We start from the raw sequence: 142,438 nt of genomic DNA, 5'->3' as shown, positions 1-142,438 counted from the left end.
TTAAGTAAATATTTTGATTTCTATAGTCGCCCTACTAGGATAATATCAGATCGTGGGACCTGTTTCACCTCGTTAGAGTTCTCTAGTTTTTTGCAGGAGAGAGGGATAGAGCACATTAAGGTAGCTACAGGTGCACCGCAGGCGAATGGCCAAGTGGAGCGGGTGAATCGTGTTCTTACTCCTATGTTAGGAAAACTGTCAGAGCCCCTTGAGCAAGCCGATTGGTATAGGTTGATGAGCAAGGTAGAGCACGCCATTAATAACTCCGTTAACAGCAGTACGAAAAAGACATCTAGCACATTGTTATTTGGAATACCCCAGAAAGGACCCGTTGTAGATGAATTAACCGAATACCTAGAGGAGAAGTTAGCGTCAGAACTTAGAGAGTTGGAAACTATAAGAGAAATAGCAAGTGAGAACATACGGTTGTCGCAGAAAAGAAATGAGAAGATGTATGCCCATAAACATAGAGCCCCATTAAAGTATGAACCTGGTGACTATCTAGCAGTCCGGCATGTGGACACAACACCGGGGATCAATAAGAAGTTCGCACCAAAGTATCGAGGACCGTACAGGATCAATAGAGTATTGGATAATGATCGTTATGAGGTTGTCGACATTGAGGACTGTCAGTTGACGCAAATGCCATTCCGAAGTATATTAGAACCAGCAAGGCTTAAACCCTGGGTAGAGTGTAAGGATAAAACCATGGTCTCATGTTGTTAATCGATGAAATAGTATGTTAAGTAAGACAATATCGAATAAGAAATGTTTAACCAACTGTATGCCTTAGTGTGTAGATCGTGGGCGATCTGTAGTCAGGTTGCCCGAATGTAAGATATGAATATTAGTTTATAAGATTTGAATATTAGTTTAAGATTTACTCATCGATAGTATTATAAGAAATACCAATGTACTCGATATATCGATACTTGTCCTCGACAAGTATCGATATGCCAACACACATTCATTCGAATACGCCGATCAAGAAAGAAGAACATATAATAAAACCGTGCTATTAAAAGTTTACAATAGCGAAGCTCTGTTCTTATTGCCATCTCATCCATCATCAGCACTACTTGGACTTCATTTCTTATCTTTAGTTCGCAGCAAATTTTTTGAACTAAATCGATAGCAGTATTTTTGAAACCAGGCTGGAGGGACTTGATCGGATCCCATCTGTACAAAGTGCTTACATGTGGCAACGAAAGATTGAGTCTATTTCGCATAAAAGCATAAGTAGACGGCGAAACATAATAAATATTTTGAGCTAAAAATTGAACATCTCCGTATTTTTGAGGACGGGATCCGACTAACAATTTGCAGAAAATGTTGGATTCCTTGCTAATCTGTAAGTTGTCAATTAAATCTTTTATTTTCTGACTGACAACATACTTTTTATTTTTAGGAATATATTTTTTAGATTTAAGTTCTTTTTTTAACTTTTTTATGTCTGCCAGAAGCGTGTTGCATTTCTTTTTATAAAAGTTATTTGACTTAGAATTTTTTTTACATTTTTCGCAAATAGATACTTCTTTTTCTGCATCAATTTCGGGCTCAATAAATTCAACAGAATTATTTTCCAGTTCAATTTCTAAGTTCAAAGTTGGAATAGAGTCGCTTTTCAACTTTTTCTTCCCTATATATGCGCTAGAAAAATGATCATCGCATATAATCACTTTTTGTTCATAATTCTCCAGTGCAACACAACATTTTTCGCGCCAAATTTGACCAAAAATGCTGTCTGCAGGCGGAAAATTAAACATTTTTATACCAGGGCTGGTACGCCTTGATTTTTGGCATGTCTTCACAATGCATTGCCGGCCGGACTTTGCATCACCTTTTCTTATTCCGCTCATATTTGTTTACAACTGATTGCAATGATTGCTAAACAAGAAATGAAGAAGCGAGCCTGGAACGAGCTCGAGCCAACCCAGAAATATGCTTTTAGTTGTGTATATGTGTGTATGTCCTAGGTCGGCACGGCCCATGATGCAATTATACAAGGTGGTCTCGTCGAGAGCCGAAGTTCGTTCGTGTTGTCCCTTATCGTCAGTGCATGCTTGCTTGTTGATAATGAAGGTTGTTCACGGACGAATTTTTTGATATATTCTTAACCCTTATGTCCCGACAACAACAAAATTATAAAAAGCATATAAAAAAAATACCACAGAATTAGAAGTAATCTTTATATATTATGTAAAAGAACATTTTAATATAACTAAAAATGTTGAAGAAAAATTATTAATGGCTTCATAAAATTTAAATATTAATATATCAGTAAAATCATTTTATTTTAAAATTTTAAAACCCACGGGCCTGTGGGTCAACATCAACATCAACATATACCGTCTCACTCACACTTCACTCATACCTTCACTCGCACTTATTGCTAGCATACGTTAAGGGACTAACTTTTGCCGACGAGACCACCTTGTATAATTGCATCATGGCTGATGTCTTTGGCGCGGCACAGTGGGGACTCAGCCGAAAAAGTAAAAAAATTTTATGAGTGCTTTAGATAAATTTTCCAATGGAATTTTCAAGATAGTTTTAGTTTAGGAGATATAAGCACTCAAAGTTTAACATTTTTTTCAGTGTGCAAATATTTATTGACTAACTAACTAATTTAGCAAGCTGAGACGGCCAAAGGTCCCACTGTGCCGCTCCAAAGACATCGGCGATCCGCGACCACCGCTTCGACGGTGAAGCCATTGCCGAACATACAAAACCGATGGGCAGCGGGGTCGTGGTAGAGACGAAGTACAGGCGAAAAGGGAATTGAAACCACGCGCGCTCCCTCGTGCCTTTTGGGTCCTAATGTTAGGACCCGCCATAGAACAGCTTTTTGGTCGCTCATGCGACATCTTGGTATTGTATAGTCTTTGCTCGTACCCAGGTGCAGGTCTGACAGTATACAAAGTCCAGCCATGGAGCACTCGGGCCAATTGGTTGGACACTCTCCACTCCCCGCCAGCAACCTCTGCACCAGCCACGTACAGTTAAACGCTTCACCTGTTCGCGCAAGTCGTGTGCTTGTCTTGCCATTGCCATAACTCTGCTCTCTCTCTCTCTCTCTCTCTCTCGCTCTCCCTTTTTCTTCAGCTTAACCCATGCTTGGCTTTTGCCAGAGAGCGATAGAGAGAGAGTCTGGGTCTGGTCTGGCCTCCGTCTCTGCATGGACAAGACGCGCGTGCTTCCTTTCCTGACTACCTCTGCCGGTTGGAAACGGAAACCCGTTTCGATTATGAAAATTCCAAGCATTAATAACTCTGTTGCTCTCTGCGGCCTGCCTGGCACTCTTCTCCCTTGCCCCAGAATGGTGCGCTATAAATAACAAGCGGAAAATAAAATAAAATAAAAGCAATTCGCACCTGATGGCCAAATGCAAGCGAGTACACTGGCTGGCCAACAGCTCTCACTCCACTACCCATTTAATTTGCACTTGTGGGCCGGCAAGTCAGCTGCGCGGGTTAAAAAGTCTGCCACCACTTGCTAAAGCAACAACAGTCATGCTAATAATATGTGTACGAGTACGAGTACAGCAACGCTAAGTGTAGCCATTACACTGTGCAACAGCAAAATGGAGCAGCAATGGAACGGTGAGTTTTAAGCTAAACTATTGAAACAGCTATCAAAATATTGTAAATATTATTAGAAATAATCCTTGGATTCACAATACTTCAATGTTCATTACAATCGATCCTTTCTGCCCTGTATATGAGGACGAGAATATTTCAGATACATATGGATATTATCCATGTCATATGATGGTTATTCCAAGCCAAAATATAATCCCATCGCTGTATTATGAATATTAAATCGTAATGTGTGTGTGTGTAGAAGGCCTTCCTTTCTGGTTTTCCCCTTCTGCCTTCTACCAGCTCGCTTGTTGGCCAGTGCTGCCATTAACCTGTTGCTTTGCTGTTCTTCCACTTGCGAGCTAAGGTTCATTGCAATTTCTATGCAAATTTATATTATTTTTTACGTGTTAAGTTTATATGTACATATATGTAGTTATAGTTGATGGCTGTTAGGCGTCTGTAGTCCCAGCTATGACGGGGCGTAGAGTTCACTTATAAATCAGCTGTTCGTGCATATTCATGACGGCTTAAACAGCCTCCATATGTTGATTCTTGTCTTGGCTAATTGTTCACTGAGTAACCACTCCTCCAACAGTGTGCCGAGGGAGGCATGGACAGGAGCATCCAGCCAATACAGTATATATCCTAATTTCCTTGGACTCGGCGTCCATGTGGCGGCGACCAATAGTCGTGCCACAGCTGAAATTTGTTCAGCAACATTTACGCTAATTATTCCATTAGTTCAACTTAACGAAATAACTAAAAAAAGAGAGCTAAAATAGAATAACCAGGCTTAAAACGTTAACGTTTTTTAATTACCAAGCCCGAACGGACGGGGCCGATTAGCCACACACGCGTGGCCTCGCCAGGTGGCGCTTTTGTGGCCCCAATTCATAAATATGTACATACATATGTATGTACGGGCGCCATGTGTTTCGGATAACGAATGCAAATTGCAGGCCAAGTTATTAATGCTTGCCTGCTCGTACTCGTAGCTCCACGAAATATGCTTTTATGATATGATATGATATTTCAAAAGTCTATAGTCTATACTTAGTCCACACAATACGAGTGCGAGTATGTTATGTCAATATGTATAATTGGGTAATTTATTTAATTGAATGTTGGTTTTTTTCCCCCACATGGGATTATCTATGCTGGCGCGTAGCGAGAATACAAGATAAACAAAATGCTACGAGTATTTCATGAATGACAAACATTTGTTAGATTGTTTAGTATTATAACTCTACAATTGTATTTACTATTAACGTTGTACGAAATATCGTAAGTATCGATATGAATTATCATCCGATAGTTCTAGTTCTGCGAACTAGAACTATGAGAGAACGAGTGATCGGAACTGGGGTTCAATGGGCACTTTTGGCGGTATCGACAAGACGAGGAGGTTGAAAAGAATTAAGTAAAAATAAAATCATAAAAAGCACGAAACATCCATGGACCTTTTGCGCCAATAACTTCAGAAGTGGGATTCAGAAGCCCTTTAAAGTATCTGCCTACATAAGTATTTGTCTTCTGGCATCCCCGACAACGAGTATTTTCCACATTTTATAAATGGCAGAGGAAACCATGGCAAACATTGACAAAGAACAAATTGTAGAGTGGTTGCTGGAGAAGGAGATCATTTTTCCAGCCAGCGCAACACTAAGGCAACTTCGTAAACTTGCCATAAGTGGTGGAATGGACGAAGTTTCTGAAAGTCCGGTGAATAAATCGGATATTGAATCGGATGGAAAAGTGTCTGAAAATGAGCAGATCGACGATATGAAAGAAGAAGAATTACTTGACGCCGCAATAAGGGTGGCTGAGAAAAAGAAGAAACTGGCTGCCTTAATGGTAATGGACAACTATATGACCGATGACATCCGAATGGTCAAGCAACTTATTGCCCCTTTTTCTGCCAGTGAAAATGATGAAGCCTCTGAATGGGTCTTGAATTTTGAACGGATTTGCGGAGGCGTGAACGAAAGCAGCAATTTTAAGCTTCGTTGTGTGCGCATGTTGATGAAGGCGGGAACAGAGGCGGACTTGTTCATGCGTGTCGACAAATCAAAGACTTACGACAAGTTTAAGGGAAACTTCCTAAAAACTTTTGGCCGCAGCAATTCAACTGCCGACGTGGTACTTCTGTTGAAGGAAACCTTTTTCAACCCGGAGAAAAACTCCGTAATGGGATATATTCTTCGCATGGAAGAAATTGCTATGCGTGCCGACATCGAAGAGAAATTGACAGTGCAGTTCATCATTGATGGTTTTCGTGATCGATCTTCCAGTATCGCCTTATTGTATTCAGCGTCGACCATCGGAAAACTTAAGGAGCTAGCTCGACAATACGAGGCTTTGAGGAAGAGTACCCAGACAAATTTTAAGCGCACTGAGATGACCGCTTCCGGAAATGTCCGGAGCCAGGTGCGCTGCTATAATTGTTCAGCACATGGCCATTATGCTTCATCGTGTCCCGCACCTAAGCGGGAGAAGGGATCGTGTTTCCAGTGTGGATCCATGCAGCACCAGGTGAAGGATTGCCAACAGAAGCCTATGCCAACCCAGCGATCCGTGGGTACAGCCAGCAACCCGCCAATAGACGACAGAGAGGAGAACAATATTTTTGTTCCTATTGTTAATCAGGTAGGGGTATATTTTTACACTGATATAAAACGCAGGTATCAAATTAAATTTCTTTCTGGCATGTTGGACACCGGTAGCGCTATTAATTTGATGCAGCGCTCGGCGATACCTTATGAAAATTTTGATGGTGTACTAAGACCGACAGAGTATTTTGGAGTTAACGGTTCGTGGACGGTTTTTCTAAGGGTTAAACTACAAAGAGAGTGAGAGCGCTCTAACTGCGATTGCCCACTCGGAGAACGGCGTCGTTTCATGCTAGGGCGGCGTAACCTCGTTTCCGATCACCATGAAGAGTCTTCGTTTGCGTTTCGACGAAATCACAACGACAATTAGCAGTTGCAGCCGGCCGCGCTTAAACCCGTATTACCCATTACATACATACATACTCTATACGCGATTAAGATTAAAGTTTAAGTTGATTGAAGTCCAAATGAATAAATCTCGAATTGTCTATATCGTGTAGTACATTATTAAACGCAAAGATTCCCCAGAGCATTTCTGCTCAACATTGAAATCTCGTATCGAGGATTTCACAACAGTTCGAGAATAAGCATTTTTGGAAAAATAATTGTCAATTTAGTTTTTCATAACATTGAAAAAGAACTTATATTTGTCGTTGTACCAAACAACTATATTTCGTGTAATGTCCTTCTGGGGCGCAGTTTCCTTGAAAATTATGGAACAAAATTAATTTTTGAAAATTACATTGAAAATGTAAAGCGAGTTACGCAAAGCAATATGGTCTCAATTGAAAATAGAGTATTAGTGAACAGTGACTTAGATGAAAATAGAGTATTAGTGAACAGTGACTTAGATAAAAATAGAGTATTAGTGAACATTGAGAGTGACCAAATTGAAAATGTAGTATTGACAAATAGAGATAGTGAGATGATGTTATCAGATATCAATAATAATGGATTATTAAAGGATGAAAATTATGAGAATAAGATTAGTGACCAATTGAATTGTAATAACATTGACCTTTTATTGAAAGATAACGAGCAAAACCATATGGCAAGTGAATCATTAGAAAGAACCGACATAGATATACCGTATATATAGTATTGAAATAACAAAAGAAGAGGACAGCTATAATATCGACCCAAAGCGAACTGATAAAGAACGTAGTAAATTCATGGAATTGATAAAACTTAACTATTCAGACTTAACTAACAATCCAGCAATTCAACATAACTACGAAATGAATCTCAAACTTAAATCAGAAGAACCTGTACGCACTGTTCCGAGAAGACTTTCATATCAGGAGAAAAAAGAAGTAGATACTCAAATAGATGAACTATTGAAAAAAGGCTTCATAAGAGAAAGTAAATCGCCTTACAGCTCTGCAATAGTATTAGTTAAGAAAAAATCAGGGGAAAAAAGAATGTGTGTAGATTACAAACAGCTTAATAAGATTTGCATTCGTGATGGATATCCATTGCCACTAATAGACGACTGCTTAGAGAGATTAGAAGGGAACACAATTTTTACACTTTTAGATTTGAAACACAGTTATCACCAAGTAAAAGTAGCAGAGAGTTCGGTGCAGTATACAGCATTTATCATACCTAGCGGACAATATGAATACACAAGAATGCCTTTTGGACTTATGAATGCACCAGCAGTATTTATGAGATTTATTAATTTCATTTTACAACTATTAATTCGCGAGGGTAATGTAGTAGTTTATATGGACGATATCGCTATAGGTTCCAAGTCGTTGAAAGAACATCTTATAACAGTAGGTAGAGTTTTAAGAATTCTCGCAGAATATCGACTAGAAATTAAGGTTAGTAAATGTCAATTTGGTTATGAAAGTATTGAGTTCTTGGGATATACCCTTTCTGGTAGGGGAATAAGCTCAAACTGTAAACACACAGCAACCATTAAGCATCTGCCATTGCCAAAAGATCGCCATGAAATGCAAAAGGTTTTGGGATTATTCTCTTGTTTTAGGCGTTTCATCCCTGCTTACTCAAAAATAGCAAAACCATTACAATAACTTACAAAACCTGGAACTAAGTTTGAGCTTCAAGACAAATGCATACAAATTTTTGAATATCTTCGAGAAAAACTGATTTCGTCACCAGTATTAGCTCTGTATAATCCAAATCGAGAAACAGAATTGCATTGTGATGCAAGTAGTGAAGGCTTTGGTGGAATTTTGTTGCAGAAACAAGATGACAATAAGTTTCACCCAACAGCATATTTTTCACAGAAAAACGTTAGCTGTGATCTATTCATTGAGGAAATTTCGAATTTATTTAGAAGGGATTCCGTTTAGAATTATAACAGATTGTAACTCAGTAGTTTTATGTTTAGGAAAGGGGCGTCTTCATTCAAATATCGCCAGATGGGCCATAGAGCTAGCAAATTATAATTACACTTTAAAACATCGTAGTGGAAAATATATGTCCCATGTGGACACTGTTCGGGCCAGCCGCTGAAGAATAACCGTAACTTTAACATTATTATTGTATGAGCAGAGAGAGCCGCCTATGTTGTAAAACGTTGACGTTCTGCAGAGCTGCTGCGCTCTCCCGCTAAAGGGGCTCTCTGCCGCCGCCACTTCGGCAACTACTTTGATCTGCTGCCGCCACTTCGGCAATCACTTTGAGCTAACGCCGTCGTCTATAGTTTAGTTCTATGCTAACCCCTCTGCGCATTGGTTGCATATCGATCTCGCATAAGGTTTATCTGGCAATAGCAAGCAATCGGCTTCCGCTAAGCCACCAAGATTAAATACGAATTATAAAGTTTAACCCGAAATCTCTTTTCATTTTTGAAACACATAAGTGCCAAAAAAGCTTGGCATCTCAAACATTGGTGACCCCCCGACGTGATATAAAACCATTGCTTAATCGCGTTCCGTTAAAACACTTATTATTTTTACAATATTTTGTTGTTGGGTAGTTTAACTACCAACAAATACATTTGGGTGCACGTTGAAAAACAGTTTAAAGTGCAAATTCAGTGAGAGTGCGGCTGGAATATTTATAGACAAATTCCGGTACTTTAAGCGTCGAATCTCTCATTCTCTGCGCAGCTGCAGCCGCGGTTCTTGACTTTTCGTGTCTTGCATTCTCGCTCTCGCGTCTATACATCGTCGCTTAAGCGGTATTTCATTTTCCGTTATTGTGTCGAATTGCACAACGGTTAACATGGACAACGATCCGAATACAGGCGCGGGCGGAAATATTTTGGTGGCTGATTCCAGACTGAGTCTGTATAAGCGTAAAAGTCAGTCATTATATGATCGATTGCACAGGCTTGGCGAATCCTTCGCGGGGAATAAAATCGATAAGCTGACCGCCGCGGAAGTCGAGGTGCGCCTTGATATGTTGGCAGAAATTCGAGAGGAATTTAATAAGGCCCATAATGAGTTGGAGTCTCTCGATCAAAACGAGATTGGGAGTGAGCTGCGCGAAATCTTCGATACTCTTTTCATATCGTTGAAAGCTGAGTTGCTGGCTGCTGTTGAAGTAAGCCAGTCACACGCCGCTGCCCATTCTACGACTCTGCCAAGCCATTCCGGACATAGTACCATCATCATGGCTCACCAGCAGCGACTTCCTGAGCTGAAGGTGCCTAAATTTTCTGGTGGATACGTCGAGTTCTCGGATTTTATGGCAATGTTCAAATCGGTGATTGAAGCGGATGCGGATCTCAGTGACATCGAGAAATTCCAGCACCTTCGCTCTTGCCTCGCTGATGCGGCTTTGGATTCGGTTCGATCGTTAGAGCTCTCCAGTGCCAATTATCGTGCGGCTCTGGATATACTTAATAAACGCTTTAATAACAAAAGACTTGTTTTCCAGGCACACATCAAGAAGATTCTTGGGCTAAAGAGGGTAGACTCGCCTTCTGCTAAAAGGCTTCGGGAGTTTTCGGATGCAGTCAATTTACACATGCGAGCGTTGCAGACATTGGGAACTGCTGAGGAGATTTCAGGATTCATGGTCATCAACATGCTGCTGCAGAAGTTGGATTCGAAGACGCAAACCAAATGGGAGGAGCCCCCATCGTCGGACGCTATACCTACCGCAGAGGAATTCTTCGAATTCTTGCAGCAACGCTGCCAGAAAATGGAGCGGTTGGAATATGCTACAGCGACACACGCTAGTAGCGATCAGGTGGGAAAAAACCATTCCTATACGCAGGTTAAGAAAACGTTTGTAGCTTCCAACTCTTCCGCCGACCCGTCTGTATGCGTCTTTTGCCACTCAGCGGGCCATGGAATATACTCGTGCAAGATATTCGGAAATCTCTCACCGTTGCTGCGCCACAAAGAAGTGAAGAAGCTTTCCCTATGCTTCAATTGCCTAAAGCCGGGGCACCGGACCCGCGCATGCAATAGTGGAAAATGTCGAGTATGCGGCGGTAGGCATCATAGTTTGTTGCACTTCGATAGTATACAGCCCACAACACAAGGCTGCCCAGGTATTACTCCTCCCGATCTGGCCGTTCAACCGGACACTCTTTCCGTTGCTCAAAATTCTGCTAGCAGCTCGTCTCTACCTTCGTCTACCTCTCTTGTTGCCCAAGGTCTTCACTCTGATGTCGTGCTTCTGGCTACAGCCGTGGTTCTCGTAAAGAATCGGTCTGGCGTTTTAGTTCCTTGTCGATCTCGTCACATCCAGGTTCGCCCAGCAGCTTCAGCTTAGGAGAACTCAATCGTCTGCACTTGTGTCTGGGCTGGGCGATACCAGCGTTTCTACTGAGGGATCCACCATAAGCATTTGTATGCATTCTCGCACCTCTGCTTACACAACTACACTTACTGCTCTCATCGCCCCCACGATTACCGATTCTCAACCAAGTATGACAGTAAATGTATCCGATTGGCGTATTCCATCTAACATTCAGCTCGCTGATCCTGCATTTTTCAATCCTCAACGGGTTGATCTTCTCATTGGTGCGAGCGTTTTTTATGATCTCCTCTGCGTAGGGCAAATCAAACTCACCGATGGACTGCCTCTTCTGCAGAAGACCCGGCTTGGGGGGATCGTATCTGGCGGTGGACAGAAGGTATCAAGCTCGGCGCTTTTGGCTACGCACAATTGTCCAGATTCGATAGCTGAGATGGAAGCAAGGTTGGATAAAACTCTTCGTATGTTTTGGGAAGTCGAGAATTGTGTGGAGGCTGGGTTGAATACCAAAGAAGAAGACGATTGTGAAGCACATTTCGTAAGCCACCTTTCACGGTTGCCATCCGAGGAGTATGCAGTTCGTCTGCCGCTAAATAACAATACTGATCGCTTAGGAGAATCTTATGCTCAGGCTTATCGACGGTTCATCAGTCTGGAGCGAAAACTGGAGCGTAATCCTACACTCAAGGAGCGGTATTCCGCCTTTATGAGGGAGTACAATGGTCGGACAATGCGACAAACTTCGTTGGGGCCAAGAACGAGCTTCTGGAGCTAAAGAAGCTTTGTCTGAGCGAACCGCATATGAAGGAGGTCCACGAATCCTGCTTGGCTGACTCGATCGACTGGCGTTTCATCCCACCTCGCTCTCCGCATTTTGGCGGGTTGTGGGAAGCGGCCGTGAAGACCGCAAAATATCACCTGTACCGCTCAGTTGGACCATCTGTGCTTAGCTTCGACGAGCTGCGCACTCTGATCTGTCAGATCACTGCAATTGTTAACTCTCGCCCTTTGCTCTCGCTTTCAGAAAATCCTGATGATTTAGACGTTTTGACTCCTGCTCATCTGCTTTTAGGGGGCCCCCATGAGCAAACCCTCGAGCCTGACCTAACGAAGCTGAACTACAATCGTCTGGATGGCTGGCAGCGGGTCACCCAACTACAGCAAATATTTTGGAGCCGTTGGCGCGAAGAGTATCTCACTCTTTTGCAAGAGCGCGCGAAGTGCCGTACCCCCGCGCAAAACATCTGCAAGAACGACCTCGTTCTGGTGAAGGACGAAAATCTTCCTCCAATGCGTTGGCCACTGGCTAGAGTGGTCGATGTCGTTTTGGGCAAGGACGGAGTGTGTCGCGTCGCTGACCTGAAGACATCCTCAGGAAACATCAGGAGGGCCGTCACTCGGCTATGTTTGCTGCCCCTTAAGGAATCTGTTGAGAGACTAGCTCCCAACGGGGGGAGTATGTTCGGGCCAGCCGCTGAAGAATAACCGTAACTTTAACATTATTATTGTATGAGCAGAGAGAGCCGCCTATGTTGTAAAACGTTGACGTTCTGCAGAGCTGCTGCGCTCTCCTGCTAAAGGGGCTCTCTGCCGCCGCCACTTCGGCAACTACTTTGATCTGCTGCCGCCACTTCGGCAATCACTTTGATCTAACGCCGTCGTCTATAGTTTAGTTCTATGCTAACCCCTCTGCGCATTGGTTGCATATCGATCTCGCATAAGGTTTATCTGGCAATAGCAAGCAATCGGCTTCCGCTAAGCCACCAAGATTAAATACGATTTATAAAGTTTAACCCGAAATCTCTTTTCATTTTTGAAACACATAGGTGCCAAAAAAGCTTGGCATCTCAAACAGACACCTTAAGTAGATATCCTTCAGCGCTTAATCAAGATTTTGAATATGAACCAATAGTGACAATTCATGAAAGTGATAACAAAGACCGAATAGTTTCCGTGATTGAGTGCGACGACATTAATCTTCAGCTTCAGATAACACAAAACAGGGACAACCATATAGGAAAATTAAAAGAACAATTGGAGCATGGACCTGTTAAGAAATTTTCATTGAGCGACGGAATTGTTTATAAAATAGGTGAGAACGACGTTGAGCTGTTTTATGTCCCAGCTGAAATGGAAACGCACATAATCAGAAGAGTTCACGAAAACTTATGTCACTTAGGAACCGAGAAATGTATGAAAGAAATCTTAAGACATTATTGGTTCCCGAATATGAGATCTAAAATCGATTTGTTTATAGGAAATTGTTTAAATTGTATCATGTTTTCAGTCCCCACACATGCGAATAATCGAACACTTCACAATATTCCTAAGCGACCAATCCCATTCGACACCTTACACGTACCCCATTTTGGACCACTTCCTGCTGTTATATCAAAGAAGAAGCATGTATTAGTTATCATTGACGCCTTCACGAAATTTGTAAAATTGTTTTCTGTAAATACGACAAGCACTAAAGAAGTAAACACATGTTTTTCGAAGTATTTTCAATTTTATAGTCGTCCACGTAGAATTATCAGCGATAGAGGAACGTGTTTTACATCAATCGAATTTAGTCAATTTTTGCTAGAAAATAATATAGAACACGTGAAAGTGGCAACTGCTTCACCCCAAGCGAATGGTCAGGTATAACGGGTTAACAGAACTATGAAAGCTATGCTCGCCAAAATAACTGAGCCAATAAATCACGAAGATTGGAGCAAACTTTTAATAAAGGCTGAATATGCAATTAATAACTCAGTCCATTCGACCACGAAAGAATTGCCTTCAGTGTTGTTATTCGGAGTCCAACAGAGGGGTTGTAATATTGACGCGTTAACAGATTACTTAGATGATAAACAAGACCGAACTCAAAGCAATTTAGAATCAGTACGTAAGAAATCTTTGGATAAAATCGAGCATTGTCAGCAGAAGAGTGAAGAGTATTTTGAAAGGAATCACAAAAAGGATATTGAGTTCTTGGAAGGCGATTTCGTTGTAATGAGAAACATTGACACCACAATAGGTACAAATAAAAAATTTGTTTCGAAGTACAAAGGTCCGTACATCATCAAAAAGGTATTGCCGAACGACAGATATGTGTTAAATGACATTGAAAACTGCCAAATAAGTCAAATCCCGTATGAGGGCATTATAGAGGCATGCCGATTAAGGAAATGGGCAGATTGGCGTAATCAGTGTGAAAGTGACTCCTACTTAAATAGTTAACAATTTATATATATACACATTAAATTAAAATTACTCTTAATTACATATTTACGATCGAAGGCGATCTAATTGTCAGGATGGCCGAGCTGTTAGATTGTTTAGTATTATAACCCTACAATTGTATTTACTATTAACGTTGTACGAAATATCGTAAGTATCGATATGAATTATCATCCGATAGTTCTAGTTCTGCGAACTAGAACTATGAGAGAACGAGTGATCGGAACTGGGGTTCAATGGGCACTTTTGGCGGTATCGACAAGACGAGGAGGTTGAAAAGAATTAAGTAAAAATAAAATCATAAAAAGCACGAAACATCCATGGACCTTTTGCGCCAATACATTTTATATTTATTTCATATCTTTTATGCATATCTTTTAAGAGTCTTCGACTTGGCTAGTTAAGGTTTGTGAACCTGTTATTTTGTTTACAGTTTGTCGGCGTTCGCTCAACCTTCTGCTCCTGCTTGCCCTATCGTTTTTTTACCTTCAGAGAGATCGCTCGGTATTATTAACGATCATTATGAAGTTTTAACTTAAGTGGTCAATTAACATTTGCATGCCTGAAATCGGAATTGAAATTTGGGGTATAACTAATTAATGCACAACGAGAGAAAAAGAGTCAAACCAAGACAAGAGTGGAGTCTTCTCGGATCGTCTTACAAGTTTGGTTCATTAGGGGGACACAACCAATGCGCTGCTGGTGATGAAGTGTTGAAGTCCGGCTGGGCCTATCGAATGCATTTTGGGGCAATTTAACTCTTGCTGTGACACACAATCCGTTCAAGGAGTGACGGAGCATGACTCGCTACAAGCCCCCGCACCCGCTCCCGCCACCTCAGCCGTTCCATAGCCTTTAATTGATTTACGCCCATTCACATTCACTGCCCCTTTCCGCCTTTGCCACTTTCCCCTGCTGCAGTTCATCGTGTTTTCTTTTCTTTTCCTTCGTTTTCCTTTTGGGTCCGCTCTATTAACACGTCAAGGCATATTATATTACACCCCGTCCGTCATTTATAAATCATGCTCAATATTTTGATTGGGGCTCATTTCAGTGGCAGCGCCCCTCTACTTGTAGTATCTTTTTCTGTTGCCTGGCGAGATACGGTAGTGGAGATTTTTTGTTTGGGTGACTGTCAGATACGATACAGACGAGAGTTATTGTGCCATAAGACAGTTATAAGTGTGTCAGTTATCGAATTTAGTTACTTTATTTCCGTATTCCAGCCATTAGATCTGCTCTTATTTCGCACAATCTTTTTTCTCGGGAATCGCTGGATCTAATCGCCGAGAAATATAGTACAGGTTCCGCATACGCCTGATTAGATACTCTCTACACGCACTTGCGGTCCGTCGTCCATGATTAGATACTCTAGCCCCAACCCCCGATTAGATACTGCTCCTCGGCATATATTCGTACAATATGTACTCGTACTCGGACTAGACTTCTCAACTCTGACGACGCTTCACCTGCTCGAAGATAGTGGAATTGCCTGGAACGGATCGATGGATTTCCAAGATGATTACCATTGGTCATAGACATAGGGTTCGTTCTCAATTTACAAAAGCCTGTTCTATACAGACTGTTCAAGTGCCTGTGTCTATGGAGCCACATGCTTCTGTTGCAGAATCAGATGTCAGATTTGAGATATGCAGTAGTGTTGTGTTGCTCATGAGTGAGTGAACAAAAAAGAGTTGTTCACTTAAGTGAGCAACTGAACATGTTCCTTCCAAGTTGTTCTTTTTTGTTCACTTGTTCTTTGTTGTTCACTTGTTCTTTTTTGTTCACTTGTTCTTTGTTGTTCACTTGTTCTTTGTTGTTCACTTGTTCATTTTTACTCACTTGTTCATTTTTACTCACTTGTTCTCTACTCACTTTTTGCGCAATTTTGCTCCTCAAAGGGCATTTTGCGATCTGGCAGCTTTGCTCATATTTGCGTTTACTTCACACTTTTTATATTACGGGCAAATCTGTTTACAATTTTGAAAAATTCACTATGTCGCTTATTCGGAAGTATAGTGAGATTTGGAACCATTTCGAGGAAGTTGGACGCCAGGAAGCCAAGTGCAAGTATTGCAAATCTATTTTGAGTTGCAAATCTCAAAGCAACTTAAGCCGCCATTTAAAGAGCAAGCACCCGGCGTCTATGGAGCCCGTTATCCGGCAAAACACCGATGGCTCGATTTTTGTGCAAAGTGCGCAACCAAAAATAACAAGCTTTGCTGAAAGGCCTGTACCAGCGAGCAAAGCGCAGCAGATTGATCTGCAACTTGTACGGATGATCGCCAAGGGTCATCACGCCTTGCGCTTGGTCGAAGAACCAGAATTTAAAAAATTTATTCACGATGTGTCGCAAGCCTCAAACTATAAGCTTCCGACGAGGAAAACATTAACCAGCTCCTTGATTCCCAAAATTCGTGACGAGTACACTGGGACGATAATAGAAGAACTACGTGCGGCCACAGCGGTGTGCTTAACTACAGACGGTTGGACATCTATAACCAACGAAAGTTATCTGGCTGTCACAGTACATTTTATCGATGAGGAATCAACGATGCTGACCTCCTATACACTTGCTTGTCAGGCCTTTGAAGCGTCGCACACTGCTGCGAATCTGTGCAGCTTTTTGGAAAAAATTGTGACTGAATGGGATCTCAAAAACAAAGTCGCAGCATTAGCATCCCATAATGCACACAACATTGCTCTTGCTATTAGAACCGGCAATTGGAGTCAAATACGGTGTTTTGCTCATACCCTAAATCTAATTGTCCAAAAAGCTCTAGATAAAATGAGCAGTGTGCGCAGAAAAGCTAAAGCTATAAGCGAATATTTTCATCGCAGCTCATCAGGCTTAAAAAAGCTTAAAGATATGCAAGCGCTGCTTAAGTTGGCTGACCTCAAACTAACACAGGAAGTGCCAACACGTTGGAACTCAACGTTCAAAATGTTTGAACGGCTGTCTATCCTGAAGGAGGCAGTCGTGGCAGCTCTGTCAACAAGGACAGATTTAATTTTGTCACCAGAAGACTGGGATGTCATTGATGGAGTGCTTCCCGTATTAAAGCCATTTTATGAAGTTACAGAAGAGATCTCAGCTGAAAAAAACGTAACATTGTCAAAAATAATTGCTTTGACTGGATTACTTCAAAGAAAAATGGCTCAAATATATCCAACAGTTAAAAATAACCTAGTTGCCGAAGTAATCAATGAAATCATAAACGAGATGGACGGCAGGTTTAACGATTTCGAGGCTAATATTTTGTATGCGGAGAGCACTGTTCTGGATCCCAGGTTCAAAGGACGCGCATTTAAATCTGCGGAGGCCTTTAAAAAGTCAGTAGCGGATATCAACAAAAAATTGGCTCAAACGATACGGTCACTCCCTGAACCTCCAGAAGAAGCTATAAGCAACAAAAAACAAGAAGAGGACACAATATGGGCTGAATTTGATACCACTTTTCAGCAAGTAAGCCAACCCACCAACAATACGGCAGCATCCATAAGAGAAATGGATAAGTACCTGGCTGAGGAGTACATCAGCCGAAAAGATGATCCATTGGTATGGTGGAATCAGCGGAAAAAACAAAACATACGTAAAAGGCGCTCCCTTTTAAAGTCAACAACCGTTGAAAATTTAATTTTTTGCATAACAACATGTAAATCGGAAGTAAGTTCAACCTAATTTGTACTTGATTGCTTGTTTGCTTGATTAACATTTTTTTCTCTTATAGCGCTAAAATGAAGAAAACGAAAAGTATAAGAATTCCTATGAAAGGATCTCCTTTTTTTTAAGTTAGTATAAGAATTCCTATGAAAGGATCTCCTTATTTTTATGTTAGTATAAGAATTTCTATGAAAGGATCTCCTTATTTTTAAGTTAGTATAAGAATTCCTATGAAAGGATCTCCTTATTTTTATTTTAGTATAAGAATTCCTATGAAAGGATCTCCTTATTTTTATGTTAGCATAAGAATTCCTATGAAAGGAAATAAAAAGTTTGTTTTTTTGTTATATACATTTTTTTTTTTTTTTAGTTATAAATGTTTGATTAATATTGAAATGTAACGTATTTTATTTGTGTAAAAGTCTGTGGTGCTCAGGGTTCTGTGCATGAATAGTGAACAACTGAGCAAGTCAGCAACAGAGCAAGTGAGCAACTGAGCAAGTGAGCAACTGAGCAAGTGAACAAGTGAGTAACTGAGCAATCTAAGAGAGCAAGTGAGCAAGTGAGCAATATGAGTGAGTTGACTCACTTACTAAAAAAGAACAAGTGAACATGTTCACCAAAATGAGCAATGTTTACCCAACACTAATATGCAGCGATATGAAATTCATTTCAACGTTTTCCCCTCGAGCCATCGATGGAATTGACTGTCAATGGGTTTGCCGGTTGGTATTGTTTGGCTTTGTTTGCATTTGAATCGATCGTTATTGGTTTTTCAGCTGGAGAGTGGTTTGGAATGTGGTGTGTGAATACCACAAGTGTTCTGGTCACAATTTCGATTAGCACTCGGCCTTAGTGCTCGGGCTTGAAGTGCTGCCCTATCGAGTATTGCCTGATTTAATATTTTAGATTGGCCGATGATTGTTGCTTGTGAAATTGTCGCACGATTGCGCTGACTTGGCACCTTTTTCTGCCGCTGGTTTGATCGTTAGACCGCTTGAAATATTCTCAACCGAATTATGAAATACCAAGAGTCTTTTAGGGCCTGGCCAGCGGCTCTGTCTGGTGACAACAACGGTAGATTGATTATTTGCACATAGATGTTGTCTGCATTGCCGGTCACCTTGCGCAGGGTTAAAGAAAATTTATTGTAAATGCTTCAATCTTAGAAATCTTAGGGGAAGTCAGTGATCAGCAACGAATCGAATGCATTATCAGGGGGAGAATCAATCTACGGCGGTAGGTAAGAAGCCTTCCACTGATTCAATAGATTTATAGAATCTTTAATTAGAAGACGCCAAAAGGGTTTTTTTCGGTCCTGCAATTATTTCTACGGGGTGCAATACAGAGGGGCAGACCTTGGTATACATGTGTATGTGTATTTCATAAGAGTCGCTCCTAAGTTCATTAACAGGTGTTATATTCGTTCTGGTTACGTTGGTCGTTTCGTTTCGTTCGGTTCCGCCATTGGGGATCTTTTCTACCAGACGACCGCAGCTAACGCATTTTTTGTTTTACTGATTAGATTAACCCCTTTTACCACAGGGGCCCCACCGTCACCAACCAGCCAAGCGCCCAAGCAACACTAACTACATTAAACATGAGCACCACTGTGCCAAGAAACTGTAAAATTTAAAAGCCTCTAAACGCTTTTACTAGCCCTGTTCCTTGGTGTGCATTACGAGTCTGTTTGTGGGTCATATATCTCCCCTACGAAATTTCTCCCCCCTCCTTGAGAGACCCCATAGCCACATTACTCTGGTCACTCTTGACAATAGCCCCGGTTGTGTTTTCCGGCACTGGTATTTTTTTTTGCCTTTACAGCGCACACTCAAACACACAGTAAAATGTGTAGGATAGGCAGCCGACTAGAAGAGAAGCGAGGATAGTGCAGGTCTCGGGGCGAGATCAGCCTCCAATGCCTTATACCTTATCAGCAAAGGCGTGAATCGAATGCAGAGAATTGCAACGAACGGAAGAATACCAGCACAAAAGGGAAATCGATCAGTACTTGCTAAACGAGGTAGCTGCTTTGCAGTGATTGCTCTGCGCTACTTTGCAGCTGCTATATTTATTGTACACATAATGCCATCTGCACGGTGCTCTGAACAGGTACATCATATCATAAAGTTCCGGCGACCATAACCCAATGAAATATCCCTACAAGCCGTGCTTTTCTCTTTCGATTTGATCACGCTTCTGCAATTTGTAAGCATTTAATTTGTTTCTTTTTTGATTATGGACGAGTAGGTCCGTTCAGTTTCTGGTTTCACATTTCTATAATTTCGGATTATGAAAATTTAACATAGACAGGGAAAAAAAGAAACCAAACCTGATGCTTCGGATAGTTAGCTATAATCGTAAATCGCGGAGTAGGTGAGGAGGGGTAAAAGAGGGAAATGGCATCATTTTTGTCACTAAAATGCTGAAAAGAAGAAATTAAGAAACGAAACGCAAATCGAAAAAAAGAAGCGGAACCATAAAATATATTTTTTATTGGTTCCTCTTCTGCCCGCTTCTCCGACCACGTTGTCTTCTTTCTATATGCACACACACTCTCCTCTCCCCACCACTCTCCCATGGGCGGCGCCGGTCGACCGTCGAACAGAAGAGGGGCCGAGTACAGATATGTATTTCTCCCTCTCTTTTTTTCTGTCTCTTACTGATGTCATCCCAAAACGCGTCGCGACTTGTCGTTGCTTATGCTGCAAAAAAAAAATTATGACCATTTCTCTGCTGCCTGTTCATTTATCCACATCGACATCCAGCAGCTCTCTCTCTTTCTGGTCCGTCGTGTTCTCCTTCGTTCCTTCCGCTGTGATATCTTTTTCGGGCTTCTACACGCACAATTGGAAAACTAGTTTTTTACGCATTGTTTGCTCTTCTTGGGATTTATGATGGATAAGGACACGGACGACATCTTTACCTGACAGTATTAGAGGTATCTAAAGGATCTAATGCTGCCCGGTAAGATGTGAACAGATGTCCTTGCAAATAGCAAAACGTGTTTTCGTCACCGCACTATGTTTTTCTCTTTTTTGTTATTTTTAGTATTTTCTTCTTTTATGTACATATTTATTGCCGAAAATTCTTGCTAATTATTATCGAGTGTGCGCCGGCTCAAAGTTCCCAGTTTTCGAAAACCTTGGAACAGTGTCCCCAGTTACCCGATAAGAAGTAATGTATTTTCATTCTCTTCGAACGTTTTTTTTTAGAATCGGTTTAGGTTTTTGGCTGGGTTGCGATTATCTTTGGTCGCGTCTGGTCTGCGCCAAAGCAAGGGGGCCTTGAAATGTATTGATTTTTCCCTTGGCTCAAAAGTGGGTTGACAAACGGGATCCGTTAAGTACTACGAAGGTTGTTCTCGCGTGTGTGTAAGTAAACTTTAACTTTGTACCGGCGCGCGTGATGCTCCCTGAGAGACGAGACGATAGCAGGCTGAGCGCGAAGAGGGACGAGGTTTGCCTCAACGCCTACTTGGACTCTTTCAAGCAAAAACGTTGGAAAGTATACAGAACTATATATACACACACATGTTCACACGTGCATGTGTGTGTTTTTACATCTGGTATTGCCGACTGGAACTGATCTCGAAAGATTGTGGAAGGGATGGCGCTATTTAGTTTAGTTGATGTTATTGACAAACGGGATCCGTTAAGTACTACGAAGGTTGTTCTCGCGTGTGTGTAAGTAAACTTTAACTTTGTACCGGCGCGCGTGATGCTCCCTGAGAGACGAGACGATAGCAGGCTGAGCGCGAAGAGGGACGAGGTTTGCCTCAACGCCTACTTGGACTCTTTCAAGCAAAAACGTTGGAAAGTATACAGAACTATATATACACACACATGTTCACACGTGCATGTGTGTGTTTTTACATCTGGTATTGCCGACTGGAACTGATCTCGAAAGATTGTGGAAGGGATGGCGCTATTTAGTTTAGTTGATGTTATTTAAAATTAAATTGAAGCTGGCGCCGGTCGGACACCCGATAAATGCAATTATTATTATTTTTACGAGTGGATCACCTATACACACACACACACACACGCACGCAACGAACACACAGAACATGGGAGATGCGAGTGTTTGTGAGCGATTTGTTGGAAATGTATAGCTTTATCGTATAGCTGTTATTCCTCTTATTTTTCGGCCACCGGAAATATGCACAATAACGCCCGCGCGGCAAAAACACAAATATCTACACATGTAGGTACAGGCCGTCCGCGATGTGCAAGAGCACTTATGAAGAACTCCAAGCCCCAAGAACCGTTGGGATCGGGCGTCAAAAACGAAGTGAAAAGCGCCAAAAACGAATTGAAAAATTGTAAAAACGAAGTGAAAGCTGGCAGCGCCGGCATGGTTCGGCATAGCTGCGATCTTCGAGCCGATCGCGCAGATTGGTTACATGCAACATGTTTGAAGCAGCGCTGCCTGCTGCCCGCTGCTCGCCGTTACGTTTACGTGTGTCTTTGATTGCAATTGTGACCACATTTTTGTCGCCATCGTAACGGTTCTCTCTGCTTCTTCGGTTCGGGCTTGGAAATAATGAAGAAAAGAAATACTCAGTTATTATGCCTCTCGCTCACTCCTCTTTGGCGGGTATTTCAGCTGGAAACGTTCTGGAAACCCGCTTTCCTATGGCTGTTCCTGTTGAGATGTTTCGGTGATTATAAAATCGTGACACGAAGCTTTATTTCCGTCGACTATTGTATTCGTTAACACATTGGGGGTAATGGCGTGTGGATTTTTGTTTTTTTTTGTCTTTATCAATTTTGGAAAATTTGACAATTAGCTGGCCTTCTACGTCCACGTGTTGCCACTGTCTAATTCCGGACTCGCGCGAATTCACGGGAAAAGGTCGGCTGAAATGTGTGAAACACGCGTGGGCACGGCCTGGCCAAGGTGTTAAATGTTAAATTCCTCGATAGCTTTAGCTTCTTCACTCGCACACGCACACGGACGCATATATTAGAATTCGTTAGGTGTTGTGTTGGTGTGAGCGTACCGAGTCTTCTTGGTTTCTGGAGCTTCATCGGGATTAATTTGGGCACTTCGAGGCGGCACGCGGGAGCTTGCAACGGACCGAGAATCTGGACGCGCACTTGTCCGTTTCGCCCTGCTGTGATTTCTTTTTTTAAGGCGAGTGACGGCGGACGAGGAGGTGACGTCCGTCAGAGCGCGCGATCAAAACATTTTTACTTTTATGTTTTTGCGTCTAGTCATTCAACAGGTAGTCAGCGATTTGGATTGCGTTTGGTATGAGTATGAGTGTGATACCATTAGTGTTGGGTAAACATTGCTCATTTTGGTGAACATGTTCACTTGTTCTTTTTTAGTAAGTTTTGCTCACTTGCTCTCTTAGATTGCTCAGTTACTCACTTGCTCAGTTGCTCACTTGCTCAGTTGCTCTGTTGCTCACTTGCTCAGTTGCTGACTTGCTCACTCAGTTGTTCACTATTCATGCACAGATGGTTCCAAATTTCACTATACTTTCGAATTAGCGACATACAGAATATTTGAAAGAGTAAACAGCTTTGCCGGTAATACAAAAAGTGTGAAGTAAACGCAAATATGAGCAACAGCTGACAGATCGCAAAATGCCCTTTGAGGAGCAAAATTGCGCAAAAAGTGAGTAAAGAACAAGTGAACAAAAATGAACAAGTGAACAACAAAGAACAAGTGAGCAAAAAAGAACAAGTGAACAACAAAGAACAAGTGAACAACAAAGAACAAGTGAACAAAAAAGAACAGCTTGGAAGGAACATGTTCAGTTGCTCACTTAAGTGAACAACTCTTTTTTGTTCACTCACTCATGAGCAACACAACACTAGATACCATACCCAACGCAACTCGAATCCAACTCCGACTTGAGCGATCAAAACTGTAACGGAAAACGGCTGAACGGAAAAAATCATGACTGAATTAAAGCGCAAACGACCTCAAACATGTTGACTCTCAGACAGCTGTTCTATTCGTTCTCGCTCTCTCTCTCTCTCTGGCGCCGCTTCTGGGTATATATTTTGTCGCATTTCTATTAGCTTACCGTTTGGTGTGTTTTTGTTGCTGTTGCTGGGTGTGCGCATTCTAGCCATCTCGCTTTGGCACGCTGTTTTTCTTTCGCGCCTGTTGTTGCGTTTCGTTTGCTTGCCATCTCCCTCTGAGCGAACATGTTGCACCGCATGGTTTTCTGCGGTTGAGAAGACACGGTACGTTAAGGTTGCTCGTTTAAAAACTTAATTGGTCATAATTAAAGTAGTGAATCTCTGCCATTTCTAGTTACATATTTCTTATTGTTTCTTTCGCAATGGACTATGCGATAACTTCTTAGAGGACCAAAAGTGTTTATGCTATGCTCACCGAATTAATTGTATTTTTTTCAGGGTTCTAAAACGGCTCCTTAACAAATAAAGAGTAAGAGAAAAATAGCTGATTTTTTCTACCTTGGTCGGATACACCTTGATTCTGAACCCTTTGAACCACTACACACAATCGTGTTTATGTCTTACTCTTCGCGTGCCTGGAATGTCTAGATTCTCCTGGAAATCATTCGCCCATGCGAGAGTGCATAACATATGTGAATATGAATGTGTATCGCTTTTCAGTTAGGGTATCATTGTCAGCAGCAGCCGCAGCTTACAAATTGTGTACCCAAACAGCTTTCTGGAGTTCGTTTTTGTTGCTCTTTGTTGTTATACTTGTCTTTCCCGTTCAATGTGCATACGTCATCCGAATTTCTTTTGCACGAACTGAAACCCAGTCCAAACCGCTCATCATATTCCTAAGTGGCCCTACTCCTTACCCGACACCCAGATCTGGTTTATAATTGTTCTTTTATTGGGTGCATCTCCTTTTTCATTTGTATTTTTTGTTCCCGATGGGCACATTTTTCGGCTAGAGAGTTGGAACCCTTTTGGAAAGATAGCAGAATAAAAGGATTGGCGAAGAACCCGCTGCTCATGTGGTCCGTTAATCAGCAGTTCTTGTAGGTGGTGCATATCCAACAACAGTCGGGAAACTCGATTTCTGTGGTCACGCCTCTTCCAGGGCACAGTGCGAACGGAACTGGTATTTGACAACTATAAAATGAGTCAGTTATTCACAACAGAGTTGAGATAGGCAGATGATTTGGCTGATACTTGCTAGTGGACGAAGGCGTCGCCTGCATCGTTCGTACAGTGGATGGAGCCGCACACAAGGGGGTCCTTCTCCGAATCGCCCACTTTCAAGTCCCTGCTTGTGCCCTTGCAGCCACCGTCTGGAATAATCACAAAGATGACCTCTCGAATATAGAGAATATGAAAGAAGGGGAGTGGGCTACCTGCGCCTGGTTCCAGTTTCATATAGTGCACTAGAGAATTTCCCAATGGTATGAGCATGAGCCCCATTACAATTACTGTAAACTTCATTTTCGCCACTGGAACTGTTGCTGTAACGAGTGAAAAGCCCTCGATGGCTGGCCGCCTGGTTGGTTGGTCCCTTTATAGTACTCTATACTACGTTATCACGGCCCCCGATATTCGATGTACTGCCACATGCAAGCCATCGCATTTCGCAGAAATGTTCAATAATCCTACATGAGAATACGATCCAAGCGGTAATTGGACACTCGTTGCAAATGCAACTGGGAACACCCGTTCTGAGCCACCTGCTGCCTATCGTTTTCCTTTTACACTGAAAGGTATCTCACTGTTTTAGATGAAGAAAAGTCTAGTCGACGAGGTCTAATGTAAAAAACTGATCTTTTACGAGCATTTGGAGATCTGGCACATTTTGAATCTGAAAGATATACATACATAGGTTTATTTCATAAAGTTTTCCTACGACTGGGTGTAGAGCCCTTGCAGAGACGTTATTTTCATGGAGAGTCCAGGTGCGCTGCCAGATTCTGGTGATAAAATAAATATTTGCTATAATAGGTATAAAAGGAAGTCTCAGCCACAGTCCCGTTCAGCGAGCTAGAGACTTGAGGCAACTGTCTGGCTTGTTTACAATGATGGCTATCTTGAAGTACATTATCATTCTGATGGTGGCCGTGTCCTGTAGTCATTCGTTGGTATTGTGGGAAAATTATCCAGCCAAAGGCACCGCGGATGAAGCATGCTCTTTGCCAGATGGCCGCATACTTCAAAGTTCTGAGCATACTAATAACTTGGAAATGTGTGCTGAATATTTTTGCTGGAACACGTCCGGAACCACCATTGTATTGTAGTAAGTGACACAATTTGGTATCAGATTTATCGAAAAATCAAAATTGATCCTGACCATGCAGTTGCCAGATCACACTCCCGTTCCATGAGTGCAACGAAACTGGCGTTGACACGTTGAAACTATTTCCCGAATGCTGTTTCCAATGCGTCTACTACACTGATTGTTAAGTTAAACATATGAGCAAAACAACAACGAATTGAGAACTGTACTCGTATAGGATTGTTTATTTAAAAAAACCATCACAAGTGTTATGTTTTAAGAGATTTCGATCTGGACTTTTGTTGAACTGATTGAAGAGTGTTCGTTAAGGTGGGGGCTTCTCTGTGGCCACTCCTGCTTCTCCTGCTCCTTCTGCTCCTCCTGCTTCTCCTGCTTCTGCTCCGCCTTCCTCATCGCACTTCTTATCCTTGACGCACAACCAACAGCAATCGGGAAAGTCCACCGAAGTCGACACGGTAGTTCCACTGCACTCTGCGAATGTTGCTGTTAGTTGGCAGCTACATTATAAGTAAACGGATCGGGGATTGAAAGGGCCGCCGATCAGCGAGGAGTGCCATATGCAATATGCAAAACGGGTGGATACTTGCTAGTGAATGAAGCCGTCCCCCTTGTCGGTCGCGCAATAAAAGACGCCGCAAACGTTTTCGTCTTGCACCATTTCTCCCGGCAAAATGTCACCCTTTGGTCCTTTGCAGCCCTTGCCATCTGAAATAAGTGGAATACTAGTATCATCCCGTTGAAAGAGCATGCATGTGGAAGCAGAGGCGTTAGTTACCTGCACTCTGGCCCAAATTAGCAGGGTGCACCAGAGATTTAACCAAGGGCATGAGCCCAACCAGAACTAAGAGGAAAATGTGTTTCATTTTCGGAAACTGATCGTAAACTGAACGGAACAACAACTGTGGAACACCCGACAAAACCAGTGGAAAGCGTTTGATTGGTGGTCCCTTCGCTGGTGGGCCCATTTATAGACCCTGCCGATTACTACGATTCAATACGATACGTAGGCATGTCGCACCTGGGCATTTCGTTAATCAGTTCTACCCCCGAGACGTTCCCTCTGGCTGAAATCGACGCCCATGGAATGTTTACTGGGTGAAGGTTTGGGGGGTAAGATGAGACTGAGACCCGTTGCAAGGGCAGGTGCCCCAAAGTCTCCAGCTTGATTTATTCCGCCATGATCCATGATTTTGCATGGGTAAATATATGAACTATTAGAGGGGCTCCTCCGTGGTTGTTACTTCGTGTTTGGCACAGTTCACCTCCGTAACGCAAAGCCAGCAACAATCGGGCCAATCCGCGTCCGTCTTCACGGAATCTGCATCACAGCCTGCAAAGACGGCTGGAATTTGGCAGCTACACAAGTATATTCGAGGAGAATCATTGATTGCCGTCACTGGAAAACATGTGAAAGATGGCGGATACTTGCTATTGAATGAGGGCGTCGCCTTGATTGTTCTGGCATGCTAGGACCCCGCACACATCTGGGTTTTTCGCCGTTTCATCTATTTTAAGGTCGCGGTCTTCGAATTTGCACCCTTCTTCTGAAATAGTTCAAATATAACCCAAAAAACATTGAATAAAGAGCACTCCTACGGTAGAAATGGAGCAAGTCACCTGCGCCTGCTTCCAGTTTCCAATAGTGCACCAGAGAATCTGCCAGGGACAGGAGCATGAGCCCAATTAGGACCCGAATTAAGCTCCGACTATAATTCATATTCATTTTCGCAACGAGTAACAAGCATTTAATGGTTAGTCCCCTGATTGATTGTGCCCTTTATAGTACTTCATTCTACGATATACATATGTACACATGTTTGTACTACTATCCCGCACCACGATTAGAGGCACATTTCTCCTGGTCCGCCACATGCTAACCGGCATTCGCAAATTTCGCGGAAGTTCTGCACACTCCATTTTCTTCAACGGAAATTGCAATGCATATGGCATGCTCGTTAGTAACGTGACACCCGGTTGCAAGTACACAGGCCTGCTGCAAGTGCTTCTAAAGTTTCCACTGCATACACGGCCAATCCGGGGCCCAAAACTCCCCCGAGAACTCAGTACACAGTTTTGAAAGGATCATTTTGATATTGAAGTGTGAAATCAGAATAGCATCTACAAAATATATGTACGATTGGGATTGTGTGTGTTGTTATCAAGCGTTCGCTTTCTCCTCGACTCCATTGTCATCGATCGTTAAGGGGCGGTGGGGCGGCTGACGGCGTTTGCGGACAGCCGAAAAGCCGTCATTATTCGAGGCGGCCTTCTGCTTGGCCTCGATGGCGGCACAGGCAGCCTTATAAGCTGCCTGTTTGGTCTTCTCGTAGTCCTCTTTGGCGCTCTGGAGCTGCTTCTGGAGCATTGCAATCCGGCTTTGAGCGGCCTCGAGCAGCTGCGTCTTGGAGGCCATCTCCTGCTGGACGCTCATGGCCACAGTCTGGATGTTGGCCAGGTTCTCCTTGAAGGTCTTCTGCAACTCGGTGAAAGAGTGGAACTGTTCGCTGGCCAGACGGGACGCATCCATGGCCGCCTTCATGTTGATCTCCGTGCTATGCAGCGCGTTGGTCTCCTCCTCGATGACGGCGTTGGCCTGGCTCACCTCCTGCTCCAGCTGTTCGACCATCATCTGTTTGCCCATTAGAGCCGCCTCCGCCGCCTTGGCCGACTGGAACGCCTTCTCGGCCAGCTCCAGTTTGATGTGCTGAGCCGCTGCCAGGCCTGCTGCCGCCTGCGCCTCGTTGGCCGCCTTCGCATCCTGCGCCGCCTGAACGGCAATGGAAAAGGACTTTTCCTTGGGATTGCCGGGCTTGAAGATCTCCTTTACATTGCACTGCGCCGAGGGTTCTTGGCAGTTCTTGGCAGCTCCTCCAGCAGCTTCGCTCCCAGCGGTCTCCCCACCAGCCAGACCCGCATCTCCCCGATGGTTGTATCCGTAACCGCCTCCTGCATCGAGGCTGAGGGGGGCAAAGTCCTCGAAGAGATTCTGCGGCCTGGCCATTCGCTTGCGTGGGGCCCGATGTCTCTGCGGGTGGGGTCGATAGTGGGGTCGGGTCAATAGGTGGGTGAGGCCCATAGGTTGGACGCCCTTACCTTGGCCCGTCGATAGCCGGCAGTACTCGAGAGCAGCAGCGGCAGATAAAAGAAAATAAGCAAGCCTCGCATTCGCATTTATTGATCAGGAATTCTCAGAATTCGATTCCTGAGGTATATTTTGAGCAGTTGATTAGTTGCTCAAAGTCGCCTAGTTCTAGATCTAGTGATCGAATGAACGAGGGGGGATTACCCAACCCAATTATTACAAGTGAACGTGTGATGTATTTCTTTACGTAGAAGCCATCATTGGCTAAGCCACAGTTTTGCTGTGAATCGCAGGTTCTCTGCCACCTGCTGGAGCCAATTTGAATATGGACTATAAAAGTGTCAGTGGCAGTGGCAGTGCATTCAGTTAGCGAGTGGAGTTAGCTGTCTGACTAGTCTGGTCTGTCATCATGGCTGTCGTGCAGAATATCCTCATCCTGCTGCTGGCCATATCCGGGGCGCATTCGTTGGTTCACTACCAGAAATATCCTGGCGATGAGAAAACACAGAGCTGCAAAACCCCAGGTACTAGTACTAAAGTGGGAGAATACTCGCAGCACAAAGACTATTGTGGTGTCATATACTGCCATACCGCTGATGGTGATGCCCTGATTCACTAGTGAGTAAGAGGGATCTGATCCCTCAGTTCTGTCCCGTTTTGTGTGTCTCGTCTGAGGTACCTCAGACATTGAATAAAATTAATATGCAATTTTCCAATTCAGTTGCCAGATTCCAGCCACGTTCGAAAAGTGTGAAGATAGTGGCGTAAACACGGCCGATGATTTTCCCCGCTGTTGTTGGAAATGTGTCAAGTATACAACATGCTAGAGCTTCGGCTAACGTTACTTGGCGATCTATCCATCAAGTTATCTATCTATCTGTACAGTACATTATGAAAAAAGGGCAAAACTGTTTAGAAGACAATAAAGTAAAGTGGAGTAAAAAAGATTAAAACCAATTGGCTATAATTTGATTCGATCTGATCCGGTTCGATCTGAGCCGTTTGAGCATTCGATTGTATCTTTCTGTCTGTCTACTCTCAGAGCTTTGTGTATCTCGCAGATGGAAGCTGCATTGCATTCTAAAGTGTCTGCAAGTGATGAGCACACGCGGCATTTACAGTCCTCGTACACCCATCCCATAACAAAAACGAGCACAGCACAGAGTACAATAAGAACATACATATGCTTGTTAAAAACGACTAAAAAAATAGACGAAAAACGAAATAAAACATGCCATATACATAGATAGATGGGTAGATAGATAGATAGAACGATAGATACGAGTGGCTAGAAAAATGCAAACTATGCCAGAAGTAAATGCTAAAACTAAAAGCGAACCGCCGGCTAGAGCTGACGGCTAGACAGAGAGGTGGACAGCTACACGGACGGACGAACGGACGGACGGACCGACCAGTGAGAAAATAGCGCCATTTAAGAGACGAGCGGAATGGGTGTGGAGCGGGAACGAAGCCAATTCTGAGTCAAAGTCTCAGTCGGCCATCGCGAAAGCGAAATGTCAAAATGTTAAAAACTTAAATGCAAAGGAATATAACTTAAGCAAATGTCCGGAAAAAGGCCCTCTAACATTGGAGCCATGGTTCGAAATGTACAAAATCTATATAGAACGATGGAAAGTCGACCAAACGAATCCCATCGGAAAGGCCAGAGTACTACCTAATAGATGTAAAGTAACAGAGAGATCTTTCTATTCAGAATCCCTCTGGACTCTTCTTCATAGATTCCATTCACTAGAGCAATGCATTTTGTAGCTCAAAGTTCAGTGGGGGTTACATACATAGATTTCCCTCGATTCCTCTATCCTAGGGGATTCATGCGCTCGGAACCTGACCATCATACTCGTCGTACTGTCTGTGCTGGGAGGGCGAGGGCAAAGGCGAGGAGTACCAGATTAGAAGGTTCCACTGTATAGAACTGACCGACTGATAGCACTCCCGGGTGTGTAAATATGTGTGTACATATGTATGTATATAAAAGCCTCTGCAACTGTGTCAAATGGAACATAAAAGTTTGGAAAAATAATATGAAATAACACTCAGTTGCATTGCGAGTATTTAGGAGGCCGATAACCCCACGTGGCCCTCCAAAGAAAATGATCTCGCTGCACTGATTATCGACTGACTGCCTCTCTCTCTCAGTCTTCGAGCAGCACCACCCAAACTAAAAATGTATTTTTAATGCCCTATTTAAATAGAACATCGATTTGTGATTACTGGTTTTGAAAATTAAATTTTCTTATCACTCCGGCACCAGAACCAAAACCAAAAAAAGAACCAGAACCAGCCCCAGGCCAAGACCAAGCTCCAGCTTAGGTTAGACAGCAGCATCGGTGAGATAAGGGAACTGTTGCTGCGAGGATGGTACATATGTATGTACATGTGAATGTCAAAGTTCAGATACATACATATTCGAGCCCGTATCGGCTGTCAAAATAATAGATGATGACACGGACCTGATTAGCTTAAATCGGGAGCAAAGTTCAAATCTACATCTATACGGCTCCGCTCATATTGTAAATACATTCTCGTACGATTTGTGTCGACTGGGATTCACTTAAACAAAACAAATGGGATTAGATGTAGTCGAACATGTCTATTTAGTCGAAACATCTGGAAGGGTAAATTCGAAGGAACATTTTAGATGTAGATTTCAAGAGCTATAGGTATGTATATAGTTCAGCGTAATTACCGGTTGAAAACCAACAATCAACGTTCTTTGTTCAGTTTTCATCACTTGAACACTTGTCGAAGGAGACCCATAAGGTACTACATGTGGCTAAATGTGGCTAATAGGTGGCAAAAGCTTGTTATGGGTAGGACAGTCGATTGATGCGATTTTTTAATTACCCTTAATCGCTATATGCATAAAGCAGAAGCCAATACCCGAAGGGAAGGGTGGGGTGGCCCGAACCTGAAGTACCTCCAGACCAAACCATCGAATAGGCCAATAGGCTGGAAAGGATTGTTTGGGGGGTCGACGCTTTTAATACACTTGCATATCGATCGTTCCTTTGCCAGCCATCCGAACATACGAATATACAACATGTTTCCTTCTGTGATCAAAATGGTTATACTCTTTGAAATGCTTTAATAAGTGGCCGCAAAAGGACACACGCACAGCGGCCGAGAGCGAGAAATGCCGCTGGTTGGCCATAAATGAGTAATTGCTGGCAGTATGTATGGCCAGTAGCCTTGGCTTGGCGTTGCGCCCGCTGTGTTCTGGGCTCTGATGGGGTACCATCCAAGTACCATTTTTAGACAGAACCAGAACCCAAACAAGAACAGTATTCAGAAGAAATGATAGCGTTTGGGGGCCGATGTTTTGGATACCCATTAATGTTCTGATAATCAAATAATAGTAGTAGTAGACATACATATGTATAAGTGATATAGGTCCTCATCGAATGAGGAAATATACAAAAAATGAATTACAAATGAGCGAACAAAATATTCGTCAAGTGGAAATGAAGACGCTCTGGCGAGTGTTAGGGTATGTGCCGGGAAAAATGACTATGTCAGGTATTCAATTACATACATTGCAAAGGCATCCCCTTCCTCTCTCGCAGCCAAAGCCAAACCAAAGAAAACTTCTGCGGAAAAATACTCGGAGTTATGGAGTTTTTGAAGCCGGCTTCCGGGTAAAGATGCCACCAACTCCAGCTCCGACTCTCAGCCCAAACTCGAATGTCTCTCTAACGGTTTGGGCATTGCGTTAATGATACTTGTTTGTATCTCTATCTCTATCCCTATCTCTATCCCTATCTCTATCTGTCTCTGTCTCTGTCTTTGCCTCTCGGGCCTCTGCGATGCGCACGCCTCATGTTGACAAACTCACTTAACAAACAGTAATTTTTCTCGCTTCATTGGGCGTCTTGGCTCGGGTAAAAAGAAGCCCGTAAAGCGAGTATGCTTGTGGTTTGTTGGCCGTCTCAAGTCTGGGCTGCCTGCTGACGGTTAAAAGCCGCAGCAGGGGCTCTACGACCACTCGTACATGGCGTTTCTATTGTCGCTGGTCGATGGAATCGATGCTTGACTTGCTGTACAGAACGATGATGATCGTTGGACACGGATAAAGCATTGAATTTGTTGTCCAAAATGTCGCATGGCAGCTTTGCTAACTTCCTGACTCACCTGAAAAGGTGCGGAATTCCCAGAGAGCGCTTCGGGAGAGCGTACACCTCGTTCCAGTTCCAATATTCCTCTCTTTGCAGAGCAAAAGCGCTTGTGCTGCAGCTGCTGGTATGGGTGGGTTCTGATCCCCTAGACATTTTTTGCGTAGTGTACGGGAGGGCGAGTGTCGGTGGTGTGGGTGACAAAAGAGAAAATTACGACAAGACGAGATGAGCAAGGCGGCGGGTAAACAAAAAAGAATGGAGGAATACAAGTAAAAACCAAAGCCCACGCCAAAATGTACTAAACAGAGAAAACCTCTAAAGTTGTTGCACATTTTTCCAATGCACGCTGCACCATGCACCATGCCCCATTTCCCCCACCCCCCCACCAGTGACCAGGGAAGAGACCGACCGCCCCAGACCAGCAGACGGAGATGCCGCCGACTAGTCAACGCTTTAAGGAATATGGCAGCAAATAATTAAAACATTTTTGAAAATAGTTTTGCCATATGGATGACGACGACGCCGACGCCGACGCCGACGCCGACGATGAGGACCGGCTGTGTGACGTGACGTGGTCAGGCCTCCACCTCCGCCTCCACACCCACTTCCACCCATTTGCAGAGGCAACAAAAGCAAACAAATATTTGTCTGGTCGTCTCCGTCTGTGCATTGACCGTACCACACTTACTACAGAAATGCACTCGGACTCGTATGTGTCATACGAGTACGAGTGCGAGTGCCAGTGTGTGCAGATGCAGATGCAGAACGCACTTGTAGACGCAGTTTCTGTGCTCTATGCTGGACAACAGCCATCCATCCCAGCCATCTACGTACTCGTACATATCTCTAACCAGAGAACAATCCATTTAGACTTTGTCCCGTTCCTTTGCGCCTGCCATCCCATCCCTTGTGCCAAGTTCAAAACTGTATGCTTTGCAATTTTAGTGCCCTGTCTGTCTGTCCGTCTGTCCGTCCGTCCGTCCGTCCGTCTGTCCGTCTGTCCGTCCCTATGAGCGCCTAGTGCTCAAAGACTATAAGAGCTAGAGCAACGATGTTTTGGATCCAGACTTCTGTGATATGTCACTGCTACAAAAATATTTAAAAACTTCGCCCCGCGGGGCACGCGGGCTATGCCCCGGGCGACTAACCCCTTCCTGCCTACTCGTGGGATCAATATGCCAAATTTAAATCTAAAACTAAAAAACACCGCAAAGGAGCACGGCACTCCACCTAAAGTGCCGGAGGGAAAAGACCATCCCACTACAAACGCATCTGGGAAACCAGTGCCCAAAAAGACGGGGAAGGAGACTAAGTCGGTCCACCGTCTCGAGGCAGCAGGCGCTGTGAGGAGAGGACCGAAAAGCCAATCGGGCCAATCCACGTCGGGGGGTCCCAAGGGCGACCCGGCTACCGGGGGGGCGACCATGCAGAGCGATATCGCGGCTGGCGGACCCCTTGGGACCGGGAACCCCTTGACAACCCCGGCAGGCGGCGCCTCTGCCTCGACAGATAGGCCCAAGTTCCAGGACAAAAGACGTGCGGCCTTCATCCTGGGCAACGACGACCCGGTGTTCCTGGCGTCTGCCCAGGGAATCGAATCGCGGCGATGGGCCAAGACAGTCCTGCCCGACTACCAGCCAGCCAAAGCTGGCAAGGCCACAGCCAAGGCCCCAAGCAAGCGGCAACGCTCGGCGGAGGACACCGCCACACAAGTCCAGCAGTCCTAGACAGGGGCTCTAAAGACGGGCAGATCCCTAGGGACAAGTGGCACCTCGTGGAAAACGAGCTCCAAGGCCGTTTCCTCCAGGAGTTGGAGGAGAATGGAGGACCTCCGCCCAAGTGTGAGGACGCCGGGTGGCACCAAGGCAGGGTGAAAGCCATCGCCTGCCAAGATGCTCGCTCGGCGGCCCTCTACGCGAAGGCGGTAGCGTCGCTCAAGGAGGTCTACCCAGGAGCCCAGCTGGAGGTCGTGAAGTGGGAGGACATCCCCAGCAAGCCGAGGGCCAGAGCGTGGGTCTCGGCGAAGCCTGCAGAGCCGGATAAGATTCTCCGGATTCTGCAGGTCTGCAACCCCCACCTTCCCACAGCCGATTGGAAGGTGGCCAAGGTAGGGGAGAGCAACGGGCAGAGGCGCCAAATCATCCTCGTCCTGAACGAGGAGTCGGTCAGACTTCTCCACGACACGGAGGGCGCTGTAGACTACGGCTACAAGAAGATAGTCGTAGTACCGTACAAGTCCGACTCCAAAGGCATGCAACCGACGGTCGAGCCAGACCTGGAGCCCCCGGAGATCCCTAGTATGGAGATCAAGCCTGCGGTGTCAGACGTGGCATCAGTGGTGTCGGATGACATCCTAGATGGTTACGTGTCAGACGTGAGCGATCTCTCTAGGGATCTCAAGCACATCGGGGTCGCGGAGGAGCTGGACTCTTCGGAGAGCGACCACGACAGGACAATGGTGGAGGTGAACCTCAGGAATGTCACTGATACTCCTGCAGATAAACCTCCACCATTGTAAGGCAGCATGCGCTGCTCTCCTGCTCCACCTAGCCAAGGGTGGAGCCGACATAGTCCTCATTCAGGAGCCCTGGATCCTCGGAAACAGGGTCTCTGGTCTGAGGACTCCTGACTATAAGCTATACGTAGCTGACTCCGCAGGTAAAACTCGCACCTGCATCCTTGCAAAAAGAGATTTCACTTATTTTTGCTCCCAAATTTCAGCAATGAAGACCAAACAGCAGTGAGCCTCGAAGGCCAGGGGTGCTCACTGAGAATCTGCTCCACGTACTTGGGTCACGACCAACCAGACCCACCTCCACAGGCGCTCAGGGCGCTAATCACAGACTGCGAGGCCAAGGACACCGGCCTAATCGCAGGGTGCGACGCCAATGCACACCACTGCCAGTGGGGAAGCACTGACACCAACGAAAGGGGTGAGTACCTTTTCAACTATTTACTGACCACTCAGATGGTCCTTTTAAATACGGGGAGTGATCCCACCTTCAATATTAAAAACCGCAAGAAGGTCCTGGACCTCACACTTGCCTCTCATGAGTTACAAGGGAACATCGTATCCTGGAGGGTCCTGGAAGAGCACTCCTTCTCGGACCACAGGTACGTGGATACCGTATTCTCTTTTTCACTACCGAGACCAGCTCAATTTCGGAACCTTAGGCGGAGAAACTGGGCTCGGTACTCAGACCACCTCTGTCGTGTTCTCCCTGAGACTCCACCTGAGGAGGAGATCTCCAGGGAAGCCACGACTCATCTTGTTAAACTATTTACCGACGCCTGCATTGAGGCGCTCGATAAATCCTGCCCCTCTAGCAAGAGCAGAGGCCGGAAGAAACCTGAATGGTGGAATCCGAAACTGAGGGAACTCCGGAAAGCCTCCCGAAGACTCTTCAATAAAGCTAAGGCTGAAAACGCTGAGCAGAACTGGGCCGATTACAAGGCCAGTCTGTCAGTTTACAATAAAGAACTGAGGAAAGCCAAACGCGCCTCATGGCGTAAGTTCTGTAGCGACATTGAGAATAACTCGGAAGCCTCGCGCTTGCGCAAAGTTCTCTCGAAGACTACACCCACTCTGGGCTACCTGAAGAACGCCGACCAATCATGGACAACGTCCAGCAATGAGTCGCTAAATCTTCTCCTTAACACCCACTTTCCCGGCTGCGATGAAAACAGACCACACTACATCGCGGCTCCCTCCGTTGCCTCAAGTGTTATCATGAACCTGCTAAGCCAGGAGAACATTTCCTGGGCAATAAAAAGCTTCAAACCATACAAATCCGCGGGACCAGATGGCATCATCCCTGCCCAACTGATTCACGCTGGACAAAAAGCCACTAATTGGCTCAAAAGGATATACGAGGGAATCTTCTCCCATGGATATATCCCGGAAACCTGGCTTCACACCAAAGTCGTCTTCATCCCCAAGGCAGGCAAGCCCTCGCAAAAATTTCAGACCCATAAGTCTATCGTCCTTCCTTCTGAAGACGATGGAACGGCTTTTGGGGATGCATCTCACGGTAAATATTCCGCCTAGTCTATTCTCAGACTCCCAGCATGCCTATCGGAAAGGAAGATCCACCGAAACGGCCCTACACACGATCACATCGATCATAGAAGCGTCCCTCAACTGTAAGGAGTACACCCTGGTAGCCTTCCTCGACATAGAAGGCGCCTTTAATAACATCCTCCCGACCGCCATCACGGGTGCACTGACGGACCTGGGGGTTGACTCCCGGACGGTGAGCCTGATCGATCAGATGCTACAATGCAGGACGGTTGAGGCATCACTGGGGACGTCAACTCCACCAGATTTGTCAGTCGAGGCACCCCGCAGGGCGGAGTCCTCTCGCCCCTCCTATGGAACGTGGCAGTGAACGAACTGCTGCGGGAGATAGAGGGAGTGGCTGCCGCGTGGTGGCGTATGCGGACGATGTTGCTATAGCATTCTCGGGTAAATTCCCGCAGACGCTGTGTGAGTGCCTGACAAGCACTCTCATGAAGATGTCAAAATGGGCAGACAAATGCGGTCTAGGCGTCAACCCGTCTAAAACGGAACTGGTGCTCTTCACTAGGAAGTACAAAGTTCCGGCACTGATTCCCCCAAGACTATGTGGGGAAGCGCTAATCTTCAGCAACAACGCCAAGTATCTTGGTCTAATACTCGATAGAAAGCTCGATTGGAATTTGAGCATAGAGGATAGAGTAAAGAAGGCCACAGTAGCCCTCTATACTTGCAGGAAAGCCATCGGACTAAGATGGGGAATGACCCCCTATATAGTTCGGTGGCTTTACACCACCATCACACGACCGATCATGCTCTATGGAGCGGTAGTATGGTGGCCAGCCTTAGACAAAAGGACATGCCTCAATAAACTCAGCAGAGTTCAACGCATGGCAGAGCTATGCCTAACTGGCGGGCTACGCACTACTCCAGGGGAAGCCCTGGATACTGTGCTGGACCTCCTCCCCATAGATCTCATGGGAAAGAAAGTGGCAACACTTTCCGCACTCAGAATGAGAGAAGCCAGACTGTGGAAAGCGTCCGCGGTTGGGCACTCGGGAATCCTGACGAGACACCCGCAATTACCAGAGAGGACAGATTTTTGTGTCCCTAGTGATCACCTCTCGACGCCTTTCCAGGTATCAATCCCACTTAGGGAGGACTGGGAGATGGGCGAACCAGGACCCTCAAATGCGGTTCACTTCTACACTGATGGCTCAAAGTTAGACGGCCGCGTGGGAGGCGGAGTCTACTGCAGCGAGCTGAACATCAGTCATTGCTTCAGGCTCCCGGACCACTGAAGCGTGTTCCAAGCGGAGGTTGTAGCCATCAAGGAGGCCATTTCCATCGTCTCCAAACTACTTCTAGACACGCACTTAGTGTGCGTTTTCTCGGACAGCCAAGCAGCTATTAAAGCTCTAGGCTCAATATCGTCGAACTCAGCGACTGTAAATGACTGCCGCAGGTCTCTGCACGAGATCGCAGATCAGTTAGACCTTTTCCTTATATGGGTCCCAGGCCACAGGGACATCGAGGGGAACGACGCCGCCGACGAGCTAGCAAGGCAGGGTACTACAATTCCTCTCCTTATGGAGAGGGAGCAGGTAGCGATGCCTCTGGCTACGTGCAGGCTCCTCACGCACGAATTGTTCGAGCAAAATGCCAATAGGAGATGGCAGCAAACCGTTTCCTGTAAAATCTCAAGATTGATATGGCCATATCGATCGAAGAAGCGCTCAGCCGAGCTGTATAGGCTCAGCAGAGCACAGTGCTCTGCAGTTACTCGAGCCATTACGGGACACTGGCAGATTGGCACTCATGCCTCTAGACTGTCAATCCCTCATAACGTCTTCTGCAGGAGTTGTCGCGACGAGGAAGAGGAGGAATCGGTCCCCCACTTCTTCTGCCACTGCCCGGCCCTTGGAAATCGTCGTCTTCGTATTCTCGGGGCCGCTTTCCTCACAGACATTTCGGACCTGTCCGAAATCAAACCGGGGACCTTGTCCAGATTCATCCAAGCCTCCGGATGGGACTGCCCTTAATTTGCAACAGCCTGTTTCTCCACGGTTTTTTTTAGGCACTGGGAAGGGGCACGCGCCCATGCCGCACCCCCTCGGACCTTCTACAGGTCCAAGTGAGCTTGGGAGGGTTTCATCACTCTCCCAGGCTACCGCCTGAACCTAACCTAACCTAACCAAATTTGGTATCCGCACTCCTGTTAGCTCTCACTATAAAATGAATATCTCAAAATTTCGCCACACCCCATTCCGACCCCACAAAGGACGAAAATCTGTTTCATCCACAATATTACAGATTCGAGAAAACTAAAAACGCATAATCATAGATAATGACCATATCTATCAGATTGCTGAATCTGGATCAGATCAGATCATTTTTATAGCCAAAAGGAACAAATCAATTTGCACTGGCTACGCAGCGCCCGACGTCACGCTCAGACTGATTTTCTGTCTCTCTCGCACGCACTCTTTGTCGTGTCGTTTAATATTAGCGGCGTCTGCCGGTGGGGAGCCATACTGACTTAGTATCGGGTATAACTGTAGAGTTGCGGTGTCCGCAGCAACTCAGAACGTTCCCCCTCGTTTACTTTTAAAAATGTTCAATTTTCCCCTAAATGAATGACCCTTGTGTAAATATGTAGGGGATTCCGCACACTGCTTATTCTAGCGCTTCTTTGTACTCGTAGAAAAACACTGTGAAATGCAAATTTAATTTGCTAAATGATTCGCCCAGGCAGATAGATCTGGGAAACTTGTTTTGCGTGAGTATGCAATTAATGCCCGTCATTTGTATATTCCATCTGTCATAAGTTTATTTAGTTAATGAGAATTTTGTCTACCACTTGCCCACTTGTTTGCCCGTGTTGGACAGTGACGGTCCCCCGATGTGCAATGGCCACGACTGTCCCACAAGGTGTCGGGTGCAACTGGCCTGGAGCTTATTCGCATATGCGAGTACATCCGTTTTGAAAATGCCAGCTAATATTTCAGCAATGATATAATAAAGAACTGCAAAGAATTCAAGTAATATTTCGAGGAAACTCATATTTAAAAGGTTCTCCAGTAACGGAATCGATACTTCCGCAGCCTGGCAACCCAGAAACAACAAAGTTTCCCACAAAACATTCTCAGACAAAAATATAATACCTAAGATAAATTCCATATACATATGGATGAATAGTCGTATGTACAAGTGTTAATATCAGTGCACAATGAATGTCGTGTGGAGCTGGGAGTGATATGTAATATCAGCTGATTTCTTGGGCTCTGAATGAATGGGGAGAACTTTATATGCTGTTTTTCGAGTTTAATTCTTTCACTGGAAAGTTGTTCATTGTCCGTCAATTGAGTCATCATCGTGGAAACGGACAAAACAGAACAGACCCCCGTCTCAGTACCAATAACAAAACCAACCCTGTGATAATAAATATTAAAGGCATTTGGGGGCCGCTCTACTGTTATTGGATATACAAGCGGATATATGTATGTATGTATGTATGTACAAGGGAGGAAAAGTGGGGACCACTTTGCTACCCAGCAAATGCTTCTCATAATCCACATGATATGATATGTGAAATGGTGATATGTGTCTACAACTTGAACTTGAATCTTAGCAAAGAAAAGGATGGAAAAATCAGTATCAGTGTTTGTGAAACATTTTTAGAAGAAGATTGGGTTGTGCTTTGTTAAACACTTTATTAGGTCAAGTTATAGCAGAGATCGAATCATTAACTGGACGGTTTTGTAGCTATACTTATGACCTTGCCATGCCTGCCAAGAGATGCCCTGTAAGCCTGTATCTTCTGCATGCCGCTCCTTTTGGGATTTTCCCCCTAGCATAAGGCAGAGGACGGAGAGTACTAAGTAATATCACGGCAGACAGATTGGAACACCCTTTCCGATTTACATATTGTAGTGTATTGACACTCAGACTTAAGCACGCGTTGTCTTCAAGATTCTCTTTTATTCTATCCCCCTTGGATGGTGTGACCGTATATAGATATTAATATAATACCTAACACGCCTCTCCTTAGATGTTTAATATACATGTCATTTACAAATCTATTTTCTTATAACAATTTGATTTGTGTACTTAATCTAATTAGCGTATATAAAATTTATGTGATTTCGTATTTTTCTTTCTTCTTAATCTGTTTAGTATTTGTTTCAGTGTTTAATTTGTACATAATTTGATTTCATAATTCCTTTCTTTATATTATTTTATTGTTAAATACGCTTTACTACCTTCCCTGCCTCACGTGGTCTCAACTCTCTCCTGGTGGGTGTTGGTTGAGAAACTATTTGTTCATTGTTGGTTTTGGAATTGTCATCTACTGAACAATTGCTTTCGACATCAGGTGTTTTCGCATTAGGCGATGTATGATTGTTAGTGCTTTGGTTTCTAATTTGATCCAGGTGACGTTTTATTTCTCTGTTATTGTTCGCCAAAATACAACAATACGAACGCGGGCCCAGTTGTTGTTTTACAGTTGCCTGAGTCCAGCTTGCTTTGTTAGGATTTTTGTAGTCCCTAACCATAACTTTTTGACCCTTTAAAAATTCTGTGCTTCGTCTACCTTTGTGATTTACAACACACTCAGTCTGTTTTTTATTTATTATGCTTTCGACCGTAGGTGGTTTTAACAACGAAAATCTTGTTTTTAGTGTACGACCAAAAAATAATTTAGCAGGAGATTCGCCCGTAGTACAATGAATCGTATTTCGGTAATCGATCAAAAATCTATTTAAAATTGTATTAAAATCTTGTCTTTCATTAGACTTTATGTTTGCATATAGTGATTTCTTAACAGTCTTTACAAAATTTTCTGCTTGACCATTAGTCGCTGGATGTCCTGGAGCAGTAAAAATGTGATTAACACCATTGTTTTTCATAAACGTTTTAAAATCATCAGAAGTAAACTGTCGTCCATTGTCACTAACTAACACGTCTGGTAAACCATATCGACAAAATACTTCTCTAAGCTTGTTGATAGTAAACAATGAAGTTATTTCCTTCGTTTTGAATACTTCTGCCCATTTTGTATAAGAATCTATAATAACCAATAAATGAAAACCTCTAATTGGTCCTGCAAAGTCTATGTGTACTCGACTCCAAGCCTTTCCTGTGGATTTCCACGGTATTAACAGACTCTTTTCTGGACTTGATTGTAGTTCCTGACAAGGAATACAATCTCGAATTAATTTCTCAATTTCAGAATCCATGCAAGGCCACCACACATAAGAACGTGCTAACATTTTGGTTTTTACTATTCCCAAATGCGATGCATGAAATTCTGCTAAAATAGCTTGTCTCAGTTTGGTTGGAATTACTACTCTGTGTCCCCATAAGATACAATCATATTCCACTGAAAGTTCATTTGTTTTAGAGATGTAGGCAGAAAACTCGCTGCCTTTTAATCTTGTCTTCGAACCAGTGTTAGTTGCCTCACAAACTTTTGATAATATTGGGTCACGTCGTGTTTCACGAGCTATTTCTTTGAAGCTAATTTTGAACACCTTTTCGGACTGTATAAAATGTATGTAATTATAGTCTTCGTTTGGTACAGCCGTTTCCCATTGAGGCATTCTTGAGAGTCCATCTGCTATATTTAAGGTCCCCTTTATGTGTTCAACTGTATATTGAAAACCTGACAAAGTCAGTGCCCATCTTTGCATTCGTGCAGAGGCCATCAATGGAAGTCCTTTCAGGTCTCCAAATATGCTTAGTAATGGTTTGTGATCTGTTCGAAGGATGAACTTGTTTCCTAAAAGATACTGTCTTAATTTACTCACACAGAACACTATAGCCAGGGCCTCTTTCTCGATTGTACTGTAATTATGCTCACTTTTGGATAATGCTCTTGATACAAATGCTATTGGTTTGATATCTTCATTGCATTTATGTGATAAAACACCTGAAACTGCATGACTGCTAGCATCAGTCGTTAATACTAACGGTTGATCTGGGTTGTAGTGAACTAAAACTTGTTCAGAAGTTACTTCTTTCTTTACCTCTTCATATGCACTCTGACATTCGCGTGTCCAATTAAATTTTGTATTTTTCTTTAATAATGCATATAAAGGACTCATTATCTGAGCGAAATTATTGATAAACTTTGAATAATAATTTACCATGCCTATGAAAGCTCTAAGCTGTGATACGTTTTCCGGAGCCGGTGCAAACAATACACTCGCAACTCTATCATTGTTTTTGCTCAGTCCTATTCTGTCAATTGAAAATCCTAGGTAACAAATTTTGGATTTAAAGAACTCACATTTCTTGTCATTTAATTTAAGTCCAACTGATTTCAGTTTTCTAAGTACAGCTTTTAGGTTTGAAAGATTTCAGACCCATAAGTCTATCGTCCTTCCTTCTGAAGACGATGGACCGGCTTTTGGGGATGCATCTCACGGTAAATATTCCGCCTAGTCTATTCTCAGACTCCCAGCATGCCTATCGGAAAGGAAGATCCACCGAAACGGCCCTACACACGATCACATCGATCATAGAAGCGTCCCTCAACTGTAAGGAGTACACCCTGGTAGCCTTCCTCGACATAGAAGGCGCCTTTAATAACATCCTCCCGACCGCCATCACGGGTGCACTGACGGACCTGGGGGTTGACTCCCGGACGGTGAGCCTGATCGATCAGATGCTACAATGCAGGACGGTTGAGGCATCACTGGGGACGTCAACTCCACCAGATTTGTCAGTAGAGGCACCCCGCAGGGCGGAGTCCTCTCGCCCCTCCTATGGAACGTGGCAGTGAACGAACTGCTGCGGGAGATAGAGGGAGTGGCTGCCGCGTGGTGGCGTATGCGGACGATGTTGCTATAGCATTCTCGGGTAAATTCCCGCAGACGCTGTGTGAGTGCCTGACAAGCACTCTCATGAAGATGTCAAAATGGGCAGACAAATGCGGTCTAGGCGTCAACCCGTCTAAAACGGAACTGGTGCTCTTCACTAGGAAGTACAAAGTTCCGGCACTGATTCCCCCAAGACTATGTGGGGAAGCGCTAATCTTCAGCAACAACGCCAAGTATCTTGGTCTAATACTCGATAGAAAGCTCGATTGGAATTTGAGCATAGAGGATAGAGTAAAGAAGGCCACAGTAGCCCTCTATACTTGCAGGAAAGCCATCGGACTAAGATGGGGAATGACCCCCTATATAGTTCGGTGGCTTTACACCACCATCACACGACCGATCATGCTCTATGGAGCGGTAGTATGGTGGCCAGCCTTAGACAAAAGGACATGCCTCAATAAACTCAGCAGAGTTCAACGCATGGCAGAGCTATGCCTAACTGGCGGGCTACGCACTACTCCAGGGGAAGCCCTGGATACTGTGCTGGACCTCCTCCCCATAGATCTCATGGGAAAGAAAGTGGCAACACTTTCCGCACTCAGAATGAGAGAAGCCAGACTGTGGAAAGCGTCCGCGGTTGGGCACTCGGGAATCCTGACGAGACACCCGCAATTACCAGAGAGGACAGATTTTTGTGTCCCTAGTGATCACCTCTCGACGCCTTTCCAGGTATCAATCCCACTTAGGGAGGACTGGGAGATGGGCGAACCAGGACCCTCAAATGCGGTTCACTTCTACACTGATGGCTCAAAGTTAGACGGCCGCGTGGGAGGCGGAGTCTACTGCAGCGAGCTGAACATCAGTCATTGCTTCAGGCTCCCGGACCACTGAAGCGTGTTCCAAGCGGAGGTTGTAGCCATCAAGGAGGCCATTTCCATCGTCTCCAAACTACTTCTAGACACGCACTTAGTGTGCGTTTTCTCGGACAGCCAAGCAGCTATTAAAGCTCTAGGCTCAATATCGTCGAACTCAGCGACTGTAAATGACTGTCGCAGGTCTCTGCACGAGATCGCAGATCAGTTAGACCTTTTCCTTATATGGGTCCCATGCCACAGGGACATCGAGGGGAACGACGCCGCCGACGAGCTAGCAAGGCAGGGTACTACAATTCCTCTCCTTATGGAGAGGGAGCAGGTAGCGATGCCTCTGGCTACGTGCAGGCTCCTCACGCACGAATTGTTCGAGCAAAATGCCAATAGGAGATGGCAGCAAACCGTTTCCTGTAAAATCTCAAGATTGATATGGCCATATCGATCGAAGAAGCGCTCAGCCGAGCTGTATAGGCTCAGCAGAGCACAGTGCTCTGCAGTTACTCGAGCCATTACGGGACACTGGCAGATTGGCACTCATGCCTCTAGACTGTCAATCCCTCATAACGTCTTCTGCAGGAGTTGTCGCGACGAGGAAGAGGAGGAATCGGTCCCCCACTTCTTCTGCCACTGCCCGGCCCTTGGAAATCGTCGTCTTCGTATTCTCGGGGCCGCTTTCCTCACAGACATTTCGGACCTGTCCGAAATCAAACCGGGGACCTTGTCCAGATTCATCCAAGCCTCCGGATGGGACTGCCCTTAATTTGCAACAGCCTGTTTCGCCACGGTTTTTTTTAGGCACTGGGAAGGGGCACACGCCCATGCGGCACCACAACGGACCTTCTACAGGTCCAAGTGAGCTTGGGAGGCTTTCATCACTCTCCCAGGCTACCGCCTGAACCTAACCTAACCTAACCAAATTTGGTATCCGCACTCCTGTTAGCTCTCACTATAAAATGAATATCTCAAAATTTCGCCACACCCCATTCCGACCCCACAAAGGACGAAAATCTGTTTCATCCACAATATTACAGATTCGAGAAAACTAAAAACGCATAATCATAGATAATGACCATATCTATCAGATTGCTGAATCTGGATCAGATCAGATCATTTTTATAGCCAAAAGGAACAAATCAATTTGCACTGGCTACGCAGCGCCCGACGTCACGCTCAGACTGATTTTCTGTCTCTCTCGCACGCACTCTTTGTCGTGTCGTTTAATATTAGCGGCGTCTGCCGGTGGGGAGCCATACTGACTTAGTATCGGGTATAACTGTAGAGTTGCGGTGTCCGCAGCAACTCAGAACGTTCCCCCTCGTTTACTTTTAAAAATGTTCAATTTTCCCCTAAATGAATGACCCTTGTGTAAATATGTAGGGGATTCCGCACACTGCTTATTCTAGCGCTTCTTTGTACTCGTAGAAAAACACTGTGAAATGCAAATTTAATTTGCTAAATGATTCGCCCAGGCAGACAGATCTGGGAAACTTGTTTTGCGTGAGTATGCAATTAATGCCCGTCATTTGTATATTCCATCTGTCATAAGTTTATTTAGTTAATGAGAATTTTGTCTACCACTTGCCCACTTGTTTGCCCGTGTTGGACAGTGACGGTCCCCCGATGTGCAATGGCCACGACTGTCCCACAAGGTGTCGGGTGCAACTGGCCTGGAGCTTATTCGCATATGCGAGTACATCCGTTTTGAAAATGCCAGCTAATATTTCAGCAATGATATAATAAAGAACTGCAAAGAATTCAAGTAATATTTCGAGGAAACTCATATTTAAAAGGTTCTCCAGTAACGGAATCGATACTTCCGCAGCCTGGCAACCCAGAAACAACAAAGTTTCCCACAAAACATTCTCAGACAAAAATATAATACCTAAGATAAATTCCATATACATATGGATGAATAGTCGTATGTACAAGTGTTAATATCAGTGCACAATGAATGTCGTGTGGAGCTGGGAGTGATATGTAATATCAGCTGATTTCTTGGGCTCTGAATGAATGGGGAGAACTTTATATGCTGTTTTTCGAGTTTAATTCTTTCACTGGAAAGTTGTTCATTGTCCGTCAATTGAGTCATCATCGTGGAAACGGACAAAACAGAACAGACCCCCGTCTCAGTACCAATAACAAAACCAACCCTGTGATAATAAATATTAAAGGCATTTGGGGGCCGCTCTACTGTTATTGGATATACAAGCGGATATATGTATGTATGTATGTATGTACAAGGGAGGAAAAGTGGGGACCACTTTGCTACCCAGCAAATGCTTCTCATAATCCACATGATATGATATGTGAAATGGTGATATGTGTCTACAACTTGAACTTGAATCTTAGCAAAGAAAAGGATGGAAAAATCAGTATCAGTGTTTGTGAAACATTTTTAGAAGAAGATTGGGTTGTGCTTTGTTAAACACTTTATTAGGTCAAGTTATAGCAGAGATCGAATCATTAACTGGACGGTTTTGTAGCTATACTTATGACCTTGCCATGCCTGCCAAGAGATGCCCTGTAAGCCTGTATCTTCTGCATGCCGCTCCTTTTGGGATTTTCCCCCTAGCATAAGGCAGAGGACGGAGAGTACTAAGTAATATCACGGCAGACAGATTGGAACACCCTTTCCGATTTACATATTGTAGTGTATTGACACTCAGACTTAAGCACGCGTTGTCTTCAAGATTCTCTTTTATTCTATCCCCCTTGGATGGTGTGACCGTATATAGATATTAATATAATACCTAACACGCCTCTCCTTAGATGTTTAATATACATGTCATTTACAAATCTATTTTCTTATAACAATTTGATTTGTGTACTTAATCTAATTAGCGTATATAAAATTTATGTGATTTCGTATTTTTCTTTCTTCTTAATCTGTTTAGTATTTGTTTCAGTGTTTAATTTGTACATAATTTGATTTCATAATTCCTTTCTTTATATTATTTTATTGTTAAATACGCTTTACTACCTTCCCTGCCTCACGTGGTCTCAACTCTCTCCTGGTGGGTGTTGGTTGAGAAACTATTTGTTCATTGTTGGTTTTGGAATTGTCATCTACTGAACAATTGCTTTCGACATCAGGTGTTTTCGCATTAGGCGATGTATGATTGTTAGTGCTTTGGTTTCTAATTTGATCCAGGTGACGTTTTATTTCTCTGTTATTGTTCGCCAAAATACAACAATACGAACGCGGGCCCAGTTGTTGTTTTACAGTTGCCTGAGTCCAGCTTGCTTTGTTAGGATTTTTGTAGTCCCTAACCATAACTTTTTGACCCTTTAAAAATTCTGTGCTTCGTCTACCTTTGTGATTTACAACACACTCAGTCTGTTTTTTATTTATTATGCTTTCGACCGTAGGTGGTTTTAACAACGAAAATCTTGTTTTTAGTGTACGACCAAAAAATAATTTAGCAGGAGATTCGCCCGTAGTACAATGAATCGTATTTCGGTAATCGATCAAAAATCTATTTAAAATTGTATTAAAATCTTGTCTTTCATTAGACTTTATGTTTGCATATAGTGATTTCTTAACAGTCTTTACAAAATTTTCTGCTTGACCATTAGTCGCTGGATGTCCTGGAGCAGTAAAAATGTGATTAACACCATTGTTTTTCATAAACGTTTTAAAATCATCAGAAGTAAACTGTCGTCCATTGTCACTAACTAACACGTCTGGTAAACCATATCGACAAAATACTTCTCTAAGCTTGTTGATAGTAAACAATGAAGTTATTTCCTTCGTTTTGAATACTTCTGCCCATTTTGTATAAGAATCTATAATAACCAATAAATGAAAACCTCTAATTGGTCCTGCAAAGTCTATGTGTACTCGACTCCAAGCCTTTCCTGTGGATTTCCACGGTATTAACAGACTCTTTTCTGGACTTGATTGTAGTTCCTGACAAGGAATACAATCTCGAATTAATTTCTCAATTTCAGAATCCATGCAAGGCCACCACACATAAGAACGTGCTAACATTTTGGTTTTTACTATTCCCAAATGCGATGCATGAAATTCTGCTAAAATAGCTTGTCTCAGTTTGGTTGGAATTACTACTCTGTGTCCCCATAAGATACAATCATATTCCACTGAAAGTTCATTTGTTTTAGAGATGTAGGCAGAAAACTCGCTGCCTTTTAATCTTGTCTTCGAACCAGTGTTAATTGCCTCACAAACTTTTGATAATATTGGGTCACGTCGTGTTTCACGAGCTATTTCTTTGAAGCTAATTTTGAACACCTTTTCGGACTGTATAAAATGTATGTAATTATAGTCTTCGTTTGGTACAGCCGTTTCCCATTGAGGCATTCTTGAGAGTCCATCTGCTATATTTAAGGTCCCCTTTATGTGTTCAACTGTATATTGAAAACCTGACAAAGTCAGTGCCCATCTTTGCATTCGTGCAGAGGCCATCAATGGAAGTCCTTTCAGGTCTCCAAATATGCTTAGTAATGGTTTGTGATCTGTTCGAAGGATGAACTTGTTTCCTAAAAGATACTGTCTTAATTTACTCACACAGAACACTATAGCCAGGGCCTCTTTCTCGATTGTACTGTAATTATGCTCACTTTTGGATAATGCTCTTGATACAAATGCTATTGGTTTGATATCTTCATTGCATTTATGTGATAAAACACCTGAAACTGCATGACTGCTAGCATCAGTCGTTAATACTAACGGTTGATCTGGGTTGTAGTGAACTAAAACTTGTTCAGAAGTTACTTCTTTCTTTACCTCTTCATATGCACTCTGACATTCGCGTGTCCAATTAAATTTTGTATTTTTCTTTAATAATGCATATAAAGGACTCATTATCTGAGCGAAATTATTGATAAACTTTGAATAATAATTTACCATGCCTATGAAAGCTCTAAGCTGTGATACGTTTTCCGGAGCCGGTGCAAACAATACACTCGCAACTCTATCATTGTTTTTGCTCAGTCCTATTCTGTCAATTGAAAATCCTAGGTAACAAATTTTGGATTTAAAGAACTCACATTTCTTGTCATTTAATTTAAGTCCAACTGATTTCAGTTTTCTAAGTACAGCTTTTAGGTTTGAAATATGTTCTTGAAGATCTCGTCCTGTAACTGTTATGTCATCTTGATAAACCACAACTCCTCGCATACCCTGAAACAACCCTTCCATTGTTTTTTGAAAAATAGCTGCTGCAGTTTTTATACCAAATGGTAAGCGTTTAACTTTCAATAGTCCAATATGTGTGCTCCAAGTACACAAATTTTGAGATTGCTCATCTAAATTTAGCTGATTGTAAGCATTTGACAGGTCAAGTTTTGAATACCCCCTTCAAGCGCTGCAAAAATGTCGTCTATTCGAGGTAGTGGATACTTTACGTCGACTAAAGACCGGTTTAATGTAACCTTATAGTCACCACAAATTCGTATGTCACCGTTTGGTTTTAAAATCGGTACCAAAGGTGTTGCCCATTCAGAACTAACAACTTGCTCTAAAATTCCATCATCTATGAATTTTCGTAACTGCACTTCAATCTTTTCTTTCCATGCTAATGGTACTGACCTAGGCTTGAAAAATATTGGTTTTGCATCTTCTTTTAATAGTAACGATATCGTATTCGTAGTATATGAACCTAAACGAGGCTCAAAAACTTCAGCAAACTCCGATTTAATCTGTTCTGTAATTACAGAATTTGGTTCATTTACGTACACATTGTTCACCTGCATTAACTCAAAATTAAAAGCTCTCAAAAATGTTCTACCTAGCAAAGGTGGACTCACTGCATTGGTTACAACAACAACAATTTGTTTTTTTAGACCTCGATATTCGATCGTTGCATCGTACTCACCAATAACTTTGATTGAATCTCCATTATAATCTACATATGGAACTAGACATTTTCTAAGTGGTCTGCTGGTATTTAAGCTTTCGTAAAATGTTTTTGGAACCAATGTGCACGGTGCACCAGTGTCGCAAGCAATTTTCGTTATGTTTCCATCAATTTTTACAGGTAAATAATATACTCCATTAGTTGAGGTTGTATCAACGCTATAGATAGAAAAGTTATAATTATCATTATCAAAATTATTATCAGAATAGGTGTCATGTTTTGTTTGAGATACATAATTTACGGATTTTTTTGATTTATTTTTACAAATGCTCGCCAAGTGACCTATTTTTCCACAGCTGTGACATTTGCATGCCTTATACTTGCAATTGTTTGAGTTATGATTTCGCCAGCCACAGTGTGTGCATGGCTGCTGCTTCTTTTCTCTGCCAGCGTCGCAGTCGTTTTCGCCGTCGCCGTCACCGTCGCTTCTGCCGCCTCTGTAACTCACGTTTCGGTTGCCCTTGAAATGACTTCTGCCGTTGCTCTTTGCTTGATCTCTGTTCTCGCCTCTTTGCCTCTGCCATTGACTAGTCCCGTTCTTTTGATGCATGTAGTTGACGTTGTGTTCTGTCTTCCTTGTGCTGATCTTCGTCTCCATGATCATCGCCTTCTTGAGTGCATCAGCCAGAGTTAGATTTTCGTCTTCTTCACATATTCTTTCATATATAGGGTTGGGAAGGCTCATCACAAATTGGTTTAATACAAACGCTTCCAGATTTGAGCCAAATTTGCATTCCAATGCCAATTGTTTAACTCGAGCATACCACTCCGCTACAGTCTCATCTTCACTTTTTGTGGACATGTGAAATTTTTTTCTTTCTCTGAATATGAGTGTAGGTGGTGTGTAGTGTGTTTTTAAAATTTCACATAATTCTTTGTATGCTTTTGATACGGGTGATACCGGATTGCACAAACTATGTAGTACAGTGTAAGCCGCTGTACCGATCGACTTCAACAAAACTGCCTTTTTTGTGTTTTCCTCTTTCACATTCAATTCGCACAAATGTATGTCGAATTTTTCCTTCCAAATGCAGAACGTTTCTTGGTGTGGCGAAAACTCAGCAATTGTTGCCATTTGATAGAATGTTGGTGCTTCATTTTTCGTCATGTTGCTATTCATATATTATATGCACTTTTAACATGTGTATGTATATTAATACGTTTTATTTTATGCTCGTCGCCAATTATGTAGTGTATTGACACTCAGACTTAAGCACGCGTTGTCTTCAAGATTCTCTTTTATTCTATCCCCCTTGGATGGTGTGACCGTATATAGATATTAATATAATACCTAACACATATGTACCTAGTTTTTAGTCAGACCGATCCAAACTTTTCTTTGCGAGGGAACGGAAATAGCTCTGGATTCTGGGTTGTTCCGAAATGTTTAAGGAGAATCCATTGCCAGAAGTAGCACATTTCCTGTGTTTGCCATTGATGCACTTTGGACAAGTGTCAAAAGGTGTCACCCGAACCACCCAGAGGTATGACATTTTCTGTTGTTTCTTCTGTTTTTGACAGCTTTGGGGAATAATGTGACAGGGCATGTCGGCTACCAGACTTGTCTTTTTGTTTCTCTACCGCTTGACACCAACTACTACAATAGAGAGGTGCCCCCGATGACGACGACGACAACGACGACGACGTTGACAGCAGAAATAAGAGCCACCTACAAAGTGTACACAAATACTCGTAGTTGTGCAGACGAGTGTGTTGTGGGTACTTCTCCTACAGGCAACAAACAAACAAACAAACAAATGAACAAATATTTGCCACAGTGCGAGGCGAAAGACAAGAAAGTATGGGGAGGTTCAAGAGCGATAAAATGGCATTTATTGTATGATAAATATCGTAATACTTTGTACCCGATAAATAGGGTACAGACGTGTTGTCTACGGCATTCGGCACAGCAGCAGCGATGAAGCATGAAGACAGAACAGGCGGACAGAAGACGGTTGATAAGAGAGTGAGAGTGGGAGTGGGAGAATGAAACAGAACATTCAAGTGTCAAAGTGACAGTTCTGAAATTGATTGCAGAGGAAATTGGACCATTGTGTGTGTGCTCGGTCCGGGTGATAAATACTTCTCGGGCGAGACAGCTTTAGAAAGACTTACCCCAAGAGTCATTGGGTTATCTCTTGAAGTCGAAGTGCTCGTCAGAGATACACACCAAGATAGTAGCTGGCTGGGTTCTCTATATCAATATGTGTAAACATGTACGATGATCGACAGCCGCCACGTGGTGACAAAACTGTTGATGATGTTCATGCGCAGTCGATTGTCATGATGTGTAGGTTCCCCGCATAAACCATACCATACTCCTCTGCTGGAGAACCTATCCCTGTTTTGGTATCAGTGTGGAATATATATTGTATGTGGAAAATTGCGTAAATTCTTGGCATTGCTACGCGTATTGGAATTGAATCGATACATAAACACTCAGGCCAGAGTTATTAGAGATACATACAGATGTATGTAAGGCCCCGTTGCCTGTCAAAAATCGGCAAACAAATTGAATACGATACAGAGGACGGAACGGAACGGGACCGGACTGGACCGAGGGTGAGCGAAAGAGATGGCAAATGCGTGCATAACGAACGTAACAAATGCACAAAGCAGAAAATAAGGAAATTTATGGACGCGTCCCCAACAAGAGCAGAAGGTGACCAACACCTGGAGCCAGCCGCTGGCGCATTCACAGTCGAAGCCCCAGTCCAACGAAATAAATGAAGTGCCATGTGAAAACATTTCACACGTGCTAAGGTCCGCCGCTCTAAACATGAGTTCTGGTTACCATTTGTGATTGTATTGGGGGCAGCCAGGCTGGTTGGGTCTGGTTGTTGTTTCGGTCTCCATAAGATACAAATCGGCATTGCTGTTGCGGTTCATTAATTCCGCGGCGTTTGACAAATGCAGCGCCAGGAAACGACAGCCACAGAAACCAAGGCGACCCACCGACAACTCGACAACCCGGCAATGACGACCGACCCATGGACTGATTTGAATACATATGTATGTACATACATATGTACTCGAACACACAATATCGTTTTCTGCCTTCTGCTTTCTGTCCATGTGCGGGCCATTTGCATTTTTAAACGATTTTCCCATTTTTGGTTCTTGGGGTATTTTGTGTCTTCTTCATTGTCGCTGGTACAATTACATATGTAAGAAACCGCTGATATATATTTTTTTTTGGGACATTTCGGGTCGGACTGTCAGCATTTGAACCCACCGAAATCGGCGATAAGGAGAAGCCAGGACGGGGAGCTCGCTCAGGGACCGAGAGAGAGAGAGAGAGAGAGAGACAGAGAGAGAGAGAGAGAGAGAGAGACAGAGAGAGAGAGAGAGAGAGAGAGAGAGAGAGAGCATGTAAAGCATAACTGCACATTAGTGTTGGGTAAGCATCGTTCAATTTACTGAATAAGTTCGTTCGTTCATTTTTATGCAGTGAACTAAGTCGTTCTTTAAGTTCGTTCCTTTTTGTTCATCTTATTCGTTCTTTTTCGTTCATCGTTCTTTTTTGTTCATCGTTCTTTTCCGTTCGTTCTTTTTTGTTCATCGTTTTTTTTTTTCATTGTCCCTTTAGTTCGTTCTTTTTTGTTCTTTGGCTTGTTTTGTTTATCGGTCTTTTTGTTCTTAGTTCAATTTTAAAGGGTCATATCTAGTTTTAAGCTTATATGTAAATAATGCACTACAATTCATTGACTTTTTAACTTCTTAAATTTATTTTAATTCGTACTAAGTACTTGATATCGTTAGGACACAACCAACAGTTTCACTTAAGTATCTCGTTTTCCATTTTTTATGTTTTAGAAGTCGGGGCTGAAAAACAATAATCAATTTTACTTATGTTGTCCATTATAATTTTAAAACCTATAAAATACACACCATTTTTAAGTATTTCACATATTATTATGTAAAAACATAAGGCTTTCAACCTTATTGGGCGTCAAAAGCGTTCGTCTTTTGCGGACTATTTCTCCTGCTGCAGAAAATAGGCGCTCACATGGCACCGACGTGGCCACCAAACAAAAACGTTTCAACGCATATTCGTATAGTCGTGGATATACATTTTTTCGCTGCGTCCACCAGATCAAAGGGTCCTGCTTTCTATTGATGTTCTCTTCTGCTAGGTATTTATCTACCTCTCTAATGGCAGCAGCCGTGTTACAGCTTGGCTTTGTTATTTGGTTATACTGCTTGTCATACTCGTCCCAAATGCCACTTTTGGTTGGCGACGTTTTGACGGTTTCGATTTGTGAAGACAGATCATCAGCAACATTATCAACCAATCCCGTTTGAGCGATCTTACATTGTAGAGCTGCAACTCAGTTCTTTCCATACATTCGTCGAAGACGGATGTGTCGCGCATTGAAGTTTCTAAATAATCGCAAAGAGCATTCTGTGTGCTTATCTCGCACGAGAATCTATTTTTAGACACTGCGTAGCGGTGTCGGTAACACGAGAACAACAAAGAACAGTAAGCGAAGTAAGCTGTCGTACAGCGGGCAAGCTTTTGCCCTCGCCCTGCGCGCAGCCGCAAACGAAGGGCAACAAAAGCTCAACTTTTCTTAGTAGCAAGAATTCTTGATGCTAGGCAATCACAAATTTGTAACAAGCAAATTTCGTGAAGTGCCAAAAAATGGACGTAGACTCACCTGATCATTCCCAGCTTAGTGATAAGCTTTCAGCGACTGATAAGATGAGGAAAATAGCTGGTGCACCTGCAGAATTCCGTGCCAGCTTGGCTAAAGACCTATATAAGGCAATTGGAACGCCTAACTACAATAGTAGCTTGATCGCAACGACTACAAGCACTATTACCACGAGCACACTATCTTTTTCAACAGGGAAATGTCCAGCGAATTACTCATTGGCAAATACCGTAACTGGCAGCATATGTTCAGTACCGAGCACCTCGAGAGCTGAGGCGTCTACTTCAAGCTTAGACAAAAAAGTATCCCAAGGAAAAGATTGTAGCTTTCAGATGCCGATGGTCTCTATTAGTAAAAAGCAAAAAAGAACTGATAAAGTCTCAAAAACAATTAAAAAAACTACACACCCAGCTATTCCAAAAAATCACCCATTAATGCTGACGAAGCAAAACTGTGAATTCTGGCACCATCAGTTGAGAGAGGATACGCCGTACAGATTGATTATTCGAGATATCCATCCAAATGTACCAAAACACTTAATTGAGCACACTTTCACCGACAAGGTTTTCACAGTCATGAACATCTACTGCCCCAGGAAGCCAAACTGGCGTAATATTGAAATAAATGAAGAGGATGATCATGAAATAAATAACTTAAAAACAAGACAGAGTATGTTCTACGTGAACCTAAAGAAAACACCAAATATTGCAGAGGCACTTAAGATTACTCAAATTGGAAGGCACAGAGTAACAGTAATTAAGGCAAAGCACAGTAAAGAATTGGTGCAGTGCTTTAGATGCCAAGATTTTGGACATACGCGAAACTACTGCCTTAAAAAGCCAGTCTGTGGAAAATGCTCTGGCGACCACTATACTGGATCAAAATCGTGCGAACTAAGTCTTAGTAACAAATCCATTTGTGCAAACTGCGGCGAAGATCACCTATCTAGCTATAAAAGTTGTTCAGTCCGAATTGAACTCAGCAAGAAGCTTAAGCCGACAGCCAGACTACCAGAAGATGGAATGCCTGCCAGTAGCAAAAATAAAAATCACCCAGTCAGATCGCAAGTCATCTCAAATGCCAATGTGAGGAGTGGGTTCTCCTATGCAGACATAACAAGACCGCGTGCAGAGAAAAATATTAACGTGAACACATTACATGACAGCTCCCGGTTGTTTAATGGTGCTGAAGATCAACATTTTAGTAGCAAATTCAAAATATTAGAAAAAGCTATAAACGACCTTAATAGTAGAATGGATCAAATGTTCAAACTAATACAGGATACGATGGAGGCAAACAAAGCCTTCCGCGACCTGGTACAGAAGCTTATTTCAAAATGAACAAGCTTCAATTAAAAATCGGATTATGGAATGCACGAGGGCTAGTCAAGAACATTGAAGAACTTAGACTTTTCCTTAATGCTAATAAAATCGATGTAATGTTGATAACAGAGACACATATGCGCCCTGGTCGGAGAGCATTCGTACCAGGATACGATCAATATTACGCTGATCATCCGATCATCCGCTGATCATCGTCAGTAGCACATGCGAAATCCTTGCCACTGGCGAGGCAACTTTCTTCTCATACAACACTCGCCTTACACCTTCTGCTCTCGACTTTTTCATTGTCAACGGGATTGCGCAAAACAAGCTGTCAGTCGAAACTAAATATGAACTCTCCTCGGATCACCTGCCAATTGTAGCATCAGTGCATCATTCTCCTCAAATCAAAACTATGAAGCAACAAATTCTCCCTCGAGGCTCTTGCGTTGAAGTATTTCAAGCCGAACTAGATAGTAGAATCAACCTCAACACGGAAATAAAAAGTCCCGATGATATAGAAGATGCAATCTCGATATTTATGAGAAACGTAATATTGGCTGCATCTTCTGCTGCGCCTGTAAACCAATGTTCACCAAGCCAACGACGACAAGATACTCTTCCCCCAAGTGCCGTAGCTCTCCTGCGCCTGAAAAGAAGAGTAAGAAGAGAGTATGCGAGAACGGGTGATACTCGAGTTCATCAAATCTACTTGAGACTATCAAACCGTTTGCAAAAGGTTCTTGCAAAAGTCAAGCAGACGAGCATTGATAACATTTTAGAAAAAGCTGGCCCCGATGCATCTTTCAACTATACTCTCTGGAAGCTTACAAGCCGATTTAAAAGAGTAGTCATGCCTAAATCGCCAATTAAAAATCCAGCAGGCGGTTGGTGCTACTCCAGTCAGCAAAAGGCTGATATCTTCGCAGACAGTTTAGATCAAAGATTTAAGCCATTTAATCTTACGTCTGCTGTTACACGAAGGGCCGTCGAGCTACAATTGGAAATGCCATTTCAAATGTCCTTGCCAGCAAGCCCAGTCACATTTCAAGAGGTGGTGCAGCAAATTAAGAACCTGAAGGCCAAAAAATCCCCTGGTGAGGACCTGCTGGACAACAGGACTTTAAAACTTCTGCCTAAAAAAGCGCTGCTATTTATAGTGCTGCTCCTCAACAGCATTCTTAGGATAGGACACTTTCCTACCTGCTGGAAGATGGCGATAATCTCCATGGTACCTAAGCCAGAAAAACAACACACAGAAGTCGATGGCTACAGACCAATTAGCCTGCTCTCAGCGCTAGGGAAGATGGCGGAAAGAATGATACTGAACCGCATCATGCAGCTTGAACCTGTAAAGAAAAGAATTCCAAAGTGGCAGTTTGGATTTAGACAAGGTCACGGCACGCCAGAACAACTTCATCGAGTGGTCAACTTCGCGCTTGATGCAATGGAGCAAAAAATGTATTCGGTAGCTGTGTTTATGGACATTCAACAAGCGTTTGACAGGGTGTGGCATGATGGCCTCCTCTTTAAGCTGAGAAACATATTGCCGCCGCAGCTATTCCAGCTGGTGAGTAGCTTTCTAATGGACAGAAGTTTTAGAGTTGTTGTAAATGGAGCAAAATCATCGAAGCGCCCAATCTGTGCAGGCGTCCCACAAGGCAGCGTTCTTGGACCAACGTTATATACCCTATATACAGCCGATATGCCTTCCTCAAGGGTAATAACTGGGTTGGACGAGGACGATGTGTTGATAGCAACCTACGCGGATGACACTGCAGTGCTGACCAGAAGTCCAAGCATAAATCTAGCTACGGAAGCTCTGCAACAATATGTGAGCAGCTTTGAGGTCTGGGCTCAGAAATGGAACATAGGCATCAACAGCAGCAAATGTGCTAATGTTACTTTTGCTACGAGAACACTTTCTTGCGGAGGCATTAATATGCTGGGCTCCGCACTTACGCACAAGAGCTCGTACAAATACCTGGGTGTTGTACTCGACAGGTCACTAAATTTCAAAACCCATACTACCATGGTTCGACAGTCTGTGATGGCGAAAGCGGGAAAGATGGCGTGGCTACTTGCACCAAGAAATAAGCTATCGCTGTACAGCAAAGTCACGATATACAAGTCCATCCTCAGCCCCATATGGAAATACGCACTTCAAGTTTACGGCATCGCGTCAAAAACCAACTTAAATAAAATTAGAGTTGCTCAGTCAACAATTCTACGACGAATATGCAATGCTCCATGGTACATACGAAACAGCGACATCGAGAGGGACCTAAAGGTTCCCAAAGTGGGCGATGTTATACAATTACATGCGGCAAGGTACTTGCAACGACTTGGTGGTCACCCTAATGCGCTAGCCAGACGTCTAATTAACCCGCCAAGGAAAAGAAGACTCAAAAGGAGTCATCCACTGGATCTCCCTACTAGATCCCTCCTATAACATCTCATTAACTTTTTGTAAATATTCTAAATAATGTATGTACCTACTCCATATATGTAACATTAAGTTTAAGTATGTATCTCCTGTGATCAATTGTTTTTCCCCTTAAATGTAAAACTAGATTAAGTTGCCACGAAAGGTAGCAATAAACTTGTTTACAATAAAATTTTCCACATGAAAAAAAAAAAAAAAAAAGAGCTGCAACTGTTTTTTCATAGCATTCATCGGACCTAAAACCCCGTTTTTATACCCGATACTCAAAATGAGTATTGGGGTATATTAGATTTGTGGTAAAAGTGGATGTGTGTAACGTCCAGAAGGAATCGTTTCCGACCCCATAAAGTATATATATTCCTGGTCAGCATCAATAGCCGAGTCGATTGAGCCCTGTCTGTCTGTCCGTCCGTCCGTCCGTCCGTCCGTCCGTCCGTCCCCTTCAGCGCCTAGTGCTCAAAGACTATAAGAGCTAGAGCAACGATGTTTTGGATCCAGACTTCTGTGATATGTCACTGCTACAAAAATATTTCAAAACTTCGCCCCGCCTACTTCCGCCCCCACAAAGGACGAAAATCTGTGGCATCCACATTTTGAAATATACGATAAAACCAAAAACGCAGAATCGTAGAGGATGACTATATGTTCTAGAGTGTAAAATCTCAACCAGATCGTATAATTATTATAGCCAGAATCAAGAAAACAATTTCATTCTTTCTCGCTCTGTCTCTCTCTAACACACAGGTTTCATGGTCGGCTTTGCCAATTTCAAAATATGAGTTCAAGGATCTCAGAACCTATTAGAGCCAGAGCAACCAAATTTGGTATCCACACTCCTGTGATATCGGACCTTGACCGTTTCGTGTCCAAATTTCGCCACACCCCCTTCCGCCCCCGCAAAGGACGAAAATCTGGGGCATCCACAAATCTCAGAGACTATTAAGGCTAGAGTAACCAAATTTGGTATCCGCTCTTCTGTTAGATCTCACTATAAAACGTATATCTCAGAGTTTCGCCCCACCCTTTTCCGCCCCCACAAAAGACGAAAATCTGTGGCATCCACAATATTGCAGATTCGAGAAAACTAAAAACGCAGAATCATAGATAATGACCATATCTATCAGATTGCTGAATCTGGATCAGATCAGATCATTTTTATAGCCAAAATGAACAAATCAATTTGCACTGGCTACGCAGCCCCCGACGTCACGCTCAGACTGATTTTCTGTCTCTCTCGCACGCACTCCTTGTCGTGTCGTTTAATATTAGCGGCGTCTGCCGGAGGAGAGCCATACTGACTTAGTATCGGGTATAACTGTAGAGTTGCGGTCTCCGCAGCAACTCACAACGTTCCCCCTCGTTTAAATCTTGGGTCTAGTATGGTGCTCTCTGCATACAAAATATTATTTTCCAAATCCCCAAAACGTACGGTCAACTGCTCTTTGAGTTTTTCTACGACTGCCCGTAGAAAATCATCTTTTGGAATAGCTTTGGCTATGGATTGATGCAGCAATGTGGCCATTATAATAACATTTGATAAGGTGACATTTTTCTCTGCTGAAATTTCAGTTGTTATTTCAGAAAATGGCTTCAGCACTGGCAATACACCATCAATAATTTCCCATTCTGCCTGGGTCAGTACTAGTTCAGGGCGTAGAAGGGAAATGACCACCATATCTCCATCTTTTAAAATAGACAAGCGCTGAAACATTTTGTATGTTGAGTTCCAACGTGTAGGCACATCTTGTGTCAGCTTAAGGTCGGGAAGATTAAATTGGCTATTAATTTCTTTGAGCTTCTTGAATCCGGATGAGATGCGATTGAAAAATTCTACAATTGCCTTTGCTTTGACCCTTACACTGTCAATTGGTCCCAGTGCTTTCTGTACAATGATGTTCAAAGTGTGGGCAAAGCATGGAATATGGCGCCAATTTCCCAATTTTATCGCTGATACGATATTGGCAGCATTGTCTGATGCAATTGCAGTAATTTTATCTAAAATTTTCAAATCAGCTGCAACACTCTGAAGAAAAGAGCAAAGATTGATGCTTGCGTGCCTCCACCGAACGCTTCACAAGCTAGCATATGCGAAGATAGTTCCATATTCGTCTTGTCTATGAAGTGTGCGGTTACAGCTATGTAACTCTCATTGGTGAGCGATGTCCATCCATCAGTTGTGAGACAAACTCCAGATGCAGATGCTATCTTCTCTTTCACATTGGCAATTAACTCACTGTGTATATTTGGAAGTAGCACATTAGACAGCGTTTTACGTGTGGGCAACTGATATCCAGGGCAATTTGAAACGTCCTCTATCAGCTTCTTAAAATCCGGCTCCTCCACGATCCGGAGAGCATGATGGCATTTGGAAATCATTCGCACTAACTGTTTGTCTATTTGCTCACTTTTACGCGCTGTCGGTGGCTTCTGAACAAATGCAGTTATTTCTTGCTGCGATGTTGTGGCGGCAGAATAACTGGCCTCAGTACTTCCTTGTCGTTCAATTTCATCGAGAGAAGCTGGGTGTTTCAACTTCAAATGCCGTGTTAAATTGCTCTGTGAACCTCCGGCTATACTAAAATCCGACTTGCAGTACTTGCACTTTGCCTTTTTGTCATCTATGGCATCGAAGTGATTCCATAAGCACTAAATTTACGTTTAAGCGACATTTCAAAACAGTTTAAATTTCTTTTCAACTTTCTTGCCAGAGTCCGCCAAAACAAAATGTGAAAAGAGCTGCCATACCAACTCAAAAATAGCGAACAAAAAGAAATGAGCAAAACAAAAAGAGCTGCCATACCAGCTCAAACATAGCGAACATGAGGAACAAAAACGAACGAAAACGAACGATGAACAAAAAAGAACGACAGATGAACAAAAAAGAACGATGAACAAAAAAGAACGAACGGAAAAGAACGATGAACAAAAAAAAACGATGAACGAAAAAGAACGAATAAGATGAACTTATTCAGTTCGTTCACTTCCATGAATAGTTCATTTTTGTTCGTTCGTTAATGAACGACCCAACACTACTGCACATGTTTCGATTGCCATGCCCCGTACATAATTTCAGCATACCAAGGTAGCGGCAGAACCGACGAACTGTGGGCGGGGAGGGGCGGCTGGTGTGGTGTGTAGCGGTTCTTGAGAGGCCCCCACACTTGTGTGCCTGGCAATGCATGAAAATTAATGTTTGCAATCTGTAAAATCCTGTAAAGCGTAACTCAAATTTGCAAAAAAAAAAAACACACACACACACATTCACACGGACTGGAATCTGGAAGCTGGAAGACCGCTCTCCTGCTATTAGTGATGGAAGCTTAATCAATCGATACCGATACCGATGATTACTGATGGCTATCGCTGTTCTTAAGAACTCTCTCTCCCACGAGCAGATCATTTCTCGATAGGGACCGGCACGCGAACTGCCATCTCTAGACAGTCACCGCCAAAAGCGTTTTTGCATCGGTTTTTCTTTTCTCTTATTCGTTTATTTTTGTTTGCCGTCATCTTACATTAACACTGTTACATGGTTTTATTTTTATTTTGTCCAATTTTTCGCGCCGCGGAAACGTCGCGCAGCGCCAAGGCGAAGCATATCCTCACAGCGCAGGGCGGCCGCAAAAGGAGCAAAGCAATGGGCAGGGTCCTAGCATTCGGAAAGAGTATGCCGGCATCGGTGCGGCGATTTGGGGTTTTGGGGATTTTTTAAATTTTAATTAAAATTGGGGCCAAGTGAAATTTATGCGCTCTTCGTTGTGGAAGGAAGGCCCGTTCCACAGTTGCACCGTTCGGCTGGCCTGGCTCCACTCCCTCCCAGCACATGGCTGCTGCTGCTGCATGTTGCATGTGTTGCAGGTTTTACACATGTACAACATGCTTGTTTCTTTTTCTCCATCTCGCACACACACAGCCACAGACACAGAGTCGCACTGGCATAAAGCGAAATGATCGACGACGTTGCAAAGTGTTAAAGTCAGCGCGACACAATCTGCATATTAAAGAAAAACGCAAAAAAGAATAACTGCAACAGCAACAGCAACTTGTTGAACAGACACATGCGCATATCCAGAAACTCACAATCAGAGTTGCAACTGCAGCGGAGACTGCGACTGTGGCTCGAACCGGACTGGCACTGGCACTGGCTTGGCCCAAACAAACCGTCCATGCAGATGTTTGGCCTGGCCTAGAGAACCGGAAGAGACTGGACAGGACATTGCTCTGTATCACGCTCTCACCATCTCTCTCTCTCTCTCTCTCTCTCTCTCTCTCTCTCTCTCGTTCTCTCTCTCTCTCTCTCTCTCTCTCTCTGTCTCTCGATGTGCCGCTACTACAGCTGATTGGATTAGCTGTGAATTGTGCCAATTCATGCTGCTGCTGCCCCAGACAGCCTTTTGCATTTTGCACTTCGTTTATTATTTTTTGTGTGCCCGAGTATACGAGTATATATGCATATATGCCATATGCATTTTGGTTGAACTTTTGCCACAACATCCGCTGCGCTGCGAGTCGGGGAGACAAATTCAAATGATATGTTGCATATGTAACATATGCAACCCTCTCCGCCCCCACCCCTTGCCACAACATCCGCTGCGCTGCGAGTCGGGGAGACAAATTCAAATGATATGTTGCATATGTAACATATGCAACCCTCTCCGCCCCCACCCCTTGTTCGACAGACTTTGCCGCTCCGACAACAAAAACTTATTGATAGACTTGGGATAGACTTACAAAACCAGAAAGGAAGCATGCAGATGAATCGATATAGCGGTCCGATTCGTACTCCATTTTTCGGCTTTTTATTGAGTTATCTTCAGAAGAAACTGGATTTTCCACGGATCGCTCCAATGGAAGCCAATAGAAACTGGCTGTGTGGCCCGAAACTATGTGGGGATTTCATATAGGGTCTATATTATCAAGGGTTTATCGTTTATCAGGTGATTTCCGAACTTTTGCAGACCCACTGGGTATCAAATTGCAGAAGGAAAACGCATGTACGACTATGAATAATTTCCGCGAAATGTTCAGTTTTAAATACTGGAAGCCAGAACAGTGCCAGGGCCAGTGGTTCGGTGTAGTAATATATAATATATATCGTAGTACTATAAATGGTCCCAACCAACAAGGGGACCAACCATAAAAGGCTTTTCACTCGTTGCATCAACAGTAGCAGGGGCGAAAATGAAGCTTACCTTAATTCTAATGGAGTTCATGCTCCTGACAGTGGGAAACTCTTGGGTGCACTTCAAAGCTCTTCGACCAGGAGCAGGTGACTCCCTCCTCCTTGTTCAATCTCTCTTTTTCGCCAGAGGTTATCTTTGCATTTATTTAGATGGAGGCTGCAAGGGACCAAACGGCGACATGGTTGTCCATGGAATGCAGGATGACCCGGATGTCTGCGGGGTTTTTCATTGCCAAAACAACGGCGGCGACGTACTGATCCACTAGCAAGTATCGCCCAAGTTCCAGTCTCTGAACTGACAAGCAAACGTTTTGAATCTCTGATTCTGATTCAGATTTTGATTATGATTCTCCTCTAATGCTACTGTACAGCTGCGTTCGCAGACTGCACGGACACTGGCGTGTCGTCAGCCAGGCCCTGGCCCGAATGCTGTTGGACGTGCGTCGAACTAATAGACTGCGCAAAAGAAGAAACACAAGTAAGTCCAGATGGTCCCGTTACATAGATCCGCATTTCCAAGGTCCGCCAGATCTGATCGTCGCAACCGGAATGGGATCAGCCATAGGACAAAGCCAATAAATTTATAAGTCTGAAACGATAATCCAACATAATCATAGCATAATGTGATCCAATTTGAGCCAAATCAGGCTTCCGTCTGCCTGTGAGGGTTGTTTGTCCTACTGTTGCCGCTTGAGGATCCCAGTTGCATTTCTGTGATTTGTCTCTGGCCGAGATGCAGATGAAATGAAAACTAAAGCATTTAAGTAGTTTGATGGGGACAGACACCAGCAAATAGCTCTTATGCCGCGTTATCTGCGCGTTAATTGTTTTGCTTTTGGTCTTTTTCGGTTGCGGCAAAAGGCGGCAAACGGCGGCAACGAAGCCAAAGAATCGAAGAGAGTGGCGCAGTGGAAGTGGAGGGAGAAATTTAGAGGAAATTTCAGTATCTATGCAGTTGGCATAGCCGACATACCCTAGACCAAAGGGAAAACTTGGCAACGCCACGTCTGAAGTGTCCATTTTGAAATGTGACTCGTCTCCGACGACTTTCGGTGTCGCGAGGGTCTTGTCTTCCTTTCCAACCGTCCTTCGCCGCGCTCTCTTGGCTGCCTTGGCAAATAAATAAAAATGTTTCTCGGTTTCTTTTTCTGTTCTGTTCTGTTGAGCTTTTGGCCGAATAACATTCCCGTTCCGAGAACGGAAATACATGCGACATCCAATCGAACGGGTGGGTTCCCCCAGGGCGAGTCATTGGCAGAGCACCTTTGCACTCGCACTCGCACTCGCCGTTTGCCTAATGCGATGCAACGACAGGCCTTAATGCACTGATCCCAGTGCGAAATCATTTAACATTTCATTGAACTATTCCCCATGCCTCTCACTCTATCGGAATCTCTCTCTCTCCCTCTTTCTCTGTTGGCATATCAATTATTTGGTGACGAGTGCGCTTTAAAATACATTTCAAAACTCGGAATACTGAATCAGAGTGCTCTCTACCCTAGAGATGGAAGGGCATATGGGTTTTGAATAGTATGTCGTGATCGATTGGCAGGAAGTTCAGCAAATAATGCAGTTCCTGGGGAGCAGGGACTTCGGCTCCTTCCGGATTGAGCAGGGTCCCCGCAGAGCGGAGAAAAAGGCGTATGAGACCGAGAACCTTGACCAGACCCTTGGCCTGATTGTTCCATTTTTGGGTATTTGGGTTCTGTAGCGATAGAGGAAGGGCCACTAGTCTGGGTGATCGCGGGGGTAGGGTCAGTTTCTGAATACAAATCTACGCGTTTTACATACGAAAAAGAGGCGACACGGACACCCTTCCCCAACTACTGATCCCCCCGCCACACTACTGTATTTATGGTAAATGAATGGAATTTGTAATCAATTCTAAACGAGTCACTGTCGCTGGCCAGGTTGCTGCTGGTTGGGGCTGGGGCTGGGGCTGGGGCTGGGGCTGGGTTTTATAGTGTTATTTTTACCTCTTGCCTGCTCTCTGGCCTATGGGGCTCTGCTATTCTGGTGGCCAATTATTAAGATTCAATTCAATGCAATTGCATTGCCATAAATGAAATGCAGCCCCAATAGCAACCGCTAGACATCCAATTACAGGGAGCTCCGGCAATAAAACTATACCGATACCGAAACCGAATTGAATTGCATTGCATTCGGCATTCGGCTGGGAGCATAACCTGAGCTCTATTTCCAATTGGATTGGTTGCGGTCCGAGAGATTGGGACCATGAGAGGCAAGCGAAGAAGAAAGTGCCCCACCGTCTCAGGCAGTGTTTGTTGTGGGGCTATTTGTCTGTATTTATTAAGCCGCTTGTCACAAATTGTCATATGATCCAAATGGAATATGAAATGAATAGTTAATGCTTTAATGGGATCGTCATTATGTGTATTGATAGACCTCGCGGCTCGCTCCGGGGTCAACTTTCGAAAACTGTGCGGTATTTGGCTAACTCAATTATGTCCCCCGACTCGTATTAACTATGCTTCTACCCGAGGGTTGGGGGGAGTCTGAGGTGGGGCACTTGTGGGGTTTCACTTTCACAATGCGGCAGACAGATATGAGTGAGAGACCCATGGCTGGTTGGAGATACAGAACAGCAATTGACAGTTATAGATACACATGTATCTGTATCTGTAGCTGTATCTGTATCTATAGATGTAGCTGCTAACTATAACTGCAGCTGTCAACCAGTTGTCGACAACGATAACAACGACGACGACGCCTCTCCTCTGCGGTTCATTGGCTTGCACTCATGAGAATAATGAAAATATTGAATAGCTGGCCGCCTTTTCGGGGCGATACTCGAATGCATGTGCGAGTATCTGTGTGTCCGAGTATCTGCGGGTCTTTTGTGCGGCCATGAGGTAAAAGAATTATGACCGTGCAAGTTATTAATCATTTGTGTGTGACGTTGTAAATGCTCACGCCTCCTGCCCCCCTCCGCGGGGGCCTTGGGGCGTGAAGGTCATAATAATTTATTCAGCATAGACACATAACTTTTAACTCTAACAAAACCACAAAAAAGGTTAGAAAGAGAGAGACTGTAGAGGGAGAGAGTAAGAGTGATACTGGGTGGGTCTGTTATTTCCCCCCTCTTTAAGCTCAGTTACAGCGCGTGCTCCGCCACACAGTCCATAAATAAATATAGTACCCAACAAGCCATCAGCAAACAGCAAACAAAACTGACCATAAATTTGACCTAACATCAATTAAAATACTCTCCATACCTGTGCGTACAGTCCGCTATTTAAATTGGAACCTAAGTCGTTGTCGTCGCAAGTAATTTGGAATGTATTCCTCGGGAATTATGAGCAGAATAGTTAATCAATCGAAAAGACAGAGAATGACACTATAATCACGAAAAGTCATGTATATTGTTCTGCCAGAAACAGCATCATTGGCTTCCATCTGAGTTTTACTTTCAATGCTGGTCACCGGGGCCGGGGTTTGGCCAACAGAAATCTGTTAAATATGGATCAGGTTTTCCGCCAAACGAAATTTAAAATCGTCAAATATCTGTGGTGGTTCCAAACACTTGCATTTGGTATATGACAAATTGGCAATCGAGCCGCGGCCTGCCAGAGCGAGTGGTGGTGCAGCAGCTGCTTTTGCTTCAGCCTCAGTCTCAGCTTCAGCTTCATTCGAGATCTGTTCGGGCCGAGAGTCAATTAGAATAAATTAAGGAAAGACAAAAAACGTTTGATACAGGTGAAATCCAGGTGCCGCCGACCACAAATTTAAATGAAAGAGACCCCGAACAAAGCCAAAAGCAACAAACACAGCGACACAACGACACAACGACGCAGATACAGATACAGATACAGATGCCAGATACATTGGGCACAAAATCTGAATTCGAACCGTTTGAATCCAAATTGAGGTTAATTATACCCGATACTCAAAATGAGTATTGGGGTATATTAGATTTGTGGTAAAAGTGGATGTGTGTAACGTCCAGAAGGAATCGTTTCCGACCCCATAAAGTATAGATATTCTTGATCAGCATCAATAGCCGAGTCGATTGAGCCCTGTCTGTCTGTCCGTCCGTCCGTCTGTCCGTCCCCTTCAGCGCCTAGTGCTCAAAGACTATAAGAGCTAGAGCAACGATGTTTTGGATCCAGACTTCTGTGATATGTCACTGCTACAAAAATATTTCGAAACTTCGCCCCGCCCACTTCCGCCCCCACAAAGAACGAAAATCTGTGGCATCCAAAATTTTAAAGATATGAGAAAACCAAAAACGTAGAGTTGTAGAGAATGACCATATCTTTAAGACTGCGGAATCTGAATTGGATCGTATTATTATTATAGCCAGCATCAAGAAAACAATTTCATTTTTTCTCGCCCTGTCTCTCTCTAACACACACGTAGCATAGGCGGCTTTGCTTAGAGTAAAACATTAGCGCCTAGATCTCAGAGACTACAAAAGCTAGAGCAACCAAATTTGGTATCCACACTCCTAATATATCGGACCGAGACAAGTTTGTTTCAAAATTTCGCCACACCCCCTTCCGCCCCCGCAAAGGACGAAAATCTGGGGATATTCACAAATCTCAGAGACTATTAACGCTAGAGTAACCAAATTTGGTATCCGCACTCCTGTTAGATCTTACTATAAAACGTGTATCTCAAAATTCCGCCCACACAAAAAACGAAAATCTGTTGCATCCACAATATTGCACATTCGAGAAAACTAAAAACGCAGAATCATAGATAATGACCATATCTATCAGATTGCTAAATCTGGATCAGATCAGATCATTTTTATAGCCAATAGGAACAAATCAATTTGCAGTGGCTACGCAGCGCCCGACGTCACGCTCAGACTGATTTTCTGTCTCTCTCGCACGCACTCTTTGTCGTGTCGTTTAATATTAGCGGCGTCTGCCGGAGGAGAGCCATACTGACTTAGTATCGGGTATAATGTGTGGACGTTGACATGCAATGACTGCATCTTTCAAGAGGCGATGCACTTACTGCACCGTCAAGTGGCCCGTGTGACACCAGCAGAAGGCTGTTACGCGCGGATCCCAGGCAAAACGCAGCCCTCCTCCCACCCAACCGACCGAGGGGCGCTGCCGCATGACGCGCGGTGCGTAGCCGAACCAAACGCGAACATGCAAGAAAGATAGCTATTAGACTAACATTCGAGGAAAATTAGTACTAAACTTACTAAGAAACTAAGCATGCAATCAAAGTACAAATACCACTACAGTTACTAATTAATAGAAAGGTGTGTAAGGATTAATAATTTAATAAGAGGAAGAGAATTAGTGGTGGACATAATATGGTAGAGGGAATTATAATCCGAGCATAAGACCCTAAACGGTTCATGCAAGGAATAATTCGATCTACAAAGTGGAAGGAACAACGGTATAAAATTTCTAGTCAGTCTAATAGGAATCGTGAAGTTTATGCGGCTCAACAGATCAGGGCTGTCTATGTCACCCCTGATCAAGTTGTGCATAAATATCACACCAAGCATTTTTCTACGGTTAACTAAGGATGGGAGGTTTACTAATAGTAGTCTACTAGAGTAAGATGGGAGTCTTACACCCGCATCCCAGTTAAGGCCCCGCAGAGCAAAGAGTAAAAAGTTTTTCTGTACTGATTCTATACGGTCCTGGAGTACTTTGTACTGAGGGCACCATACACAGGAGCCGTATTCTAAGATCGGACGAACAAGCGAGGTATAGAGAGTCTTTGTTATATAGGGGTCGTCAAATTCCTTTGACCACCTCTTTATAAACCCAAGCACGCCCATGGCCTTATTTACCATGGTAGAAATGTGTTCGGAAAACTTTAACTTGGGGTCTAACATAACACCCAGATCATCCACCAGGGTAATTCTCTCAAGAGAACCACCAAATAGGGTGTAGGGAGCCAACAAAGGGCTAGAACGATGAAATGTCATAACTTTGCATTTCGAGGCATTAAGGTGTAACAAGTTTGCACAACACCATGACTGAAAGTTATTGAGATCGGATTGCAAGCGAGAATGAAATGAAATGTCCTTGTACTGGACACAGAGTTTAACATCATCCGCATACATAAGTACTCGAGAGTATGTTAATACTGAAGGTAAGTCATTAATAAATAGTGTGAAGAGTAAGGGGCCTAGATGGCTGCCTTGTGGTACTCCCGAAGAAACCTTTACTGGAAAAGAGAGGGAGTTTTTGAAGAAAACTCTTTGAGACCTAGAACAAAGATAGCTAGAAATCCATCTCAGGAGGTTGGGCGGAAACCCTACGGGTATAACCGTAGAGTTGCGGTGTCCGCAGCAACTCACAACGTTCCTCCTCGTTTTCATTGTCTCTGTGCCTGTTAGCAGAAGAATATCGAATGCGAGAGAGAGGGAGAGGCATAAAACCCGTTCTGATTTTGAGATCGGCTGGATTTCCAAATCCCTACCTTCTCCCCCCCCCCACTTACTCCCTTCCAGCCACCCTCCGATAGTTTTATGTCATTTATATAGCGGACCGCTTTCGTTGGTCACTTTTGTTGACTTAATTAATTGACATCAGTGTTTCTGCTTCTCCTTCTTTTACGACTTCTATTTTGTATTTGGATTGGGATTTCGGTTTTCTTATTATACTCGATACTCAAAATGAGTATTGGGGTATATTGGGGCATATATACTTGTGGGGCGGAACAGATACAGATACAGATACAGATGCCAGATACATTGGGCACAAAATCTGAATTCGAACCGTTTGAATCCAAATTGAGGTTAATTATACCCGATACTCAAAATGAGTATTGGGGTATATTAGATTTGTGGTAAAAGTGGATGTGTGTAACGTCCAGAAGGAATCGTTTCCGACCCCATAAAGTATATATATTCTTGATCAGCATCAATAGCCGAGTCGATTGAGCCCTGTCTGTCTGTCCGTCCGTCCGTCTGTCCGTCCCCTTCAGCGCCTAGCGCTCAAAGACTATAAGAGCTAGAGCAACGATGTTTTGGATCCAGACTTCTGTGATATGTCACTGCTACAAAAATATTTCGAAACTTCGCCCCGCCCACTTCCGCCCCCACAAAGGACGAAAATCTGTGGCATCCAAAATTTTAAAGATATGAGAAAACCAAAAACGTAGAGTTGTAGAGAATGACCATATCTTTAAGACTGCGGAATCTGAATTGGATCGTATTATTATTATAGCCAGCATCAAGAAAACAATTTCATTCTTTCTCGCCCTGTCTCTCTCTAACACACACGTAGCATAGGCGGCTTTGCTTAGAGTAAAACATTAGCGCCTAGATCTCAGAGACTACAAAAGCTAGAGCAACCAAATTTGGTATCCACACTCCTAATATATCGGACCGAGACAAGTTTGTTTCAAAATTTCGCCACACCCCCTTCCGCCCCCCCAAAGGACGAAAATCTGGGGATATTCACAAATCTCAGAGACTATTAACGCTAGAGTAACCAAATTTGGTATCCGCACTCCTGTTAGATCTTACTATAAAACGTGTATCTCAAAATTTCGCCCCACCCCCTTTCGCCCACACAAAAAACGAAAATCTGTTGCATCCACAATATTGCACATTCGAGAAAACTAAAAACGCAGAATCATAGATAATGACCATATCTATCAGATTGCTGAATCTGTATCAGATCAGATCATTTTTATAGCCAATAGGAACAAATCAATTTGCAGTGGCTACGCAGCGCCCGACGTCACGCTCAGACTGATTTTCTGTCTCTCTCGCACGCACTCTTTGTCGTGTCGTTTAATATTAGCGGCGTCTGCCGGAGGAGAGCCATACTGACTTAGTATCGGGTATAACCGTAGAGTTGCGGTGTCCGCAGCAACTCACAACGTTCCTCCTCGTTTTCATTGTCTCTGTGCCTGTTAGCAGAAGAATATCGAATGCGAGAGAGAGGGAGAGGCATAAAACCCGTTCTGATTTTGAGATCGGCTGGATTTCCAAATCCCTACCCTCTCCCCCCACTTACTCCCTTCCACCCACCCTCCGATAGTTTTATGTCATTTATATAGCGGACCGCTTTCGTTGGTCACTTTTGTTGACTTAATTAATTGACATTAGTGTTTCTGCTTCTCCTTCTCTTACGACTTCTATTTTGTATTTGGATTGGGATTTCGGTTTTCTTATTATACCCGATACTCAAAATGAGTATTGGGGTATATTAGATTTGTGGTAAAAATGGATGTGTGTAACGTGCAGAAGGAATCGTTTCCGACCCCATAAAGTATATTTATTCTTGATCAGCATCAATAGCCGAGTCGATTGAGCCATGTCTGTCTGTCTGTCTGTCCGTCTGTCCGTCCGTCCGTCCGTCCGTCTGTCCGTCTGTCCGTCCCCTTCAGCGCCTAGTGCTCAAAGACTATAAGAGCTAGAGCAACTATGTTTTGGATCCAGACTTCTGTGATATCTCACTGCTACAAGAATATTTCAAAACTTTGCCCAGCCCACTTCCGCCCCCAAAAAAGGCGAAAATCTGTGGCATCCACAATTTCGACGATACGATAAATTTAAAAACGCAGAATCGTAGAAGATGACTTCTAGAGTGCAAAAACTGAACCAGATCGTATAATTATTATAGCCAGAATCAAGAAAACAATTTCATTCTTTCTCGCTCTGTCTCTCTCTAACACACACGTAGCATAGGTGGCTTTGCTTAGAGTAAAACATTAGCGCCTAGATCTCAGAGACTATAAAAGGTAGAGCAACCAAATTTGGTATCCACACTCCTAATATATCGGATCGAGACGAGTTTGTTTCAAAATTTCGCCACACCCCCTTCCGCCCCCGCAAAGGACGAAAATCTGGGGATATTCACAAATCTCAGAGACTATTAACGCTAGAGTAACCAAATTTGGTATCCGCACTCCTGTTAGATCTCACTATAAAACGTATATCTCAAAATTTCGCCCCACCCCCTTCCGCCCACACAAAGAACGAAAATCTGTTGCATCCACAATATTGCAGATTCGAGAAAACTAAAAACGCAGAATCATAGATAACGACCATATCTATCAGATTGCTGAATGTGTATCAGATCAGATAATTTTTATAGCCAAAAGGAACAAATCAATTTGCACTGGCTACGCAGCGCCCGACGTCACGCTCAGACTGATTTTCTGTCTCTCTCGCACGCACTCTTTGTCGTCTCGTTTAATATTAGCTGCGTCTGCCGGAGGAGAGCCATACTGACTAAGTATCGGGTATAAATGTAGAGTTGCGGTGTACGCAGCAACTCACAACGTTCCCCCTCGTTTTTATACCCGATACTCAAAATGAGTATTGGGGTATATTAGATTTGTGGTGAAAATGGATGTGTGTAACGTCCAGAAGGAATCGTTCCCGATCCCATAAAGTATATATATTCTTGATCAGCATCAATAGCCGAGTCGATTGAGCCCTATCTGTCTGTCCGTCTGTCCGTCCGTCCGTCCGTCCGTCTGTCCGTCTGTCCGTCCCTATTAGCGCCTAGTGCTCAAAGACTATAAGAGCTAGACTAACGATGTCTTGGATCCAGACTTCTGTGATATGTCACTGCTACAAAAATATTTAAAAACTTCGCCCCGCCCACTTCCGCCCCCACAAAGGACGAAAAACTGTGGCATCCACAATTTTAAAGATATGAGAAAACCAAAAACGTAGAATTGTAGAGAATGACTATATCTTTAAGACTGCGGAATCTGAATTGGATCGTATTATTATTATAGCCAGCATCAAGAAAACAATTTCATTTTTTCTCGCCCTGTCTCTCTCTAACACACACGTGGCATAGGCGGCTTTGCTTAGAGTAAAACATTAGCGCCTAGATCTCAGAGACTATAAAAGCTAGAGCAACCAAATTTGGTATCCACTTTCCTAACATATCGGACCGAGACGAGTTTGTTTCAAAATTTCGCCACAACCCCTTCCGCCCCCGCAAAGGACGAAAATCTGGGGATATTCACAAATCTCAGAGACTATTAACGCTAGAGTAACCAAATTTGGTATCCGCACTCCTGTTAGATCTCACTATAAAACGTATATCTCAAAATTTCGCCACACCCCATTCCGCCCACACAAAGGAAGAAAATCTGTTGCATCCACAATATTGCAGATTCGAGAAAACTAAAAACGCAGAATCATAGATAACGACCATATCTATCAGATTGCTGAATGTGTATCAGATCAGATAATTTTTATAGCCAAAAGGAACAAATCAATTTGCACTGGCTACGCAGCGCCCGACGTCACGCTCAGACTGATTTTCTGTCTCTCTCGCACGCACTCTTTGTCGTGTCGTTCAATATTAGCGGCGTCTGCCGGAGGAGAGCCATACTGACTAAGTATCGGGTATAACTGTAGAGCTGCGGTGTCCGCAGCAACTCACAACGTTCCCCCTCGTTATTTTTATACCCGATACTCAAAATGAGTATTGGGGTATATTAGATTTGTGGTCAAATTGGATGTCTGTAACGTCCAGAAGGAATCGTTTCCGACCCCATAAAGTATATATATTCTTGATCAGCATCAATAGCCCGAGTCGATTGAGCCATGTCTGTCTGTCCGTCTGTCCGTCCGTCCGTCTGTCCGTCCCCTTCAGCGCCTAGTGCTCAAAGACTATAAGAGCGAGAGCAACGATGTTTTGGATCCAGACTTCTGTGATATGTCACTGCTACAAGAATATTTCAAAACTTTGCCCCGCCTACTTCCGCCCTCACAAAGAGCGAAAATCAGTGGCATCCACAATTTCGACGATACGAGAAAACTAAAAACGCAGAATCGTAGAAGATGACTATATCTTCTAGAGTGCAAAATCTGAACCAGATCGTATAATTATTATAGCCAGAATCAAGAAAACAATTTCATTCTTTCTCGCTCTGTCTCTCTCTAACACACAGGTTTCATGGTCGGTTTTGCCAATTGCAAAATATGAGTTCAAGGATCTCAGAACCTATTAGAGCCAGAGCAACCAAATTTGGTATCCACACTCCTGTGATATCGGACCTTGACCATTTGGTGTCAAAATTTCGCCACTTTCGCCCCTTCCGCCCCCGCAAAGGACGAAAATCCGAGGCATCCACAAATCTCAGAGACTATTAAGGCTAGAGTAACCAAATTTGGTACACACACTTCTTTAAGATGTCACTATAAAACGTTTATCTCAAAATTTCGCCCCACTTTTTTCCGCCCCCACAAAGGACGAAAATCTGTTGCATCCACAATACTGCAGATTCTAGAAAACTAAAAACGCAGAATCATAGATAATGACCATATCTATCAGATTGCTGAATCTGGATCAGATCAGATCCTTTTTATAGCCAAAAGGAACAAATCAATTTGCACTGGCTACGCAGCGCCCGACGTCACGCTCAGACTGATTTTCTGTCTCTCTCGCACGCACTCTTTGTCGTGTCGTTTAATATTAGCTGCGTCTGCCGGAGGAGAGCCATACTGACTAAGTATCGGGTATAAATGTAGAGTTGCGGTGTACGCAGCAACTCACAACGTTCCCCCTCGTTTCAGCTGTTGTTGTTGTTATACCCGATACTCAAAATGAGTATTGGGGTATATTAGATTTGTGGTAAAAGCGGATGTGTGTAACGTCCAGAAGGAATCGTTTCCGACCCCATAAAGTATATATATTCTTGATCAGCATCAATAGCCGAGTCGATTGAGCCCTGTCTGTCTGTCCGTCCGTCCGTCTGTCCGTCTGTCCGTCCCCTTCAGCGCCTATTGCTCAAAGACTATAAGAGCTATAGCAACGATGTTTTGGATCCAGACTTCTGTGATATATCACTGCTACAAAAATATTTCAAAACTTCGCCCCGCCCACTTCCGCCCCCACAAAGGACGAAAATCTGTGGCATCCACAATTTTAAAGATATGAGAAAACCAGAAACGTAGAATTGTAGAGAATGACCATATCTTTAGACTGCGGAATCTGAACCAGATCGTATAAATATTATAGCCAGAATCAAGAAAACAATTTCATTCTTTCTCGCTCTGTCTCTCTCTAACACACACGTAGCATAGGTGGCTTTGCTTAGAGTAAAACATTAGCGCCTAGATCTCAGAGACTATAAAAGGTAGAGCAACCAAATTTGGTATCCACACTCCTAATATATCGGATCGAGACGAGTTTGTTTCAAAATTTCGCCACACCCCCTTCCGCAACCGCAAAGGACGAAAATCTGGGGATATTCAAAAATCTCAGAGACTATTAAGGCTAGAGTAACCAAATTTGGTATCCGCACTCCTGTTAGATCTTACTATAAAACGTGTATCTCAAAATTTCGGCCCACCCCCTTCAGCCCACACAAAGGACGAAAATCTGTTGCATCCACAATATTGCAGATTCGAGAAAACTAAAAACGCAGAATCATAGATAATGACCATATCTATCAGATTGCTGAATCTGGATTAGATCAGATCATTTTTATAGCCAATAGGAACAAAACAATTTGCAGTGGCTACGCAGCGCCCGACGTGACGCTCAGACTAATTTTCTGTCTCTCTCGCACGCACTCTTTGTCGTGTCGTTTAATATTAGCGGCGTCTGCCGGAGGAGAGTTATACTGACTTAGTATCGGGTATAGCTGTAGAGTTGCGGTGTCCGCAGCAACTCACAACGTTCCCCCTCGTTATACCCGATACTCAAAATGAGTATTGGGGTATATTAGATTTGTGGTAAAAGTGGATGTGTGTAACGTCCAGAAGGAATCGTTTCCGACCCCATAATGTATATATATTCTTGATCAGCATCAATAGCCGAGTCGATTGAGCCATGTCTGTCTGTCCGTCTGTCCGTCCCCTTCAGCGCCTATTGCTCAAAGACTATAAGAGATTGAGCAACGATGTTTTGGATCCAGACTTCTGTGATATGTCACTGCTACAAAAATATTTCAAAACTTCGCCCCGCCCACTTCCGCCCCCACAAAGAACGAAAATCTGTGGCATCCACATTTTTAAAGATACGATAAAACCAAAAACGCAGAATCGTAGAGGATAACTATATGTTTTAGAATGTGAAATCTCAACCAGATCGTATAATTATTATAGCCAGAATCAAGAAAACAATTTCATTCTTTCTCGCTCTGTCTCTCTCTAACACACAGGTTTCATGGTCGGTTTTGCCAATTGCAAAATATGAGTTCAAGGATCTCAGAACCTATTAGAGCCAGAGCAACCAAATTTGGTATCCACACTCCTGTGATATCGGACCTTGACCGTTTCGTGTCCAAATTCGCCACACCCCCTTCCGCCCCCGCAAAGGACGAAAATCTGGAGCATCCACAAATCTCAGCGACTATTAAGGCTAGAGTAACCAAATTTGGTATCCGCACTTCTGTTAGATCTCACTATAAAACGTATATCTCAGAATTTCGCCCCACCCCCTTCCGCCCCCACAAAGGACAAAAATCTGTTGCATCCACAATATTGCGCATTTGAGAAAACTAAAAACGCAGAATCATAGATAACGACCATATCTATCAGATTGCTGAATCTGGACCAGATCAGATAATTTTTATAGCCAAAAGGAACAAATCAATTTGCACTGGCTACGCAGCGCCCGACGTCACGCTCAGACTGATTTTCTGTCTCTCTCGCACGCACTTTTTGTCGTGTCGTTTAATATTAGCGGCGTCTGCCGGAGGAGAGTTATACTGACTTAGTATCGGGTATAACTGTAGAGTTGCGGTGTCCGCAGCAACTCACAACGTTCCCCCTCGTTTTGATTTCTGTTTTATTTTATTTGATTATAGCTCTTGATTTGCCTTTTATGTAAAAATATTTTGTGTGTTCATGCATTCTTGGACGACAGACAGACGGACAAGCACCTGACTTCGAGACTGATACCAATACGGTTCGATTTCGTTGGAGTTTCTGTTTCTCAACAGCTGTTGGACCGGCTCGGTGCTCGGGGTAGGCAGGGCTGTGGAGACGTGGATGCCACTGAGATAAGGCTAATGAGATTATGTCTCTGCGATATGCGTTTTATTTAGTCATGGAACAAGTCAGCCGCCGATAAATATAGATTCGATAGAGATATACAGAGGAAGGGGACACTGGCTCGTATAATAAATTTATTTTTTTTCTCCCCGAGAGTAATTAATTTTATACGATTCAGAAAATTGCACAATTCTTTGATGAAAGCCATCAAATGCTTGATGCCCACTCCTCTGCCGCCTCACCTGGTCGCATGTTGTACCGACCACAAACAGTTCGATTCCCTGCCACGTTAGTGTGTCTTAACTGGGCTAAAAATACGCGCAGACATTAAACTTTTGGGACTTGATAATAAATATTTTAGGTATTTAGGAAATGGAAACAAGCGGGGAAGGAGCGACTGGCTGTGTCCGAAGACTTGAATACCCTACCAGAATGATGGAAATTAAGGATTAAGGATAATTAAGGAGCGAAGAGAGTGGTCTGGTGGCTGGCCTCCTAGTTCATATAGCCTATAGCCTCAATAAGATCCGACTGTGCTCTGCGATGTCTATAAGCTTAAGGGATCTCCCTTTTGGGCGCCTCAAACTTCTGTTCGAAATCATCGTACCCTGAGGCAGCGTATTTAAAAATGCAACAAGAGAAACCCCACACCACGCCGCGCCACGCTGCGCCACGCACAACGCCCACACGGAGGCTTTAATAGTTGAGGGAAATTAAAAGTGAAACAAGAAAATGTCAAATTTATGTCTATTAGAAAACTTACTCACCTCCCCCTATCCCCCACACGCCACTGGTAGCTGGAATTCTGCGGCACCTCGTAGCAGGAAGCGGCACAGCACAGCCATTTAGATATATGTATGTATGCACTTCAAGAGACTTTTCCATCCCCATCGCCGACCGAATGTGTTCGTTCTCCGTAAGTTGTTTCTATTTAAAATCTTTTTTGTTGTTGGACTTTTTCGAAATTATTTTTGTTGACATTTTATTAGCGGAGATTAGGCTTTGGTATTTGTTTCTTTTGAGCACCGAATACTTTGTTGTTTCTGGTTTATTTTCGTTTATTTGCAAGTGAGTTGGATCGCCTTGTCACTTTGTTGATGGGGTGGGGTCTTTGCACATTGTTTGTTGGAATGATCTCTTGAAAAATGCTACCGAGCATCCGTTCTTGCTGTTGGCATAATTTGGCAGCAATTTGCTGTGAATTTGTCATCGTATTTATGGAGAGATTTGGCTCGAATCTAAGTGATTTCCGACTGAAACTAGTCTCCTCCCCCTTAGGTGTTCCCAATTCAAGCGGATGGCTTCGATTCTCCGGTGTTTCCGCAAAGTTTTGTTCGCTTCAGTTGGCTGGCTACTGGCAGCCAGGCGGACGGACCGGCGGCAACTGAATGTCAGGCTGCCACATGTCCGGGCACGAAGTCTCTCGCTCCGGCCCAAGGACCCAACCCCACAGGCAGCAGTTGGGCCAGCAATATAATTTTTTTATTCGCAAAAGGTAAAAACGATGACGAGTGCTCGGACAGGCGCCGCTGCGGGTATGTGGCGGGTGGGGACGGGGGCACTGGGTCCCCACATTTACGTGTATTTGCATTTGTTTGTGTTGTTGCAATACAGAAAAATTTCCGCATATCATGTTAATCGCCCAGATACACGCAATTGTTTTGCCTGCCCGCCGTAGCGCCCAAAAGTATGTCGCATTTACGAGTATTTTTCTGTTTGCCGCGTCGCATTCATTGTTTCCTCCATTTTGGCAATACATTGTGTCTTTGCACCACCCCTCCCTCCCTGCCCACCTGCACCCACCCCATGGTCTGGTCGGCCTCTCGGCCACAAAAAGCACAGCCAGCCCGTAATTGCTGTAATTAATTTTGGTGCTGACATACATTTACGATCCACCGAAAACGCATTTGAATTTATTTCGTTTGTCGCACGTTTTGTTTTGCATATTTGGGGGAGCCTCCTTCCCCTCCTCCTCCTCCTCCTGCTGGAAAGGACTAGGACCAACAAAGAAGTATGTGGTGGCGTAGCCTTGGATGAAGTTGTTGACCCTGTGCCTGTGCCAGCATGGAATTTGCAGATGTTGGAGTCCAGATTGCCGCTCCCCGATATTTACTCATGCTAATACTTCTGTAGACTGGGGTAGATCCATAATTGATTACACATTTTCGGTTTAATAGTGTAGATTAATATTTGCTATGCCCCAAATGAATACAGGAAACGGTGCCAGCAGAAAGCGGAATTGTGTCTGGCAATGCTGTTTGATGTACAGTCTACACCGGAAGAGAAGTCAGGTATCAAAATATAAATCCCATCTTCCATCATACTTATGTACGAGTATCCAGAGTTTGTCTTACATTCCCAAGTCCTTCAGCTGTTAAACGTTGTAATTAGTTTAATTAACAGCAGAGCAACAGAGAGAGAGAGAGAGAGAGAACTGCAGAAGGAGCAAAACTAACAAATAACGGTCATTAAGAGGGACCTACCGCCGCTCGAATGGCTGCCGGGTGACCGCAGACCGGGAGAGATGATGCCAAGTGCCATGATTCGCATAATTTCGGTGTTTTACGTGCGGGCGTGCCAAATGAAAGTGAAATTGGGGTCAAACGTGAAAAGTCCCCCCGCAGGGTGCGAGAGGGTGCACCGGAATCCTTGGGGAAATTAAGGAGAGAGCGTGCCTTTGCCTGCAAGCCTGAAGAAATCGCTGCCTTTGTTTAGTCGATGACAGGTCTGTCCTCTGGTGGATGACATATTCCATATTCTTTTGGAACCTTCTGTGGCTTTCCCAAAAACGTAGGGGACTGTGGGGCTTCCTCCCGGCCTGGCCTGCTGACTTTGGCTGGGTTCCAATTATCATCGTGACGGCGGCCACGGACTGCTCTGGCCGCAGGACTGTCAACTCCAAGTTGAAACATTAAGTGGAGCTCGCACATGTGCAGGCGAGTGCAGGAGTACTCCAGTGTAATTCCATGTCCCGAATTAATTAACCAGAAGGATAAGATACACAGTACAGTGCCACAGGACATGGACACGGACACGGACATGGGTGCGGTGGTGGTGGTGGTGGTGGTGTTGTGGGCCCTGCAGAGTACACCAAGTGCTGGTTGCTGGTTGCTCGACTCCGACTCCTTACGCATCATTTAATTACGTTAATTGTCAGCGGGTCCCACTCGCGGCAGGGACAGGGAAAGGGCGTTGCTTGGGGGGGTGGGCGTCTGGGAGCGATGACGTTGTACATTTGTCACTCGCCAGAGTTCGCAGAATGCGAAAGTAATGCCTAGAAGTTGGCCCACATGTTTAAGCCAATGTCCCGTTTCCGTTGTATTCGTTTCTCGTTTCCCGAAAAATGTCCACTTTCTGGGACTCCATTTTGTGACGTTCCGCTGTAATTTAGCAACCCCTTGGCGGGGGTTCTTTTCTCTGCGCAGCATCCGTGCGTCAATCGCGAATTCATCCCTCTGCCCACCCCCTCTGATCTGTCCTCTCAGCCTCCACACACCTCAGGGCAGATGGAAGGGGGCGCTGGGCCAGAAGGCGGCCATTAAATGCCTCGAATTATGGCAACCGGCAACGCAGTGAGATACCCAGAAATTCCTCCGCCCAAGCGGCAGCACAACGCGCAGACAATAAGTTGTGGCCCCCGCTATGCTCCCACCCACCTTCACCCCTGCTGCTGATCATCGTCAGCGTCACCACCACACCACCACCCACCAACCAATGTTGAGTTAAACATTTCTAATTTATTGATGTTTCCGTCGACGTGAAAGTTCTTGTCCAACTGCCAAAAGTTCTCTCTGTCTCTCGTTCTCGTATCTTTCTGGCCCTGTTTGGGGCTGAAACTAACTCAAATTTATGATGATTAAGAAAAATCACAAAATACTTAGGCAATCTCTATAGAGATGCCACGATATATGGCCCTGTCTATGGGAAACGTGTGCTCTCGGACCCCCCGTTCGTGTCGTTTCGTGTCGCCCATTTTCACTCTCATTCTCATAATTTGTTTGTTGTTTCAAAAATAGAAACCATCGCAGATCAGAGAAACATAAACAGCAACAGCAACATCATCATCCGCAGCAGTGGCAGCACCAAAAAAGTCTTTCCTTGGAGGCCATTGCGGATATACATACATTAGGTAGCATGGACTGGGATCGATCCTATTCCCCTCTCGAATGAGGTGAGGCAGCGCGGATCCATCAATCACATGGAGAACAGCTGTGAAGTGAGCTTGGTCCGTTTTTTATTTGACTCCACTGCACACAGAGGGGCCAACAGCCTGGTGGAGGGCGGAATTTTCAGGTCAAGAAGGCTCCTTGTGCTGTTCTGAAGAGGTACATAGTTCTTCAATTTACAATCAAGTGAATTCTGCAGAGGAAATTCTTCAGAATTTCTTATAAAACATTTCGCAATTCCATTTCCATTTCCCCTTGAGAAAAACTTGTCACCACAAAACACAAAACAACAACAATTTGTCATTTGTCAGCTGGTTTATGTGAGTTTTCTGGTGGTCATTTATTATTTCAATTTCGATTTATGCGTGTGTGGTTGTTGTGCTTTAAATATTTAGTATTTGTTTAATTCTGTTACTAATTTTTCCGTTTGTATTCTGTATGGCCTTTGCGTGCCAATCCACTTTTGTGGTAAGGAAACTATTAAAAGATTTTGGGAACAAAGAATACTTGAATGAATTGAAATAAAAGAATTGATGGCGCAAACAAAAAACTGTTTTTAAGTTGATTCTGGTTTGTGGACCTTAAAGTAGGTTTATGGGTAGGAAAACAACACAGCCATGAATGTCGATTCGCCCACGACATGACTCGTTCGCTACGGGCCTCGTTCGAGTTGCATGACAACAGCAGCAGCGCCAATCGTTGTATTTAAACGATCCGAGCAGGTTAGCTGCCGTACTTCCCGCGCCCAATTTAGTCCAGAGGCCAAAACGGTGACATAGTTTCCCCTGCTCTCAAGAAAGTTAATTTCGAACACAGTTTTTCAGTTAGAGAAGGCTACACCACAGAGGAACCGCCCCTATTCGCAGCGGCTGCCTTTCCTTGCATGTCCAACGTGCATTCGCCCGGAGACTAGAGGAGGCGGACCAACAAGGATGGCTACAACTGCCAGTTGTCAACCCATATCCATTTTAGGACTGCAACCACTGGGCAGGACTGGCTGCTCCCCAGTCCCCCCCCCCCCCCCCCCCATTTCCCATTCCACATTCTACCCCACATCCAGTCGCCCCATCTCCGTTTGTTTGGCCTGGCCAAATAGCAACAAACGACGCCAGCGACGAAGCCTGTTAAGTGTCCCCGGGGTTCCAACTCCGACCCCTCTACCCACTCCACGCTGTATCCGGATCTGGGTCCGGGTTTGGGTCTCCGTGTCCGGGTCCGTGTTGCTGCTCTCTGCTTCTGCTGTACACAAATTTTCAACATTTTCGCTAATATTTCCGTTGCCGTTCATTTTAATGTGAGCCATTTGTTTGTTTTGCTGGTGTGTCCCCAGCGTCGGTCCTATGCGGGTCACTTGGCTTCCTGTCTGAACCCTCCAGCCACCCCCTCCCTATTCTCTCACCCCCCCCCCCCCCCTTGGTTGTGCGGCGCTTATCGGTACTCTGCGGTTATGTTTTTGTTGATTTAGTGGAGCAGCCTGTTGAACTTTTCGCTTCGCTGCGGCGACAGGACACACCCAATCCCCGATGGGTGTCCGCGCGGTCCCATTCAATTTCCATGCTCGCATTCTGTTTGCATTACCATTGGGTGGGTCAACAGTGGAACTGGCAGCACTAATAGTATTAATAATGAAAGAAATGGCGAGATTATTTAATATTTTCACATTTAATAATCAATATTTCCAAAGAACGAAATATTCAAATTTGAAATGAAATGGCTGGAAATGTGGCGACTCCTGTGTAGTAAATTTACTTTTGGCGCCACCTATATCTGAATCGCTTGGTTCGCGACGTCCAGAGGCTGCCACCACTAGCCATACAGTATATAGATGTGCCAGTTCATACAACGAAAGCGCACACACTGGCTAGCGCGTTGCGTACCCCAGAGTGACGTCATCATGAGAGAGAGAGAGCGCAGAGAGAACATCTTTGCATGTGTTAGTACACATGCAATATGTTTCGACAAAAATATGTGATTGTATGCTTTTTCAGATTTTTTGAACTCTCTCAGGTCTGGTTCTGTTTTGCCACCAGCATGTTTTAGTGTATGGGTGCACATGCATTCTCACGTACTTTGCGTGTGTGTGTTTAGTATTGCTGGCCGCTAGAACTGAAATTTGAGTTTGGTTCTTGTTTTGGGTCTTTTGATGCACTGACCTACCGCCACAAAATAAATGAAGAATGGGCAGGGGGTGGGGGTATGGTACACTGGGGCGCGGGAAATAAAATAAAAGCTGTTATTTGTTTGATTTATACCACAAAATATAAAATATTACAATAATATAACTACACATTTTTTTGCTTATTTTAAATAGGTTGATTATAAATTATAAAAATTATGCAAACGCCGTCGGTTCTCGACTTTTTGGTTAATTATAACTAAAACAATGATGTATCTAAATATACAATATAAGAAAATATATATATATACTTAAACAAATATGCATTGTAAATATAAATGGAATTGGTTTTATATATATTTAAAATCAATTGTCAATTCCGCGCTTTCCGACGGGAATCTGCAAAGCAAAAATTTAGATGCCGGTCGCACCTTGATTACTCTCATGGACAATACCCATAAATTTTCTAATTCAATTATAAAATATCTTATGTACATATGTACATAAATATTAAAGTTTATTACATTCGTATAGTGCATGAGGGTTTTCAAAATTACTGTTGTCTTGATGTCTTGGTGGCAAGCTTTTTAGAAAAGTGTTAGTACTCTTAAAGGACACGCAAGTGCCTACTTAGTCCTACTAGAATGCCTTGCTTAACAAAGACTCACACCCACTTAGATATAAAAAAAAACAAGCAATCTAATATAATCTAATGTAATTAATAGGGAATAAACGCAACGTACCAGCGGAAAAACGAATCACTTGTCTTTCTCACAAGCTTCGCGCGCGCTTTTTGTCTATCCATCATTCCACGCATTCATACTCACACACACTTGCATGCCCTTTAAGAGTACGAACACTTTTCTAAGAAGCTTGCCACCAAGCCATCAAGACAACAGTAATTTTGAAAACCCTCATGCACTATACGAATGTAATAAACTTTAATATTTATGTACATATGTACATAAGATATTTTATTATTGAATTAGAAAATTTATGGGTATTGTCCATGAGAGTAATCAAGGTGCGACCGGCATCTAAATTTTTGCTTTGCAGATTCCCGTCGGAAAGCGCGGAATTGACAATTGATTTTAAATATATATAAAACCAATTCCATTTATATTTACAATGCATATTTGTTTAAGTATATATATATATTTTCTTATATTGTATATTTAGATACATCATTGTTTTAGTTATAATTAACCAAAAAGTCGAGAACCGACGGCGTTTGCATAATTTTTATAATTTATAATCAACCTATTTAAAATAAGCAAAAAAATGTGTAGTTATATTATTGTAATATTTTATATTTTGTGGTATAAATCAAACAAATAACAGCTTTTATTTTATTTCCCGCGCCCCAGTGTACCATACCCCCACCCCCTGCCCATTCTTCATTTATTTTGTGGCGGTAGGTCAGTGCATCAAAAGACCCAAAACAAGAACCAAACTCAAATTTCAGTTCTAGCGGCCAGCAATACTAAACACACACACGCAAAGTACGTGAGAATGCATGTGCACCCATACCCTAAAACATGCTGGTGGCAAAACAGAACCAGACCTGAGAGAGTTCAAAAAATCTGAAAAAGCATACAATCACATATTTTTGTCGAAACATATTGCGTGTGTACTGCACTCTCTCTCTCATGATGACGTCACTCTGGGGTACGCAACGCGCTAGCCAGTGTGTGACGCTTTCGTTGTATGAACTGGCACATCTATATACTGTATGGTTAGTGCTGCCACTTAGTTTAAGTATGTACTATGTGGCAGCCCGGATCGCAGCCCCGCAGCAACACTGCAACTACGAGTCGTTCGCTGGTGTGGCAGCACCTGCGACTCCGACGCGATGGTCTGGCATCTTCAGTTTCAACTACGCGCGCTGTGTAAATGTAAAACGGCAATGTAAAACTGCGGATTTGCCTAAGATATGTGGCCGTTTAAGAGTAGATTCCATCATAAATTCATATAAATGCATATAAAAAACAAAATTATTTAGATGGATTTATGGACTCTATTACGATTCGATAACAGCAAATTAAATACATCAGTTTTGTATATCTTCAACATTACCGAAGACCAAGGGCGGACCGAAGGGAATCTGCGGCGGAAGCTAAACGCCGATCGAATCGATACTGCATCCACGATCGCCTTCCCTCCAGCCCTAAGGGCCGATACCCTCTCCTGCAACAACCTGCTATGCAGCGATCCTCTTCTCTTACCCCGCCAGGTGAGTTAAGTTATTAAGTTATTATTTACTCATATACTTTATTTAACTCGTTCTTTCATTTTAGCAGCTCGCTTCCTCCGGTCTACGCCGTCGGTACCTCCACCGCGGTGGATTCCACGTCGCCCTCTCGGGAGGTCCAAGGGATGACTCCTGGCTGGACTGTGTCAGCCAGAATGTCCTGCTGCGGGCCATAGGCATGATGCCACTGCTATGTCGCTGAGTCGACCAACCGGTCCTATCCAAGCATTACCGAGGCGAATTCGAGATAGGCCGAGTCCTATCCCAGCCAGGCAGAATCGTATCACAGCAGGATAGAAGCGCAACCCTTGCAAGATCCGAGCCCAACAAGATATCGTCATTTTTCGATCTGGCCATCGACAACAAGGACTTTGACTACGGCAACCAAAAGAGGAGCTACGCGGGCTAGACTCTAGATAGATCTCGTTGTTGTTAGGTTTAAGGATATATATTAGATAGTCCATATATTTAGATATTAGATACAAATGTTTTCCACTTCTTTATTTATTTATCCTTGTTTGTAGTGGGGCGGATCGAAGCTCAACTCTCCCACAACGCAATTGATGTAGCCGTCATAAGAAATGAAAACCGTTGTGTTTCGTGGTATATATGTATGTATATAATTATGTGTGTGTATTTGGTTGGGCGGTCGCGCGGTAGATCGGCCGTCTGAAGTGGGGGTGAAATCGTAACTACTTAACTCTATGCCTTATGGTGCTTTTTCTGCCGTGAGCGCCGTGTAGATCGTGGATTGTGGATCCGAGCGCCCCTCCGAGCGCGCGAGAGCGAGCCGGGACCGAAGCGCGCGGAGCCGGCACAGTGCGCGGAAATTGTTTACTGCTGGCCTGAACACTATTGAAAAATAATCCTTGCTGTATCCTGTTTCGGAGAAACTATCCCGTTTACAAAAGGGCGTGAAACATTTTTGATTGGGGAAAATGTCGTTGATCCTTGATAAGGACTCCATTAATAAGGCCCTTTTTTATCACAGGAAGCCTTCGCACGCCCAGATCGGCCCACAAATAGCCGAGAAAACTAAATATGTATGGTTGGGGTTGTTGGAGTCCTTAACGAAGGATCAAGGACACTTTTCTAATCACGGCGGGCCATGGCACGCTTCAATTGTGCCACAAGTAAGGTAGAAAAAAAGATATATATGTCTGGAGATGATATCCTTGATCCTTGGTCCTTGATAAGGAATGCACTAGATCAAGAAATCTATTTCGATCACAGGAAGCTACCGCACGTCCCAATCGGACAAGAAATGGCGGATTTATGCCATAAACAACAAATTACAGCAACAACATCCAGTTATTACAACAACTTTCCATTTTGGGGCACTCAAAACCGAGATTCTTCGATTTTCAGATCTGGGATACCAGGCGAACAGAAACCAGCAGAAGGACGCTGGTTTTTTTAATTCCTTTTAATTTTGTTTTTACGTTTTTTAATATGTTCTTTGGCCGCTATTCTCGTTTGTGGCCATTTGACTGGTCAAAGAAAATATGAAAAAACGTAAAAACAAAATTAAAAGGAATTAAAAAAAAACCAGCGACCTTCTGCTGATTTCTGTTCGCTTGGTATCCCAGATATGAAAATCTAACGAGGGGGAACGTTGTGAGTTGCTGCAGAGACCGCAACTCTACATTTATACCCGATACTTAGTCAGTATGGCTCTCCTCCGGCAGACGCCGCTAATATTAAACGACACGACAAAGAGTGCGTGCGAGAGAGACAGAAAATCAGTCTGAGCGTGACGTCGGGCGCTGCGTGGCCACTGCAAATTGATTTCTTGCTTTTGGCTACAAAAATGGTCCGATCTGATCCAGATTCAGCAATCTGATAGATATGGTCATTATCTATGTCATTTGGTCATTTAGTTTTCTCGAATGTGCAATATTGTGGATGCAACAGATTTTCGTCCTTTGTGGGGGCGGAAGGGGGTGGGGCGAAATTCTGAGATATACGTTTTATAGTGAGATCTAACAAAAGTGCGAATACCAAATTTGGTTACTCTAGCCTTAATAGTCTCTGAGATTTGTGAATATCCCCAGATTTTCGTCCTTTGCGGGGGCGGAAGGGGTTGTGGCGAAATTTTGAAACAAACTCGTCTCGGTCCGATATGTTAGGAAAGTGGATACCAAATTTGGTTGCTCTAGCTTTTATAGTCTCTGAGATCTAGGCGCTAATGTTTTACTCTAAGCAAAGCCGCCTATGCCACGTGTGTGTTAGAGAGAGACAGGGCGAGAAAAAATGAAATTGTTTTCTTGATGCTGGCTATAATAATAATACGATCCAATTCAGATTCCGCAGTCTTAAAGATATGGCCATTCTCTACAACTCTACGTTTTTGGTTTTCTCATATCTTTAAAATTTTGGATTCCACAGATTTTCGTCCTTTGTGGGGGCGGAAGTGGGCGGGGCGAAGTTTCGAAATATTTTTGTAGCAGTGACATATCACAGAAGTCTGGATCCAAAACATCGTTGCTCTAGCTCTTATAGTCTTTGAGCACTAGGCGCTGAAGGGGACAGACAGACGGACGGACGGACAGAAAGACAGGGCTCAATCGACTCGGCTATTGATGCTGATCAAGAATATATATACTTTATGGGGTCGGAAACGATTCCTTCTGGACGTTACACACATCCACTTTTACCACAAATCTAATATACCCCAATACTCATTTTGAGTATCGGGTATAATAAAACGAGGGGGAACGTTGTGAGTTGCAGCGGACACCGCAACTCTACAGTTATACCCGATACTAAGTCAGTATGGCTCTCCTCCGGCAGACGCCGCTAATATTGAACGACACGACAAAGAGTGCGTGCGAGAGAGACAGAAAATCAGTCTGAGCGTGACGTCGGGCGCTGCGTAACAACTGCAAATTGATTTGTTCCTATTGGGTATAAAAATGATCCGATCTGATCCAGATTCAGCAGTCTGATAGATATGGCCATTATCTATGATTCTGCGTTTTTAGTTTTCTCGAATCTGCAATATTGTGGATGCAACAGATTTTCGTCCTTTGTGGTGGCGGAAGGGGGTGGGGCGAAATTCTGAGATATACGTTTTATAGTGAGATCTAACAGAATTGCGGATACCAAATTTGGTTACTCTAGCCTTAATAGTCGCTGAGATTTGTGGATGCTCCAGATTTTCGTCCATTGCGGGGGCGGAAGGGGGTGTGGCGAAATTTGGACACGAAACGGTCAAGGTCCGATATCACAGGAGTGTGGATACCAAATTTGGTTGCTCTGGCTCTTATAGGTTCTGAGATCCTTGAACTCATATTTTGCAATTGGCAAAACCGACCATGAAACCTGTGTGTTAGAGAGAGACAGAGCGAGAAAGAATGAAATTGTTTTCTTGATTCTGGCTATAATAATTATACGATCTGGTTGAGATTTTACACTCTAGAACATATAGTCATCCTCTACGATTCTGCGTTTTTGGTTTTATCGTATCTATAAAAATGTGGATGCCACAGATTTTCGTCCTTTGTGGGGGCGGAAGTGGGCGTGGCGAAGTTTTGAAATATTTTTGTAGCAGTGACATATCACAGAAGTCTGGATCCAAAACATCATTGCTCTAGCTCTTATAGTCTTTGAGCACTAGGCGCTGAAGGGGACGGACAGACGGACGGACGGACAGACGGACAGACGGTGTTGGAATACGCCTATTCCCACATTCAAATAATAACATTAAATACTATTAAATAATACTATCGATATATTAAGTATTATTATGTAAAGTTAGTCTGGTCACACTTGAGGTGTCCACTTCCTCTTTCCTTTCTGATCTCGAATCGAATGTACGTGGTACCGTTGTTGCAGTGAAAAAGTAATCAAGAAATACATAAATAATCTTTAAAGAAAAATATAACTTGGTACTGTCATTCGTTTACTAATTGTCATAGCTAGTTATCCAATAGGTTATGGGCCCAGTCCACGCCAATTTAAATAAATTAAATTAATAACAAATAGTTATGAAATTAGTTCCGCGTTCGTTCTTGTGTAGTTTTTTTTTTTTGTAGTGTGTGTGTGTTTGTATAATATATACATACATAGAAAATGGAAAGAAATAAGCAACATATTAACCCTTTTTGTGGCGAGAAATATTCTATATGGAAATTTAGAATCAGAGCTTTGTTTGCTGAATTAGAGGTGCTCCAAGTAGTCGATGACATCATGCCTAACGAAGTAGATGATAATTGGAAAAAGGCAGAGCGATGTGCGAAGAGCATTTTAATTCAATATTTAGGCGACGCATTTCTAAACTTCGCGGCAGGCGACATTTCGGCACGTGATAGCCTTGCGTCGCAATTAGCTGCACGTAAACGTTTAATAACACTCAAACTCTCAAGTGAAATGACACTTTCGAGTCATTTTGTTATTTTTGATGAAACAGTGAGTGAGTTGTTAGGGGCGGGATGAGAGGACAAAGTGGCACATTTGCTGCAGACTCTACCTTCAACCTATAATGGTGTCATCACGCCAATCGAAACTTTGTCAGATGAAACTCTATCATTAGCGTATGTAAAAAATAAATTGTTCGACTACGAGACCAAATTAAGAAATGAAAGTACTGATACAAGTAGTAAAGTCATGAAGTAAGTTGTAAGAAATAATAACAATTTGAATAATCGTAAAACGTTTGGATCTAGAAACACACGGCAAAAGATATTATTTAAGGGAAAAGCTAGAAGTAACATTAAATGCCATCACTGTGGCAAAGAAGGGCACATGAAAAAAGACTGTGACCAGTTTATAAGGTTAAATCAAAATAAAGAAAATTATAAACAGAATAAACAAGCTCAGCTTGCAGCATCGGGCCACGGGTTCGCATTTATGATGCGGAAAATGACAAAGAGTGATAAAATAAATAATGAACTCGGTTTTATACTCGATTCTGGTGCAACGGATCATTTGATCAATGATGACTCGCTGTACGCCGATTGCATCGAATTGGAGCAGCCAATTAAAATCGCTGTGGCAAAAGAAGGCGAGTTTTTATATGCCACTAAGCGTGGAATTGTGCGGCTGCTACAAAGCTAGACTGGTTGCAAGAGGATTTACTCAAAAGTACCAAGTAGACTATGAAGAAAAATTTGCTCCCGTTGCTAGAATTGCAAGTTTTAGGTTCGTACTATCATTGGCAGTCCAGTTTAATTTGAAAGTCCATCAGATGGATGTTAAAACAGCTTTCCTCAATGGTACATTAAGTGAGGAGATATATATGCGGCCTCCTCAGGGCGTATCATGCGGTGCTGGGCATGTATGCAAACTGAACAAAGCCATTTATGGGCTCAAACAAGCAGCTAGATGCTGGTTTCAAGTATTTGAGCAAGCATTGAAAGAATTCGATTTTGTAAACTCTCCCGTGGATCGTTGCATATATATTCTTGATAGAGGTGACATAAAGAAAAACATATATGTATTATTATATGTTGATGATGTAGTAATAGCGACAAGGGATATGGATAGAATGAATAATTTCAAAAAGTATTTAAGCGAAAGATTTAGAATGACTGACTTAAATGAGATAAAACATTTTATCGGTATCAGAGTAGAAATGTTTGAAGACAAAATATATTTGAGTCAAGCTGCATATGTAAAAAGAATTTTAAATAAATTTAACATGGATAGTTGCAATTTAGTCAGTACTCCATTACTATATAAACTAAATTATGAGTTACTTAACTCAGATGAAGACTGCAATGCTCCATGTCGTAACCTTATTGGCTGTTTAATGTACATAATGCTGTGTACACGACCAGATTTAGCTGCCGCTGTAAATATCTTGAGTAGATATAGTAGCAAGAACAATGCTGAGTTATGGCAATGTTTAAAAAGGTTATTAGATATTTAAAGGGAACTATTGATATGAAGCTTATATTTAAAAAGAATACATCATTTGAAAATACATTAGTTGGCTATGTAGACTCCGATTGGGGTAGTAATGAGATTGATAGAAAAAGTACAACGGGTTATTTGTTTAAAATGTTCGATTCCAATTTAATTTGTTGGAATACAAAAAGACAGAATTCAGTGGCAGCTTCATCAACTGAAGCTGAATATATGGCCCTATTTGAAGCTGTAAGAGAAGCTTTATGGCTAAAGTCTCTTCTAAATAGTATTAATCTTAAACTCGACAAACCCATTAAAATTTATGAAGACAACCAAGGCTGTATTAGCATTGCAAATAATCCCTCATGTCATAAAAGAGCAAAGCATATTGATATAAAATATCATTTTTCAAGAGAACAGATAGAATCTAATGAGATTTCTCTTGAGTATATTAATACAGACAACCAACTTGCTGACATCTTCACGAAGCCACTACCTGCTGGAAGATTTCCGGAACTGCGGAACAAATTAGGACTACTACAAGAAGAATGATTCCAATTTAATGAAAACATGAACATGAAGCTTTATTAACGATTTTATTACATTAATTCATATATTTTTTTTTGATTTGAACCAAAAGAACCAATGAATTGTTAAAGTAATTTAATTTTATGTTAATCTAATTTTAAAGTGATCTGATCGGGTTTTTCTGGGTTTTCCCCGTATCCTTAGAGCAAATGCTAGATCACATAACACTTCCCAGAATGCACACCAACCACATTAGAATAACAATTGAATGTTACCTTTTTGATTTAATGATGAAAACATTTTTTTTTATTTTTATGATTTTGATGATTAATGTTATTTTTGAGGGGGGCGTGTTGGAATACGCCTATTCCCACATTCAAATAATAACATTAAATACTATTAAATAATACTATCGATATTGTGTGGACGTTGACATGCAATGACTGCATCTTTCAAGAGGCGATGCAGTTACTGCACCGTCAAGTGGCCCGTGTGACACCAGCAGAAGGCTGTTACGCGCGGATCCCAGGCAAAACGCAGCCCTCCTCCCGCCCAACCGACCGAGGGGCGCTGCCGCATGACGCGCGGTGCGTAGCCGAACCAAACGCGAACATGCAAGAAAGATAGCTATTAGACTAACATTCGAGGAAAATTAGTACTAAACTTACTAAGAAACTAAGCATGCAATCAAAGTACAAATACCACTACAGTTACTAATTAATAGAAAGGTGTGTAAGGATTAATAATTTAATAAGAGGAAGAGAATTAGTGGTGGATATAATATGGTAGAGGGAATTATAATCCGAGCATAAGACCCTAAACGGTTCATGCAAGGAATAATTCGATCTACAAAGTGGAAGGAACAACGGTATAAAATTTCTAGTCAGTCTAATAGGAATCGTGAAGTTTATGCGGCTCAACAGATCAGGGCTGTCTATGTCACCCCTGATCAAGTTGTGCATAAATATCACACCAAGCATTTTTCTACGGTTAACTAAGGATGGGAGGTTTACTAATAGTAGTCTACTAGAGTAAGATGGGAGTCTTACACCCGCATCCCAGTTAAGGACCCGCAGAGCAAAGAGTAAAAAGTTTTTCTGTACTGATTCTATACGGTCCTGGTGTACTTTGTACTGAGGGCACCATACACAGGAGCCGTATTCTAAGATCGGACGAACAAGCGAGGTATAGAGAGTCTTTGTTATATAGGGGTCGTCAAATTCCTTTGACCACCTCTTTATAAACCCAAGCACGCTCATGGCCTTATTTACCATGGTAGAAATGTGTTCGGAAAACTTTAACTTGGGGTCTAACATAACACCCAGATCATCCACCAGGGTAATTCTCTCAAGAGAACCACCAAATAGGGTGTAAGGAGCCAACAAAGGGCTAGAACGATGAAATGTCATAACTTTGCATTTCGAGGCATTAAGGTGTAACAAGTTTGCACAACACCATGACTGAAAGTTATTGAGATCGGATTGCAAGCGAGAATGAAATGAAATGTCCTTGTACTGGACACAGAGTTTAACATCATCCGCATACATAAGTACTCGAGAGTATGTTAATACTGAAGGTAAGTCATTAATAAAGAGTGTGAAGAGTAAGGGGCCTAGATGGCTGCCTTGTGGTACTCCCGAAGAAACCTTTACTGGGAAAGAGAGGGAGTTTTTGAAGAGGACTCTTTGAGACCTAGAACAAAGATAGCTAGAAATCCATCTCAGGAGGTTGGGCGGAAACCCTAAAAGGTCAAGTTTATGCGCTAAAAGGGAATGGTTTACAGAGTCGAATGCTTTACTAAAGTCGGTGTAAATAACATCCGTCTGTAAGTTACCTTGAAAGCCTTTAATAATGAAAGAGGTAAACTCTAACAAGTTCGTGGTGGTTGATCGCCGCCTTATAAGTATTAAGTATTATTATGTAAAGTTAGTCTGGTCACACTTGAAGTGTCCACTTCCTCTTTCCTTTCTGATCTCGAATCGAATGTACGTGGTACCGGTGTTGCAGTGAAAAAGTAATCAAGAAATACATAAATAATCTTTAAAGAAAAATATAACTTGGTACTGTCATTCGTTTACTAATTGTCATAGCTAGTTATCCAATAGACGGAGAGACAGACATAGCTCAATCGACTCGGCTATTGATGCTGATCAAAAATATATATACTTTATGTGGTCGGAAACGATTCCTTCTGGACGTTACACTCAGCCACTTTTACCACAAATCTAATATACCCCAATACTCATTTTGAGTATCGGGTATAAAAATCTCGGTTTTGAGTGCCCCAAAATGGAAAGTAGTTGATGTTGTAATAACTGGATGTTGTTGTAATTTGTTGTTTATGGCATAAATCCGCCATTTCTTGTCCGATCGGGACGTGCGATAGCTTCCTGTGATCGAAATAATTTTCTTGATCTAATGCATTCCTTATCAAGGATCAAGGATATCATCTCCAAACATATATATCTTTTTTTCTACCTTACTTGTGGCACAATTGAAGCGTACCATGGCCCGCCGTGATCAGAAAAGTCTCCTTGGTCCTTCGGTAAGGACTCCAATAACCTCAACCATACATATTTAGTTTTCTCGGCTATTTGTGGGCTTCCTGTGATAAAAAAGGTCCCTGATTTGATGGAGTCCTTATCAAGGATCAAGGACATTTCTCCCAATCAAAAATATTTCACGCCCTTTTTTAATCGGGATAGTTTCTCCAAAACAGGATACAGCAAGGATTATTTTTCAATAGCTTTATTCATCATAACTTAGCCTAGCCTTAAATAAATAAAGAAGTGAAAAACATTTGTATCTACTATCTAAATATATGGACTATCTAATATATATCCTTAAACCTAACAACAACGAGATCTATCTAGAGTCTAGCCCGCGTAGCTCCTCTTTTGGTTGCCGTAGTCAAAGTCCTTGTTGTCGATGGCCCAATCGAGGGATGACGATGTCTTGTTGGGCTCGGATCTTGCAAGGAACATAAGTCCTCTGTGAAGGAAGATATATTATAAAATATATCCATATTATATACTGATTTACTTACGCGTCTCAAAGCTGAAGCCCAGCATTATGTCCCGTGGGCGTGAGCCAAAAAATTTCCGGCGTAGATCACTGGTCCCTGCTGCAGCGGACGGGACGCCCCATAGTCGAGTCAGCGACACAGCAGCTGCATTATGGCTGTGGCCCGCAGCAGGATAGTCAGTGGCTGCCATAGTCTAGCCAGGACTCATCTCTTGGACCTCCAGAGTGGACGAGGAGCTACGTCGGAATCACCCTTTCACTGGAAAGGCGGAGAAAGCAGCGTGGGACGCAAGGAAGAGGGCCATGGCAGTGGCCGGACCCATAGGTCGCCCAGGCCTCAGCCTCGCGCGACAGGAATCATGTCCCCAGGGGCTCACTGCATGGTGGCCTCTTCACCAGGTGGAGCCGGCGGGGAACGCCAGAGCAGAAGATCCTGGGAGCGAACGCAGCAAGATCGTTTTTCGAAATGTTCGGTGTATGAACTGACACATTTACGAGTAAATACTGTATGGCCGCCAAAAACGAATGCCAAGATACATGTACATAGATAAAAGATAGTTCCGTAATTGGACACTAGTGGTTATTTAATAAAATGTATTAAATATTTATTGAGTTTTAAAACAAATAACGGCAAAGAATACGCTTAATCTGTTTGTATTGCTTTCGTTGGGAAAAACTTTTATTTTTAAAGCAGAAAAGAAAAACAAACCGGCTCTTCCATAGCGAACTGACTCCTTGATGAACCTTTCCCTCGACTTTTGGGTGCAGTTTCATGCGAAAAACTGGAAAATTAATAAAACGGAAACGAAATTGATTGGCAAAAGTGTGGAGTTGTGAGCCGGTGCGGCTGCTGCTGTTGCAGTGGTGCAGACGCAGACGCAGACAGTTGTATAATTATGCAATCCGCGTTGCACTTCGTTTGCATGTCCCAGTCAATTGCCAGGCGTGACTGCAGTTGACCGACTGACTGAGGCAAGACCGCTGATGCCATCCCATCGCCCGTTCGCACTGGCTCACAGTTGCTGCAGACAGTTTAGCAGCTAATCGAACGAATATGCCCACTTAAGTGCAGTTCGTTTGAAGAGCCAAAGCCCGCCCCAAGTGACAGGTTTCCTGGTTAACCCCCCAAGTCGCACCGAAGGGCTGTCTGGGTCAGCGAACTTGGAAGGTAACCAGTTTTCCCCCCGCTGCGTTTCCGCGATAGTCTGCGACCCCAGGCGCCATTGCGACTGATTATACGATCGCTAAATTAATTGTATTCGCTGGTCAAATCAAATGAACGAGGTGCGATTGATGATTTTTTGTTTGGGTCTACCAAAGAGTAATGTCTATGCAAATGACACTTGGTTGGGGCTTTATAGCAAAGACATAACTCATGCAGCTGTGGGAAATGAGGACACCCGTGTCGGACGACCTTCAGAGGGAAATTGCTTGTGATGCGCGTATAATGAAATCATAAATTTCGATCCACTTCAAATACCTGTAACTGCGGTTTCAGGGAAATTCGGAATCTGTAGCAAGCCTGGGGCAAGTGCCCGAACTGGCGCGCCACAGCCTTATATGGATATGCAACGGCACCAACAAAGTCTTGCCACCTGGCATGGTGCGTGAGTTTTGTCAACGCAGCCCGTCCAGCCTCATCGACTGCATTTGCTTATTTTTTGGTGGACAAGCAGGAAGCAATGTCCATCGGAAGTAAAAGGCTGAAAACGAATTTACAGGCTTAGAAGGTGTCGTTTATTGCCATGTGTGAGTTTGTGAGTGTGTGGGCCATGTTACGCCCACCCCTGACGAGTTATGTGAGCACAGCCCACACAATCTGTCGATCGTACTGCCAATCTCTTGGCCATTCAAATCAGGCAACAACAGGGCAAAGCCAGCGGAGAAGGAGGTAGGAAGTGCATGCCAAATGCTGCTCTAATTTTCATGCCGGAACCAATTGTACACGCGGCACACCACCACCACCAGCACTCCCTTATAGCTGCCGCTGGCTAAACGCTCCAGATACATTGACCGATTACCGCCAGCGATAAGATGAATAATCATGAGAGATATAAATAAATAAATAAACACACAGGTCCCACATCTCCCCTTCATAAAATGGCTGAGACACGAACGAATTGGGGAAAAGTAAAAGTGGTCCAACATCGATATTGAGGCGAGTGGTAGAGCGGGCATGGGGCACGAGCCGCGTAGGACATTGAAACCAAACCGAAGAGCTGCAGCGGGGGAACGCATGTCCATGGGCAAGTGGTTACGCATTTCATTTGGTTCACTCAATGCACTCCAGTTTGGCGGCTCGGACAGCACTTCCTGGAGCGGGACACACACAGACATTGGGGCGATTGGGGCAGCTTCATTTATCTTGATTTGATGAATATTAATATGATTGGAAAAGCGGAGCTCGGCTCCTGGTGTGAATACCGTTTGGCACTTCCTTATAGCCCGGGTAGGGGGAGGGTGGAACAACTGCCTGTCAGAGGAAATGGGAATAGATGGCAGGCCATTAAGGGAGAGCCACAGAGAAAGGGGGGGAGCTTTCCTACAGCTTCATAGGAGTCCGAGTGTATTAACATGAATCCCCTTCCCTGTCGTAGTACAGACAGTACTAGACTGCCCGTTATGAAACTCCCCCCACTGGTTGTCGTGGACTTTCCACTAAGTGAAACGAAACCAGACCGCGCACGCACCTGGAACAGCTCCATAATCTGGCCAACAGGTGGACCTCGGCTAGCCCCTGCCATAGTTGATAAGAGGAGAGTGAATAAAAAACGGATAAAATAAAACTTAAATCAACATGCAATTAACTTGCTTTTGACCAAGTGAATCGAACCATTTAAAGAGGTATTCCGCATGTCTGCTGCTTTGGCTTTAGCTCTGGCTCTGGCTATATGGATCCGCTCCCATTGCAATGTCCCAGGAAATGAAACGGAAAGCAGACAGACAGACATGGGATATGAGAAATGCCCGCAATGTTCGGAGTCAAGTCTGTGTTTCTATTGTTTTTAATTGATTCGGCGGTGTGGCCAAGTGTTGGCCAGGGGCTTGCCACATTGCTGCACACGAAGAAATGCAATGGGCCGTAGGCATAGGCATAGGCACGTCCCCGAGCATTGCCCTTAACCGAGTTTGGGTGCTATCGAAGCCAACGAATTACATTAAAAACCATCTAATTAATGCGACACTACCTGGCATATCAAAACATCTCCAGTCCCGAATAGGTATATAGGTATAGGTATACAAAAACGTGACGACCTTCGGCTTTGGCTATTGAACAATAAGAATTCCCAAAAATCAAAATCCAAACCGGCCATCAGGCAATCGGTCCCCAGGAAGATGGTCAAAAAGGGCGTCGCGGGAAGGGGAGGTCTGCCACATTATTTTGTTTATTTGGTTTCTTTGATTTCCCATTGCGTGCTATTAATTTGCATTGCTTAAATGCGGCTGCCGCTGGGGCTTGCCTTTATTTTTCAATTTTTTCGGCATTAAGATTTATAACATTTATGGCCATAAGCTTTTTGTGGCGATTAGACGAAGTCACGTCCAAGACCAAGCCATAAGAGCGGCTGCGAGAGCGCGCCAGAGAGCGCAGCTGTCGCTAAAGCTGGAGCTTTGGGAAGCAAAAGCTCTCTTCGCCTCGTCATTGTTTACACACGAAACCGTTATCAGAATTCAAGGTCTTTTACTCTCGTTTTCACGCAGAGAAACAGACTGAGAGAGACAGATAGAGAGAGAGGGAGAGAGTGGAAGAGTGGGGGAGAAAGAGTGTACGTGCGTGTGTGGTGCTCTCATTTCGCCGGCTGCACCTGCGCAGTGTGTAAGTGCGTATATAACCGTAGGCCCACAGTCTTCAGCACTACAGTCGATTCCCGAAAGTGTCCAAGGCGGTGAGCTCCTCCGCCACCCATCCTAAAGTGGTATCCAGTGATCATAGTAACCCTCTTTTACACCGCGGTATAAGCCAGTGCCACAAATAGTGATTTCGACCTTATCTCCAGCTGTATTCGGGAGCCATGAGGATCCAGCGGCATTTTGTGGTAATTACCAAAAACAACAGTGGAAAAGTGTCGTATGTCAAAATGGGGGTGAAAGAAAGTAAAGAACAAAGAACGACTAAGGCATTTAACATTTTCGATTGTTTGAATGAATATGGGAAATAAGGGATACTTTTTCTGCTTCTAATGAACGTTTCCACTGATGTACAACAGTGGAAAAGTGCATCAGATTTCTCAGGGATGTTTTCACTACCTTAATATAAGAAAAAATTATTTCTATGTAGCAACAATTAAAGCAAACATTGTTTTTCAACTAGCATATCCATTAAAGAAATACGCTTTCCTTCCTGTCAATATCACGATCCATACAAATTGAGATTTTCTTAGCCATCGCTGTCTCATTCCCACTTTGTCGCGCTTTGTCAACAATTTAAATCGCTTCGCGATCGTTTCATTAGCATCCATGGTATATCCATGGAGTGCACTGCCTGGTGGGACGGCAGCGAGAGGGCCCCCGACTCTTTTCCCTCACGACCGATGATCCAACTGCAGGCCAAACCAGTCGTCGTCTCCATCACCACTTTCTCTGTCCAGAAGGGCGAGGAAGCTGACACGATCGATCCGCTTACAATTAGCACTATCAGAGCACGGCGATGAGATAATTTTTGCCGGCGTTAATTTTCATTTCATAATCGAATCTTGTTGACATTTGTGCGCCTATTGATTAGGATTAGTTTTGGGATATTTTGAAATGACATGAAATCGTCCAAACCGAGAAGGTGTTTGCGAAATCCCGGCTGCGATTGGTGTTGCTGACCTTGTTTGATTCTCCAAATACAGAGGGCTTGGCTTGCAACATTTGCCCTGCCCCAGCAGCGACGCCAACGCTAGCGCTGACTCATAAAACATCCAAATAGATGTTTATTTTAAAAAACCCAATTAAATTTGCATAATAAAATAAATTGACCAAATAAAGAGGGGCCATATATTGTATTAATTAGCATAACTGTTGCGAATTCCGTTTGCTCTCCGAAGTGAAGTTGGCTTCCCAAGTCGTTTGATCATCTTTGCGCTTCTCTCTTTCTCTGTTTTAGCTTGGTCTTCTCGGTGCGCTCTCTGTGGCCATCGGTAGCAGCCAAGCCAAGGCTGTGGTGGATCAGCAGGCAGCCGACACTCAGCTGGACAGCAAGAGCGTTGCCCAGCAGCGCATCGACTTGGGGGGATTTAGCGATCATATCATCGACGATCCTGTCATCGACGAGCATCACATAGAGGAGCACCACGAGCACCACGAACACCACGAGCCCCACCATGATCCCGGTTATTGGAAGAAGAAGGTCACGTGGAAAGAGGGCTGGAAAAAGATATGGAATCCAGCCAAGAAACAAATCTGGAATCCCTCATGGAAAAAGGTTCGCCTCGAAACGGAATTAGCTTTCACTTGGAACAGATTTTGATTGTGGTCCTTGTTCTGTAGATCTACAAGCCCCATTGGGTGAAGGTTCCTGGTTGGAAGGAGATTCAGGTGCCAGCTTGGAAGCAAATTTGGGTGCCTCACTGGAAAGAGATTTTAGTGCCTGCTTGGAAGGACATTGAAGTGCCCGACTACAAGCAGATCTGGACCCCTGAGCTCGTAAAGGTATACAGCCATTTCCCATGCCACAATTAATATTTGATCACAATTCCGTTTCCCTCTTCAGGTTGGCATTCCCGGCGAGAAATTTTTGGGCAAGGACCACGATGGTTGGGAGTACACCAGCCACGATCTGTGGAAGAAGGTCAGTAGCAGCATCCCTACAATCATTTTGCAACAGTTGATACTTTTCTCCTACAGAAAGTGGTTTGGAAATCCCACTGGAAAAAGATTTGGAAGCCAGCCAAAAAGCAAATCTGGGTGCCCGACAAGAAACTGGAATGGAAGGAGGGATGGAAACAGTACTGGAAACCAGCAAAGAAGGAAATTTGGACCGATAAATTGGTATGCAGATATCACATAAATATGAACGTAGTTTTGTGGCCAGGCTGCTCGCAAAAATAGCATAGCAATTCTTAGACAGCGAATAGACCATACATATATATACAAGCAATCCCCTTTTCTTACAGGAATGGAAAGAGGCATGGAAAGAGATTTGGGTCCCTGGCTGGAAAGAGATCTGGGTGCCTGGTTGGAAGAAGATCTGGAAACCAGTGGTCATATCCGAGTGGTTCCCCTCGCCCGATCATCACCATGATCATCATCATCACGAATCTGGTTGGGATTGGGACCGCAAGGGTACCGGTGCCGCACCCGCAACCGTCGCCCCTGCAATAGCCACTGCCACCGGCAAGGATAAAGTAGTGTGGAAACGCTATGACACCAATGCTTCCGCCTCGGGCAAGCCAACGCTGCTGCAGCCAGTGGCCAGTGCCGATTTCCAGGCCAAAGCTCTGGAGGCAGCCAAGTCGCCAGCTGCTGCCGGACCCTCAGCCTCGGTGGCCGCCACCTCGCAATTCAAGTTTCCCGGTGCGTAGGCAGAGCAGCAGTGCAGCCATTCAACATTGCATCACTGCATCTCCGCCTGCACCTGCATCTGCCCGTCCCAAGCTCCATGTAAATAGTTACAAACCAGTCGCTAGCTCTTAAGGAATCCATCCACTTCCATTTGCTTTGGCGCCACTTTAAATTATCTCTAGACTTAAATGTTTAATTAACAACAAAGTGAATAAAACTACGAATAAAATAAATAAATAAAAGTAAAGCTAGGTTCAGTCTCTCAGTGGGCATGGGCATGACCCTCCTCATGCTCCCACTCGGTGGGGGCATTGGGCAGCGGCACCCATTCGTTGTGGACGGTCGGTGTCCAGACCTTCTTCCACACAGGCTCGTAGATTTTCTTGGTCCGCCAATACTTCACCCAGCGGGCATTCCAAGTAGTTTTGTTCGCCCAGAAGCCGTCCGCCTGCGGATCCAGGGTGTCTGTGTGTCGTACGCTGTAAACGTGTCGTGTGCGAGGGGAGAATATAGGTGGGATAGGTTCGGTTGGTGAAAGTGGTCTAGTGGCTAGTGGTTACGCAATCGGCTCACATGGTAGTGGTCTTGCCGCCCAGGCAACAGCTGATGGCCAGGCACAAGAGCAGCAGCGCTGTCAGCAGTCGAAAGGGGAAGGCTCCTTCTGTGATGATTGGCCTAGGCATCCTGTCTCCGCTAGTCTCCCCTTTCATGTTTTGCAGACGAATGGAGGCTCTATTATCTCCACTCTTCATTTTATGGCTCCCACTGAGCGCTGGCCTGTCATGCTCTGTTCCCTAATTGAAATTCAGTGCGCCCGGGCCAAAGCCAAAGGCAGCCACCATTAACCATCAAACGAATGAATTGCAAATTCCCGCACTTGGCACGATCTGATTTGCGGGTGAAAATGGTTGTAAATCCCAAAGCGATAGACTTATATAAGAGTGTGTGTTTTCACACATTGCCCCGTGCTGGTGGCAAGCCACACGATAGAGGAGACATTTATTATGTACCGATCCGCCAGAAATGTTCGAGGCAACAGGGTTCATAAATATTTTTTGTTGCATTTCTTTCTTAAGCCTAATGTAAAAACGTTGCAAATCAAAGTTCTGTATGTGTGGCAAAGCTTAGGAGTAACAAATTCATGAGCACATTTCCAACATTTTGCAGAAAACAAGTATTACATTACATTACACACATTCGTTTCGTACACACAATTCGCGCAGAGTATTGTCTATAGCATGCAATATACACACATATTTACATAGAGTAATGTAATCGTATGTAAATGGTGTGTCTATGTCTAGAGTGCATCAACTTAAGGCAGATGGTTGCAGGTGATGGTGTGATAGTGATAGCGATAGCATACTTGTATTAAAGCCTATAGTTTCATTTCAAAAGTTCGTGTGATTTTTTTTTTTTTTTTTAGGGCTTAAGTTACCAAGTTACCCGTGAGTAGCGTGGGATTATTTGGCCGCCCGCCTTTTGAAGGTGGAAATTGCCAAGTCAAAGAATAGAAGATGTTGAAGTACTGTTTATAGCTTTACATCAATTTCGTCGATGAAGTCAATTAGTGTTTGGTACGCGCTGATGTTTTCTTTTTCAAAGAATTTGTAAATATCATTATATTTTCTTAGAGATGGGAAGTTTTGCCTTGTTGTGTTGTACCACTAACCATACAGTATATAGATGTGCCAGTTCATACAACGAAAGCGTCACACACTGGATAGCGCGTTCAGTACCCCAGAGTGACGTCATCATGAGAGAGAGAGCGCAGAGAGCGCATGTGTTAGTACACACGCAATATGTTTCGACAAAAATATGTGATTGTATGCTTTTTCAGATTTTTTTGAACTCTCTCAGGTCTGGTTCTGTTTTGCCACCAGCATGTTTTAGTGTATGGGTGCACATGCATTCTCACGTACTTTGCGTGTTTAGTATTGCTGGCCGCTAGAACTGAAATTTGAGTTTGGTTCTTGTTTTGGGTCTTTTGATGGACTGACCTACCGCCACAAAATAAATGAAGAATGGGCAGGGGGTGGGGGTATGGTACACTAGGGCGCGGGAAATGAAATAAAAGCTGTTATTTGTTTGATTTATACCACAAAATATAAAATATTACAATAATAAAATTACAAATTTATTTCCTTATTTTAAACAGGTTTATTATAAATTATAAAAATTATGCAAACGCCATCGGTTCTCGACTTTTTTGTTTATTATAACTAAAACAATGATGTATCTAAATATACAATATAAGAAAACATATATATATACTTAAATAAATTTGCATAAACATATATATTTCTTTCTATAAATAGAGGATATTCCTTAAGAATGTTCATATATGTAACTACATATATATACGTAAATACATACACTACTGGACAAAATAATAAGTACACGCTTATGAGCTTTCTTTCACGTCCTATAAAACTTTTCTAATAAACATAATTAAAAAATCAAATTTACTTTTAGTTTTCTAACCTACAATAGACTATAAAAATGTTTATCATAAGCATTTTTCATTTCAAATATATATTTTATGATCGATTAAACCTTAAAATCATAAATAACGGCTGGCCAAAATAATAAGTACAGCAATTCTCCAAAGCGAAAAACTAAAAGCGTATCAAAATTTTTACACTTTTTTTATATAATTTATAATCGTTTAATAGTATCCTATTTAGCCACACTTATTTTGGATGATTTCGGCCATTCTTCTTGGCATACTAGCAATAAGTTTGCGGCAAGTCTCCACTGAAATCTCACACCACGTTTTTTGCACAAATTCTCCACAATTCTTTTTCTTTTCGAAAAGCATTTTTACCAATTCGACGTTTTAAGTCACCCCAAAGGTTTTCAAATGGGTTTAAGTCAGGAGACTGACTTAGCCAAGCCATAACGTTTACATTTTTTTCCGTAAACCAAACCTTCACCACCTTTGAGGTGTGCTTTGGGTCATTTTCTGGTAGAAAGACCCATCTCAAGGGCATGTTTTCCACTGCATTAGGTTGTATAATGTCTGTCAATATGTTTTTATACCCGAATTGGATCACATGATCAGTTATGCGATGTACCGGCTCAACGCCATGCCAAGAAAAATAGCCTCAGATACCTATACATCAGCCTCCGTTCTTAACCGTTTTCTTTGTGCACCGGAAGTCGAATTCTTTGCCTTTGGGTCCTTGTATACATCTTCTGGAGTCATTATCAAAAAGATTTATTTTTGTTTCGTCTCTCAATAATATATTATTCCACTTTTAAGACCCATCTGACCCAGACCATGCCAAATGATTTTTAACGAGTTTTTGCCTCATCTTCAAAATTTTACTCGGAGTAAGGGAACTTTTCGGACTATACGTCCTGTTAGGTCTATATATTGAAGTCTCCGACGAACCATCAGACCTGATTTTTCTTTCCCAATTTGAGCGTATTTGACCTTGGAAGACATGAACTGATCCTTTTTTGTAAGACTGATGATGCGGGTATCCGTTGTTTGTAAAGATTTCTTCTTCCATCCTCGATTTTCAATAAGCACTTTAGATTTTAAAGTATTCTGAACCAAGAATACCGATCGTCCAAGACTTTTCGCAATTTCCCGGAGAATTTTCCTTTCTTTTTGAAGACTTATGGAAAACTTCATTTCTTCAGGAGTACGGCCTATCTAAAGAATTTTTGTTAACTCTCATGTACTGAAATATGAAGGAACTCAATAAAAACCAACAATCCTTTGACCAAATCCTTATCCAATCCTTTCAAATATATAAATAACACCAGTGTACTTATTATTTTGGCCAGACCAAAAATGCCCATTCTGCAAAAATGTATGAATATAATTTTATTAAGATGGTTCCCCACTTTAATTTTTGATTTAAATATTTGGCTAGACTTTAAACTTTCCAAATATAAACAATTGGCATCCATACACTTACAAACATTCGAGCTATTCCATAACAAACTAGCACGACACCGATGTACTTATTTTTTTGGCCAGTAGTGTACATACATATGTACTTAAAGTCGCCGCTCAAATTGGCTCCCGATTGAAGATCGGTACCCAGGGAACACCACGAGGAGGCCATTATATATTAAATGGGGTCAAAAATTAATCTGACCTTTGAGTCGACTTGATATGACTTAATTTCAAGACTTTTAAGTAATTAAGTCACATCCATGTTCCCCGCCTAAAATTAAATCTGTTAGATATATGTACATACATATACATAAATGAAAATAAACGAGGGGGAACGTTGTGAGTTGCAGCGGACACCGCAACTCTACAGTTATACCCGATACTAAGTCAGTATGGCTCTCCTCCGGCAGACGCCGCTAATATTGAACGACACGACAAAGAGTGCGTGCGAGAGAGACAGAAAATCAGTCTGAGCGTGACGTCGGGCACTGCGTAACAACTGCAAATTGATTTGTTCCTATTGGGTATAAAAATGATCCGATCTGATCCAGATTCAGCAGTCTGATAGATATGGTCATTATCTATGATTCTGCGTTTTTAGTTTTCTCGAATCTGCAATATTGTGGATGCAACAGATTTTCGTCCTTTGTGGTGGCGGAAGGGGGTGGGGCGAAATTCTGAGATATACGTTTTATAGTGAGATCTAACAGAATTGCGGATACCAAATTTGGTTACTCTAGCCTTAATAGTCGCTGAGATTTGTGGATGCTCCAGATTTTCGTCCTTTGCGGTGGCGGAAGGGGGTGTGGCGAAATTTGGACACGAAACGGTCAAGGTCCGATATCACAGGAGTGTGGATACCAAATTTGGTTGCTCTGGCTCTAATAGGTTCTGAGATCGTTGAACTCATAGTTTGCAATTGGCAAAACCGACCATGAAACCTGTGTGTTAGAGAGAGACAGAGCGAGAAAGAATGAAATTGTTTTCTTGATTCTGGTTATAATAATTATACGATCTGGTTGAGATTTTACACTCTAGAACATATAGTCATCCTCTACGATTCTCTACGGTTTTATCGTATCTTTAAAAATGTGGATGCCACAGATTTTCGTCCTTTGAGGGCGGAAGTGGGCGGGGCGAAGTTTTGAAATATTTTTGTAGCAGTGACATATCACAGAAGTCTGGATCCAAAACATCGTTGCTCTAGCTCTTATAGTCTTTGAGCACTAGGCGCTGAAGGGGACGGACAGACGGACAGACGGACGGACGGACAGACGGACAGACAGACATGGCTCAATCGACTCGGCTATTGATGCTGATCAAGAATATATATACTTTATGGGGTCGGAAACGATTCCTTCTGGACGTTACACACATCCACTTTTACCACAAATCTAATATACCCCAATACTCATTTTGAGTATCGGGTATAAAAACACAAAATAGTTGTACATTTTATATTGTATGTATTTAATTATACGAATATCTTCATTTCCTTCTTGGGCTTCAGACGCTGTTCCACCTCGGACTTTAGACGACGCAGCAAAAAGGGTTTAAGCACGGCATGCAGTCTCGTGATGAGGGCATCATCTCCCAGGCATGTGTTTGTGTTGAACCATTCATCAAAGTCCTCCGCCGAGTTAAATACATCGGCCAAGAAAAGGTTCAGCAGGTCCCAGAGCTCGTGGAGATTGTTCTGCAATGGGGTACCGGTGATGAGCAGCCGATTAGCTGTTTTGAACTCCCGGAGTATCTCCGACAGCTTGGATTTCTCGTTCTTGATGCGATGCGCCTCGTCAATAACCAGATAACGCCAATTGAACTTCTTGAATACGGACTTTTCACGTATGCACATCTCGTAGGATGTCACGCAAACATCCCACTTGCCCGGCATCAACACATCACGGATGATAGTGTTGCGAGTGTCCTGATCACCAATCAGGCAAACGGCCTGCAGCGATGGGCACCATTTCTTGAACTCATTCACCCAATTCTGTAGCGTGGACTTGGGAACAATCACGATGTGGGGACCAGCTTGGTTTCTGCAGGATAATCAGAATGCTCTGAGTACTTTTGAAGCGTATCACATTTCGATAACTCACTTGAAATGTTTGAGATACCCAAGAAGAGAGATGGTCTGTAGAGTCTTACCCAAACCCATTTCATCGGCCAGAATGCCGTTGATGCCATTCTCGTACAGTGAGATCATCCAGTTGAGACCACGAACTTGATAGTCGCGCATTTCACCACCCTTAATGTAGGTAGGGGAAGCATCGAAACGAAATAGTTCCTTTGTAGCCGTATCCTCGGCCAACAACTCTTCATCCTCCTCCTGCTCTGTTTTGCGATGACGATGACTACAGGGACTGTGGGCATAAGTACGCGTAAAGAAATATAAAATTATATGCATTTACTCAGCCAATTGCTTATCCTTATCTCTATCCTTATCCTTCTCTTTTTCTTTATCCTTGATCTTTTTGGGTCTGCCTTTTGGCTTTGTGGGACTCTTGGCGCTGTTTGTCATGAAATGGGTGAATATTTCAGCAGTTTGTTTTAGCAGAAAATCGAAGCGCCGACTCCGGTCGGCTTCAATCTTGTTGTCGAACTCTGCCTCCTTCTCCCCCGAGGAGCTGGTGGCCGCATCGGAAGTGGTTTCATTCTGCGGAAAGGCGAAGAACAATTTTAGAATAGCACTTCGGAGGCGAAGGTAGCGTAAAAGAGAATTGAAGTACTAGCCCCGCGCGCCCGTACCATGAAGCGTCAAACGAAAATTGAAAAAGCATTTGTTCCTCATGCGACATCTTGGTATTGTATAGTCTTTGGTTATACTGACTTAGTATCGGGTATAAGCGTAGAGTTGCGGTGTCCGCAGCAACTCACAACGTTCCCCCTCGTTTTATTTCATTTTATAAAATGTATGTAAGTTAACGACAAAGTTGCCAAAACACAAGCAACCGACACGAGCCGCTCCAGATCGCCACAACTGCTGGATCAGCGTCTGGACGATATCCGCCAACGGCGAGGGATTCCGAGAAATACCTCGCCACGGCTGAACTGCTGTCGTTGCATCGCTGCAACATTCCGCGGTCGCGAACCCACAGTAAGAATAGGGCCTCAAAATATATTGAAAAGTAGTCTTTAATTATTCGTCAAATAAAGTACACGGACTTCGTCCGCAAGAAAACTCAATACGTTGAATTTATTAATATAAAAATTTAACTTGTATAAGTTTATTATATTTTGCTTATTTTTTATTTTCATTTATATGTACATATGTACATATATCTAACAGATTTAATTTTAGGCGGGGAACATGGATGTGACTTAATTACTTAAAAGTCTTGAAATTAAGTCATATCAAGTCGACTCAAAGGTCAGATTAATTTTTGACCCCATTTAATATATAATGGCCACCTCGTGGTGTTCCCTGGGTACCGATCTTCAATCGGGAGCCAATTTGAGCGGCGACTTTAAGTACATATGTATGTATGTATTTACGTATATATATGTAGTTACATATGTATATGAACATTCTTAAGGCATATCCTCTATTTATAGAAAGAAATATATATATTTATGCAAATTTATTTAAGTATATATATATTTTTTCTTATATTGTATATTTAGATATGTACATCATTGTTTTAGTTATAATAAACAAAAAAGTCGAGAACCGACGGCGTTTGCATAATTTTTATAATTTATAATAAACCTGTTTAAAATAAGGAAATAAATGTGTAATTTTATTATTGTAATATTTTATATTTTGTGGTATAAATCAAACAAATAACAGCTTTTATTTCATTTCCCGCGCCCTAGTGTACCATACCCCCACCCCCTGCCCATTCTTCATTTATTTTGTGGCGGTAGGTCAGTCCATCAAAAGACCCAAAACAAGAACCAAACTCAAATTTCAGTTCTAGCGGCCAGCAATACTTAACACGCAAAGAATGCATGTGCACCCATACACTAAAACATGCTGGTGGCAAAACAGAACCAGACCTGAGAGAGTTCAAAAAAATCTGAAAAAGCATACAATCACATATTTTTGTCGAAATATATTGCGTGTGTACTAAACATGCAAAGATGTTCTCTCTGCGCGCTCTCTCTCATGATGACGTCACTCTGGGGTACTGAACGCGCTAGCCAGTGTGTGACGCTTTCGTTGTATGAACTGGCACATCTATATACTGTATGGTTAGTGGTTGTACTTTGTACAATTGAAAATTAAATGCGAGGCGTTATCGATACTATCGCATGTATCACATATGTTACTAGGAACTACATGCATGTTTGCGAGAGTGTGCCTATCAAATGCGTTACCACTAAGCAGTCTGTTGATTCTTTTAGCGTCAATGGCTTTAAGCTTAGTTTTATTTAGGAACCACGGTTTGGATGATGTTGAGGGGAAAAGCGAGCAGTAACCTCGGTGCTTGATACTAGCAAACTCGGCGTATTCTCTCTCCCATTCTGCTTTTAAGATTCTGTGTATTTCGCGCATAGCGTCTTTAAGGTTCCATTTAACCGCTGTGTATTTTCCTCGTCTGTGGTCTTCTTTGGCTGCTGCGTCAACTGAAGTGTTCTGAGGGATGTTAGCGTGTCCGGGAATGTAGTGAACCTCTACAGTTCTTAGATGTGGATTTTGTTGGATCTTTTCTCTGATTTTGTAGGCGATAGAGTTATTCTGAATGTTCTTCGCCAGAATGAGGGCCCCGTTTCTGCTGTCTGTCAGGAGCGCGACACGAGGAAAATTGTACAAAATAGCATGGTCTAATGCCTTCTCGATAGCAAGGAGCTCGGCGGACAACGAGGAAAGGGTTTTGTGCGTGTAAATAGCTATCTAAAAAACCTGTCCTATCGTGCAGGAAAGCGGCGCTGGAATGCCCATCTGCGACTGACCCATCCGTGTAATAGATTTCAAAACCACCCTTTGTCGGCTGATCCTTCTTTTCCCCGTGGAGCAGAATGATACCTGCCTGGTCTATAGCGTGCTTGTTGGGTGCAGAACCCTTGAAAAATTCTAAGTCGGAGCTAATTTTAGTGCAAAACGAAGCTGTGTTCTCGAAAACCTCAACTCTATCTATTATGCTGCCAAACTCCCGATATGCCTTAGCGTAGCCCGTGTTTAAATCCCTATTTGCTGACACTGTTTCACTTGCTGGGAGATTAAATGCAAACACCTTAACCAACTCTTTCGCCGCCGGGAATCTCATCCTGTAGTCCGGGGGAAGTTCTCCTGCCATGTGATATATGATAGGAACGGGAGTGCAGATTATCAGACCCAGCGACTTTCTGAGGTGATGGTTGCAGTGGGATTTGATTTTGGCCAAGGCAGATTTGGACAGGTTGCAGAATGATGAGCACGCGTACTCTAGCCTACTTCTGACAAATGCCTTGTAAAATATAAGCCCTCTTTTGGGGCTGATACCATAGTGACACCCACTGAGTAATCTGAGAAACGCACAGTTTCTGTTCGATTCCGAGATGGCCAGATCAATGTGACCAGAGGCTGAGTTGTTTGCTGAGATAGTCCTGCCTAGATATTTGATCTGCTCTACTTGTCTGATCTCAACTCCCTGATGCGAGATATTTAGCGCAGCTCTACGATTGTTGAAGTAAATCACTTTAGACTTCACCGGATTGAATGACAGGTTTAGCCTATTGCATTTGTCATTCAATCCTTTCTCACCCTTAGTTGCAATCTCTTTGACCTTGTACAAATACACACAACGAAACACTTACTCTGGTACTCGGGAGTGGTTCTCTTTGCTTAAAGCGTAGCTTAAGAGAACTTGCGAGTCGTTGTTGGTGTTGTCCGAGCGGAGAGCAGAAACTGTGCTGATGTGAGCGTTGAGTTGAGGCCTTGTGTCGAGCGATGATGTGCAGCAACAGAACGATCGTTGTCTTCTTGGTCTCTGCTTTGCACGAGAGAGAGGCTGCTGTCTAACCGTCGGCTTGCGTTGCCCTTTGTGTGCTGCAGTGAGGCTACTGTCCAGGCGCAGAGCTATCGTCCGATCTTCTTTGTCCCTGCTTCGTGCGAGAGATAGCGGCCGCTGGATAAACCGTTGGTTTGCGTTGTGTTTGCCGTTTACAGTTGCAGCCGGTAAAATATGATTTTATCTGTACATTTAACTGAACGCGGAACGAGGTAGAATCATATGCGAATAGTACGAATTAAACGCAGTTCCCCTCATGGGCCACCAAAAATGTTGTGAAATCCTCGATACGAGCTTTCAATGTTGAGCAGAAAATGCTCTGGGGAATCTTTGCGTTTAATAATGTACTACACGATGTAGAAAATTTGAGATTTATTCATTTGGACTTCAATCAACTTAAACTTTAATCGTAATCGCGTATAGGGTACAGTTTAATGGGTAATACGGGTTTAAGCGCGGCCGGCTGCAACTGCTTGATTGTCGCTGTGATTTCGTCGACACGCAAACGAAGAATGTTCTTGGTGATCGGAGACGAGGTTACGCCGCCCTAGCATGAGACGAAGCCGTTCTCCGAGTGGGCAATCGCAGTTAGAGAGCTCTCACTCTCTTTTGCAGTTTAACCCTTAGAAAACCGTTCACGCAGTGATTACACTAATTTAGAAATAATATGGCACAATTAGCGCAAAATAAAGTTCAGTAAATGTCCAATTATTTGACCTAACATTATGGATACACATACACATACACATACAAACAGCACAACACTAAAGACAGCACGGAAATGGGGTTCTTACAATTGAACTGTTTTTGATTATTTGTCTGTTTGTGTTGATTCGCTGCTTCAATTCCTTTCTCCTCTTCGTTCTCTGCCGGTGTCAGTCTTTTGAAATACCATTTGAATCGTTTCATCTACATAGATGTATTTTGCAGTTTGCAATTTGTTCGTTCATTGTGTTCTGGGAATGTTCAGTGGTTGGTTGTCTCGTGTGTAGTTGAGTGAGTGAGTGGTTGAGTTGAGTTGGTGGGTGGCGTTGCGGCTGGTTGCTCGGTTGTTTGCTTGCTTGGTTGTGCGGTGTGCACATATGTATACAATGGCTAAGCTAACTTAACTACGGTCTAAACAATGATGAGTAAAATAGATTCGAGCTCTCAAGTACAATTCCCCCGAAAGGAGTAGGAGCAGGAGCTCACTCGAAGGACATCAGATTGGCTGGCAATGGCTTTGGCACACGCATTGTGGCCAGCTTGCAGATGGCGTTCGTCCAAAAATGCGTCATTTGCGGACTGTCGGTGCGAAACTTGTAGACGGTGCCCAGAGTGCGGTGGCACAGCTCAAAGGTGTTCTTGTGCTTCGTGTTGTCGCTGACGTGGGCGTACCAGCCATCCAGGGGGCACACCTTGCAGGGTTCGCGCTTGAAGTCGCTCCGCTCGCTACCCTTGAAGGACTTGGCCGGAAAGTAGACCAGAGAGTTGGCCCAAATTTGCAGCCAGTATCGCTGCCAGGAGGCCACCGCCGGCTTGCGCCCTTCCTTCTGAACGGTCTTGCGACGAACGCAGCCCTGCATGGCGGCTGCCGCCTCCGGGGACTTCAGATCGCATTCGCTGCCTGTGAAGTCGCACAATATTCCCTCGGCGCTCTCCAGGGAGGTGAGATCCGCATTGGACAGGGATTCGCTGTTCTCCAGCACCGAGTCGTCGAGCAGGTGGTGTCGTGGCAGCACGCCCTGGTCGTGCTCCAACTGCAGATGGTGCGGATGGCCGTCGCCGTGACTATGCGTGGCAATCTTTCCAAAGATGCTAAGGTAAAGTGGATTGTTTTAGTTATGGTCTCGGTCTGTTGGACTTCGAAAGTTCTTCATGCATTTCAGCTATGAGGTAATAAATGAATGTAAAGCAACAAAGGACGAACTGCGTATGTGTGTGTGGGGTGTGAGAAGAGTGTGGTTTTGTGGTGAAACAGAAACCAAATCAAAAGAGCAGTGTGTGGGGCGTAGATCAGAGGGTGTAGGGTGTCTTTCATATGAAGCTTTTCCAACTTGGGTCCGTGCACAAACTGAAGGACAATAACTTATGATGATAATATCGAAATGAAATAAAGTCTGCGGGTGGGTTCTGGTTCTGATCAGTATCGGCTACAGGCGTTCATACAAGTGTATATCCAAGCTACAGGACTCACCCGCGGCATCTGCACCGCTTGTTGGAGATGGTGCCAATGCCCGGCGCAATCATCACAATGCAGCATTGACACTTTTGTGCAAAGTTGCGCGGCAAGCTGCTGCTGCGAAATCTATGGCGCAGTGCATCATTTTAGGTTGCGGTTGAGGTTGCGGATGCGGTTACGGTTGCCGTTGCATTTACAGATTTTTCGAGAGTACATTAACACAAATTACACAAAACGAAAGCAAAAGCCAAAGCAAAACAATCAAGTGAGAGACAGAGTAAACGAGAGACAGATTAACGATTAATAAAGACCCGGGGTATACAGTAGTTATTATATAGGCATTTTGCTATGGGACAGTGTTAGGTACACAAAGGAGGAATATAAATTATAGAGAAAGTAGAAAGGTTCAAGGGAATCGAATCCGTTTTTCAGGAAACACTTAAAAAATACCTCTAAACTATCACATTAGATTAATTGCAAAGGGATGACCTACCTGTTTGAGGGTTGTTTGAATCGCAACACGAGACCAATCGTAAAAACAGGTTCATTGACAGTAAGAGGGAGGAGAGAGAATATAAATGAGCGAAGGATCAATTTGAGAGGATTTTACATGGTTGAGAAACAGGATTGAGATCGAAGTTAGTTCACATTATCACCGATAGGTGGCGCCACCAAGTAGTAAAGGATAAGGGACGGCCGTATATTTAATATAAGTAGCTTAATTAATTTTTATGTCTTCCTATTATAATTTTATTCCTTGTGTGCTCCTGTATATATCTCCATTAATTTGTGTTCTCTTACCATTCAACCCTCTATACTTATAAAATATCCTATAAGTATTTATTTAACTTGACCAGTTAATAACATAGCAGAAATTGTTTCCCAATTCAATGTTAATAAAATATCTTATAAGTATTTATTTAACATGATCACGTAATAACATAGCAATATGATGCACATTTACATTCAACATGTTGCCAAGCTGCACATTCTTAAGCATATGTTGCTGCAACATGTTGCGAATTTGGTAATTCAGTCTAAAATATGACCGTCCCATATCCTTTACTACTTGGTGGCGCCACCTATCGGTGATAATGTGAACTAACTTCGATCTCAATCCTGTTTCTCAACCATGTAAAATCCTCTCAAATCGATCCTTCGCTCATTTATATTCTCTCTCCTCCCTCTTACTGTCAATGAACCTGTTTTTACGATTGGTCCCGTGTTGCGATTCAAACAACCCTCAAACAGGTAGGTCATCCCTTTGCAATGAATCTAATGTGATAGTTTAGAGGTATTTTTTAAGTGTTTCCTGAAAAACGGATTCGATGCCCTTGAACCTTTCTACTTTCTCTATAATTTATATTCCTCCTTTGTGTACCTAACACTGTCCCATAGCAAAATGCCTATATAATAACTACTAACACGAATATTTCTATGTTTATCAATATCAATCATTAAGTCATATTCACAGTATACCAGACAAGTAACTGCTTCTGTAAGAGGCTCCGAAAATCGTCCTTCAATTCGGATGGCTCCTTGTGATATTAAATTTGAGCATACAGTTGAATTGTGATGGACTGCAGTTAGGTCAAATGCTAATATAAAACTATTTTTATCAAACATTTCCTTTGTAATTTGTAAGCCTCGATCATAATGTTTTATTCCACTTGATCTGAATAGCATATTATATCCTCTAGAGCTTTGAGCATTTTCAGAGTTCGAGAAATCAAACTCAAGTGCCTGCGATGGTACTTGTACTCCATTAACCAATAGATTAAAGCGTTGAATTTTAAAATGATCAAAATGGAAGGGGTTTAATGCCCGATTTCCAGAATTTGATTTGTTTTTTACCATGCAAAAAGCCAAAAAATTGGGAAGCTGTCCAATAACTGCATTGTCAATTGATAATGTATTATTTCCTGGATATATTGTAAATGATTTTACTTGAACTTTGCTGTATGGATAAATGGCATTTTTAGTTTGTAAAACATGATGATGAGCCAATAAAATGCTCGGATTAATAGTTATGTGGTTCATGAATAGTTGGGCCTCCAATATTTTAAGATTTGATTCAGTTTCAGATTCCATTAAATAAAATGCTGTTTTTTCAATGTTAAAAGTAATCCTCAAATCTACATTATTTATAAGCAGTTTTGGTTGATTAAATATATCTCCATGAACTTTTCCGAATAGTTCAACCTTATTACTGTTTTGAAAAATATTTTTGAGCATAATGGATCCATCGGTGTTAACGTATCTACCAGATATTAATTTACCATAATTAGGATAATAACCTTGAGTGGCTAAGTGACTTTCACTGGCATCACTACCATAGTTTAAAATCGTTTGCAAATACGATCTATAATGATAGTTATTATCACTCTGAGAAACCAAAATATTATTTAAATATACGGACGAAATTCTAAACATTGAATGCAAAATATTATTCACTACTCCAACATCGTTTCCTTCAATGTTGGTATTATCACTTTTTCTTAGTTGCACAACAAGTCTTAAGTAAACACCTGACAGGTCTCGATATGTTTCCCCATTTCCTAAGCAAACGAATTCAATTGAAGAAGCACTGTCCAACGAAGCTATGGGGTTATATGAAACTTCTTCTGTTCTCAGAATAGAGCTTTGTGTAGGATGTGGCTCAAAGAGATCCAATTCGCTTTTCATACATTCAATATGGGTGGTCATTTTGATTTAGAAAAAATGTCTCTTATAGTTAATTTCTTTGTTGATTTTTTTTTTTTGGGTCTCGACTGCGTATGTTTGCTTCCTTCTTTAGATGATAAATGAGATAGTTTTTTCCTAGACCTTCTCTTTTTATTCTTTTTACCTGCCCCATTCTGGAATCGGGTTAACTTATTAATGGCTTTATTTGACAGGTTTTGCAAAGCAATTTTACTTTGTTCTTGGATAATAGTTCTTAAAGGTTTTCGACCAAACTCATTTATTACTGCCTTTCCAGTCTCAGAAGCTTGGTTTTTAATAGCGTTTATCCCCGAAAGGAATAGTGGTTTTATGTAATTAAAAAGACCACTAAAAAAATTCCCAATTCCTCTACCTTGTTGGATAACTCTGGGTGAAACATAAAGACTTCCTATATGATTCAACCCTCCTCCACACTGATATAAATAATATTGTTGATAAGATTTCGTCATGGTGGTTATTTCTACTCTGAATAAATTTCCATCTTTACAGTATTATTTATAGCATTTCTTTTCGTTTTTTAAAGTCAAGGGTAACAAAAATTGGAATTGCTGAAGATTCAAATGGTACTTTATACCCTTTGGAATCGGTAATTAAGATCGAAATTTCTTTTGGAGACCATATTTCAATGGGATAATATTCAATATTGTTGAATTGTATAAGTTGCTCTTTTCCATTATAATGTAATACTCGAAGACATCGAGGACTTTTATTTCCAACACATCTTGGTTTGATAATGTCAGTGTAAACAAAAATCGACCCATTTTGAAACTGTTCAGACTCTATTGACTCATTTTCATATCGAAATGTTTCTCCATTTACTAAGCTAATAACGAATTCTGTTGTTTCTTCAGATGCGATTGAGGTATTCTCAGGCCTGCTTTTTATACATTTATTTAAATATAAGTCTGTAATTCCTACTTCCCAGTCATCGTTCATGTTTTCAGGAATATTTACAATGTTTGTAAATGCACACTTAACGTTATCATGATATACATTTAACGAATCATTACTAAGTACTGTCACGAAAAACTCTGTTACATTTACCTTTTTTAGTTCTACGTTCTTTGCAGTTTATTAATTATAGGAAAACCAATTAATTTTGTTTTTTCCAATTTGCACGGCCTTACTGTTTCTAACAGCCCTCATCAACTTTTCTCGTCCACTTACGTATTTCAAGTCTTGAAATGGATTTGGTTCATTTTTATACCTCTTAAGTTTTACTCTTATCTTTCGCTGTTTATCAGTAAGCTTCACTTTAGTCAATGCTGATTTTTTTGATGCTTGAGTGTCTAAAAATGAAGTATCCTCAACTTTACGCTTATTAGGTTTTGAGTTGAAAGATTTTTCGGTCAGAAAATCTTCATCATCGATGTCGTTAGGTAAATCAGAGAACTCATTTGTGATAGAGAGTTCTTTTTTTGAGGACTCATTATTTGTATTGTTAAGAATGGAAGTGTTAGGTTTTACATCTAACCAAACTGACTCGTCTTGTGTTTGTATTCCAATGCTTCGTGGTGGTGAAAGTCGTTTGTTCTGCGTAGTTCGTATATCCATTGTCTTATTTCTTTTTTTATTTTGATAGTAACACAATTCTTGACGTATTTTAATCCATTTATTAAAGTCACTAGTTTTTTTATCATTTAAAATAGGCAAAAACGTTATATTTATTAAATCGTTTTTCTGGTCATTATTTACCAATTTTTGATATGCATTCGGATGAATTAAAATAACTTTGGTTAATTGATGCTTATTTTTAAGCATTGTTCAATATTTTTCCAAAAATCCCCGAAAGCAATGAACTTATTAAAACAGGTAAAAATCCTCCTTTTTGGATGAGAACTTTTCTCTTAGAATTTATTGACCGTTTTAGACATGAAATAAGACGTAATGCATTTTTATACTTTTTTAGAGCATATAGTTGCTTTTTTGATATCTTATGATTTCCTCGTAGAGTATTCAACACTATCTCCACTAATGCTTTTACTAACTCAATGTCACAATTACTTATAATTGCATTTCATTTTTCATCTGAAAAGCAAACCGTATACTCAGAATTAAAAATATGTGTACGAAATCTAAGGAGATCATTTATTCCCTGAGTAAGATCAATAAGTAAATAACCATGTGGTTCATCTGTCACCTCCTTATATATTCTGAAGAGCTCCTGAGAATTTTCAGGATAAATTTGTCTTGCTAAGCATTGAAATTGTAGCTTATCTCTAGGATTTTTGAACGCAACGATGTATTTTGTGTTTAGTGAAATATCTCGAGTATGTGATGATTTATGAAATATATTTTGTGTAACCACTATTACGGATAAATTCCTGTGGTGTGATCCTTTTGTAAATAGCTCACAGACATTTTTATTAAATGCACCCATCATTAAGTCATCTAGTATTAAAAGAATAGGCTCATGATTTTCATTTTCAATTGTTTCGGGAACTCCTTTATAGTATTCGATGGTATTAAAATTTGGCTTAGCATGCTCCTCTCCATAACACCAAATTAATTGAAATGTTCAGCAAATCATTCCTTTTGTTTATTAAATTTTCTAAAAACGTTGTCTTACCGGATCCTGAAGGTCCGCAAATAAGCATTGTAAAAGGATGTATAAATTGCTTAAACATTTTTGGGTTATGTTTTATTTATTAATATTTTATAAATGTTTTCTAACATCTAAGATATTCTAATTACGCGTCTCCTGATCGCGCTTTTTGGGGCAGTTTTTTTCTAAGTGAGTATCAGATCCGCAATAATTACAATAAACAACTTGTGTGTATCCGCTTTTGTGAGGATCCTTTTCAAACAAACGCTTAAATGAATCCATTTTAAACAACTAGTTACTACAAGTGCTGAATATAAACTGAAAATCTAAACATATGAGTCACTATTACAGTAGATAGCGTAGTTAGAATTTTCCAAGATAACAAATAGCTTAAATAAATTATTTAGAGCACATCTCAGAGGAATTTTGTTGTGGATTCTACAGTTTTGTAAAAAAATTTGGATAAAATGTGAGACTTTTTCCTATATCGATATCAATAATATTATTTGTTAAATACTTAGATAAAAACTTTTTTTTAATTTCACTACGTACAATAACGGTGCTAAATCTATTTAGTGGTGAAAGTATTTCACCTAAACTTAAATATGATATTTCACCATCTGACCATTCCAATCCATTTATGGTTTGACGATTAATATTTTGTTGTTTAATCATTTCATTATCCAATTCATTCAGATGATATGGTGGTGAAATGAAAGAAGTTTGGTGTTACTGTTCCGGTTTGCATAAACGCCAATTCCTTAATAAAAAGTTGTTTATTATTTCCAAAGAGATATTGAAAATCAACTATAACGCTTGAATTCCTGTCGATTGTGTTCATGTTGGGTTGAGATTTTGTAATAAACTGAATGAGTCGTTGATTCCTATCTCCTTTATATACAGCCCAATTTAGTAAGAGTTCTTAGTTTAACAAAAGCATTCAACCCAAATGGACACGCTTCAATCAAAATGAATTAGGTCCACTAGAAAGAAGCAGGATCACGAAGTCATTTTCGGTCTCGAATATTATGTAGTACATAATTTAAAACTTAAATGCGGTTTTTCAACTACAAGAAAATTCACTCCAATGATATGGATGCAGCAAAGCAAAAACAATTTCGTCGGTTTAGATAAAGATGAATGGATGCAATTGGTTACATACAAGGAGTATATCCAATTGAAACTTGATCAGTATGATTTTTTGATGCCTGATACAATTATAGACCATCCATTATTGCCCACAATTAAGTGTAATTTTAGATTTCGAAAATCAGATAAGCAGTATGTGTTTATAATAAATCAGTTTGGAAATAAAATTGAATTTGATAGTGAGTCCTGGAGATCGTTTTTAAGATTAGGCATTTTTTTTACCACATTTTTATGTTGGAATACGATACTTAAGCAACAAATTATATATCTCTACTATAATAATATTATTCCTAAGTGTGCAGCCTTACAAAAATTTGATGTTCAACTAGCTGATTTAGACGGTACTTATGATAGAAATGTGCAAATAGATTTAACCCGTTTATGCTTTGAAATTTCCAAAAAAATGTGTTATCAAATAAAACGTGATGTTCTTGAGTATAAGCAAACACTTTTAAATAAGCAATCATCCCAACATAACAATAGAAAATAAAGATTATATTAAAAATGAGTAAGCAACAAGTTGTTAATGAAATAGCCTGCTAGAAGAAATTTCATTCGTCGTAAATTCGTACAAAAGGGAATTAATGACACGTGGCAAATCGATTTAGTTGAAATGATACCCTTTTATAAGGAAAACAAAGGATATAGGTACTTGCTTACAGTAATTGACACGTTCCCGTTAAGTCTAAAACAGCTTTAGATGTTTTATCAGCATTGAAGAAAATATTAAAAATATCTAAACATAAACCTAAAAATATTCAGTCTGATCAAGGAAAGGAGTTTTTTAATGTAGCCTTCGTAGAGTTAATGAACAAGAATAACATTAACCATTACCACACATATACACACCTTAAGGCATCTATTTGTGAACGTTTTAATAGAACATTAAAAAATCGTATGTGGAAAATCTTTAGTATGCAGGGTAATCAGACGTGGATTTATACCTTGCATGACTTACTAAAAGATTATAATAATTCATATCACCGTAATATAAAAATGAGGCCTATAGATGTAAACAAACAAAATGAAGAGTTTATTTTGAAAACAGCTTATAATATTTGTAAGGTATTTCCTAAACACAAGTTTTCCATTGGTGATCCTGTTAGAATAAGTAAATATAAAGGTATTTTTACAAAGGGCTATGATCCAAACTGGACAACCGAAGTTTTTAAAATTTTAAAAGTAAAGTCTACTAATCCTGTAACATATGAACTGGAGGACTATAAGGGGGAAATGATCAAAGGCTCATTTTATGATCAAGAACTCCAAAAAGTTAAAGAAGAAAATGCTTTCTTAGTGGAAAAAATGCTCAGAAGGAAAAAAGAACAAGTTTTTGTTAAATGGTTAGGTTTCGATGAAACACACAATTCATGGCTAGATAAAAAGAGTATATTAAAATAATTAAGCACGCAAAATATTTATCAGATTTAATTTATTTTTGTGTATTTTTTACATTGAAATATAGTTTTAATTATACACAAATTAAAAAATAATAATAATATAATGTTAAATTTACTTATACCATATTTTGTGTATTATTACTAGCACCTAAAATATTTTTAATTTCATAGTGATTATGAGCTAATGTTGAAATATTATCAGGTAATATAAATCTTTTGTCATCCTTATAATTTAGACTTATCTTATTTACAATTTCAGTATAAATTTTATGACCTCTACTTCTAATAACTCTCTGTTGTCCATAATAAGTTTTTTTATGTTTAATGCATTCAATATAATGAGTATGAGTTAATCGTTTCACTACTGACTTTTTTACGCCTTTAACCTTTTTTACGTTATAGTCAGTGTTATCATCTTTAGCAATTAAATATGAGTATGCTTTCGCTTTTAATCCTGCAAACGACGTCATTATTTTTCCTGCATTTTCGTCTTTCATTAATCCAAGCTCTTTGTTATTAGCGAGATTGATACCGAATCTGTTTGAGGCTAGGTAATTGGTTGTATCAAAGCGATTAGGATTGAATTTAATTAAATCATAAAAATCTTCTTCTGATGATATAATAAATGAATCTGTATCCATATAGAGTATTTTTGATGATGGACATTTCACAGAATGAAAATTATAGAAATAGTCTTACATTAACCATTTTGAAAGTTCTAGTACACTAACTCCAATGTATATGCGCTTATCGTAAAAAATTCGGGACTTAGTTGATTCAATGGCAGCCAAATTATCTCCAAAGATTTCAACACTGTGGAAATTATGTCTTGCTATGCGTTGTCTAAACCCTGCTGAGTTTTGTCTTGAATCATAATGCTTAACTAATGCAACCTCACGACGTTTTTCTACATTCTCCATTGTTTTACCGTAAACGGCATTAACCATTAATTTGTAAATTTTCTAAGAGATGTATTGAGGTCAATATAAGGTTTCAGCCAACAGGACTGATTAAATGATAAAACTCTAGATATTTTTTCTAAAATCATACCTTGCTCTATACATAACTGTAGCTGCTTCAAATGGATTATATAGTTCTTTTTATCACTTAAGTCAGCTATTAGTTTTGTCTGCTTTCCTCCTGGTGGAATCTTATTTTCGGGGCAAAAAGGTAAACTATTATGCTTATTATGAATATCATCAGGATATCGCATATATACTTCTAAAATATATCCAACATCACTAGATGCCGATATGCTAAGAACGTTGAAAGATGAAATTTCATCGTTACTTAGAAATTTAAAATTAGAAAATGGAAGGGGTTGACTCATAGCCCATCCATATAAGTTGTTGGCGTCAATATATGAAAGGAAATTTATGGGTTCGGTAGGCTTAAATTTATTATTTAAATATTTGTTATTTGCTGTTGCAATCCGTTGAGTACATTGGGTCAACCCTCCACGAACAGCAACAAGTTCTAATTCTACCCTTGTGTATTTTAACATTGCATCCCATGAAACTGAAGGAGCAGTAACATAATTAATGGGGTCTAACCTGTACACTCGGGAACAAAGACTCCTAAAATTCTCAAATACATCAGCAAGAATTAAAACATCGCTTTCCAAATATAATTTTAAATAATCTCTAATAGATTTGCAATTAAATGCGCTCCAAACCTTCTGAGCAAAGTTGTAGTCTTCAACACTACATTCCTCATCATTCAGTGAATTATAAAAATTATCTCGCGAAAGAAGCAGGGATTCATCAAATTTTTCAAAACTATCCAAATAATCATAGGGAAATACTCCCTTTCGTCGTAGCATATCAAATCTTTCACCTTGATATTTAGTTTTCAAAATTTTAAAATTCGCTATGTTCATATAACTAGCGAGTTTTTCTAAGCTTGAATTTAAAAATCTATTTGAATCTATATATCTAATTTTATATTGATGAAGATAAGATTCATCGAGCTTACAATTTTGAGTTAACGCAATATATAACTCTTTATTGCAAGGAATGGGTCTTAGTTCATCTTTTATTGACGTAACAAATAAATGTATATCATAACGAGACAAGTTATGAAAAACTACCGGGAAAAAGGGATCGCTTAATCTAAATGTCTGTTTACACAGCTTATGAATAGGACCTACATATTGTCCTGTAAACTGATCAAAGAATTTTTCTCGATCATCATCAGAAATTTGTTTCTCGCAGGCATAGCAATCACCGTGTTCCTGATAATCCTCATCCCAAATGTTAAACTGATAGATTGGTTTTTTATAGGACTTCCAGTACTTCTCATAAAGTCCATCGGTTTTCATCCTAAGTGCTTGACAAAATTTTTGGATACAATCCGGTCCTGAAATAACGAAATCATAATGTTTATGAGTTTATTGCCTTTGCTGGAATGTTAAAATATTTACCTTCGTATGTCCACATCTCATTTAGATGTTCATTGTATTTATGTACAATATAAAATGATGCTGCACATGCTGTATGCCTCTGTGCCATCGTAGTTGATCATTTTTATGGATCATTAAGATTTATATGGTAATTTTCCAAAACTGCTTCGATGTCAGCATAAATTACTACTGGTGGAGATAGTTTTTTAGAAAAACTTTTGAATACAGTTTTGGTATTAGGTTCAGGATACAAAGCAGCAACTTTTCCACACTCTTTAGTGTCATGTATAGTATTTGTTGTACTATAAAATTGCAAGCAGTTCTCGCAAAAATATGCAGCATTATGGGATTTACTATGTTGTGAATAACATAATTTTCTCATGCAATTATATATATTCATAATGCATCATTTGCATATTATCACTATTAATTCCAAGCAAGTTTATGTGGTGAGTCCGAATTTTCTTAGTCCTCACTGTGGGTCCCACAACGTTTTTTCCATTCTCATCGACTTCATAAACATTGATGCTAAAATCCTCATTTGCTGATTCGAATCGCTTGATTCCTTTGCTTGTTATTGGAAACTCAATTCCGGAAAAATTTAATCTTACTCCTTCATAATAAATGATGTCTTGCCGTATGTTTCCGCATCGATAGGATGATGGTATTGTTAACTTATCTCGGGAAATTTTTTTTAATGCTGCTGTTTGATATATAGTTTTAAGGTGTTTTTCATAGGCCAATGATGCTAAAACACACCACTTGAAACAAAAATCATCGTCATTTTTAACATTTATGAGTGCATTTCGTGACTTAATTTTTTTGGGAGCTTGGATAAACCTGTTTGCAGCGATATGCTCTAGTTTTATCATGGTAAGTTCAAAATATTTAAAACACTTTATTGCCCAACCTGAATCCTTCTCCTGGAATTCACTGCTGAGAGTTATCAAATGTTCTATGGTATCATTTAGATGATCATCAATCAGCTCGTTTTCATATATTGGTTTGTATGGAGTAATGAAATGCTTCATTGTTTCTGTTAAGCTTTCATCATCAGTGCTTTTAACGTATAATCCATATACTTTTAAATTGTATTTTATGGATCTGTACTCACTCATGCAGTGACGCAATAAATTGATAATATCATTTTTGCAATCATGAAAAAACTCTTTTAAATCAATCTGTTCACTTTTATTTGAGTGAACACGATATGATTTTAAAGGAAATCGCGACTCCGTTGAAATTAAAATAACGTTTTCATTTTCCTCTAGTTGAGCTGCTCTTGCATTCTTATGTTTGTCCGACATCATATGGCGTCTTTCCCTAGACGAAGGGTAACTTTCACCGCAAATTGAACAGTCAATAATCCTTAGTTCCATCGGAGTATCCAATCGAGGCCGTTTTGAAGCTCCTGACGTTGAAGGACCTTGAAGATCACTTGAATTAGATCCTTTGCTCATAAGAATCTCAAAAGCATTCCTAGGTCCCAAGCATGCTTCATAATGACTATCAAACTCTATTAAGTCGATGGACTTAGAGCAAAGATCACACACCACATTATTACGATAATCAGAGCATCTCTCATAATGAGATTGAAACTCTGAAAAGTCAACGGACTTATCACACATGTTGCAGTTAACTTTTGATGCCATTTTAAGTTTTAAGTTTTATTTTTTTTTTTTTTTTTATCGAACTAACCACTTTCACTATTGAAATAGGACTAAGGGTTTCCTTTTTAAATGGTATCTTTTTAGGCCCCCAAACACCTTCTTAATCTTTTATATCCAAAACAAACAGTACCTGCTCACAAACCTGTTTCAAACGATTCCTACTGGGTCAATCTAATAATATGAGGGAAAGGTTGCAACCTCTATTCTACCTGAAATCCACTTATTCTTTTTATGTAATCCTCACTTGGAAGAAACCTGTTTCAAACGAATCCTATGATTCTCTTGTAATAAGAGGAAGTGAAATTCAACCAATCAAAAGTAAAACAGCAAACATTTAAAATAAATAGTGGTTAAATGTGTTATATCTATTATATACATATGTTTATATTATTTTTAGAAAAATACATAAAATATTCTTATTATATAAATATGTATTCGTATTATTAAAATTTCGCCTCAGCTAATTTTACCGCAGCAATTAAGTCATCATCATCTTCATCCCGAAGTAGTTCCTGGAGTTGAGATCTTTTATCATCATCCTAATTATCTACTAAATCGAAAATGTTGTCATCATCCGGGAAAATGTATGATGGATTATCATTATTAGGCGTTGCATTCCTTGGGTCATCGTCGTCATCATCCCATTTAATGTCACTTAACCAGGTCAAGTTGCTCTCGAGATAGGTTTGGGTCTTAATCCCAAATATCAAGGACAGGTCTACGGAGCTCGGCTTAGAGTCCAGATTTATGGTTGATTTCGGTTGGGAATCGATAAAAATGATTTCAAGGTCATCCATCGTTGTTGAAAGATTACTAGTTTATGTACTAGCTGTTAGCTGTGAGTAGTTATTATATAGGCATTTTGCTATGGGACAGTGTTAGGTACACAAAGGAGGAATATAAATTATAGAGAAAGTAGAAAGGTTCAAGGGCATCGAATCCGTTTTTCAGGAAACACTTAAAAAATACCTCTAAACTATCACATTAGATTCATTGCAAAGGGATGACCTACCTGTTTGAGGGTTGTTTGAATCGCAACACGGGACCAATCGTAAAAACAGGTTTATTGACAGTAAGAGGGAGGAGAGAGAATATAAATGAGCGAAGGATCGATTTGAGAGGATTTTACATGGTTGAGAAACAGGATTGAGATCGAAGTTAGTTCACATTATCAGCGATAGGTGGCGCCACCAAGTAGTAAAGGATAAGGGACGGCCGTATATTTAATATAAGTAGCTTAATTAATTTTTATGTCTTCCTATTATAATTTTATTCCTTGTGTGCTCCTGTATATATCTCCATTAATTTGTGTTCTCTTACCATTCAACCCTCTATACTTATAAAATATCCTATAAGTATTTATTTAACTTGACCAGTTAATAACATAGCAGAAATTGTTTCCCAATTCAATGTTAATAAAATATCTTATAAGTATTTATTTAACATGATCACGTAATAACATAGCAATATGATGCACATTTACATTCAACATGTTGCCAAGCTGCACATTCTTAAGCATATGTTGCTGCAACATGTTGCGAATTTGGTAATTCAGTCTAAAATATGACCGTCCCATATCCTTTACTACTTGGTGGCGCCACCTATCGGTGATAATGTGAACTAACTTCGATCTCAATCCTGTTTCTCAACCATGTAAAATCCTCTCAAATCGATCCTTCGCTCATTTATATTCTCTCTCCTCCCTCTTACTGTCAATGAACCTGTTTTTACGATTGGTCCCGTGTTGCGATTCAAACAACCCTCAAACAGGTAGGTCATCCCTTTGCAATGAATCTAATGTGATAGTTTAGAGGTATTTTTTAAGTGTTTCCTGAAAAACGGATTCGATGCCCTTGAACCTTTCTACTTTCTCTATAATTTATATTCCTCCTTTGTGTACCTAACACTGTCCCATAGCAAAATGCCTATATAATAACTACTAACACGAATATTTCTATGTTTATCAATATCAATCATTAAGTCATATTCACAGTATACCAGACAAGTAACTGCTTCTGTAAGAGGCTCCGAAAATCGTCCTTCAATTCGGATGGCTCCTTGTGATATTAAATTTGAGCATACAGTTGAATTGTGATGGTCTGCAGTTAGGTCAAATGCTAATATAAAACTATTTTTATCAAACATTTCCTTTGTAATTTGTAAGCCTCGATCATAATGTTTTATTCCACTTGATCTGAATAGCATATTATATCCTCTAGAGCTTTGAGAATTTTCAGAGTTCGAGAAATCAAACTCAAGTGCCTGCGATGGTACTTGTACTCCATTAACCAATAGATTAAAGCGTTGAATTTTAAAATGATCAAAATGGAAGGGGTTTAATGCCCGATTTCCAGAATATGATTTGTTTTTTACCATGCAAAAAGCCAAAAAATTGGGAAGCTGTCCAATAACTGCATTGTCAATTGATAATGTATTATTTCCTGGATATATTGTAAATGATTTTACTTGAACTTTGCTGTATGGATAAATGGCATTTTTAGTTTGTAAAACATGATGATGAGCCAATAAAATGCTCGGATTAATAGTTATGTGGTTCATGAATAGATGGGCCTCCAATATTTTAAGATTTGATTCAGTTTCAGATTCCATTAAATAAAATGCTGTTTTTTCAATGTTAAAAGTAATCCTCAAATCTACATTATTTATAAGCAGTTTTGGTTGATTAAATATATCTCCATGAACTTTTCCGAATAGTTCAACCTTATTACTGTTTTGAAAAATATTTTTGAGCATAATGGATCCATCGGTGTTAACGTATCTACCAGATATTAATTTACCATAATTAGGATAATAACCTTGAGTGGCTAAGTGACTTTCACTGGCATCACTACCATAGTTTAAAATCGTTTGCAAATACGATCTATAATGATAGTTATTATCACTCTGAGAAACCAAAATATTATTTAAAAATACGGACGAACTTCTAAACATTGAATGCAAAATATTATTCACTACTCCAACATCGTTTCCTTCAATGTTGGTATTATCACTTTTTCTTAGTTGCACAACAAGTCTTAAGTAAACACTTGACAGGTCTCGATATGTTTCCCCATTTCCTAAGCAAACGAATTCAATTGAAGAAGCACTGTCCAACGAAGCTATGGGGTTATATGAAACTTCTTCTGTTCTCAGAATAGAGCTTTGTGTAGGATGTGGCTCAAAGAGATCCAATTCGCTTTTCATACACTTAATATGGGTGGTCATTTTGATTTAGAAAAAATGTCTCTTATAGTTAATTTCTTTGTTGATTTTTTTTTTTTTGGGTCTCGACTGCGTATGTTTGCTTCCTTCTTTAGATGATAAATGAGATAGTTTTTTCCTAGACCTTCTCTTTTTATTCTTTTTACCTGCCCCATTCTGGAATCGGGTTAACCTATTAATGGCTTTATTTGACAGGTTTTGCAAAGCAATTTTACTTTGTTCTTGGATAATAGTTCTTAAAGGTTTTCGACCAAACTCATTTATTACTGCCTTTCCAGTCTCAGAAGCTTGGTTGTTAATAGCGTTTATCCCCGAAAGGAATAGTGGCTTTATGTAATTAAAAAGACCACTAAAAAAATTCCCAATTCCTCTACCTTGTTGGATAACTCTGGGTGAAACATAAAGACTTCCTATATGATTCAACCCTCCTCCACACTGATTTAAATAATATTGTTGATAAGATTTCGTCATGGTGGTTATTTCTACTTAAATCGATAAAGTGAAGGGTAACAAAAATTGGAATTGCTGAAGATTCAAATGGTACTTTATACCCTTTGGAATCGGTAATTAAGATCGAAATTTCTTTTGGAGACCATATTTCAATGGGATAATATTCAATATTGTTGAATTGTATAAGTTGCTCTTTTCCATTATAATGTAATACTCGAAGACATCGAGGTCTTTTATTTCCAACACATCTTGGTTTGATAATGTCAGTGTAAACAAAAATCAACCCATTTTGAAACTGTTTAGACTCTATTGACTCATTTTCATATCGAAATGTTTCTCCATTTACTAAGCTAATAACGAATTCTGTTGTTTCTTCAGATGCGATTGAGGTATTCTCAGGCCTGCTTTTTATACATTTATTTAGATATAAGTCTGTAATTCCTACTTCCCAGTCATCGTTCATGTTTTCAGGAATATTTACAATGTTTGTAAATGCACACTTAACGTTATCATGATATACATTTAACGAATCATTACTAAGTACTGTCACGAAAAACTCTGTTACATTTACCATTTTTATACCCGATACTCAAAATGAGTATTGGGGTATATTAGATTTGTGGTAAAAGTGGATGTGTGTAACGTCCAGAAGGAATCGTTTCCGACCCCATAAAGTATATATATTCTTGATCAGCATCAATAGCCGAGTCGATTGAGCCCTGTCTGTCTGTCCGTCTGTCCGTCCATCCGTCCGTCCGTCCGTCCGTCCGTCCGTCCGTCCGTCCCCTTCAGCGCCTAGTGCTCAAAGGCTATAAGAGCTAGAGCAACGATGTTTTGGATCCAGACATCTGTGATATGTCACTGCTACAAAAATATTTCAAAACTTCGCCCCGCCCACTTCCGCCCCCACAAAGGACGAAAGTCTGTGGCATCCACATTTTTAAAGATACGATAAAACCAAAAATGCAGAATCGTAGAGGATGACTATATGTTCTAGAGTGTAAAATCTCAACCAGATCGTATAATTATTATAGCCAGAATCAAGAAAACAATTTCATTCTTTCTCGCTTTGTCTCTCTCTAACACACAGGTTTCACGGTCGGTTTTGCCAATTGCAAAATATGAGTTCAAGGATCTCAGAACCTATAAGAGCCAGAGCAACCAAATTTGGTATCCACACTCCTGTGATATCTGACCTTGACCGTTTCGTGTCCAAATTTCGCCACACCCCTTCCGCCCCCGCAAAGGACGAAAATCTGGGGCATCCACAAATCTCAGAGACTATTAAGGCTAGAGTAACCAAATTTAGTATCCGCACTTCTGTTAGATCTCACTATAAAACGTATATCTCAGAATTTCGCCCCACCCCCTTCCGCCCCCACAAAGAACGAAAATCTGTTGCATCCACAATATTGCACATTCGAGAAAACTAAAAACGCAGAATCATAGATAATGACTATATCTATCAGATTGCTGAATCTGGATCAGATCGGATCATTTTTGTAGCCATAAGCAAGAAATCAATTTGCAGTGGCCACGCAGCGCCCGACGTCACGCTCAGACTGATTTTCTGTCTCTCTCGCACGCACTCTTTGTCGTGTGGTTCAATATTAGCGGCGTCTGCCGCAGGAGAGCCATACTTAGTATCGGGTATAACTGTAGAGTTGCGGTGTACGCAGCAACTCACAACGTTCCCCCTCGTTAGTTCTACGTTCTTTGCAGTTTATTAATTATAGGAAAACCAATTAATTTTGTTTTTTCCAATTTGCACGGCCTTACTGTTTCTAACAGCCCTCATCAACTTTTCTCGTCCACTTACGTATTTCAAGTCTTGAAATGGATTTGGTTCACTTTTATACCTCTTAAGTTTTACTCTTAGCTTTCGCTGTTTATCAGTAAGCTTCACTTTAGTCAATGCTGATTTTTTTGATGCTTGAGTGTCTAAAAATGAAGTATCCTCAACTTTACGCTTATTAGGTTTTGAGTTGAAAGATTTTTCGGTCAGAAAATCTTCATCATCGATGTCGTTAGGTAAATCAGAGAACTCATTTGTGATAGAGAGTTCCTTTTTTGAGGACTCATTATTTGTATTGTTAAGAATGGAAGTGTTAGGTTTTACATCTAACCAAACTGACTCGTCTTGTGTTTGTATTCCAATGCTTTGAGGTGGTGAAAGTCGTTTGTTCTGCGTAGTTCGTATATCCATTGTCTTATTTCTTTTTTTATTTTGATAGTAACACAATTCTTGACGTATTTTAATCCATTTATTAAAGTCACTAGTTTTTTTATCATTTAAAATAGGCAATAACGTTATATTTATTAAATCGTTTTTCTGGGCATTATTTACCAATTTTTGATATGCATTCGGATGAATTAAAATAACTTTGGTTAATTGATGCTTATTTTTAAGCATTGTTCAATATTTTTCCAAAAATCCCCGAAAGCAATGAACTTATTAAAACAGGTAAAAATCCTCCTTTTTGGATGAGAACTTTTCTCTTAGAATTTATTGACCGTTTTGGACATGAAATAAGACGTAATGCATTTTTATACTTTTTTAGAGCATATAGTTGCTTTTTTGATATCTTATGATTTCCTCGTAGAGTATTCAACACTATCTCCACTAATGCTTTTACTAACTCAATGTCACAATTACTTATAATTGCATTTCGAAGTTTATTATTTGCCCTTTTGAGCACATACAATAAATGTTTGTTCGCTTTCAGTCGATTTAGATTCTTTTTGTAAACCATTTTCATCTGAAAAGCAAACCGTATACTCAGAATTAAAAATATGTGTACGAAATCTAAGGAGATCATTTATTCCCTGAGTAAGATCAATAAGTAAATAACCATGTGGTTCATCTGTCACCTCCTTATATATTCTGAAGAGCTCCTGAGAATTTTCAGGATAAATTTGTCTTGCTAAGCATTGAAATTGTAGCTTATCTCTAGGATTTTTGAACGCAACGATGTATTTTGTGTTTAGTGAAATATCTCGAGTATGTGATGATTTATGAAATATATTTTGTGTAACCACTATTACGGATAAATTCCTGTGGTGTGATCCTTTTGTAAATAGCTCACAGACATTTTTATTAAATGCACCCATCATTAAGTCATCTAGTATTAAAAGAATAGGCTCATGATTTTCATTTTCAATTGTTTCGGGAACTCCTTTATAGTATTCGATGGTATTAAAATTTGGCTTAGCATGCTCCTCTCCATAACACCAAATTAATTGAAATGTTCAGCAAATCATTCCTTTTGTTTATTAAATTTTCTAAAAACGTTGTCTTACCAGATCCTGAAGGTCCGCAAATAAGCATTGTAAAAGGATGTATAAATTGCTTAAACATTTTTGGGTTATGTTTTATTTATTAATATTTTATAAATGTTTTCTAACATCTAAGATATTCTAATTACGCGTCTCCTGATCGCGCTTTTTGGGGCAGTTTTTTTCTAAGTGAGTATCAGATCCGCAATAATTACAATAAACAACTTGTGTGTATCCGCTTTTGTGAGGATCCTTTTCAAACAAACGCTTAAATGAATCCATTTTAAACAACTAGTTACTACAAGTGCTGAATATAAACTGAAAATCTAAACATATGAGTCACTATTACAGTAGATAGCGTAGTTAGAATTTTCCAAGATAACAAATAGCATAAATAAATTATTTAGAGCACATCTCAGAGGAATTTTTTTGTGGATTCTACAGTTTGTAAAAAAATTTGGATAAAATGTGAGACTTTTTCCTATATCGATATCAATAATATTATTTGTTAAATACTTAGATAAAAACTTTTTTTTAATTTCACCACGTACAATAACGGTGCTAAATCTATTTAGTGGTGAAAGTATTTCACCTAAACTTAAATATGATATTTCACCATCTGACCATTCCAATCCATTTATAGTTTGACGATTAATATTTTGTTGTTTAATCATTTCATTATCCAATTCATTCAGATGATATGGTGGTTTGAAATGAAAGAAGTTTGGTGTTACTGTTCCGGTTTTCATAAACGCCAATTCCTTAATAAAAATTCCTTTAAAAACTTATTGCCTTTGCTGGAATGTTAAAATATTTACCTTCGTATGTCCACATCTCATTTAGATGTTCATTGTATTTATGTACAATATAAAATGATGCTGCACATGCTGTATGCCTCTGTGCCATAGTAGTTGATGATTTTGATGGATCATTAAGATTTATATGGTAATTTTCCAAAACTGCTTCGATGTCAGCATAAATTACTACTGGTGGAGATAGTTTTTTAGAAAAACTTTTGAATACAGTTTTGGTATTAGGTTCAGGATACAAAGCAGCAACTTTTCCACACTCTTTAGTGTCATGTATAGTATTTGTTGTACTATAAAATTGCAAGCAGTTCTCGCAAAAATATGCAGTATTATGGGATTTACTATGTTGAGAATAACATAATTTTCTCATGCACGTTATATATGCATAATGCATCATTTGCATATTATCACTATTAATTCCAAGCAAGTTTATGTGGTGAGTCCGAATTTTCTTAGTCCTCACTGTGGGTCCCACAACGTTTTTTCCATTCTCATCGACTTCATAAACATTGATGCTAAAATCCTCATTTGCTGATTCGAATCGCTTGATTCCTTTGCTTGTTATTGGAAACTCAATTCCGGAAAAATTTAATCTTACTCCTTCATAATAAATGATGTCTTGCCGTATGTTTCCGCATCGATAGGATGATGGTATTGTTAGCTTATCTCGGGAAATTTTTTTTAATGCTGCTGCTTGATATATAGTTTTAAGGTGTTTTTCATAGGCCAATGATGCTAAAATACACCACTTGAAACAAAAATCATCGTCATTTTTAACATTTATGAGTGCATTTCGTGACTTAATTTTTTTGGGAGCTTGGATAAACCTGTTTGCAGCGATATGCTCTAGTTTTATCATGGTAAGTTCAAAATATTTAAAACACTTTATTGCCCAACCTGAATCCTTCTCCTGGAATTCACTGCTGAGAGTTATCAAATTTTCTATGGTATCATTTAGATGATCATCAATCAGCTCGTTTTCATATATTGGTTTGTATGGAGTAATGAAATGCTTCATTGTTTCTGTTAAGCTTTCATCATCAGTGCTTTTAACGTATAATCCATATACTTTTAAATTGTATTTTATGGATCTGTACTCACTCATGCAGTGACGCAATAAATTGATAATATCATTTTTGCAATCATGAAAAAACTCTTTTAAATCAATCTGTTCACTTTTATTTGAGTGAACACGATATGATTTTAAAGGAAATCGCGACTCCGTTGAAATTAAAATAACGTTTTCATTTTCCTCTAGTTGAGCTGCTCTTGCATTCTTATGTTTGTCCGACATCATATGGCGTCTTTCCCTAGACGAAGGGTAACTTTCACCGCAAATTGAACAGTCAATAATCCTTAGTTCCATCGGAGTATCCAATCGAGGCCGTTTTGAAGCTCCTGACGTTGAAGGACCTTGAAGATCACTTGAATTAGATCCTTTGCTCATAAGAATCTCAAAAGCATTCCTAGGTCCCAAGCATGCTTCATAATGACTATCAAACTCTATTAAGTCGATGGACTTAGAGCAAAGATCACACACCACATTATTACGATAATCAGAGCATCTCTCATAATGAGATTGAAACTCTGAAAAGTCAACGGACTTATCACACATGTTGCAGTTAACTTTTGATGCCATTTTAAGTTTTAAGTTTTATTTTTTTTTTTTTTTTTATCGAACTAACCACTTTCACTTTTGAAAAAGGACTAAGGGTTTCCTTTTTAAATGGTATCTTTTTAGGCCCCCAAACACCTTCTTAATCTTTTATATCCAGTTGCTGCCTCCCAAGAGGGAGGAGAGAGAATATAAATGAGCGAAGGATCGATTTGAGATGATTTTACATGGTTGAGAAACAGGATTCAGATCGAAGTTAGTTCACATTATCACCGATAGGTGGCGCCACCAAGTAGTAAAGGATAAGGGACGGCCGTATATTTAATATAAGTAGCTTAATTAATTTTTATGTCTTCCTATTATAATATTATTCTTTGTGTGCTCCTGTATATATCTCCATTAATTTGTGTTCTCTTACCATTCAACCCTCTATACTTATAAAATATCCTATAAGTATTTATTTAACTTGACCAGTTAATAACATAGCAGAAATTGTTTCCCAATTCAATGTTAATAAAATATCTTATAAGTATTTATTTAACATGATCACGTAATAACATAGCAATATGATGCACATTTACATTCAACATGTTGCCAAGCTGCACATTCTTAAGCATATGTTGCTGCAACATGTTGCGAATTTGGTAATTCAGTCTAAAATATGACCGTCCCTTATTCTTTACTACTTGGTGGCGCCACCTATCGGTGATAATGTGAACTAACTTCGATCTCAATCCTGTTTCTCAACCATGTAAAATCCTCTCAAATCGATCCTTCGCTCATTTATATTCTCTCTCCTCCCTCTTACTGTCAATGAACCTGCTTTTACGATTGGTCCCGTGTTGCGATTCAAACAACCCTCAAACAGGTAGGTCATCCCTTTGCAATGAATCTAATGTGATAGTTTAGAGGTATTTTTTAAGTGTTTCCTGAAAAACGGATTCGATGCCCTTGAACCTTTCTACTTTCTCTATAATTTATATTCATCCTTTGTGTACCTAACACTGTCCCATAGCAAAATGCCTATATAATAACTACTGTATACAATGTCCAATTGGCGCAGTGATTTGAGTTGGTGGAGAGAATAGGTAGGAGTTCGAGTGGTTAAGAACAGAATGAACCGAATGGGTATCGCTTGTCGTGGGTACAGGTATTGTCCTGGGCCGGTACTTACTTGGTGCCCAGACTGCGGCACTTGCGATGGCCGGGTACAAACTTTTTGCCGCTGGCCATGCGCATGGAGCCAATGGTTTTGGCTGGCGAGAGATTCAAACAGCCCAGGGCCGGTGTGACGGTTTCCACATTGAACGACTCCTTGGAGCTGCAGGACGACGAGCTAGGGCCTGAGGACGATGCCGGTTCCAGATTCAGTGAACGTCTAGGAGGAGATCACAATGCATACAATATGTATGTAGATTGATTTTACTTGTACTGATCCTCCTCGAATATATTCTGCAGCTCCTCGATATATCGTATAGATGTGAGATACTTCTGCGTGGACTCATGCGGCTGCAGCTGCTTGTAGTCCGACTGCTGATAGCTTGAAATGACACGGAGTATGTTGTTCATCTTGTTTCGACGCTGCTCGGCCTCCAGCCCACCCTTTTGCGGGTGCGCCAGATCGATCAAATCGGTGAGAAAGAGTCCCAGATAGGGTATGCAGGGCAGGCGTAGGCTCTCCAGGTAGGCCCGCAGATTGGCCCAATTGTCCTGATCGCTGAATATGTCACTGAGCCGATCAAACGACTGGCGATCCTTCTTGGACAGACAGGCCCACGTCTTCTTCAGCCGATAAATGCTGGCGCTCTGCATGGCCGAGATTATGGCGAACAGCGAATGGAGGTTGTTCAATTCGTGCAGCTTCTTGGCCACCAAGAGAGAGTCAAACGTGGCTGATTATTCGACCGAAGATTCGGTTGAAGGATCCTCTCCCATACCTTGATGAAATGCGTCATTATCTCCGCTCGCTGCTTGGGCTGTTCGCCGTTTAACATCTCTTGCACTGTCCAGAAGCTCGTGTGGTTGAAGCGCTTGGTGAAGGCCACAATGTTCGGCGTGACCACATGCTTGTCCTTCTTTGTCCAGGCACAGCTGCCCAGCTCATCCGGCTGAATCAAGGCGAAGACCGGAAAGTCTAGCAGCGTGATTTGGTTGGCCAGAACATCGGCGGGCACTCGCAGGGCGCTCAAGATGACCGCATCCAACTGCTTGATGGAGCCATGGGCCGGCAGGCTCTGCGACTTGGAGGAAGGTGCTGCCGAGGCCCTGGAATCGAGAAATTTCTGTAAGAAGTGAGTCAATGCACAGTGGGCCAGCGATCCCATTTTTTGACGTAAATTAAAATAATAAAGCTAGAGACTTCAAATTTTGTACACAAAATATTATCGACGTGTATATATATATATATATCTTAATTTTAGACCGATCCGACCACGCCCACACCAAACGCCCATAAAAGAAAAGATTCGCTAATATTGATTTTTAACACGTAGTCCATTATGATAGAATATGTTATTAAAATTCTTAAAAATTTATATTTTTACACTTAAACTTAATACTTAGAGGGGGATGAATGTTGAAGTTTTTCAAAGTACAACGAATTTATTATTAATCTCCTTCTACATCTATTTCTATTGAAAATGAATTTTCATTATCGGAATCCGATTCGTCACTTTCACACATACCAGAATAAGTATCAGTTTCTAGGGAAGCATTATTGTTATAAAAAATATTTTCAAAACATGGTGTTTCTAAAAGTTCAATAACAGCTTTCGGCAATGGATCCTTTTTATTTCCACCCAATCTTTTTGTCAGATAGATGCTCGATACAAGAGGATCAGAGGAATCCATTGCTCTTTGGAAAACATCTGTCATATTGTGGCGTCGTCAATCCTTTCGAGCATGTAATCGTCTGTCACTCTTATAGTATTTATTGCGTGCTTCCGAAGCGTTTTCTCCAAGAACACCTACTGGCAGTACTGATGCTTCTATTATTTGGAAACCGTGAATTAAAACTTTATGAACTGTTGCCGACATCGGAAACCATGAGTACAAGGACATATATAGTGTAACTATTTCTTGACAATATTTATACCCGATACTCAAAATGAGTATTGGGGTATATTAGATTTGTGGTAAAAGTGGATGTGTGTAACGTCCAGAAGGAATCGTTTCCGACCCCATAAAGTATATATATGCTTGATCAGCATCAATAGCCGAGTCGATTGAGCCCTGTCTGTCTGTCCGTCCGTCCGTCTGTCCGTCCCCTTCAGCGCCTAGTGCTCAAAGACTATAAGAGCTAGAGCAACGATGTTTTGGATCCAGACTTCTGTGATATGTCACTGCTACAAAAATATTTCAAAACTTCGCCCCGCCCACTTCCGCCCCCACAAAGAACGAAAGTCTGTGGCATCCACAATTTTAAAGATATGAGAAAACCAAAAACGTAGAATTGTAGAGAATGACCATATCTTTAAGACTGCGGAATCTGAATTGGATCGTATTATTATTATAGCCAGAATCAAGAAAACAATTTCATTTTTTCTCGCCCTGTCTCTCTCTAACACACACGTAGCATAGGCGGCTTTGCTTAGAGTAAGACATTAGCGCCTAGATCTCAGAGACTACAAAAGCTAGAGCAACCAAATTTAGTATCCACACTCCTAATATATCGGACCGAGACGAGTTTGTTTCAAAATTTCGCCACACCCCCTTCCGCCCCCGCAAAGGACGAAAATCTGGGGATATTCAAAAATCTCAGAGACTATTAAGGCTAGAGTAACCAAATTTGGTATTCGCACTCCAGTTAGATCTTACTATAAAACGTTTATCTAAAAATTTCGCCCCTTCCGCCCCCACAAAAGACGAAAATCTGTTGCATCCACAATATTGCAGATTCGAGAAAACTAAAAACGCAGAATCATAGATAACGACCATATCTATCAGATTGCTGAATCTGGATCAGATCAGATAATTTGTATAGCCAAAAGGAACAAATCAATTTGCAGTGGCTACGCAGCGCCCGACGTCACGCTCAGACTGATTTTCTGTCCTCTCGCACGCACTCTTTGTCGTGTCGTTTAATATTAGCGGCGTCTGCCGGAGGAGAGCCATACTGACTAAGTATCGGGTATAACTGTAGAGTTGCGGTGTCCGCAGCAACTCACAACGTTCCCCCTCGTTGTATCTGTATCACATAAATCCGCTGGATCTGAAAAGTTTACGAAATTCGCATTAAAGCAGATCTGTCTTTCAGACATTAAAGAGGTAAATCTTAACAGATAGACAGGCCAGGCCCACATGAAGAACGTTTATTGTTTGGCTTGGCTTTAATTGCTATAATTTGATATCTACTATAAATGTGTTCTCTTTTCCGAGCCATAACCGAAAAGAACTCTGAACGAAATTCGCACAGATTGGCAGATACACATATCCGTAATTTGTGGTATATCCTTATCTCTATCGTTATCCTTCTCTTTTTCTTTATCCTTGATCTTTTTGGGTCTGCCTTTTGGCTTTGTGGGACTCTTGGCGCTGTTTGTCATGAAATGGGTGAATATTTCAGCAGTTTGTTTTAGCAGAAAATCGAACCGCCGACTCCGGTCGTCTTCAATCTTGTTGTCGAACTCTGCCTCCTCCTCCCCCGAGGAGCTGGTGGCCGCATCGGAAGTGGTTTCATTCTGCGGAAAGGCGAAGAACAATTTTAGAATATTCTACGCTTCACCGACAGCGCCTATGGCGTCACTAATCGTAAATATATTGAATTTCACTCAGCTTTCTACATACAGAGTTCTCCTCGGTGGCGTCGACGGAGGCAGCATCCGTTTTGGACATTTTCTTAATGCCGGTGTCGTGCCTTTCTTTAATGTTCAATTAAAACTGTCCTTGCTTTCGCAGTGCACAAAAGGTTCTCGTCAGTTTGTACTGGGTACGTCTGTGCAAACTGCAAATTGTATGGGTCAGTGAGTTTCGTTATAGAACCATTTATGCAATTACGTTCATATAATCTGAGAAAAAAAACACTTTCTTGAACACAAAATACACAAAAAATGCGCTTACATGCGATTTTTAGAGGGAAGTTGGCGTCGCCGGGTTGTATATATTTTTATATCGATATATGTTTAAGTGATATTTCTTTGGTTGAAAAAGATCGAAATCGGTATTTTTGTGCGATAGTCGGAACGTCTCTGAATTCGAAGGAAAATTTAACGATGTCCTTATATTTTTTACTGTTTGGGTACTGTAAATGTAGAACAATGGCATTCCATAAAGAAAACCTAATGGTTATGGTAATGATGATGCGTCGGTATTGGCTGGGAAGTTTCCTCTTTGTTCCAGTCCCACCTGAACGATAGGTGGCCAGGGCTGAGGACGACGCGCCATCTAGCGGAAGTCCAGGGAGGCTCGATGGTGTATTGGGACATCGGGGGGAGCTGGAGCCGTACTGGGGATATAAGGAATAGAATAGGATTAGTTATATGTATTAGTAAGGGAAAAAGGGATAAATAGGAGTGAAAATATTAGAAAACGTGGATTGGATTATGGAAATCGTGGAGCGTGGACGGAAGAGTAACGTCGAAATTTGAAATTTTGTGCTTAAAACAGAAAGTTTGAACCGGCAAGGAATATAGCCACCAGAACCGGGCTAGAAGGTTTCCTGGAGAGGAACACTGGAGTTCGAGAAAGTCGACTGCAGAGAAGAAGACTGTCCGACGTGAACCTGAGTGAGTTCGTTCCAGTTGCGCGTGTTTGAGCCAAGAAGCGCGGGACGTGTGAAGGGGGAGGGAGAAAGAGGACGATTTAGCTGCCAGGGCGATTCTAGCCACATCGCACGATCGTTGCATCGCCTTCCAGTGCGTGCCACACGTTTGGTCTCATTCACCACGTAGGTTAGGTTCAGGCGGTAGCCTGGGGGAGTGATGAAACCCTCCCAAGCTCACTTGGACCTGTAGAAGGTCCGTTGTGGTGATTCACCACGTAAAAACCCCGAAACCCTATTTACACACACACACGCGCACACGTATACACGGACCACCGAGAGCAGAGTTGAGAGTTTTCAAGTGCGGTTGTTTTGAATCACGGGCTCCTGATTTTCCGTTTTTAGCATCCGCGCTGCGCGTGTTACCTGGAAGAAAAGCTTTTGAGAGCAGGTTGCTGTCGCACCGGTACGTACTGCGTATAAAAACCGGCCCCACCGGCATCCCGCTCTGTTGCAGGGGCACAATCAGTGCGCTCAGGGGGGGTGAACCCTTGTTTTTGGCGCCTTCCACTTCCACTTTCCACATTGTTGGTGGAGGGAAAAAAGGAATTTTTACTCAACTTTTCTTCTTTCTTCTTCTTCTCGTCCGGAGCTTCACACACAGCAGCTGATCGCGCCGCCAGACAGGTGATCGCGTAGAGTTGCCACACGGACGGTGCTGCCAGACAGCCCCGA

General features: G+C 41.8%; 11 protein-coding genes, 4 long non-coding RNA genes and 1 pseudogene across 17 annotated transcripts; 6 read left to right on the top strand and 10 right to left on the bottom strand.

Moving 5' to 3' along the window:
- Positions 1–4,803: 4,803 nt before the first annotated feature.
- Positions 4,804–8,694, top strand: LOC117193599. Of its 2 annotated transcripts, none has more exons than XM_033398335.1 (2): positions 4,804–6,394; positions 6,770–8,694. In XM_033398335.1, the coding sequence occupies exons 1-2, from the start codon at positions 5,157–5,159 to the stop codon at positions 7,290–7,292; spliced, it is 1,761 nt and encodes a 586-aa protein (XP_033254226.1). In that variant the 5' UTR covers positions 4,804–5,156; the 3' UTR covers positions 7,293–8,694. The 2 variants fall into 2 exon arrangements, with proteins under 2 accessions (XP_033254226.1, XP_033254227.1); XM_033398336.1 differs by lacking the exon at positions 6,770–8,694 and having other exon boundaries at positions 4,814–6,230; positions 6,308–6,399.
- Positions 8,695–15,912: 7,218 nt separating this feature from the next.
- LOC117193682 (zinc finger BED domain-containing protein 1-like) lies at positions 15,913–18,007 on the top strand. The gene is made up of 2 exons (XM_033398417.1): positions 15,913–17,771; positions 17,836–18,007. The coding sequence occupies exons 1-2, from the start codon at positions 16,101–16,103 to the stop codon at positions 17,839–17,841; spliced, it is 1,677 nt and encodes a 558-aa protein (XP_033254308.1). The 5' UTR covers positions 15,913–16,100; the 3' UTR covers positions 17,842–18,007.
- A 6,572-nt stretch (positions 18,008–24,579) lies between these two features.
- LOC108158383 lies at positions 24,580–25,220 on the bottom strand. Its single transcript, XM_017290637.2, has 3 exons — positions 25,087–25,220; positions 24,909–25,023; positions 24,580–24,844 (listed from the first exon to the last, which is right to left on the bottom strand). The coding sequence occupies exons 1-3, from the start codon at positions 25,172–25,174 to the stop codon at positions 24,739–24,741; spliced, it is 309 nt and encodes a 102-aa protein (XP_017146126.2). The 5' UTR covers positions 25,175–25,220; the 3' UTR covers positions 24,580–24,738.
- Positions 25,221–26,262: 1,042 nt separating this feature from the next.
- On the bottom strand, positions 26,263–27,023 carry LOC108160838. Its single transcript, XM_033398429.1, has 3 exons — positions 26,752–27,023; positions 26,564–26,681; positions 26,263–26,473 (listed from the first exon to the last, which is right to left on the bottom strand). The coding sequence occupies exons 1-3, from the start codon at positions 26,939–26,941 to the stop codon at positions 26,281–26,283; spliced, it is 501 nt and encodes a 166-aa protein (XP_033254320.1). The 5' UTR covers positions 26,942–27,023; the 3' UTR covers positions 26,263–26,280.
- Positions 27,024–27,084: 61 nt separating this feature from the next.
- Positions 27,085–27,731, bottom strand: LOC117193702. Its single transcript, XM_033398430.1, has 3 exons — positions 27,594–27,731; positions 27,406–27,520; positions 27,085–27,332 (listed from the first exon to the last, which is right to left on the bottom strand). Exons 1-3 carry the CDS (start codon positions 27,697–27,699, stop codon positions 27,191–27,193), a joined length of 363 nt encoding a protein of 120 aa, XP_033254321.1. The 5' UTR covers positions 27,700–27,731; the 3' UTR covers positions 27,085–27,190.
- A 307-nt stretch (positions 27,732–28,038) lies between these two features.
- LOC117185793 lies at positions 28,039–29,261 on the bottom strand. The gene is made up of 2 exons (XM_033398428.1): positions 29,070–29,261; positions 28,039–29,001 (listed from the first exon to the last, which is right to left on the bottom strand). The coding sequence occupies exons 1-2, from the start codon at positions 29,145–29,147 to the stop codon at positions 28,135–28,137; spliced, it is 945 nt and encodes a 314-aa protein (XP_033254319.1). The 5' UTR covers positions 29,148–29,261; the 3' UTR covers positions 28,039–28,134.
- A 152-nt stretch (positions 29,262–29,413) lies between these two features.
- LOC117193703 lies at positions 29,414–30,025 on the top strand. The gene is made up of 2 exons (XM_033398431.1): positions 29,414–29,676; positions 29,780–30,025. The coding sequence occupies exons 1-2, from the start codon at positions 29,468–29,470 to the stop codon at positions 29,883–29,885; spliced, it is 315 nt and encodes a 104-aa protein (XP_033254322.1). The 5' UTR covers positions 29,414–29,467; the 3' UTR covers positions 29,886–30,025.
- A 16,228-nt stretch (positions 30,026–46,253) lies between these two features.
- Positions 46,254–46,594, top strand: LOC117193993. Its single transcript, XR_004474717.1, has 3 exons — positions 46,254–46,267; positions 46,325–46,399; positions 46,458–46,594. It is a non-coding gene; the product is annotated as an uncharacterized LOC117193993 (long non-coding RNA).
- Positions 46,595–62,678: 16,084 nt separating this feature from the next.
- On the bottom strand, positions 62,679–65,146 carry LOC117192267. Its single transcript, XR_004474270.1, has 3 exons — positions 65,071–65,146; positions 64,400–64,978; positions 62,679–63,198 (listed from the first exon to the last, which is right to left on the bottom strand). It is a non-coding gene; the product is annotated as an uncharacterized LOC117192267 (long non-coding RNA).
- Positions 65,147–90,518: 25,372 nt separating this feature from the next.
- LOC117193345 lies at positions 90,519–93,642 on the top strand. Of its 2 annotated transcripts, none has more exons than XR_004474577.1 (2): positions 90,519–90,690; positions 93,157–93,642. It is a non-coding gene; the product is annotated as an uncharacterized LOC117193345 (long non-coding RNA). The 2 variants fall into 2 exon arrangements; XR_004474576.1 differs by having other exon boundaries at positions 90,606–90,661.
- Positions 93,643–100,022: 6,380 nt separating this feature from the next.
- LOC108159988 lies at positions 100,023–102,961 on the top strand. The gene is made up of 6 exons (XM_017293696.2): positions 100,023–100,285; positions 101,338–101,655; positions 101,721–101,882; positions 101,944–102,021; positions 102,078–102,221; positions 102,347–102,961. The coding sequence occupies exons 1-6, from the start codon at positions 100,262–100,264 to the stop codon at positions 102,752–102,754; spliced, it is 1,134 nt and encodes a 377-aa protein (XP_017149185.2). The 5' UTR covers positions 100,023–100,261; the 3' UTR covers positions 102,755–102,961.
- On the bottom strand, positions 102,937–104,067 carry LOC117193344. The gene is made up of 2 exons (XM_033398066.1): positions 103,308–104,067; positions 102,937–103,213 (listed from the first exon to the last, which is right to left on the bottom strand). Exons 1-2 carry the CDS (start codon positions 103,484–103,486, stop codon positions 102,997–102,999), a joined length of 396 nt encoding a protein of 131 aa, XP_033253957.1. The 5' UTR covers positions 103,487–104,067; the 3' UTR covers positions 102,937–102,996.
- Positions 104,035–109,727, bottom strand: LOC117193033 (annotated as a pseudogene).
- Positions 109,728–113,605: 3,878 nt separating this feature from the next.
- On the bottom strand, positions 113,606–138,376 carry LOC117192478 (ras-specific guanine nucleotide-releasing factor RalGPS1-like). The gene is made up of 4 exons (XM_033397175.1): positions 137,943–138,376; positions 137,432–137,877; positions 137,180–137,383; positions 113,606–114,380 (listed from the first exon to the last, which is right to left on the bottom strand). The coding sequence occupies exons 1-4, from the start codon at positions 138,327–138,329 to the stop codon at positions 113,771–113,773; spliced, it is 1,647 nt and encodes a 548-aa protein (XP_033253066.1). The 5' UTR covers positions 138,330–138,376; the 3' UTR covers positions 113,606–113,770.
- On the bottom strand, positions 124,579–125,064 carry LOC117192480. The gene is made up of 2 exons (XR_004474352.1): positions 124,985–125,064; positions 124,579–124,920 (listed from the first exon to the last, which is right to left on the bottom strand). It is a non-coding gene; the product is annotated as an uncharacterized LOC117192480 (long non-coding RNA).
- A 1,902-nt stretch (positions 138,377–140,278) lies between the features above and the next one.
- On the bottom strand, positions 140,279–141,408 carry LOC117192479 (chromatin-remodeling complex ATPase chain Iswi-like). Its single transcript, XM_033397176.1, has 3 exons — positions 141,064–141,408; positions 140,791–140,947; positions 140,279–140,684 (listed from the first exon to the last, which is right to left on the bottom strand). The coding sequence occupies exons 2-3, from the start codon at positions 140,836–140,838 to the stop codon at positions 140,358–140,360; spliced, it is 375 nt and encodes a 124-aa protein (XP_033253067.1). The 5' UTR covers positions 140,839–140,947; positions 141,064–141,408; the 3' UTR covers positions 140,279–140,357.
- Positions 141,409–142,438: the final 1,030 nt, after the last annotated feature.

This window comes from Drosophila miranda (genome assembly GCF_003369915.1).
Source record: "Drosophila miranda strain MSH22 chromosome Y unlocalized genomic scaffold, D.miranda_PacBio2.1 Contig_Y2_pilon, whole genome shotgun sequence".
Classification (NCBI taxonomy): Eukaryota; Metazoa; Arthropoda; class Insecta; order Diptera; family Drosophilidae; genus Drosophila; species Drosophila miranda.
This window is presented reverse-complemented; position numbering and strand designations above follow the sequence as displayed.

Excerpts from the sequence above, each read along its gene's own strand:
- LOC117193599 (XM_033398335.1), top strand. The coding sequence starts at position 5,157 with ATGGCAGAGGAAACCATGGCAAACATTGACAAAGAACAAATTGTAGAG. Across the intron at positions 6,395-6,769 it reads GAGTATTTTGGAGTTAACGG|TTCGAGAATAAGCATTTTTG; the intron begins TTCGTGGACGGT and ends ATTTCACAACAG.
- LOC117193702 (XM_033398430.1), bottom strand. The coding sequence starts at position 27,699 with ATGAATATGAATTATAGTCGGAGCTTAATTCGGGTCCTAATTGGGCTC. Across the intron at positions 27,521-27,593 it reads GAAACTGGAAGCAGGCGCAG|AAGAAGGGTGCAAATTCGAA; the intron begins GTGACTTGCTCC and ends GAACTATTTCAG. Across the intron at positions 27,333-27,405 it reads GGCGACGCCCTCATTCAATA|CTGCCAAATTCCAGCCGTCT; the intron begins GCAAGTATCCGC and ends ATACTTGTGTAG.
- LOC108160838 (XM_033398429.1), bottom strand. The coding sequence starts at position 26,941 with ATGGGCCCACCAGCGAAGGGACCACCAATCAAACGCTTTCCACTGGTT. Across the intron at positions 26,682-26,751 it reads TAATTTGGGCCAGAGTGCAG|ATGGCAAGGGCTGCAAAGGA; the intron begins GTAACTAACGCC and ends CACTTATTTCAG. Across the intron at positions 26,474-26,563 it reads GGGGACGGCTTCATTCACTA|CTGCCAACTAACAGCAACAT; the intron begins GCAAGTATCCAC and ends CTTATAATGTAG.
- LOC108159988 (XM_017293696.2), top strand. The coding sequence starts at position 100,262 with ATGAGGATCCAGCGGCATTTTGTG. Across the intron at positions 102,022-102,077 it reads GCCACGATCTGTGGAAGAAG|AAAGTGGTTTGGAAATCCCA; the intron begins GTCAGTAGCAGC and ends TTTCTCCTACAG. Across the intron at positions 102,222-102,346 it reads AAATTTGGACCGATAAATTG|GAATGGAAAGAGGCATGGAA; the intron begins GTATGCAGATAT and ends CTTTTCTTACAG.
- LOC108158383 (XM_017290637.2), bottom strand. The coding sequence starts at position 25,174 with ATGAAGTTTACAGTAATTGTAATGGGGCTCATGCTCATACCATTGGGA. Across the intron at positions 25,024-25,086 it reads GAAACTGGAACCAGGCGCAG|ACGGTGGCTGCAAGGGCACA; the intron begins GTAGCCCACTCC and ends TGATTATTCCAG. Across the intron at positions 24,845-24,908 it reads GGCGACGCCTTCGTCCACTA|TTGTCAAATACCAGTTCCGT; the intron begins GCAAGTATCAGC and ends CTCATTTTATAG.
- LOC117193703 (XM_033398431.1), top strand. The coding sequence starts at position 29,468 with ATGGCTGTCGTGCAGAATATCCTCATCCTGCTGCTGGCCATATCCGGG. Across the intron at positions 29,677-29,779 it reads GGTGATGCCCTGATTCACTA|TTGCCAGATTCCAGCCACGT; the intron begins GTGAGTAAGAGG and ends TTTCCAATTCAG.
- LOC117192478 (XM_033397175.1), bottom strand. The coding sequence starts at position 138,329 with ATGGGATCGCTGGCCCACTGTGCATTGACTCACTTCTTACAGAAATTT. Across the intron at positions 137,384-137,431 it reads TTCGAGGAGGATCAGTACAA|ACGTTCACTGAATCTGGAAC; the intron begins GTAAAATCAATC and ends ATCTCCTCCTAG. Across the intron at positions 114,381-137,179 it reads TGCCGCAGTCTGGGCACCAA|CATCTTTGGAAAGATTGCCA; the intron begins GTAAGTACCGGC and ends ACTTTACCTTAG.
- LOC117192479 (XM_033397176.1), bottom strand. The coding sequence starts at position 140,838 with ATGTCCAAAACGGATGCTGCCTCCGTCGACGCCACCGAGGAGAACTCT. Across the intron at positions 140,685-140,790 it reads ACGCCACCGAGGAGAACTCT|AATGAAACCACTTCCGATGC; the intron begins GTATGTAGAAAG and ends GCCTTTCCGCAG.
- LOC117185793 (XM_033398428.1), bottom strand. The coding sequence starts at position 29,147 with ATGCGAATGCGAGGCTTGCTTATTTTCTTTTATCTGCCGCTGCTGCTC. Across the intron at positions 29,002-29,069 it reads CCGGCTATCGACGGGCCAAG|AGACATCGGGCCCCACGCAA; the intron begins GTAAGGGCGTCC and ends CCCCACCCGCAG.
- LOC117193344 (XM_033398066.1), bottom strand. The coding sequence starts at position 103,486 with ATGAAGAGTGGAGATAATAGAGCCTCCATTCGTCTGCAAAACATGAAA. Across the intron at positions 103,214-103,307 it reads GGCGGCAAGACCACTACCAT|CGTACGACACACAGACACCC; the intron begins GTGAGCCGATTG and ends ACACGTTTACAG.
- LOC117193682 (XM_033398417.1), top strand. The coding sequence starts at position 16,101 with ATGTCGCTTATTCGGAAGTATAGTGAGATTTGGAACCATTTCGAGGAA.